This window comes from Archocentrus centrarchus, chromosome 13 (genome assembly GCF_007364275.1).
Source record: "Archocentrus centrarchus isolate MPI-CPG fArcCen1 chromosome 13, fArcCen1, whole genome shotgun sequence".
Classification (NCBI taxonomy): Eukaryota; Metazoa; Chordata; class Actinopteri; order Cichliformes; family Cichlidae; genus Archocentrus; species Archocentrus centrarchus.
In genome coordinates, this window is record NC_044358.1 from 21007628 (window position 1) to 21116004 (window position 108377).

Here is a 108377-nt window from a genome sequence, read left to right on the forward strand (position 1 = left end):
AGACGGACACTCATTCATGTGAAGTGTTAAGGAAAAGGAACCGCATTTATATACCTGACAGAGGCGAATACACAACAAGGGGAATGCGTACAAAGTGAATACAACTACTAGTAGCTGGATATGGCTGAAATATTAATTTAAAAGATATTAGAAATGGAAACAACTGCATTTAAGGTTTAATCATCATATTATTTACTTATCTGACACTGTTTTGGTGCCACTTTAGGGAAAACAGAGCCTTTTTGTATAATTGCAGCTTTGATTAAGGAAAATAGCATTGTGCAGAGCACGGAGCCACAGATCATTGTTCTTGAACAAGAATCCCAACATGCTTTTGCATCCATGTCTGTCCAAACTGGTATAACATCTGTTGTGATGACTATAATTTATGAGGGTAACACCAAAGAATTTGGTATTTGACCAAATGTAAAAAATAGTCACCAGGATATGTCCTTTAACTAAAGTTAGCACTGTCTGGGCTTGAATCCACCTGGTGCTGAGGCTCTCCTCTGTGGAGTTTGTGTGTTCTGCCTCTACCTTGTTCTCCCAGGTTTATTCCCACAGTCCAGAAACATGCATATTAGATTAAATATTGATTCTAAATTGGCTGTAGGTGTAAATGGTTGTCTGTCTCTCTGTAATAGCCCTGGGATATGCTGGCATCTGGTCCAGGTTATACACCTGGATCAAAGTTGATGTAAAACAAACCTCTGGGGTTCACTTCTTTCATCTGAGTAATGCTGTCAAAATTAGAAACATCCTGAAACAGATTTATGAAAAATTAGTCAGTTCTATTTATAGCTATTACCCTAAAAGCTTCTTGAAAAGCCTTCAATTGATCCAAAACACTGTAGTGAGAATACTAATGGGAACTAGAAAGAGAGATCATATTTCTCCCTTATTATCTTCTCTTCATTGGCTCCCTGTTTAGCCCAGAATTGCCCAGAACAACTTTAAAAATCCTTCACCTCACACCTGGCGCTATCATATCTTAGTATCACATGATCCCAATGGAGGGCTTCCTTCTCAGACTGCAGGCTTCTTGTGGATCCTAGAGTTTCTAAAAGTACAACAGAAGGCGCAGCCTTCAGCCATCAGGCTCCTCTCCGGAGGAGCCAGCTCCCAGTTTAGGTTGTGGAGTCAGACACCCTGTCTGCTACTAAAATGATGCCTCAGACTTTCCTTTTTGGTAAAGCTTATTGTATGGACAGAACAGATGACTCATCCTTCAGTTATTCAGCTTCTGGTGAGGACTTCCCATGATGCACATGAAGTATTTTCCACCACTCCCCTCTTCAGTCTTGATTAATTGACAGTTTTGCCACGACTGGAGTTTCTGCTTTGTTCTGTTTGTTGTTTGTCATCTGTCTTCTTCTCTTTCAGATCTTTCCTCTGAACCCTGAACTGTTCCTGCACAGTCTTCAGGCTCTGGTTTGCTGGAGGTCTCTTTCTGTTAAAAAGGAGCTCTTCCTTCCCACTGTTCTCAAGCGCTAACTCAATGGGGATCATCAGACTGTTGGACTCTTTCTGTAATATCAGACTGTCTTTATCTTGCAATATAAAGTGCTACTACAAGACTGCTAAATAAAGTTGAAGTGAATTTAATCTGTCCTGTTGTTACTAAGTTATGGCACTGAGTAAATGGCCAGAAAAATGTCATCGCTTCAGCTTTTCATGAGATATTTGCCTGAAAATTTCTGTAGTTAAATTTGGATTATTAAGCTGTAGCCAAAATGTATTTCAATATAGAATAAAATTTTGACCTGGGGCCACCAAAATTAAAGCACTTAATTAAAATGAAGGTTTATCCTTAAAGTGCAGGTGGACGTTTGTTACAAATGTAAGGAATTTTTTATTTAGGCATTAAAGGAGCTGGCATACTCCCGGATGGACAGAGAAATCAAAACATAATGCAATTCTGGCCTAGCTGTGCTGGCTCCAAGGCATAAAAATTGCCAGAATTTCTATGAAATTTACTCTCTCAGACTTTCAAATCTAAACATTAAAATTCAAAGCCTTAAATGTACCCTACATTGTTATTTTAACTTTAGAATTTACCCTCTAACCATGTGGTTATGGTTTTCAACCTTTTTGTGTAACCCAGAAATTGTATTACTGCCCTACCCTAAAACCTAAGGATAGTTGTATTGCCTTAATATAAGATATAAAACCACCTTTAAGGTCTACACATTTTATGCCATAATTAGTTTTTGGTGTTCTTATAAAACTTAATCCTTTACGCCAAATACAAGCATCATTTCTAATGTAAGCGACTTACATATTGACCCTCATACTACCACAGTTTATAATGAGACCAGCAGCCACGCCCCTTTTGTAAGTTTTATATCGTCCTTCCGTCCTGAGAGGACTCTTTGAGAGCGCAGATGTCGTGCTCTGTCTCTTTAAAACACAGACTCTTGGCGGTTGCCGTGGATTGTTGCGGATCTGGGAGTGCGCAGCTCGGCTCGGCATGTGCAGCGCTTCATATTCGCTCAAACTGACGCTACAACCTGCAAGTGCCCGACTCAGAGCAGAGGAATTGTTTTATTTATGACCGGGCTAAATATAGTTAAACCTTTTTTTTTTTTTTTTCGGCAGCAGCAGAGGGACATCTTAGAAAGAAGTCGTTGTGTGTGTGTGTGTGTGTGTGTGTGTGTGTGTGTGTGTGAGAGAGAGAGAGTGAGAGAGAGAGAGAGAGAGAGAGAGAGAGAGAGAGCGACACCGACCAAGAAGTGCTGCTGAGTTTTGTTATTAGGGTTCTCCGGGGCAGTGCTGATGCTGATGCTGATGCTGATGCTGTCATGGGTTTCTGGGAGTGACATCAAAGTTTTTTTCGGGCTGATTTAAAGCGTTTGAATAGTCCAGCCGAGACTCAGTTTTCAAACGCATCAGTTTTTCGAGTTGCTAGTAAAAATCCGGGCTTTTTTTATGACTGGAGTTTTGCTTTAACTGATCATTTGACGCTGAGTGGTCCGTCAAGAGGCTGCAGACTCCGGCGGATTTTGCACTGGGAGAGTGAGGAGATGAACATTGCAAATTTACTACTTATGATTGTCTCCTTCACCACCGTCTCTTCAGGTAAAACAATAATATAAATTCTGCAAAAGTCTTCTATAACTGGTTCTTTCTCTCTCTCACACACACACACAAACATGCACTAACAACCCATATGGCGTGACTGCCTCGTAGTTGTGTTTGGCTTGTCTTATCGTGTTTTCTGTCCCTCCAGATGGATGTAGATGTTGTGTTTAGCTTCATTTCAAACACCCTGACAGCTGTGGGAACTGAGCGCATCCTCCCAACAACAAATGGATATTAAACGGGAAATGTCAGATGTGCATTATTTATTTATTTATTTTTGGAAATACCACCGATGAATGCCAGCGAGATTCTCATGTTCTCAGTGTCCCCTTGATCCCTGAAGTGGCCACACAGCGAAGCCATTAGAAAGCAGCAGAGGTCAAACGAGGCTCCACTCAAGCAAAAGTGAAACCATTAAACTCTCACTTTTAGTCCAGCTGTGAGCCGAGAAATTCTGAGGGATAGTGCCTGACAAGCCGCCACCCTCCAGGCACGCTTATGTAGACGCGCATTATTACTAAAAAAAAATGCTTTTAAAAGATCATTTTTGATTACCTTTGACAAAAGGATTATATTTTAGCCGTTGCTCTAATAACAGCTTAAATTTCCAAGCCTTAATCCAAAGCATAAATAAAAGCTGGGCTCAGAAAAACAATTCGTGAAAGTGCAGATGTTTTTTTTTGTTTTTTTTTCCAATCTCAATGGGGCTCAATTTTTAAATGTTGAGGAAATTAAATTGTGACTCAGTGGACATAAGAGGAAAGAAATCTTTCCTTTCGTGATTAAAAAATGTATTTACATTTTATGCCAAAGCCTCATTAATAATGGATATTTGAGAGTTTGAAAAAGATTAAACAATACACTGACAGATATGAAATCATTGAAAGTGGCTTTAAAGATACCTTGCAGGGAGCCTCTAGTAGGGCTATAGAGAATTTTGTTGCATGGTTTACTTGATGGCTTGTGACATGAATGTTTTTAAGGAGTTATTAAATTTGATACTGGACTCAAAGATGGTTAATCCTTAAAACGATCATCTTTTGTTATAACAAACTTTTACAGATTTGATTAAAACTCAGTGATGGGAACATTTAAAACCCTTGTTTCCAGCTGAAGGTGTTGTTCAGAGGTCTATCCCCAATATTACGTGCAGAGAAAATGCTTTGTTGCTTCACTGGAAAAAAATGATTATTGAGCTTTAATTAGGAAACACTGAAGATAATTTATTTGTTTCAATGTTACATTTGGTCTTAATTTGGTTTGCAACATCAATTTTAACCATTAAGGTCTCAGTCACACAGATCTAGAGATCGGTCAACAACTTGTTGGAAAAAATGTGTATTCCCTGGCTGGTTGGCAAGTAGTTACTGGATGTTACTGGCTGTTGCTAAGTGAAATCAGAGGGTTCTGCACTGAAAACCTCCTTGCGATTGCTTTGTTCACATGCAGATTGCCACAGTTGTTAGTTTGCATTGGACACATCAACTCGTCTGCAAATAGTGGCCAACTGCTCACCAAGCAGTAGTGAAACTTGCAAACAGTGTAGCGCAGTGTGCCTTACCACTGCAACCAACACATTTCAAAAGGAACAGGTTTTACTTTGAAGGAACATATTCTCCTTTTCTGGTTTGTGTTGCACTTTTTCAGCAGTTGGTGACTCTTTGCAAACAACTCACCATCTTCTATGCAAACTATGGGTGACTGTAGCAAACAAAGCAATCATAAGCAGGTTTTCAGTGCAGTACTGTATATTTCTTTGCAACCAGTGACCTCCAGCAACCACTCACCTTTTTACATATTTTTTCCTGGTGACCTGTTGTGGCCTGGGTGTTACCGACCCATCTCTAGGCCAGCATGACTGGGGCCTAACAGCTCAAAATACCAATACTATTCTGGTTCAACGAAATTTTATTTATAGGAAAGCCACACGTATCACCTTTAAATTTGCTTTCATTTAGTGGCATTCATTGTCTTTGTCTGAGTTTTGACCAGCACTGTGGCTAAAAGATTTGTCTTATGCTGCTTAGCTATGCTTGCATGCTTGTTGCAAACATTATCTGTTCACTTATTTGTGCTGACAAGTTATAGTGCCCTGGGGTTTTACTGACATCGCTGGTAAACATTAAAGTTTTGGGCCATAAAAGCAAAACAGAGCCTGAACTTGTTTCTTCTTGAGGTTGCCACAAATTTTGATTGGAGTAGTCGGGATGAATTCTGAGTCCTGTGTGGTGTTTCTGCTCTTTCTGAATTAGCTTAAACATATTTTTGGCATTTCTGTGCTAGACTTACTTGCCACTGGTTAAAGTACACAATCATGTAGCAGCGAGTTTATAAGCGTAGCTCTATTTTACATTTTCTTCAGTCGTAAACTAGAATTTTCCTTAAAATCCTGAGCTCTTTGGCCCCAGTAACTTCGCTCTCCGCCCGCATTGCTTCATTATTGTAAACTGGAACCACCTCTCAACATTAAAGGTACTTTTAAACACCCCCACCATCTGCCCACATCTATTGATCTGGAGTGGGTATTTCCTCTTGTTCCCACCACTACGATACAGCGCGTTCCCATATGTATTTTCATAAAAGTACTCTTCAAGAGGATTCAAACAGGCTTCGTGACTTCTGCTTGAACTGTGCTGAGACAAATACACTGCTGGTAAATACAGTCTGGCAGCTTTTCACAAGCCTCTGTGTGACTGTGAACAACAATGGCCTCCCTCACAAATTGCATGTAATTCAACACAGCAGCTCAGCTCTCGCACAGACACACAAACCGAACCTCAATTAATAGATTTCAATACATCTCATTGAAATTTCTGTTATCTCGAGCTGTATTCATACTCAGCTGTTGTGGTGCTTGCTGCGGAACTAATCGATGCTAAACAATCCTTAGCTGGCGATTTGTGTCCGCTCTGTCCCTGCGGTCATTACTTAGTGACAAATGTGGCTCAGGGCTGACTAAAGCTTCCTACAGCACTTCTTGATGAAAGGAACACATATGATGAAACCACTGCAGAAGGGAGGTAGTCGCCTAATGTGCCACAGCCTTGAGTCATGTTGCCGGATGCTGATGATGTCCCACTTCTGGTACAGTGGCTGGTGACATCATTTAGAGTTTAGATGATGGAGGAGGAGGACAGTTGCTAAACAAAGGCTTCAGTTCTCTGACTGATGCCAGAAGAAAATCAAACCTGACTCCTCTGCTTTGAAATTTAGTCTGCTGTGACATGTTATCGCCCTCCCGCAGAGATTACTTGGCAATGTCACAAGGACTCCTTGAATGTTTCTGGCCTTTTTAAGTATGTAAATGAACTGAAATTGAAAAAAAGAGAAGAATGTGAGTGAATCTCGGCAGACAGCCACCAGCCCTGCAGACAGACTGCCAGCCTTCTGTCTCACTTTAACTTGCATGTAAAGTTCGTCTCTGAGCTTTCTGCAGGTTGTTGTTGTTTTTTTTATTTTTTTCACCAGATATAAAGCTGTTAGGTGAGACAGCTCCAGGTGCTTGTGCGGGGGTGTGTGGGTGGGTGTGGTTGCTCACTTCGAGCCTGGCTGTTGATAAAAGGCTCTGAGATCTGAAGCAAAACAGGACGTCCCCTCTGTGTCTCTGTTGTTTTCACACATTAGCGTGACTGCAGTACACTTCTGTCCCTGGGGAAGATGCAGGGTTAATATTTGTAAATACTAATTAATGAAAGCAGACCCCAGCCTTATGTAATGCCACAGCTAGGAGCCAAGAAACGCCAGCTATAGCCCCAATAACCAGTTTGTAAAACGCAATCTTGATCTCAGCCCCTTCCCTGCTTACTCTGCCTGTTAGATGAGGCAGAAATGTAGGAGATGCCACGAGCAAACATGTAGGCGTGTGTCAGAAAGAGAGAATTAGGACCAATGCAATAACTTGTCTATCAGAACTGCCTGTGGCATTAATGAGTTTCCATTAAACTACTGTTGCACGCTTTCTCTGGATTTCTCTTTTTCATCTTCTTTGAGTATAAAAGGGAAAATTCCTACACATCAGATGCAGTTATTACAATTACTCCATCTAATCATCGTGAATGATTCATCACGGATAATCAGTTCATAACGAGTTAAGTCTGTATCAGCTCTAAATCTGCTTAGATATTTTTAATACCACTGAAAAGAACACAAAAAACAAACAAACAAAAAATCCTGCATGTATTTATGTTTTATATTGTGAATACAGACATAGACATTAATCATTAATGCACTCACTGACCACTTTATTAGGTACGCCTGTTCAACTTCTCATTAACGCAACTATCTAATCAGCCAATCACCTGGCAGAAACTCGGTGCATTTAGGCATGTAGACAGCAAGACAGCCTGGCGAAATTCAAGCTGACCATCAGAATGGGAAAGAATATGACTCTGAAGGGGGCATGGTTGTTGGTGCCAGGCGGGCTGGTCTTTGTGTTTCAGAAACTGCTGATCTACTGGGATTTTCCCTCACAACCATTTCTAGTGTTTACAGAGAATGGTCTGAAAAAGGGAAAATATCCAGTGAGCTGAGCACAAATGGCTTGTTGATGGCAGAGGTCAGAGGAGAATAGCCCGACTGCTTCGAGCTGATAGGAAGGCAACAGTCACTCAAATAACCCCTTGTTACAACCAAGGCCACACTGGGTGCCACTCCTGTCAGCTAGGAATAAGAAACAGAGGCTACAATTCCTACAGGCTCACCAAAATTGGACAACAGAAGGTTGGAAAAATATTTCCTGGTCCGATGAATCTTGATTTCTGCTGCAACATTCAGGCGGGGTCAGAACAACATGAAAGCATGGATCCTACCTGTCTTGTATCAACAGTTCAGGCTGCCAGTGGTCTATTGGTGTGGAGGATATTTTCTTGGCACATTTTGCGCCCCCTTAATACCGGAGCATCGTTGGGATGTGATGGAACAGAAATGTGATGGAACAGGAAATAAATCTATCTATCTATCTATCTATCTATCTATCTATCTATCTATCTATCTATCTATCTATCTATCTATCTATCTATCTATCTATCTATCTATCTATCTATCTATCTATCTACCTACCTACCTATCTATCTTGATGTATGTAAGTAAAATTAGGCTGCTCTATTGTGTATACTTAAATTAGAAATTAGATTAGAAATCTAAAAAAATTATCATTTGGAAAGCGCAATTTGCCAAAGTGAAAGTGATATAATCAGCTCACCACAGTTTTTATAAAGCTTAAGTGAAGGTTTTGGGACACTGAGTACATGCCTCATAAACATGCTGTCTTTTTCAGGAAAACACAGCTTCAAAATCCACTGTAACAGACCCGCTCAGCAGTGTTACTTTGTAATACGTCAGTAATGACATTACATTGGTGTTTAATGCAGTAATGTTAGGCAACACTGCTCCTAAATTAAGTAATCAAATTACAGTTATTCCATCCATTTTCTGCTGGCTAACTGGGAAAGCAGTCTTAGCATGATGGCCAGACCTCCATCCATAATCTCTCCAGCACGATAAAATCCTCCCAGAAAACAATGTGCTTTTATATGTGAGCTCTTTGACAATAATTGCTGGACCTCAAGTTTGTGAGAGAATGGAACAAAATATGGCAGAGGGGTGGGGACATGCACATAGCCTTTAATTTGCTGTGAAAAAAGGCGAGAATGTGTTGGTGAAATGCAATTATAGTTTTTATAACCAGCTAAGATGAACTGAATTAAAGCACCACACATATGTACTGACACCTGGTGTAGTGGTAGATTTTTGGGCTTATCTTCATTGACTTTGCTGTTTGTTTGTGGTGATATTTAAGAAGGCTCATTTGAATACCCTCTTTACTTGGACTTGTGCGAATATGTGGGCATAAGTAAGATTTAACTGGTAATGCATTCATTATGCAAAAATAATGCAACAATAAGTGAAACAAATGACTTTCTACAGGGACTAAATAAGTAAAGTAATGCATTATTTTTTTTGGAATATTTAATAATTGATACTTGTGCTCATACTCAACAGATATTTCCCTCAGCAGTTGGTTGGGCCCAAAAACAGATCTGTAGAAGAGTGAATACTGGACCCTAATATTCATCAGAATGACAGAAACATGACTCCAAATTACTCTTAACTACTGCAGTGTAAGCAGGCACCTTTTTCAATATTTTAAGAGCTGATCATCTTGAGGTGATGTTCGTATACTAGCAACAGCAAAATATTTATTGTAGAGATGATAGCAATTTATTGAAATGTTTTATTTAAGAGAGAAAATGTCTTATTCATTTTGAAGAGTCAACGTTTATCAAATTAAATTTATGGCATTTCTCTCTGAAAAGCACCTTATGCTCTGGCGCATTCATGTGTATACTGGATAGCCTTGAGAGTCTTCCAGAGTTTGATAACCTTGCAGGAGGGCAGCGCACTCTTGTTAAAAAAAAAACTCCCTTCATATTGGACGTCAGCTCAGGGTTGACTGCCATCGACTCTTATGGCATAACTTGGCTGTGCATTACCTCTCTCTCTTGTAGAAATTAACGTTTCAAAGCTTCTCATTGATTTGTGCTCCCTGACACCACAACACAAAATTGAAATGTGTTTACTCACTACAGTGGGCCTAAAAAGGCTTTGTTTTTGTACTTTAACTTACAGTTCAGGGTTGTTGAATCAATACACACATTAAATTGGACATTTCACCCCTGTGAGGTTGGTAAAAACAGTTTAGCACTGCAATTGCAGAGCTGATATCTGCTGATACCCTGTTGATTTTATTTATGTTTTCTACTGAGAGCCTGTTCTTTAAAACAGCTACTTTCATAAATGCGAATGCACTAAATTGAAAAGATTTTTCTTGAAAATGCCGCACATAAATCAAAGATGTGCATTCTTTTGTGCCTGTTTTGAAACTCTACTATATGCTTAGCCAGTGCACATCCTAACTTGAGCATCAACAGGATGCTCTACATTAAAAATTTTCACACAAATCAAGTGACGCTCTAAATTCCTCTATGCACTCAGAGATCTCTGAGGACCTACTGGGGGCTCTAATGGGCCGTGTTTATGATCCGACGAAAACCCTACCTTCGCCGAGGTCCCCATTATCGCCTGTGACATTTATTTTTCTCTGACACAAACAGGTTGACAGAGTTTCTCTTTGCCGAAAGGTGCTTTCAACCACTGCACCGTAATCTTCTTGTCACGAGGCAAACATTGCTGTGAAAATATTCTTTCTCGCAAAGAAAATGTGCTGCTGTCATGCTCATAGTGGCGTAGACTTTTCACTGATTGCACACTTGTCGCAGGAGCAGGTTGCTGCTTGTCACTTTGGCCACCTGAAGCCGTTTGCTGTTATTTTTTACTTTGACAAGACTATTTTGTCTGTAATACATCAGCATGGTGCCACACTGATTCTGTTAGCAGTAGTAATTTCCCATTGACGCTCACTAATAATACTTTTTTTAATTTAAATATGAGCTCAATAAAAAAATAATGCAGACAAATATTTGTCATGGTGATGTATACGCTATTCAAAGCAACTGAATGCAGCGAGTACAAGGACACTTCCACACTGTAGAACAGAGAGCCTCAACTAGTGTTTTACACTCACAATAAAGACATTAAAATGACTCCTTGTTAACAGTTGATAGCATTGTTAATGGCAGATGGATGGCTTTATTCAGTAAGTGAAATCATGAGGTGCCTGCTGAGATTAGATCGTATTACTGTAAGTATACATGATGTCATTTGTCTGTACTAATCTGACTTTGTTACAATTTTGCATGTAGATCTTCATAGAAATGAATGGCACAAGAGACAGACATTTTTGTTATTAAAGCTTTATTTAATTAACTTATTAATATTTGATAAGACTTCACTGTCCTGAAGGAAATTAGTCTTGAACACAAAATTACAAATAAATGTTGCATTCATATAACATTAAAATACCCTTTGCAAAAGAGGTCCTATGTGCATCTATTCCCATGTAACTTAAAATATTATACACATAAGGATATCCCACAGAGGAAAAAAAGTGTTCCTCTTACACTGACTTTGGTAAGCCTTAAAAAAAAAAATGTCCTGATGATGCCAGAGTGAAGTCATGTAGATTATCCTGGTTGGAACATAGAAACATTGAATAATATGAAACCAATCCTCCAGAAAACACAAACGTGAGGCTGTGGGGGGATTTTGGGACAGCAGATAAATCACGTACTTATTTGATGAACTCATAAAAGTTTTTTCTGTCTTTTTTTTCCCTCATACAGAATCACTTGAAAAGGAGAGGTAAAACTGGGAATACAGTGTTGTATGTGCCACAAACCCTTTGAAATGAGTCTTTATCTAATCTGAGTGTGATCCATTGGTTTCATAACATAGAAAATCTCAAAAAGCTGGATTTTAAATTTATGTAATTTGTATTTTCATGCCATTTATGGGTGTGGAAAAGCCAACAAGAAGTCTCGGGCTCCTCCTGTTGTTTCAGTTTGGCTATGAGAGATGCTGTACTCTATGGGCCCAAAATTACGGAAGCAGGAGGAACATGGAGGAAGCTTGGAATTTTATTTATTTCTTTATTTTTTGATACATGTACCACTGACTGAGGCACTATCTTGCTATCAATGCAACCTGCACCTAAACCTGTGAATTTGGAAAGATGGAATGAATCTATTAAAATATGCTTGCATTATGAGGGGCTGGTTTAAGTGTTTGTTTTTTTTAAGCTTAAAACAAGAGTTACTCATCAACTGTGCCTTGTTGTTAGAGCTTGGCCTTTACTGCTTTGACCTTTATTTTATGATTTATATTTCCACCTCAGTTAAAATGCTGTACTGAGCTCCTGGAATCTCTATTAAGAAGCCCGGTCTCTCTCCAAGTACATGTATACATAGTACTTTTTTTTGTTTGTTTTTAAATCCAGTTATCACTCAAGAGGAAGTAAGCACAGAGTGATGTAACTGTATTACATGATCTGGGATTTGAAATCCTTTCATGCTTGCAAACAAGGTTCAACACCAGGACATCGCTGGGCTGCAGATCCTTTCTTTATCAAAATATTTTTTCTGTTCCAGCATGCACTTGCTGCACATTCATACACGCTATAAGAGATGTGATGAAATATAATCTAAAAGAATGCACATCACACTATCACCATAGCACCTTTACTGAGTGCTATGGCACCCAGTAAAGGTGCCAGAGCATGTTTTAATGGCTCTTTTAATATTCATCCACATCCTGCATTAGTGTTTTGAGCTGCCCTGGTTTGTGACCCTAGCACGTTAGCTGTGGGTGCTCAGATTGCTCTTTAGATGTTTACTTCAGGTTTGTGCCATAACAGTGACTTCTGGGCTGCACATTTGAAATCAGCCCATGAAAAAAAAAAAAACATAAATCTGCTTATAGCTAAAAAGTGAGGTTTTATCCTGAAGCCTCTGATTTTAGTGTAATGTAACAGCAGCAAGTGTGTCATTAGGTTACTCCTGTCTGCTTCTGTCCAATGATAATGGAGGATTTTTATGCAGTCTAGATTATGTGCTAAGAATAATACCTCAGAAAGAGCAGCACAATAATCAGTGGCACAGTGACCATTTCATTTTCTTTTTTTCTTTTTGTTTTTTTTATGTTTGGTTGGGGGAACGTGAGCGGGAGACCATCTGTTCCTCAGAACCAAACTAAAAGCGGCAGCCTTTTGCATTATTCATTTTTTTAACTGAAACACATTGTTAGAGACATTTGGTCGTGGTCTAAAAGCTTACCTTGGGTCCTGAAGCAGTATGACTCTCTCTCACAACTGAGCGAAGATAGCAATGGATCCCCAGAGAGAGGGGATATGGGCGTTATCTACATATGTCACTCTGCCTAGCTTATTCCTTTAACTTTAGTCTTTCTTCCCTCGAATGCAAAGACCTTGTCTTATGCTCAGCGTTCAGCCAGCTATCATCTCTACAACTATCCTGTCTGACACAGAGATTGGCTATTACCATATCATATGGATGATTGAATCCTCGGTGCTGCCGGTGGCTTTGCTGGTGGCTTTCTCTGCAGTATATGTACACTGTGTCCTGCTGTTTTGAGAATATAGAAAGAGCAAATAGATGTCAAATTGATTTATCTATCTAAAACGCACAGGTTGTTGTTGTGGGAAAATGCAGCGTCTTACTTTGAACTTCAGAGAGATTACCGCTGATTTTACCCTTCACCACACAAATTTATCCAGCATCTCCTAAGGAAGATTTTCTCTCCTTTCAAATGGTTTTGCTTTTGTCTGTTCTCTTACAAAGAAACTGTTTTCATGAATGACAGAAGATCATCCAAATAGATTATATCTCACCTTCATCTCTGCTTCACAGGGTCTCGGCCGCGTTTTGAAGACAGCCCACCACGGATTGTGGAAGACCCCTCGGATTTGATTGTCTCCAAGGGGGAGCCTGCCACCCTCAATTGCAAGGCAGAGGGCCGACCCATCCCCACCATAGAGTGGTATAAAGATGGTGAGCGTGTGGAGACTGACAAGGATGACCCTCGTTCTCACCGCATGCTCCTGCCCAGTGGCTCCCTTTTCTTCTTGCGCATCGTGCACGGACGACGGAGCAAACCAGATGAGGGTGTTTACACCTGTGTGGCCCGCAACTACCTGGGAGAGGCCATTAGTCGTAATGCTTCACTGGAAGTTGCCAGTAAGGCCCTGTGTTATTGATCACTGTCTTAACAGTTTGTATGTGTGTGTATGTGTATATACACAGATGCCTCACAGTTGTGTCCCAGATCTTTTTTCTGCCACCTGGCATCTTTAAGGAAGCTCACTGGAGAGGTGGCTGTGCTTAAAAATAATGACATGAAACAAGCAGACAGTGGGAAGCAACTTCTAAAAACATGGAAGTGTAGGTCAAGATAAATTCAGTCATAAGTAATGGCCTGTGGATTTGTTCTTCTTTTTTCTTTTTTTGGCTACTTTGGCAACAGTGATACAATTTGTTTTCAGGCTTGTGTGTGTCTGTGTTAGGTGTTCAATTGTACTTTTAGAAGAAGCAGGTTTGCAGTCATTTTTTTTGCCACAATGAGCAGTTTAGCTAACTATAGATATTAAGATGTGACAATATAAACTATTGTGTTGACCACATTCTCCACAGATGGACTAACAGACATAAACACCCATCAGGTACTGAAAACAGCATGATGCCAGTCACCTGTTGTGGTTATAATATTATTTGTTTATAAGCTCCGGTGTCCCTTACTCAGTGCTCATCTGCAGGACAACACCCATTTTTGACATACAATTCATTTTGAATTAAATTTAAGTTTTGTGGCTTTAGCTTGCACAGTTTCTACACAACTGCATTACTAAACTATACCTACAGATGCTGCTCTTAATGGTAGAATGCAGAAAGTAAGGAAACAGAGTTTGAGTGGCAGAGTTGAAAATGCTAAGATTTTTGTTGGGAGTGATGAGAGTGGACAGAGATTAGAAATGAGTAGATCAGAGGGACAGCTCGGGTTGAGCATTTTGGAGACAGTTAGAGAGTCAAAGCTAAGATGTTTGGACATGTGCAAAGGAGGGATAGTGGACATGTTGTTGAATATGGAGCTCCCAGAATTGAGGAAAAGGGGAAGAGCACAGAAGAGGTTCATTGATGCTGTGAAGGAGGACATGCAGGGGATTGGTGTGACAGAAAAGGATGCTGGGGATAAGGTGAGATGGAGGCAGATGATCTGCTATGGCAACTTAAAAGGGAGCAGCAGAAAGAAGAAAATGACATGAAGCACAAATTTGAGCCAAATTTCACAGAATCTAGCCAATTCAAAAACACTCTTGATGAGGTAGCAGTATCGCTGTCTACAAGTGAGAGATGCCTTCATGAATACATAGAATTTACAACCACTGGTTACACTCAAGAGCAAGAAGCCCAGATTAGACTAAAAAACAAACATCTAAAAGAGCCTGCACAGTTCTGAAAAAAAAATTGGACAGATGAAACCAAGATTAACTGATACCAGAATGATGGTTAGAAAAAAGCACAGAGAAGGAAAGAAGAGCTCATGATCTGAAGCATACCACATCATCTGTCAGAAATGGTGGAGGTGATGCGCCTGCCAGTGAAACCGAGTCACTGGTGTTTATTGATCATGTGACTGCTGATAGAAGTAGCAGGGTGAATTCTGAGGTGAACGGGGCTATGCTCTGTGCTCAGATTCAGCCAAATGCTGCAGAACTGATCAGACAGCACTTCACAGTGCAGATAGATAATGACCCAAAGCATACTGCAGAAGCAACCCAAGAGTTTCTCAAGGCAAAGAAATGGGATATTCTTCAATGGCCAAATCAGTTATCTGATCTCAACCCAAAAGAGCATGCTTTTCAGTTTCTGAAGACAAAAATTAAGGCAGAAAGACCCACAAATAAGCAGAAACTGAAAGCGGCTGCCGTAAAGGCCTGGCAGAGCATCTCAAAGGGGAAAACAGCATTTGCAGTCATTGACTGCAAAGGATTTTCATCCAAGTATTAAAAACAGCTCTCACATTTAAAATGATTTTAGCTCATCTAATTACTTTTGACACTCTGAAAATGGGGGGCTAAGTAAAAAAATGACTATAATTTCTAAACAGTTAACACAAACTTTTTGTTAAACTAATTAAAGCTGAAAGTAGGCACTTCAATCACATCTTGATTGTTTATTTTAAAACAGTGTGATGGTGCACAGAGGGAAAACTACAGAAAGAAAACAAACTATTACTAACAGAATTGAATGGCATTGCCATAGAGTAATTTTTATGGACAGAATTTCTAGGCGTAGCCAAGTGCTGGAAGGCTTCCACCTTGGTGACCTCAGAATCTCATCTCTGCATTTTGTGTATGATGTGGTCCTGTTGGCTTTATCAGGTGGAGGCCTCTAGCTCGCACTGGAGCAGTTCGCAGCTGAGTGTGAGGTGACGGGTTGCGAGAATTAGCATATCCATGTCTGAGACCATGGTCCTCAGCCGGAAAAGGGTGGAATCAGAGGTCAGGGATGAGTTGCTGCCCCACGTAGAGGAGTTTAAGTATCTTGGGGTCTTTTTCACGAGTGAGGGGAGATGGGAGCGGGAGATTGACAGTTGGACTGAGTCTCCGTCTGCAGTGATGCTGATGCTGCACCTGTCCTTCATGGTGAAGAGAGAACTGAGTATAAAAGTGAAGCTTTCAGTTTACTGGTCAAACTACATCCCTACCCTCACCTATGGTCATGTGCTTTGGGTAGCGACCAAAAGAATGACATTGCAGATAAAAGTGGAGGAAGTGAGCTTTCTCCGAAGGGTGGCTCGCTTAGAGATAGGGTGAAGAGTGCAGTCGTTTGAGAGGGGCTTAGAGTAGAGCTGCTACTCCTCCAAGGGGACCAGTTGAGGTCATTCAGGGATCTGACTAGGATGCCTCCTGGGCACTTCCTGGCTGACGTGTTCTGGACGTGTTTTTTTTTTAAACATGTATTTTTACCAGGTAAAATGTTTGAGAACCAGTTGACATTTACAAATATGACCTGGCATGTTCTGGGAGGAGGCCCTGAGATTACATCTCTTGGCTGGCCAGGGAACACCTCATAAGCTGGAGGTGGTGGCTTGGAAAAGAGAGTCTGGATTTCTCTGCTTAGGCTGCTGACCCGATGACCTGGCCCCGGATAAGCCAAAGAAAGTGGATGAATGGACTTATGGACCTAACTATAATTGTTCAGGAGATGCAATGACTTGCTTATGCCAAGTTTCATATACTCCTATACTACTGTGTCTGCTCTCCAAATAACTGTCAACAAGCAGCTAGACTCTTGTTGCAGAACCATCAGTAGAGAGCTCATCAATTTTTTTGTGTGTGCAATCTCATCAAATAGAGGGATTAACCCCCCAAAATACATCACAATATGCATTTTATTGATTATACTTACATGCAGAGCATTGTAATTGCATGAGGTAGATATCAGAGAAATCAGTGCATACTGAGGTCAGCTGCATCTTTCTTGCTTGCACTACTGAGTAAAGGATTTCTTGGTTGGGTAATGCTTATGAGTTACTATTAAAGGCTGATTCTGATTGATTTCAGCTTGGCATATTTTCTGTAATGTGGCTATTGTGGTTCTGTTGGTCATCAGGAAAGTGGAAGGTCCCCACAGCTTCCCAAACAACTGTGACTGAAAGTAACACAGAAGTTATCCGTGCTGATTGGCCATTTTGCTAATTGCAGGCAAGTATACACCCAGCATGACCCATGAAGTCATGTTTTTTGAAGTAATGCCATGCAGAAATAAATTATGCTTTGATAAAATGAGATAATTATTTTGTTATAGCTCAAGTGTGCAAACTACTTAAGGAAAGCTTGAGCCCCCCAAAAATGCAGCTAATCATTATTTGTTGATTTACTCTCTTTATAATTTTCTCTCTTAGTGGATTTAACATTTAGTAAAGAAAATGTCAGAAAATTCCCCCATTATAATTTCCTAAGTCCAAGTTAATGTCTTCAAATGTTATCTCTTCAAAATCCTCATATTTTTGAGGATTTTGGTTGAGCAACCAGAACTCGTAAAATATGAGGATTTTTACAGTTGATACAGAAGGTAAGGCCTTACTCGTTTCTTTGTGTTGGGGCAGCACTGTTGATTGTTTATGTACGGGACTTCTCTGTGGCAGTCAGATAATCATCACCTCGCCTCAGAGTCACCTCTCAGTGTGTACAAACAAGATCAGGAGAGCGTGCCTTTAAAGCTATGTTATTTGTTTGCTTCCTGCTGAGGACTACAGTGTGTGAGCTTCCTCATCTGTTGGTGGAAGTGCACTGAAGTAAAAAAACTCCCTCGTGGAGCCACGTCTGTTATTTTTCCTCCTCCGTCCAGGACACGTGCCATTGTCTTCCTTCTCTCCTCGTCGTGCCAGCGCGGCTCGGCCCTGGGCTGAACCGCAGCTCTCTTTGGCATGAGGAAATGGATTAGTCAGTGGGTTGATTAGGGGAAGGAGCCTAACAGATTAGCAAGGTCGAATTGTCCTCGTTAAAAAACACAAAACAGCAATTTGAGCACAGCCTTATCTTCCACCATACTGAGGCTTCTTTTCTGGCAGTGTGTATGTGTGTGTAAGCGCTTACGGCTGGCTGACCTCATCTGTGGCTCGGGTCCAAAAATAGGGACAGCCTCCTCAGATATCCGTTATATTGGGAACCATAAGTGTCTGCAAGTAATGCAGATATCCAAGCTGGGAGGAAATATAATGCTGTCACATTGCCTCTTTTGAGTTGTTGATAATAAAATTTAGCTTTGTGTTGGTGCAGATTACAGTACAATCATACTGGTGCAGGGATGATTCACCTGCAGGCACCAAGTGACTAACAGTATTAATAAGTGCCTGTTTTGCTCTAATCTCTGTGCCTGCAGCTAACCAGGGCATATGCTAAGACAGCATGATGGTGGTCTTAGACTCCCCCTCCCCTCTGTGTGAGGTTGTGCTGACTGTGGGGTAAATAGTGACCCAATTAGCACTGGCAGGAAGGGCGGGGGGAAATGTTCAGTGTTAATGAGAGGCCAGTTTTAAGCTGGTGGTCTTGCAGAAATGTGTGGTGGTGGTGGCTCTGTGTTATGCAGGAGTCTGAGGACAACAGGTGGGAGGAGGAAGAGCTTAAATCTCCCACTGAGCAGAAATGAATACTGATGCATCTGTTTGAATGTTGCTGCTCAGAACAGGGAGCAGGAGTGCTGACACTAACCTGGTTTTTACCACATTAATTACTCATTTATTGCCGGTGACTGATGCATAATGTATTTGGCAGCATGACTAAGACTTTTATCTGCAGTGCACTAGCCACATGTGATACTTTTGCTTGAAATACTGTGCAAATTGTTCTAATTCCTCTGAACTGTAGGGTGTTATGAATAACAGTAGGTCTCGGAACCCATGTGAATCATATTTGGATTTTTTTTTTTAAGTGTAAGCCACATTTTTCAGAATGCAAATTAAATTCTAGCTGATCACAGGAAACTAAATTAGAGATGCTTAGCATTTTTGGCCGTTGTTTCATCTTTCTGTTCATTCACACTGATTTAATTTAAATTCTCTCACAGAAATATTTGTTTGCTGACTCTAGGGTGAAGCAGATTTCCATTTTCTTATTTTTCCACATTTTTTACACTGTGGTCAGTTATATTCATGTGATACTGCTTCTCAGAGGACATTATGGATGTATTGAAAAAGCTGACTATGGGAGTGACCCAGTGGCAGATTGTTTAGGGTACATATCATATAGCCTAAAAAAGCTCTTAGCAGCAGAGTTGCTGGTTCAGGGCCTGCCAGACTCTAGCTGCATGTCATTTCCCTGCTCACTTACAGGTATCTGTCTTTCTCTACTGTGTACTGTCAAATAAAGACTACATGCTGCCCAGTACATATAAAATAAAAAGACAGCTGATAATTTGCTGTCACTCAATAATTTGCTTTTCTTGTGGGCAACATTTTTTTCCAAAGTGCCACACACTGGATAACTGAACAGAAAGACTGGTACAGGTTGGAATGAAAATCTCATTAGGGCTATAAAAAAAAAAAAAAAAACCTAAATATCAACATTAAAATTAGTCTACAGCTAACCAGTTGTCTGATGCAACCCACTGTCGAGTGCACGGTGATTCAGCTCAAGATTTCTTAGCATAATCTGTCTCTTACTCATTTTTGGGGATTGTTTAGTTTTCCTTTTAAGATGTTAAAGATTGGCTTGAAATGATTCACGGACCAATATTTTGCCTATTTGTTTTATGCTACAGTCACATTAGGGAAAATGGCGGTTGGAGCCTGCGGCTATGACCAGTTAACCAGATCTTCCTGCCTTTAAAACGATTGCTTTGACGATAGGGACCAGGTCTGCAACCACTTGCAGTTTGCCGCCATCTTCAGAGCAACTTTGGTGATCAAGGTGGCAATAAAATGATAATGAGACAGTCAGTCTGCTATTGGACCGCAAATGAATGGGGTCAAGTTGATTTTAAGTGTGATAACTCAGTGAAAATTGCAAATATGTTGCCATTTACATACACGGAAATTCGCATTAAATAGCAATTCACATTCAGTGACATTCAGAGTATATCCAGAACCTCATTAAAACAGAAATTCATTAATTCCTCAACAAATAGTGATGTTCCTGCAAAATGACACAATCACTCAGCAACCCTACTTTTATATTAAGGTTTTGCAAACATCTTAATGTTGACATTAACTTGTGGTGGTGGTGACAATAGGATCAAGTGAATCAGGCCCCAGTCACACAAGCTTAGAGACCAGTCTGCGACAATCTGGCAACCACCAGTCCTGAGGGAAAAAAAAGTATTCCCCAACCATTTGTGAGTGGTTGCTGGAGATTGATGGCATTCGCTGGGAAAATGATTGATAAAGTGCCAGTCACACAGATATACTGACAGATCAGTGACCCCCACAAAATGCTGCCACATCATTTGATGGAAATGAAAATTATCAACCTACAGAGGGCTGAATTCAAAGACACCCTAAAAATCAAAGTGGAAAATGATGGGTAGGCTAGTCTAGCAACTCAAAATTGTACTCAGTAGTTTGTATGGCCCCAGTGTGCTTGTATAATGAGACGATGGTGTCCTGAGGGGGAAATTCCCCCAGATCTAGACCAGGGCATCAGTGAGCACTGGCGGTATCGGATGGACCAAAACTTAATGTCCCAGAGGTGCTCTATTGGATTTAGGTCAGGCGAACATGGGCGGGGGGGCAGTCACTGGTAACACTGCACCAGAGTAGGATCTGACAGTGGGTCCAAGGATTTCATTCCCATACCCAGTGGCAGTAGAACTGTTGATAACCACGATATAGAAACCACGGTTTGGTGAACTGAACCGTGAATGGATATTTTGGGTTTTTTTACTCTGAAGTCTACTCAAATGCTCTGGCTGGCGTTTATCTAGTGAGTGCAGATCGTAAGATCACTGTTTACCTCATGAAGCGTCCACGTCTGTTTACTCTGGAGGGGGGCTCTAAAACTTTGTGAAAAGAGTCTGAAATGAATCGATGAGTGAGAGAAGGTCCCTTCTGTCCGATGACAGTGATATTCAGGTGAGTTGGTGAGGATTTCCCGGACTTCTCTGTTAGTAACCGCTGCTGCTGATTTAGCTGCTGTTAGCCCAGGTTGTTGAAACTTTCTTCAGGTGGATCTAAGGTTGTGGACGGCTTGGAGTATGATGTGAGAATGTAAACGAACTGTTTATCAGAGGGAAAGTGTGATTTTTCGAGCCTAACATTAGCTGGCATGGTATTAGCTTATAACCAGCTGTTGTTGATTAGCCGGTTCCTGAAGGGTCGCAGGTCTGATCTGCTGAAAAGCAATAACGGGAATAAATAATCATGAGGTGATAATAAGATGATATGTAGATACTGATTAATTTTTTTCTCATGAATCTCATCAGAAAGGGATTATTTTGTCTCCTTTATTTTCTGAGGCATGTTGTGTTGCATTGTGTTTTAGAAGTGAAACAATAACAGACCTCTCAGGTGATATGTAGTAGACATTGATCAACTGATCATTAGTTGTTTTTTGTTTTTTTTTTAACTCAATTTTCATTTGTTTTCTAGTCAAATGTGGCTTTTATGTTCATTGAAAGTTATTTTTTGTTATTGTTCCCAAGGAATAAAGAAGTTCTAAGTAATTTGTTTGTTTTGGTCACATAAATCATCATTTGATCCAGAAATACTTATTTCATATAGGCAAATGAAGTGAACTGTGAAATTTTGTACATTTACACCCCTAAATGCCAGTCAGGGTACTGTATCCAGACCCTTTCACGTCTGTCACATGTGTTCAAGGTGAACCGGGTCTCATCTGTGAAAAGCAGAGGGTGCCAGTGGTGGACCTGCCAGCAGATACCGGTCAGCCGATTCGAATGTTCGATTCAAATGGATCTGGATTCATCGTAGTCCCTCCCAGCAGCCAGCTACAGCTCTAATTCAGCCCATTCGAAAGTTATCAGTCTTTAAATGCACTTTATTAACAGTTATCAGTCCCATAAGTGTAGTTCAGACTGGCCCTCCTGCACCTGCTAGCCGTCTGAGTAGGCTGTTATCACTAATTACAGCAGAATCCAGATCCACTCCAGACATCCACTCCAGTCCACATCACACTGTAACATCGATTAGATGTTCATCCTCGACTAGAACGATGATAACCTTTTTGACCAGCTAGGAGGTGGAGATGGCCCCTCCTGGCCCTTAACTATGGGTCTGATAACTGTTAATAATGTGCATTTAATGGACTAATAACATTCGAAGTGGGTGTACCGGTTCTGCTGATGGGTTAAGACCCTTCTGTGTCCTTGTACAGCTCTCCTAGAGTAACCGCATGTCTCCTAGAATCTCCTCCATACTCTTGAGAATGTGCTGGGAGACACAGCAAACCTTGTGACAATGGCACATATTTATGTGCCATCCTGGAGGAGTTAGACTATCTTTGCAACCTCTGTAGGTTCACCTCATGCTACCAGTAGTGACATCCACCCTAGACAAATGAAAAACTAGTGATAAAACAGTCAGAAAAGATGAGGAGACAAAAAAAAAAAAAAAAAAAAAAATGTCACAGGTCTCCACCTGTAAAACCATTCCTATTTTGGGTGTTGTCTCATTGTTGCTCCTCTAGTGCACTTGGTGTTAATTTCATTAAACCCAAAGTAGCTTAAACTCATTAACAATCCCCTCTTCTACTTAACTGACCAGATCAATATCCCAGAAGTTTAATTGAGTTGATGCTATACTCTGATTAAAAAGTGTTTCTTTAATTTTTTTAAGCAGTGTATGCAGGGGCGGGCTGGAGTTGAAATTCCGCCCGGGAGCTTCGTTTGGACAGGCCTTATATCCGATTGTACAACGGAGAAACCATAATTTTAAAACAAGAGAACTTTATTTGCCGGTGCAGACTGCACCTGTGGCCACAGGAGCTGCAGTGCGAGCGCTGCTGTGCTTAATTGGGTAAAAAAAAAAAATTCCTATCACCGACCGGTTTGGCCTGGAAATGACCGGCCGTTTGGGAACCTCCCGAACCTCCCGATGGCCACCACGCCCCTGAGTGTATGTATTCTCTGACTGGCTAGTAGTTAGTCACAGAAATATGCCATGTCATGGCGAGGCATCCATCTGTCCACCGTTCACAAGAATCATTGCTCCTCCTTCAGTATTGGGCAGAATTTAATCAAACTTACACACAATGATCACTTAACAGGTATTCACCCAAATATCTGTTATTAATCAAGGTCACATTTGCTGTTTTACTTGCAATAACCTGTGAATTGTGATAGATTGTGAGCCAGATGAACTACTACATCACCGATATCTGTTCTGGTCATTATTCTTCCCCTCTAAATAATTAAAAAAAAAATGCTATGAATGATGGCCCAAAATCAAGGTACATTCTGGAACATATTTTGGAGAATCAGCAGTAAGTGGCATACTGTTAAAATGTTAATCCCGTAGAGCCACGTGTATAATATTTAATACATGAGTTTTTGTGAGTTTTTAACCTTGAGTTTGTGACTTTTTTGCCCCCGAAAAACCTGAATAAATTACACACTGAATTTTCAAGCAATAAATTGCAGCACTCAAATGTAGAAAACATTATACAAATAAAACTCTTATTCAAATTTCTATTTTATTTGTTTTTAATTTGTAAGAAGGTTCAATAAATACTCTTTAATTATTCAATTATTTCATGGTGCAGACTTGACAGGATTAAAATGCTTTTTTTCCCTCTTTTTTTTAGAAATATAGACCTTGTAGCCTACAACTGACATTTGGATATAAACTTACCTGTAACAAAAGCCTTGCTGCATTTTGTTACAGGTAAGTGTCAGGATCCTGAGTTTTCCTGTTATTCCTGTTGACAGCTCATGTCTCGGCACCTTTTGAAAACTCTGTTCTGGGTTATTACCCTGTTGTTGTTTTTGTTGCAGTGTATTCCAGTAGAAGAAAAAGGCATGATCACAGTGGCCACTAGCAATTTTAAGATACGACAGGTTTTGTTTGCAGATCTTATGTTTCCACCAAAGCTCTAAGAAGGAGTTTTCTCTTGCAGAAAACTGGAAGTCATGTCCTTGATTCACTCAAAATGCTAGGTATGTAAAACGTAGCAGAAACAGCTCCTACCTTCATTTCTGAACCATGAGATGTGTTTTTGTGTAGCTGCTGCTGCTCACTTCTGGAGTACCTTGTAGTAAGGAACTTGCACAGCTCCGAAATGCCAACAGCAGTCACAATTCTGCCTTTCCCCCCTTCCCTTTTCACTGTAGGGCTGCCAGTAACTGGCTGCCTTGCCTGCCTGTTGAAAAACCAGAATAATGAAACAGTAGGAGTAGACTGAAATCCATTCACCTATTCTTCCAAACGGGCTTTTTTGCTTAAAAAAGAAAGAAAGAAAAAACAAGCAGGGGGGGAAGTAGTAGTTGTGCCTATTTAGAAATCATGAATGTGAATGTCTGGCTGTTTCAGCGAGGAGACGGTCACATGGTGTGCCAGGATTAGAATAAAGTAGGACAAATAAAAAATAAAACTTGCTTAAAAGGCTTTAGAGCCAGATGTTCCTCTTACTCCTGATGAGGGATTATAAAGGAATCAAAGTTCTGGTTGCAGCTTGTTTCTTGGCTTCTCCTGCTTTCTGTTTTCCTTTCAGTATAAAGAATGTGCAGGTATTATCCCTGATGAATACAGTTTATAAAATATTTGTTTTTTGGTGCATGAAATCGGTCAGCCTAAATTTTAGTATGCAGTTGTGCAAATGTGCACCACTGGTATGATTTATATGAATTCTGTCAGGGCTTGCTAATATTGCAGAATGTCTTCACATGGTTCCGATTTGTAATTGAAACAGCATTGCATTTTTGGAAAATGGAGGGATTTATGATCAAGTCTTTGTCATAATGGGTGTTTGCCCTGGAGTGCCTTCTCATCGCCCAACAACACAATCAGACAATGGGTGGATTAAAGCAATCTCTCTTCTCTGTAGGCAAAGTCTCCATTAGCTATGACAGGGCAGTATCACAGCAATGGGATTAGACCACCTCCCTAACGGGTTTACTGCTCTCCGAAATAAAAGAACAATCGGAGTCAAGCAGCGGGTCATCTCAGACTCTCCAAAATGTGCGCTTGCTGCTGACCTTTCACCCTTCTGTCCATCCTCCTACCTGTCAGCCATGAAAACACGGAGCCAGTTGTGCATTCACACATCTGTCAAAGCCCATGCTGTCTGCTATGTCTCCTTCCCACACTCGCTGTCACCTCGTGTTTTGCACAAAACCTCTGCAGATTTTTTTTCCCCCACTCTCCTGTCTGTCACACTCGCACATCGTGCTTTTTTCAGCCGCTGTGTATAAACAATCTGTGGACTGCTATTCAACCATATACATGCAGTACAAAGCCATTTTTTTATGTGATTAATCTCTATTGTTCATGTTTCCAAAAAAAAAAAAAAAACATCAACAGATGGCCTTTCTGCAGTGTTTAGCTCTTGTTTGCTGAAGTCTATAATATCACTTTAAAACTAAGTGATGAATATTTTCCGGGAGATTACATATCTTAATCTGTATATCCCTGAAATATTAAAATAGTTGAAATGAATGGGAGCTTGTGGAATACCCACCACATAAAACAATCTACCACCAAAAGTCATTTAGGGCTGCTTTGCCATTGTTTGAGCTCACAGAAAGTGCCTTGGGGAATATGAGGATTTGTCTCAGCAGAGTCAGGGTCAGTTCTTAACTGCCCTGCAGTTATCACACTGCTTGTCTGAGCCTAGTGAGAATGGAAGAAGAAAGAGTGCAGGGTCTGGCACAGGAGATTACTTGGTAGATCCAGTTGTATTATGTCCGAGAAGTTATATTAGGGACAGCAGCCCCTCAGGAGAGGGGGTTCGTCTGTGTTTCTGAAGAGGTTTGTCAATTCCGTGTTGGGATCGTCATTGCATATAAACATCCATGGGAAACTCTGTTTGGCATGGCGAGCTTTAAAGTCAGAGCAGGAAAGGATCACATTAACTTGAACACAGCTTCAAAGAACATTTTGGAGCTTGCGTTGCAGTGTTTGGGGGTAATGATGGCAGAAATTCTGCTCTCTGGCGTTTGTTTCGACCCTCAAATGTCCCACTTTCTGTGAGTCTGTGCCTGGGGACTCTGGGGCTTAAATGCTAAAGGTGTGTGCGTGCATGGGCTTTCTGTGTGCGCACTGATGTCTGCGGATGTGTGTGCATGTGTACAGTTCAGGGATTAGCTCCCTGCCCATAACTTTTTCACTTCAGTCACCGTGGCAGTGAAACAAAGGCCTCAGTGCTCCTATCTAACCAGGCCTTACAGACTGAGGTCTAAAAATAATGCAGTGCTTTCAATTAGCCCTTCAGCTCAGCAAAGCATTTGAAATAGGCAGCCAAGTGAGCAGCTTCAGGGTTATTTGATGAATAGAGTTTCATAAGGAATGTCTTTTTTGGTTGTACTCCATCCATTTTAATGTCTTAAAAAATCCAAACATATTCTGTGAGCAGATTCCAGTTCCTGTCGATTGGTTCTAGTCAGTGGTGGGATTGGTAATTTGTTTACCAAATACAAACGAACTCCCTCATATATCTCATACTTGGTTCAATTTACTGTATTCTTGAGCCAGTGTTCTCAGAGCTAGGGTTGTCACGATGCTAGAATTTTAAAGTTGATAGTAAGACCCAGGAAAATACTTGATACAATTTTCAATACCACAGACTAAAAAAAAGGGATGTTTGGAAGCCGGGTTATTGGTATGCTGGATGCTGATATGCATGTCTGAGCTGTTGCTGTAGCCTTGCATGTCCGTGAGAGAACCATCTTTGATCGGATCGCTCTTGGTGGAAATCTGTCTGGAGTGATGTACCAAGATGAGGTGTTCCAACCTGTGATCGTGCCCTTCCAGCCCGGTCTCACAGGAGCTTGTGAAACAAAAAAATGAATCTATTTTTTCATGGACACAAATTATGTTCGTGAACACAAATTCATAAGTAATTTCAGTAAGAAATCTATTTTGTGTCAGAAGAAGGTAGGGAGGTGTCACAACGGCGACTTGGAAAACAAACTTTTAAACAACATTGTATTTGAACACAAACCACAATATTTTTCTAAACCTAACCAAGTAGTTTTTAATGGCTAACCCGAACCAAACGACATATTTGTATTCAGTGACATATTTTTTAAAAAAAAGTGTGACTTGAACTTTTTCTTAACCTTTTAGTGATTACATACAGTATGAGAGACAATCTATTATGTGTCTTTTTTTTTTTTTGACTAGTATATGTCTTTGCTTTTGGTTCTATAAAAGTTCCTCAGCCGTGTTGTTGGGAAGGTTTTGGAGGGTATTTCTCTTTGTGGCACCCCCATGATTTGACTGTGAATAATAACACTGGTCAACAACAAATTTGTTGTCTGCGTTTTTTCAGCTGATTTAGGACGAATCTGATGCGCTGAATCCAAAAATCACATTGGTTTTGCTCAATCAGGTCAAGTTTTTGAGCTATGGCCACATGTCCTTTTTTACGTTTTTGTTCACATGTACGCATATGTGGAGCATATGAAGAAGTTGGAGGGGTAAAATGCGATGTCGAATAATTGTTTTGATTGAAAATGATTATTTTAATGACAAGAAGTATTCAGGTCCGATAGTTCTGGGTGATTATGTCGAAAAGGGATCAGTTTGAAGTCATAAAACCTCGAAGTCTTCCAAAAATTGGTGCGGCAAAGCATAAAGTTGGTGGATCGAAACTAAAGTTAATGGGGCAGCCGCCCCACGAAGTGTATAGGAAAGTTTGCCTCTGTACCCATCGCTCACTCCACTACACTGAAGGAGAAGTATGAAGCGGTGACGTATGTGCTGGAGAAAATTGGTTATGATCAGCATAAGTGGTTTATTTGTGTTGACCTGAAGATGGTGAACTTTTTGTTGGGACAACAGTCTGGCTTCACCAGGTACTCATGTTTTCTGTGCATGTGGGATAGTAGGGACCATGCTCAGCATTACACGAAGAAGGACTGGCCTGTGTGGGAGGAATTGGTGCCTTGCAAAGAAAGGAACGTCATCAACGACCCTCTGGTGGACAGAAACAGAATACTCTTCCCACCACTGCACATCAAGCTCGGCTTAATGAAGCAGTTCACCAAGGCTCTGGACAAGGATGGTGACTGTTTCACTTACTTGTGCCAGGCTTTTCCAGGATTGACCATGGAGAAGTTGAAAGCTGGCATCTTTGACGGTCCTCAGATCCGTCAGCTCATCAGAGATCCAGAGTTTGAAAACTCAATGAACGAAGTGGAACTGGAAGCGTGGAAGGCATTTGTTCTGGTAGTGAAGAACTTTCTTGGCAACAATAAGGCCAGAAACTACGCGGAACTTGTCAACAACATGCTGACTGCTTTCAGAAACCTGGACTGCAACATGAGCGTCAAGATGCACTACCTATTTTCACATATGGACCGGTTTCCTGAGAACCTGGTTTCAATGAGTGATGAGCAGGGGGAGAGATTCCATCAGGACATGAAAGAGATGGAGACCAGGTATTAGGGTCGCTGGGACGCAGTCATGATGGCTGACTACTGTTGGACTCTGAAGAGAGACCTCCCTGCCGCTGGGCATTCCAGGAGTTCGAAGAAAAGGAGGTTCAAGCCCTGAAGTTTGAACAATGGTGAAGCAACATGCAATTTACGTGTACTTACCTTTATCATTGCCCACCTTTCAGTTTACAGTAATCGATGTTTCTATCAGGTAATCAATATATGTTGTTGGAAAAACATTTTTTTCTCTTAAAAACATATTTAGGATGATATGTGTTGACAAAAATCAGCTGATAATGCCACAAAAATGTAATCGATTTTGTCACAAGATCTGATTTTTTTTCAAATCAACTTAGCACAAAAACCTAACCTGATGGAGAAAAACGGATGCCATTTCCTGATTCAGCAGGGCAAAAATACCCTAAATCAGTTGTAGAAATCTAGACAACATTCAAAAAATAAAAAATTGTTGCCCAGTGTAATTAGTATATAACTAGAGCTAAATGAGAAAAAGTCTTCAGTTTGTTACAACTTCTCACTTCAAATCTCATAGCATGAAACAAAAAAGAAATCTAATAAAAAAAATAAAAAAAACAGCTTTCAATCAGTAAATAGGCTAAAATTCCACTTTGTTTCAGTACAGTTTAGTTATGTCACTGACTGAGTCAAAGAGAGGTGGGCAGAGAAGGTAAATGGATCAACCGTCTGGCACTTCACTATGTTTTGAATATTTATTGCTGATTACCCTGGGACAATCACGCCTGTTGAACAAGAGTAAGAAATGATTTTCCGTCTTTAAATAGCTGTGTTAAAGTGATTTCAAATGAGATTTTATTCAAGTCCAGTGGATCTGAATATTGATGCCGTATTAAAGGCCAGTGCCGCCATGTTGACACAGACCTGTCAGGCATGTCGGTGGATAATTAATGTTGCATAGATTTAGTCATGTACTCAGAATAATTGGCTGAGAATAAACTAAGTGCAAGTCAATTTAAGGTGGCTTACAGAAATGTCACAATTCTTAGTGAGTGAAGACTCCATCAGTTACTATACACCACTGTCTGCAGCGCAACAGTATGCAGTTTACGGTGATAGCTATGGTTACTCAAAATTCATAGCTTTAGCCAATGTTTATTTTTATTTTGCACAGAACTAAAAAAAAAAAAGACTATTATATTTGTGGATGGCTTCTGTAAGCCATTGCAGATTAGAGACATTTTTATTGCATTATAATAAAACATTGATTATAATACTCAGTTAACAAGCTATTGAATGCAAGGCTCACATAATCATGGAAGAGGGTTTTAGGTCCAGTTTGAGCCATCATTTTTTTTCTATAAGTTAATAAACCAGCAGCCATGCATGAAAGCACAATAGAAAGCTACTTTCGACTGCTCTCTTATTCACAAGAGGTCACCACAGCAGGTGGCTCTGCATGTTTGATTTGGCAGATTTGTACACCAGATGCCCTTACTGACACAACCCTAAAGGGATTTGTGTCTCTTCCCGGGACTGAACAGGGAATCTGTTGCTTGTAAGAGGAATGTGTAAACCACCAAACTATGGAGCCTCACACACATGAAAACACAATCAGAGTAGAAAAAGATTAGAAAATACCTGTATGGAAAGAGCGATGCTCTTAAAATATGGTGTATGATCTTTTTGAATTTAAAAAAAAAAAAACAAGTTGAAAAATATTATTTTAAATCATTCAACAGGCAAAGTATATATATTTAAAAAGCTTATTTTTACAAAGTTACCATTTATGACATCAGTGGTTTATAATGAGAAAAATTTAATATTGAGCAGAATTGGGTTTAGCCTGTTAGTGCGCACCTCCGTAACAGTCCATGTTTCTCATGTGGCCCCTTGGGGAAATTAATTGCCCAACCCTTCTGTAAGGCAAGTTTGGGCTTGTATTGCTGGAGTGTTGGTTAAAATTGCCAAAACCAAAAAGAACAGGATGGAGTCACAAACATAGCCCTAATCTCAGAAGTAGGATCTTATTATTGTTTCAGTTTTTCCACCATACATGTAACCTACCCCAAAATGTTGTTAATGTTTGAAATGCTACTGCAAATGAACCTGCAATGCTAATGTTTGGCATTTATATTAGAGCCATAGATCAAAGATGGACTTTATTGACTTTTACTTTATGACTGTTACCGCCTGGGCTTTTTTGGAACCAGAAGTGGAGACCTGAGGGCCTGTGGGGAATGACTCGCTTTTGGAGTCGTCCTCAGTGGTCATTTGGGGAACTACAGTTTTTGGCACTTGGTTGGAGCAAATAAGCTCACATTACTTTCTTTACGCTTCATTAAGACCAAAAAAAAAAAAAAAGCCAAACAAACTTTCAAATAATGTTGCTTGGCCAGCTGAGAAGCATCAAAGGATTTGTGTTTAGTCTGTTCCAAAGGCAGTCATTGAATGAAGTTTGGCAGAAAAGCACAAGATCTTTTGTCTTTGTACCTCAGAAAAATCGTTAAAATATTCATTACAGTGTAAAAGGAGATGGATTGATTATACTGGAATAATACACTTTGGTTCAGAAAAGATCCTGTAGAAGAAAAAAGCCTGTAGCTACAGGATGTGGTCCAACATGACGGGTGAAGACTTTTTTTTCTGTGTCTATTGAAAATCTTAGCCTGTCAATTCAGTTCAATTGTACACCAGGTCTCCTGAGAATGCTCAGTTCACAGCTCACACTGAGGCTTTTCATCTGTCAATCACAGCACAAGATTAGAAGATATCAGAGGTCGCTGTGTCAAACTTCTGTCGTCATCAGCGGGGTGGCGGGAGCTCAAACTTTAGGATTGACACGAGGATAGGCTTTGCTGGGTCAGTGCTGATTTCACTTGATTCAGAGCTGTGCTGCAGATTTGTAAGATAGCACTTGAATCAGAGCCATAATCCTTTTCATTGATTCAGAGGCAGTTTTTTTTTTTTTCTCCCTCGCACACGGGCTAAATTATGAATGTGCTGTTATTTGTTTACTCCATGTTGGAATGAGAGATGTGCATTATTTATCTGTTCTGACAGGAGAGACATCAGAGTAGGAGGCAGGCTTTAAAACCAAGCGCACACTAACAAGGACAATGCTGGGGATCGTGCACATGCAAACACATTAATTGACTTTCTCTGCAAAAAAAAAAAAAACTTGGTTTCAGCAAACTCTCAGCAGAAAGCTGGTTCACTCAGGAGAAAGCAGCCTAAATTACTTCCAAGACAAATTGGTGCTTCATTTGATGATGCTAGTCATATAGCTGTGCTCCTGCTTGCTTGATCTGTGGGTCTGATTTCCAGTCCTTGTTTTAAATACATTAGACATACAGGGCCCTCTGAAGCTAATTAGATTTCTTTGTGTTTTCTTCTTAGTCCTGAGAGATGATTTCCGGCAGGCCCCGAGTGACATGGTGGTAGCTGCTGGTGAGCCTGCTGTGTTGGAGTGTGTGCCTCCACGTGGTCACCCCGAGCCCACTGTGTCCTGGAAACGTAACAATGTCCGAGTCAGCACCAAAGATGAGCGCATCACTGTAAGTTCTACATAAACACTGAAGGATTCGAAAAATAGCTTTGAGATAAAAGCACAGTCATTTTAAACCATGATAAAATCTACTCTATTAATCTTTACATGTTGTTTTGCTGAATTGGGATGGAAAACATTTCAAACAAGAGCAGAGTGACACTGCATTTCATGGCTCATAATGTTTTCTATTTTCTTCAACATCAAGATAATGTCTCACTATTTTTTTAGGTGGTAATACTAAACCTAACCCTATATTTGGGAGAAGGCCAAACTTGACTTTTTATTTAAAAATATATAAATATTTTTTGATGTGTGCCAGTTAGAATGATTATTTTCTTTGTTCCCTGATTGCCAAGACTTTGGAGAATGATTAAAGAAAAACAAAAATTACTCTCTGGGTTAGAATTAGGGTTAGAGTTCTGGTCATCACTAATGATGACTCAGACCTCAGAGGGTTAACCAGCTTTAAGTTGGCTCAAGCCCCACCTCTGGTAAAATTTGCACTCCATAATGTTTTGAGTAATCTTGTAAACAAATAAACAACCAGACAAATCCAACCAACCTCCTTGGCACAGGTACATATAATCCAGTAAAATTGCATAATTCCATTTTGGATGAGCTGCAGGAGGTGGCCAGGGATGAATAAAATTCCATCCATCCATTTTCACCCACCCTCTCTTCAGCCGCCTCCTCTACCTCTCATTAGCCTTTATTTATCCAGGTAAAAGTCTCATTGAGATTAAAATCTCTTTTTTCAAGAGAAACTGCAGAAGTTACAACAAATACAAATACAACAGTATAAGCAAAGAAAGTAATATTCCATACAGACAAGTGAACACAAACATGCAAATCATATGCAATAACAGATAATTACAACAACAACAATAAAAGCAGTCACAATGACAAAAAAAGCTATTCTCTCGCTCCTTTAAAATGGGCTTAAACTCCCCCCTCATAACCAGTTCTGTCATGGTCCCTGGGTTTTGAGTTTTTTGGGATGTTTTCTGGGTTTGACTATCTATGTATTATATTTCTGGATTATGGATTCTTCATATTTAGCTTTCTGTTATTTTTTAGTGTTTGGTTTTTTTCTGGGTTTTGAGATAGGATTTATGTTAGCCTTCAATTTATGTTTTACATTGATGGCACTTATGAAGTTCCTGCCTTCAGTTTCCTGACTGCTTTAGATGATAGGTTGTTAATCCCCCTTTGTGTTGTCAGAAAGTCCCCATTTTGTTTCTCCAAGCTTATCTCTGTGTTTATCTTCTGTCTCTGTATCAAGTTTGTTTAACTTAGTCCTGGTCTCAGTGTTAGTTACTTTCTATCTTCTTTTGATAGTATCTTGTCTTGTGTGCTTTGGGTTTAGGTCTACTTCCCTCATCTCTTTGTCTGTGATTGGTTTCAGTTGCTCTCTCACCTTTTGCCTGTTCCCTCATTATCCTGTGTGTATATGTTGTCTCAGTCTCTGACTCTGTGACTAGTTTGCTAGTGGGTGCGGCCAGTAGCACTAAAGAGCGGTCTTTCGATACTGAGGGGGCTGAGGGGACACCCCCCCCACCCTCCCGCCGATACCACCAGCCTATAAATTTTCTCTGGCTAGAACCCTGGAAAGATACTGAGGCACAAAACAACTACGGTGTTTAGTTTTGTAACATAAAATACTGTTGTCCCTTTGATCAATTTATCATAGGCAAACTGTAGCTTCCAATGATTAATATCCATGATTGGTAATTCTATACATATAAATCCAATGAAAGACCTAAATCAGCAGTGAGCTGAACCTAATAATGGGCATAATCTTTATAGCTGAAGCCTGATATATATTATTGCGCTCTGCTGTGGAGCTCCGTTATTGTCCAAAAGCTATTAAAAATACAATAGAGACCCGCACTTCAAATGAACACGAGCCCTGCAGTTTATTTTGAATAAAACCTACATACTCTCTAGTGCTGTGAATAAATGTGTATGAATCCATGTCTGAACATGTTCACAAAAGGTACAGCTCCTGTCTGAGTCACACTTACTTAAAATCTGTGACCAGGCTTTAAAGAACATTACTTAGCTTTTAAAAATAATATTAATAATAATAAAAATACAGATGGCCTATTCTCATTCTCAAGGTGTCAAAAAGTGCCATTTTTTAAATATGACAGCAGCTTTGATGTCCTAATGCATCTGATTTAGGGAGATATTGAAACAGGTCTTCCAAATTATCATGTGGATGCTTATAAAGAACCCCTTGGTGTCACATTCAAACACACTTGGTAACCATTGTACAGTATTTCAATGATGAGGTTCAGGGTTTGAAGAAACATATTTCAGCCCCAAAACAAAAAAAGTCCTTTTAAGCTTCTAAAATCCAAACCAGTAGTTTTTGGTGCCAAAAATGTGACTAATAATTAATAAAAAAAAAACAAGACCCTGTGATTTATTATTTAGCCACTCCTTCATACTCTAAAGAGCTTAAAAGAGGTGTTAATAATCAAAAAGAAAAAGTCCGTGTCTTATGAATCCTATGCCAGACAAGATTAACATAAACATGTAAAACTATGAGAATAAACCTCAGTAGAAATACTTTGGCTTGTATTTCTTTCCTCAGGACTGATAAATATTCCCACAAACGGTCTAGGAGAAATCTATTACACAATGGGAGAGATATCAATTTAGACTGACAACAGTTTCCGTAGACTATCATTCAATGCACACACCTTCATATGCTATGGAGCGGAAAGTGTCTCTAATTCTGCTGTCACTTTTCTTCTGTTCTGTCATGTGTAAAACTAACAGCTGGACACAATCTCTGGTTGTTGAAAAGTAGATTTTGAAATGTGGGAAGTCACAGCCTGATGAAAGATACTGTTTACATCAGTAGCTGAAGCAGGAGCAGAGGAATCAGTCACTTTAATTGAATTTAATTTCAAATAAATAAATAAAAAAAACCTGTGGTAAGATTTTCAAGTAGAATAATGTAGGTAGAATGTAGGCATTACAGAAATATATACGGTACTAGTAGACCACAGTGACTCATACAGTGTTTTGAAGTGGAATGATTAATGATTTATACATCAGTGCAAACATAACTGAACATGTGTTTTGTTATTTAAGGCTGAGGTGATAACACTGGTTTGTGTCTGGTGTCTTTATTCGGGGGATGCTGAAAGCTAATCTCTTGAGCTGCTGTGCTGTTTTTCAGATGCGTGGTGGCAAACTGATGATCTCTCACACCAGGAAGAGCGATGCTGGCATGTATGTCTGTGTGGGCAGTAATATGGTTGGAGAGAGGGATAGTGATCCTGCAGAGCTGGTGGTGTATGGTGAGGTTCAAATAATTACATAGGCAGTACTTTGAACAGCATAAAGTGGTCGTGTTTAAAGGCATCTGTTGTCCAGCAGAGCGTCCCGTGTTGGTACGGAGGCCTGTGAACCAGGTGGTCATGGAGGAAGAGACTGTTGATTTCCTGTGTGAGGTCCATGGGGATCCCCCCCCTACCGTGCGATGGCGGCGAGAAGAAGGAGAGCTTCCTCGTGGGAGGTGAGCTGATGGGCATGACCACAGACAAACAGAGAGACAGACTGTTGATGCACACACAGGCTGAGCGGAGTCTTGTATTAACACATGTCCTAGAAAACATAAATATGTGCAGTGGCTCTTCATTAACTCATGTCTCGCTATTGATCTGATATCAGTCTAATATACAGTTACATACATAAGTATTTGGACAATGACAATTTTTATAACCTTGTCTCTGTATAACACCACACTGGATTTTAAATTAAACAATCAAGATGTTCAGCTTTAAATCAAGGGCATTAACTGTTTAGTAATTACAACCTTTTTTTAAATAATCCCCAATATTTACAGATAGACTGGTTACTGACAAACAGATTCATGACCACATGAGACCTGTTGTTGTGTTATACCATGAAAAATTCAGCTGTTAAGGGTGCCTGGGTGGCTTAGTGGTGAAGCCGGCGACCACATACATATACCGCGTTGTGGTGTGGGCGGCGTGGGTTCGAGTCCCAGCCTGTTGCTAGTTTGCCTGTGTGCCTTTCCCTGCATCTTTCCCTCATTTCCTGTCTCTCTCCACTGCCCATGAAAGCTGCTGTGGCCAAAGATATTAAATAAAAATAATAATAAGCTGTTAAAAGATCTGGAATTTATTCCGAGTAATGAATTTGTATTTGGTAGCTTTTCACTGGAACTATCAATATGAGATCCAAAGAGATATTTATGCAAGTGAAGGAAGCCAAAACTTTAGGAGTGACCAGATCAACTATCTGGTAGATTCTTAAAAAAAAAAAAAAGCATTGTTAACTAAGCAACACTAAAAGACCTGAAAGACCACAGAAGACAACTTAAATTGATGATTGTAGAATTATATCCATGGTTAGGAAAAATAACTTCAAAAAATCCAACCAAGTCAAGAACACTGTCAAGGAGGTAGACTATCATTGTCAAAGTCTGTAATGAGATGCCTTCATGAATGGAAATACAGAGGATTTACAATAGGGTGCAAACCACTAATCTAAAAGAACCTGCAGAGTTCTGGAACAAAAAATAAATAAAAAATAACATTGGACAGATAAAACCAAGATGTCCCAGAATGATGGGAAAAGTATGGGGAAAGAGAGAAGCGGCTCGTGATCTGAAGCATGCCCACGCCATGCATGCCCATGCCACATGGCGTGGGCATGCATGGCTGCCAGTGAAACTGGGTCACCAGTGTTTACTGATGATACTGCTGATACAAGTAGCAGGATAAATTAGTGTAGAAGTGTACAGGGCTAGAAGTGCACAGCACTTCACAGTGATAAGTGGAAGAAAATGGATGGATGGATAGATGGAGTTGCTCAAAGCAAAGAAATGGGATATTTTTCAATGACCAAGTCAGTTATCTGATCTCAACCCAACAGAGCAGCTTTTTAGTTTATTGAAGTCAACATTGAAGGCAGAAAGACCCACAAACAAGCAGAAACTGTAGGTGGCTGTAGTAAAGGCCTGGCAGAGCATCTCAAGAGAGGAAACACATTTGTTTATACTTTAGTTTGTCCCATTAATTATGAAAATTTGCTTTAATTCCTAAACAGTCAATGCAAAAATTTTTGTCAAACCTTTTGAATTAAAGACAAACGTCCACACTTCAGTCACATGTTAATTGTTTTTTTGATTTTAAATCCACTGTGGTAGTGTGCAGAGGAGAAATGACAATTGTCAGAATCCTCCTTCAGAAGTTTCCCTTTCATCCTGGGCTGGTAGATACGATTTTACGTACTTTTTTATTCAAGGAATTAATGTGGTAATGCAGTGCTGCTTCACAAAGGCTGTTGCTGTTAGGGTGTATTACAGATTATAGCTTAATTTGAAGTTTGAGACAGCAGCCACTAAAAGGATGTGTACAGGAACTAAGCATAAAGACAGAGGGAAATCTAGCTGGCTAGCCTGGCTTTGCCTATTTTCCAACAGTCTCTTGCTGCTTTAATCCACACAAAATTGTGTAAGACATATAGCCCTTCATCTACATGTATTGAATAATGTACTGTAGATTTGGACCATTATGTTAGAATATGATTAGGAACACTACTACATCTGATGCTATTACTGTACTTTGGCTGGTATGACTGTGCAGCAGGCAGCGGTCTTTCTTTATAAAAACCTTGTTTGTACCGAGATATAAAGTGCTAATCATACATTTCTCATTAAATATGTCCAGATATCATCCATTAATGGGTCCATTAATGCATAAATGTATGCACTGAACTATTTTGTCAAAACCTGCACAAAATATAAAGCAGAGTCATGGTGACTGCTGTTTATTTGTCCACTTGAAAACAGGATGATGAAAATTGTTGTTTCATGTTTGCAAAAAGCTTTTCTGTCTTTTATCTTCTGACTTTTACTTATCTTTCATCTTTTTTGTTTCATATCTTTCTTCAGTTGCTCATTGATCTATGAAATAAATTGAATTAAACAAATTTCATTCTTTGTGTTCTCATAATTGTATGCCTGGTGTAGACAAAGACAGCAAAATTATTTGACTGTACATAATATAAATAATGGTGCTCTACAAAGTCCATCGTAACTTCATGTTTAATCCACGGTGTATACAAAAACATGTAAAAAGAATCCTTCGATGTGTTAATGTAATCTCACTTGTTTCAAATTGATTTTCATCAGTTTCAATCATTTTCCTGGAGCCAGTGACAGTATCTGAAGCTGATAAGACACATTCGTCCACCTGATAATGCCACCTGATAGCAAAGAAATCCTTGCAAGGACAAGTAATTCCATTATCTTGAACCACTGGCAGAATTTTTCTCTTTGTGCAGATTAGTATGGTTTTTCATTTATTTATTTATTTTGCTATGCATCCCCCAGATCTATCATCAGCTCTCTTTTTATTCACAGGTTTGAAATCCGCAACGGCAACAACCTCCGTCTGTTCCGCGTGAAAGAGCAGGATGAAGGGACGTATACCTGCACATCAGAGAACAGTGTGGGCAAGACGGAGGCCTCAGCCATGCTGCAAGTGCACGGTAAGAAACACATTGTGCATATTGTACATGAGCTCATGCACACACATTTAGGCATGCATAAAAAATAAAAGCTCTCAATCCAGGGCCATTTTTACGCATAAGGTAGAGTCGCATGGCAGCTGCATTGCGCAAATCCTGATCCCACTTGATGTCCAGCGCTCAGTGTGTTATATCAGTTCCTGTCCAGCGGTGCTGCCAGGAGCTTATGCTAAACCGTATGGATTACGCCATTTGACAGATGTTTGGTAGATGTGTGGGTTAACTCACTGCCAGAGAGCAGTCTCAGTATTAATAAGACATGACTCCCCCTCCTCTCTCTTCCTGTCTCTTTATCTCCCTCCTCCCTGCTCTCAGTGCCCTTTTTTCATTCACTCTGTGTCTTGGTTTAAATAGTCTCAGACGACTTCATCCACTAATGCCTTTTTCAGTGTAAATGAAATCCGAGCCAAGCAGTTTTCTGTTGCCTCTTTCCTACTTTTTTTTTTTTTTTGTGCGTGTGTGCTTTTACATGCTGTACTTTCCGTTTAGTTGCTCAGCATTTCATCCATCTCATTAATTCTCCATCTCTCACCGTGTTTCAAACTCTATCATCATTCCAGTCGGCCTGTTCCATGAGTTCACGTTCTGTCTAATTCTTCTCCACAGAAGGGCATTTATGTTGCTCATTTATCTAGAAAAAAATATATTTTCTGTATGCCGTTCTTAATGGTTTTTAAAAGCAACTATAAATGCCTAATGGTGTAAATGAGTTCCTCCATTAGGTACTGACATGTTGACAACATGCCTGTTGCTGCAGTCAGGCATTAAGTAAGCCCCAGACACAGTGACTTAATGTACACCAGATTAAGGACTCTATCAAACACACATCTGCTGTTTTGAGAAGAGTGTGGCACAATGATTTCTAAATCCTCATTTCATTTGCAGCTAGAGGAGTTCAAAATGTAGCAGAAAGGCTTTTAATTACAACTAAACTGATGTCTTAGGCTGAAATAAGGACATATTTGACCTTATGTATTGTCACTGACCACTTAAAATAATAGTCTATTATTATACTTAGTACTAGCAATATATTTGATGGACATGCATCAGGCTTTTGGTGGACCAAAAGACCAAAAAGACCTTGATATATATTGTGCCCAATGTGGGTCAACCTCCAAAGACAATGGTTCCTACATTTCCCATAATGCATTTATGGAGTTATTTTTGCTTGTTGTTGCACCTGCCACAAACTGCAACTACACCTACTTTGTACTCCTCAAATTTGATCCCCCTGTAAACTTTTAGTTTTACTCAGGATTTGCCTGATGGCATCGCTATGACATCATTAGGGTCTTTTCCCAAGGAAACTGGCTCCAGAGTAATCCCATCTCTGTGTTTCAAACACTACAGGGTGGCTCACAGATAGGAATTTCAGGAAGTGGGCAGAGGATAATTTAATTGAAGAACAGACAGTACTGTGCAAAAGTCTTGAGCTACCCCTCATTTCTTTAAATTTTGCGTCCAAGGAACCAGGCTTTCCTGTAATTTTTTTAATGGTCTTGTGCAGCAGTCTTCTAGGCTTTCTGAAGGTATTTCAAAGGTTTTCTTTGGACATTTTCAGTCCAGTCCTTGTACCTGATTGAGAAAGAAGCCACTGAACACTGATCTATGAATCATTTAAGGAATAGAAACAAAAGCACCAAACTCAAGGGATGAATCAGTGTTGTGTCTGTGCATAACAGACAGTGTAACAATGAATTCATTTTAAATTGTATCTTTAGGCACTTTGTTACTAGCAGCCTACTGCAAAACTGTCATGAAATGCTGTGGCAGGCACAGCAGAGGACCCCAAAGCAGGACACCCAAGACAAAAAGCTTAATTAGAAAAGCAAGCTTTATTTCCAGGCGTGGAGCAAAAGAGGAGCTGGTCGGGAACCAGCAACAAAAACTTCCACTACAAAACAAAAATAAAGAATCCAGGTCATCAGGCACACAGCGGGAACAAAGTCCAGACTGATGGAGACAATGACGGAAACAAGGCTGTGACAACAAGCAGAGGACTTAAATACATGAGGGCTGATGAGTGGAGTGGACACAGCTGGGAAACACAGGTGAACACAATAATACTAATGACCGAGGGGAAGCAAAATAGAGCACAACACATAGGGACACACTGGGGAACTAGAAATCAAAACTTAACCAAACCATACATAATAAAGCTGCAAAAGAACAAAACTGAGAACCTAAGCCATCACAAAAAAACTGAAAATGAAACAAAAGGAGCACTACAAGAGAAAAACAAAACCCAATTTAAAGTCCAACCAAAACCACTGGGTGGACGGACCCAGGATCATGACAAAAACACATAATTTGTTCCCATTTCTTTAGTTTAATCTATGAAAAATGACAAAGATACCACAGTTTGACAGGCATAAAAAAGCATTTCTGACTCCCAAAGAGCTATTAGCCAAAAACTTGGCATATCTTGGAATGGTTTGGCCTTAAAAAATTGAGGAAATGGGACAAGTGGAAAGCAAAAGAAGTGACAGACCCAAAAATCTATCCACTGAAAATCAGTGGCATCCAATTTTAAATCTGGATTCAAGTGATGAATCCCAATTTGAAATTTTTGCCTTAAATTTTCAGGATATATGGAGGAGGTCAGGAGAGAGGTACAACAGTGTGCTTCTACAGTCATCTCTAAACCACAGTGGGGACTCTGTTATGGTTTGAAGCTAAATTTTCAGCCAGTGATGTTGGAGATCTTGTCAAAACTGACTGAATTGTGAATGCAGTATCACCTGGAAAGTGTCTGATTGGCAGCAGCTTCATTTTTCATCACGACAATGATCCCAAACACACTGCCAATACAGTAAAAGCACACCTGGATAGAAAAACACACAATGGAACACTATCAGTCATGGACACGTCTCTGCAGAGCCCAGACCTCAACATTATTGAAGCAGTGTGGGATCATGTTGACAGACAACAGAACAAAAGGCGGCAAACATCCAAAGAAGAGCTTTGAATGTCCTTCAAGAAGCCTGGAGAATTATTATGAGGACTGCTTAAAGAAAGCTGCCGAAGAGTGTTCAGAAGTGTGGAAAAAAAAAGGTGGTCATTCTAAATATTGATTTTTAAGCTTGTTAGAGTATTAAACACTCAGGTTTTGCCTTATTTACTACATTTCCATACATGTTTGCATGTTTCAATAAATCACTGCACTTCTCATTTTCCTGGCAAAATATAAAAAGTGACCAGCAGTTCAAGGCTTTTGCACAGAGCTCTACATGAAAATATAATTCTAGAAAGTTAAATATGGATTTAAATCCGTATTTGAATAGACAACAGTAAGAAGAGGTTACGCATAAACCATCTCATTGTTTAGGAGAATGTACACATCCATGTGGCATCGATATAGAAGTCTGAACTGTCAAAAACAGTGCATAAGAAATGAATCAGGTTCAGAATCTGTGAAGAATAATAATCCTTCCCAGTTTAAGCACCAATTTGCCAGTAATTCTCTAATTAGGGCATAAAACCAAGAGCTCATACTCCAATATCCTTTCTCCCAGATGGACTATTTTACAGCAGCTGCTAGACTTCTACCTACCAACTGGACTTACAGAATTAAACCGATAACTAAAACACATCCATATATATTGCAGATCCTATGCAAAATGTACATAAAATCCATTTAAAAAATTATTTTGAGTTACTTTAAGACTGCATGATAAAAACAGCTACAAGTAGCACCAAAGTGAATATGAAATAAATGAGAGCAATCTTGTGCTATATGTGACTAACACATCAGATCTGTTGAAAGACATTATAACATCTGAAAGAAAAAAAAAAGATCATCACAACACATTAATGTTGATAAAAGATGTCTTCCGCGGCTGGGAAAATGCTCTCTGTGAGAATATTAAGACACGACACAGATGATTCAGTTCTCTTGTGTATTGAGCCAAGTGTGCGTTTGTGTGCTCTAATATGAGTGTGTGTGTGTGTGTGTGTGCGCACTTGCTGTTGCATATGCACTATGCAGAGATTTGTAGAGAGGATGCATTCAGGCTAGAGAAGCTTCCCATTTGGCGGGAAGTGAGAGCCAATTATTCAGGCGAGGGCAGAATGCAGTGGTCAGTGTAAATCTACAGAGGATGTGATGATGTGGATAACATAGTGATCTGACCCAAGCTGGAAATTGGCAGCTCTGCACAGACCTTTCCCAAAATAACTCAGTAAATGTCATCAGAATGATGCTGGCTTTTGCTGCGATGATTTTCTCTCTCTCTCTCTCTCTTTTTTTTTTTAAGAGGACACGCAGGTGATTTTTCTCATTAAAGATGAGAGGGCAATGAGTGTGTAGCAACAGATCAAAAACCTCAGAAGGTCAAAGAGAAGACTCTAAAATCTCACTTGTTAAGAACTAATGAGCGCTTTATTGATCCAGCTCGGGGTTAACAGCGGCGGTGGAAAATAACTAAACCCAAAGACATTTAGTATTTCAATATCATTACGTTTTATAGATCCACTTATTATACTACTTTATTTAGCTTCACTACATTTACTTGACAACTGTTTGCACTTTCCTTCCTTCCTACTTCATTAAACATCTTAGGTCTTCAGAGATTTCCCCTTTGGAATTGGCAGTTTCTCATCCTGGCTTCCAAATCGAATATATATTTAAAACTAGTTCACCAGCTACAACTGCTTAGAAGCAGTTTGTTTGCTGCTGTAAAATAAATATGCCGAATATAGTGAATCAGCAAGTACGTGCCCTTATAGAAAGCAGAAAGAGTAAGAAACTACCATTTTGCTGTGTACGCATTCTTAAGGAAGGCGGGGGGGGGGGGGGGGTAAAGAAATATTGTTGCTGTAGTGTTGGTTTCTTTATTTGCCATATTAGATTCAGAATGGGCCCTTCCCATTCAATTGAAACGAACACTTTTCCACTGGTAAATTAAAGAGGAGGAAATTGGGTTGGTTTCTCGGCAGAAAGGGAGAGTTCAAAAAGCAGGTCATTTCATGCACAAGTATGACTTTTAATGGGTGGTCACACTCCCCTTTCTCTTCCAGTACCACCTCAGATTGCTACAAAGCCCCGAGACCAGATTGCCACCCAGGGGAGGAGCATCACCTTCCAATGCGGCACCACAGGAAATCCTCCACCTGCCATATTCTGGCAGAAAGAGGGCAGCCAGGTAAGAGGCTGGAGCAAAGCACGAGGCACCCTCTAATGCTAAATATTGCAGCAGCAGTGGCAGAGACATCCAGGACAGTAAATGCCTGTGCTTGTTCTTTATGAGCACTTTGTGTGTAAACTTTACTTCAAGTATTCTTTGTCACATCGATAGTCAGTTTCACACCTTCTTTGTTTAAAAGGCGAGAATGACTCACCACAATATGAGCAGGTTTTGTCTGATTTAATCGTACTTTTTTCTGACACCTCTTTTTTAAAGTTGCCCACACTGTTCAAGACACATTTTTTCCAGGCAAAATAAGCGAGAAGCGAGCAAGAAAATGCAGCACATTTGCATTTGGCTCAGAGATATGCGCAAAAGCAAAGAGTTGGAAGATATTGCAGTATTGCGTTGGCGAGAAATGTTTCTCCTGTGAGGGAAAGAAAAGCAGAAGAGACCGAAGGAGGGCTCGCAGGAAGCACACCTGGTGCAGAAACGGCTTGTTTGGGGAAGACCTGCAGACAAATACTGCACTCCTTCCCAACTAGAAATGCCACGTTGGTCAGCGGCAGCTCGGATCACTGACTTGGAGGAGAAACTTCAGATGTTTTCAGAAGATTGCCAGAGAGCAAACAGGAAGTTCAGCTACTGATCTTGTGAATAAGCTTTAGCCTGCAGGATGGTTGATGCATGGCTTGGCTGTTTGTGGAGCTTTTTGCTGTATTTGTGGGATTATCTGTAGCCCTATAACCTTGGTCCCTCCACTGGAGTCTAAGCCTCTTAGAGGAATGAAATGGATGGCTGAATGGATTGATGCATCCCTCCCCCTTGTTCCCATCCATCTCACTTACAGGAAAACATGATGGGATAGCTATAAAATGTCTGTTAGTGGGTATCATCCCAAAAAACAACAACACAACAACCAATATCTTTCATGTTTTTTTTTCCAAATGTAATAAGAGGTTAATAGTTTGATCACCAGATTTGTGTGTAAACATGTAAAATAATGCATCAAAACTAATTTGACAACAATTTTACATCAATGATTTATTAATTCTTTACATAATTTATGAGCTAAAAGTAAGGCTCTGCAGCTCATCTCTGAGAGGATGTAATTAATGGAAGACATACTAATTAGTAGTAAAGACAAGCACAGCCGAGGCTGATGGGAATGTCATTAGTTTTGCAGGTTTTTATTAATTAAGCAATGTGACAAATTTAATTTTGATTTTACAGTAGTGTTAGATGAGAAGTCAGAGAAGCACCAAGTAATAAGAATTCATACTGAGTTGCACATAAACATCTGAAGCACATTCCAGGGACTTCAGCCCAGTACTTATTCATTCAAAGTGTGATCATAAAGGTTCTGGACGCCACCAATTTAAAAACATTTACCTGATTTAAATTTGGTCAGTCCCCTCATTCAAAGTCACCTCCTTGTGCACCTCTCGGCCACTTTCAGATGGTTTGCTGCTTTAAAATTTCTCCAAATTCTAAAACATCAAGTTTTGTATCAAACTGATTCAACTCTCATGCGGAGGATTAGCAGTGCTGATTTTAAGTTTTCAGGCCTGAATGTGGTGAGAAGGCTGACCAGGAGAAAGTGTGTGTGTGTGTGTGTGTGTGTGTGTGTGTGTGTGTGTGTGTGTGTGTGTGTGTGTGTGTGTGTGTGTGTGTGTGTGTGTGTGTGTGTGTGTGTGTGTATTTTCTTTATTGTCAACATTAATGAGGTTGTTCAGGAGTGTATGAGAAGAACATTTGGCAGATAAATGAAGAAAAAAACTGAGCTATGATGCTTTTGTGCGTCACTCAAAGAGAAAGAATGCAGCATCCACGGATCAGTCTAAAAATACTGGATAGGCTTTTCATGAGTGGATTCCTGGGAATTTTTGACTGCACCTCAATTATTTCAATTTGTACTCTTCTTAAAAATACTGAACATATTTTAAATGTGAAGATTTGTTTTTTTTTTCCCTGCATTATTTAGGTCCATATTGAACTTTTGCTTGGACAAAACCAGTCATTTCAAGCTGCCAATTTGGGCTGTATGAAATTGTATTGCCTCTAATTTCTGTTTTTTAAACTTAATTGAATAACTGCTGTAAATGATTTAATGACAAAAACACTTACTTTTATGTTTTGCTACCCGTATTTTTCCATTTAGATGTTGCTGTTCCCCGGCCAGCCGCCTTCCCAGTCTGGTCGATACTCTGTTTCCATGAGTGGAGAGCTGACCATCACGGATGTCCACCCCGAGGACTCTGGCTTTTATATCTGCCAGGCCATCAGTGTAGCAGGAAGTGTGTTGACCAAGGCACTGCTGGAGGTGGAGGGAGGTAAGACTGCAATACATTCAGTCACTTTTAAACCTGAGAGGTTTATTCTTTATTCTGCACCATCAGCTAATGAGGGGGAAATATATTAATTACTTAGTAGGTGCACAACAATAAAGCTCATACAGACAGAGACGGTACACAGTTAGAGACCCCATGCTGGATGAGCAATGAATTGAAGGCTTAATGTTTTCCCACAGGCAGCCTGTATGCACCAGATTTAAGCTTTTTTTCACTCTTTATACAGCCTATTGTTTTCTGCATACTAAGCATCTTAAGTATTTTTTACCCTTTGCTCTCCAGCTGCTGGCAACTTTATAATTGTCCTATCTGCAGGCCTTTTGTATGCCTTCCAAATGCTATACGTCTATCTTGACTTTTCTGCACTTAAAGCTAATTGGAGCAGGAATGACACCCCTAACATAATATTCTGCCTTTTCTTCACTCAAACTGGCAGGTCCTTCAGGTCGTATCCCGCCAATCATTCGCCAAGGCCCAGCCAATCAGACTGTATCTCGGGGTGCAACTGCACAACTGTATTGCCGTGTAAGTGGAGGTACCTCAGTCAAGATTTCATGGGAGAAGGACGGAGAGAGACTTCAAGGAAACACACCTCGACTGACCTTGATGGAAAATGGCACGTTGCAAATCTCAGATGTAAAGGTGTGTATGTGTCCGGGTGTGTGTGGAGGAGGCGTTTGTTGGAAAGGGCATGGAAAGAACGACTTCAGAAAGCCAGCTGCTATTAAATGGAAGGAAAAACAGTCTGTGCGAGTGATGGAAATTATAAAAAAAAACTGGAGAGAATAAAATACCCGTGTGATCTCTGATCATCTGTCACCTTCTCTGCAGCTCCCACAGTAACCTATTTCTTCCTCATCTCCATCAGAAATTCCATTTTTGTTTGCAAAATTAAGGTGAGTCTGAGTTAAAAAGACCAATCTCTCTAAGGCGGTGCATATCTCTCCAGTGTAATTATGTGCTCATGCGGTGTGTAATTGTAATGTTAATGAAGGTGCTTGTTTATAAATGCTAATGTGTTCTGCTTTGATGGAAGAGCAGTCAGAAGCCCCTTTGTGCTATAACCCAACCTGGAGGTCAGCAAGCTCGTGCAGGACAGAGAAAAAGCAGCATCATTTACATTAATTGACTGGCGATAGATGATTCATCATCTAACCGGCTTTTAATTAAATCTCCTGGATGGACTGTGCTTATTCATGTCCTCCTTCATCCTTTTTCCCAGCAGTGGTGCTCAGCAAACTTGGAGAATTAAGGTTTGGTCTGGTGCACCGCTGAGGCAGGGGAAATCTGCCATGCCAATGTGCTCAATGGAACAGAAGAGATGCATTAGTGTGGCATCAAGGGGTTGACAAAGGGGGGAAAAAACGGGGACACAGAGATGATGAGTGAGGGACTAAAAATATTTACCCTGCCGGTGCCCCTACCCACCATCAATATTTTAGCAGTAGTTGGAGTCATCTAAAGAAGTTCACCTGCCCACAAGCTGTGTGGTCTGTCAGCCAGAGGTCAACACTGCGGTGGATGATCTCATATGGTCTGACGATAGTTCCAGCAGACTGGCTCTCAGCCAAGATGGGGCTAGAGCGAACAGCAAGAGTATCAGTGAAACATGCAGGCACATACTGTACAGTTCATAATGTAAAAAGAAGGGCAGGTGGGGCATGGTGTCTCCTGGTGACAGTTTCTTAATAGGGATGAAGTGTGCATGGCTCACATTGCACAAACATGACTCTGCTCTCTATTGGGTTCAGTTTTACCTGAGCTTGAAGGTATACAAGCCCATTCTCTTTTAGGTGTGCGCTTATTTTTTTAATACAGAGCAAACTTTTAACTTGAATATTTTCTGGAAGTGCAGTAGCTTAAAACTGAACAACAGCTGCAAGCAGGTCTAGTTGTCAATGGTTGTCAGTGGCATTATCAGTGTTTTTATATTCACAATAATACAAATGTCTAGCAGCATCTGGAGAAAGGTGCTGGCTCCTGTGACAGAGGTGAAAAATATTAAAATTATCACCTTATTCTGCAGCTGCACTCAGCTCTGAAGAGATTTTTAATCTGTGTTAATTATTCCAGTCGTGTTATACTGCTCTCACCAATGCAGCACCAAATAAAACGCCTTCATATAAATGTTAACTTGCTCCATAAGTGATGGTTGCAGAAATCACAGAGAAGTGTGCTGCATGTGTTTTATAATATAATCTCTAAAATAACAATATGTCTGTGCTTGATTCTGATTTATCCAGGTTTAACTGCTATTGCAAGTTAAGTTTCCTCAAAAATGTCCAAGACAATTGATGGAAAAATAAACATTTATATTTTGGTACTAATTAGACTCAGCTGGTCCACTGGCACAATTGCTGTAATGATTTCCAGCAGCAGGTCAGCTCAACCCTAAAAAAAAACAGCACATTATGTGAGAAATATGGTGTTCACAATGAAAGAATAATTATATGAGTTTAAATGGAACGAGGACATTAATATTCTGTACATAATTAGAAAAAAACACAGTTGTTCGCAGAGCTTAGATTGGACATCATTATGAAATTTCATTTAAGCAGCTATCATTTGGAACAAATTATTACCTCAACTCAGAGAGCATTTAAGTGTGCAGGTGGGCTCAGCTAGGAAGTCCTGGAGACTGCGGTTTGTGCCTGTTAAATTTTCATCCACTTTGGTTTTCATCGGCTGTTTGGTTAGTTTTAGGCACCATCTACACAGTTAGGCTTAGGAAATGTTTGTGAGACCAAAGAACACCGAAACAATGGAGGTTTTGACTACATGGCAGCATTTAACACTATGGGATTACAATGATCGCACTGACCTGTAAAATAATCTTATTAACCTCGAGTAATCCTAAACAAAAACAAAAACAGCCCTTCCTGATGCAACCCCACAAAGATTTGTGTCTCCTCCCAAAATCGAAACAGGGATTTTTGGCTTGTTGGGTGAATGTGTAAAGCACTGCTGCATGGAGCCAACATGCAACAAAATCTATAATTCATTAAATAATTTTTCATTACATAAGCAAATAAACAATATCATTAGATTAGTAATGATCAGCACTCATTATTAATAATAATTTAGTTGTGATGTAAAATTGGTAATTGCTAAAGTTATTAAAGCTACAGTTACTTTCGGCTGCTCCCTCATTCATAAAGGGTCGCCACAGCGGGTAGCTCATATTTGATTTGGCAGATTTTCGCGCCAGATGCTCCTCCTGACGAAACCCCAGAGGGATTTGTCTCTCCTCCCAGGAGGTGACACAGCAACTAAAGTTGCATTAACTATCAACTTATTATTTATTGAAGATTAATATTTTTCACTGTGACATAGGTGAATATGTACTGCTCAAAAAAAAAAAAAATTACGGGCCATACTGTAAGTCAACGATCGGCTCTCGATGAGTTAAATATTCAAGTTGAACATTTTTACTTACATGCGGTGTTTAACTAATTCATTAGATCACCACCCAAAGTAAGGTTTTTATTCCTTAAGCAAAGTGAAAAATCGAATTTTGATCTTATGGCGGTGTTAGCTGAGACGTCAGAGGAGCACCAAATAATTTACTTATGTTTCTGGTTAATCCACCATGCTCAAGTTCTTCAATCAAAACGATATTTTTAATGCTAAAATATAATTATAGTTGTTATCCATGGATTTTCAAATTTACTCTTTTACAAAAAAGCAGAAAAAAAATGTAAAGCACATTATTATTTTCTGTTTAAGATGCCAAATTACAGTTATTTACTTTCATTTCTAAACAGAGTAGGTTAGTTTTGGTGGTTGAATGTTATGTTTTATTAATGCTTGACTGAAATATTTGTGTTGTTGTCTTTATGACAGGTGGTCTAATAAATTTGTTAAACACTGTGTAATATGCAGTGGAAGCTAAAATCATCAAACCCCTTGAGGACTGGATTCAAAATCACACCAACAATCAAAGTTAAAACTGTTCAAGTCTTTCCTTTTAAGCTGGCGTAGTTTAACAAGGAGCGCTCATTTGGAAGAATTGAATTACAGATGATTACAGATCTTCCTTATTGAACTTAAGCATAATCTTCAGTACAGTTAGAGTTTGCTGTCTGGAAGCTCATCACTTCCTTCAGTGGTATTACATATAGAAACAGGGGAGTGATGAGCGTGGATCACCCTTAAAGCCTCCAGGTGGATGCTGGGGTGGTGAAGGGGTTGAAAGAGCATGTAAGGGTGCAGGGCAGCAGCAGTAGTGGCACGGCAAATTTTTACAGCTTAAACAAACCAGTCTGGGAGGGATTTCAGCTCAAGCTGACTGCCTGAACTAGCTCACAGGCTTAGCTGCTTTATTTTGGATTTACTTAATGAATATGGCTACATCCCACCTTATGTGTAAAAGCTTAAACTTCAAAATAACTATTCCTCGACCTGTCAGAAAAGTGTTGTGGAGCAGAAATATGAAGTGAAAATTTGCACAAATCTCTGAAAAAAGTAGAGCTGCTTGCAGCATTCATTGTCGTAGCATCTTTTCTGATGTCTGTCTCAAACGGCGACTGCTGTTTAACAGGACACGGATTCAGGGATGTACACGTGCGTGGTATCCAGCCCCACAGGAGAGTCGAGCTGGAGTGGGATGCTGACTGTCAGAGGTACTCAGACTAAAACTCGCCACACTCTCTCTGTCTATTACACTTCACACTCTGTCACTCTCACACTACACCTCCGTGCCCAAGAAACTACACAGTCTGCCAGTGTTCCTCATAGGAGCACAATCTGTAGCCTCAAAATGATAAAGTACACTCCAGTTTGAGCCAAAATGTTGATCAGACTCAACCCACTGATGTGATGCAATTATGTTTTTTTTTTTTTTGTGTGTTTGTTCTTTCTCATGTTTTTGTAATCAAAGATGGAGGATCTACAGTGTCCAGAGTTTCTGAGTTCATCCAGCTTCCAGGACCTCCGCAGAAGCCGATCATAACAGAGGTGACCAAGAACACAGTCACCCTCACCTGGCAGTCCAATCCACATGAAGGCGGGGCCGCTGTCACCTCCTACATTATAGAAGCCTTCAGGTAAATTTTCAGCTCAGGATAACTATGATTCAGTAATTTGTAAATATGTCACGTTTGTAAAATTGTCAATAATTTTACCATGGAAAGGAAACACTCATCCTAAATTAAATTAGTTTTTCCCCAGAAATTAATTCTAAATTCTTTTTAAGTGTGAGCTAAAGTGTTTCCTTCTCATCCAGTGGTAGACAAACTGAGGCCAGAGGAGCAAATCTGGTCTTCCAAAAACAATTTAAATCCTCATAAGGAGAATCGATTTTTTTTTAAAGAGTTTCTGTTAAATCATTTACATAATGTGTGATAATATTTTCTGTTGTAACAGTATATGTGAGAGGCTTTTGTAAATTGTAAATTTTGTAACATAAAAGAAAGATTTGAACGGGCTCCTGTAGCTGCGTCTGCATTCAAATACAATCCTGAAACAACTGAAAGTGGAACAACAAAATATTTTCTTTGCTGCTTTGTTCTTTTTTTTTTTTGTTTGAGGAGGGCAGGTGGAACATTTTTGAGTTTTGGTTTGCAGCTGTTACACGTGACGAGGTCTGATCTACTGTAAATAAAGGTGTAAAGAGATACAAATAACAACACAGGCTGTGTACGTGTTGAAATGCAAGTTATTCATGTTTATCATTTTAATGGTGGCTTTAATGAATAATAAGCAGTGAATTATTATTTAATCATGCAAAATAAGGGAGACAAATATAGAGTAAAGGCAAAACCAAAGCCCTGTCCAAATAGCAAAAATAGAGATTCTTTCTCCTGCATGTCTCCCTTTTCTGTTTTATTCCTGACATTTTATTTTATGTAGGTTTGAACCCTCATTAGGGAGTCTTCTGCTTAACCCATTGCACCTCCAGGTCTTGCTTCTCTCATAGACATTTTCCCTCTTTGTACCCTTGAAAGCCTGAAATCAGAGGACTGGCAGGAATCCTGTTCACTCCCAGACTTCTTGAAAAAAAATGCTAAAAGGTTATTTTGGATTTTGTTTTGTTTTTTTTTGTCCAGTGATGGCAACAACATGTTGCCTTCCTGAGGTCAGGTCCATATTGGGTCAGAATGTCGTTAATAAAAGATGGAAAAAGATCATGAAATCCTTGAACCATGAATTACATAACAGAAAAATTCAAAAGCCAAAATCATTTCAAAAGAAACCCAAAAAATCCTGAATTAAAAAATAAATCAAAAAGTCTCTCTGTCATGAGATGGTGTGTTGTGGAGATGAGTACCCAACTGCAGATATGCAGAGGCAGATTGAGGTAAATGAAAAGTGAGCTTTTTATTGTGATGGAAGGAGTACATAGAATGAGACACATAAAATACTACAGCGAACTGATAACTATAAACTATAAAGTAAAATGGGAAGTGTGATGACAAAACAGGTAAAAACAGACATGAACTGAACACAGGAGACTTGACACAAGAGGGAGAAATAAACTGTAAAGCAATGGGGAACTAGGAACAAACTAAGTACACTAAAGCAAAAACACATGAAACAATATAAACATTAAACAAACCAAGAACCAATAGAATATTTAAACAACAAGAAATTTCATAAACGCTGGGAAACTGACCTGGAACCACGACAGTACCCCCTCTCCCCCAAAGAGCCAGCTCCAGACAGAGCAGGAGCACAAGAGTCCAAAAACACAACAGTTTCAGGGGGTCTACCCTGTCCCGGGGTGAGACGAGGAGAGTGTCCAAGCATGGAGACTGAGCAGTTCTGGGGGCCCATTTTCAGAGGTGGCCAAATCAACTTCTACTTCATTTTCTTCTTTCGTCTTCACCTTTGGGGATCCTCTGCCTCAATCTCACCCTATCCCCAGCATCCTCCTCTGTCACACCAACCCTCTGTATGTCCTCCTTCGTTACATCCATTAATCTTCTCTATGGTCTTCCTCTATTCCTCCTGCCTGCCAGCTCCATCTTTGACTGCCTTTGTCTAATATATCCACTGTCCCTCCTCTGCACATGTCCAAACTATCTCAACATTGATTCTCTAACTATGTCTCCAAACCACTCAACCTGAACTATCCCTCTGATATACACATTTCTAATCCTGTCCATCCTGGTCACTCCCAACAGAAATTTTCAAGTCTCCCACCTCCAGCTCTGCCTGCTCTCTTTTTGTCATTGCCACCATCTCCAAACCATGCAGGTCTCACCAACATCTTGTAAACCTTCCCATTCACTCTTGCTGCTATCCTTCTGTCACAAATAACTTTTAAAAAATATATTTCATCTGTATTTTTTTTGTATGAGGCTCAAAGGGATGTCAGTGCAAATGGGAGGAGGCCATCATTTGGACAATGACACTATTTTTTCTGTAATTTTGCCTCTGTTTGCCACCACAGTGCAGACTTCCAGCTTCAATTCAATGGGATTCACAAAAGTACTGCATTAACTGTTTAGAAATGAGGCCCCAATTTTTAGAGACTGGATAATTTACTGACAAGCATATTCACGGCCACATGAGACCTGTTCCCTTGTTATTCCATGAAAAATTAAACTGTTAAAAGATCTGGAATTGATTCCAAGTAAAAAATTTACATTTGGTAGTTTTCACTGAAACTATCAGTATGAGATCCAAAGAGATGTTTTTTAATAAAACAAAAACAAAAACAAAACAAAAAAACAACAACGTAAAAGCTTTAGGTGTGGCCAAATCAACCATCTGATACATTCTTAAAAAGAATGAATGAACTGGCCAGCTCAGCAATGCCAGAAGGCCTGAAAGGCAACTAAAGTCCATGATCACAGAATTATTCCCATGGCTAAAACAAAGGTAGGCGCATCTTTATCAAGGTTGACAATCAAAAGATACCTTTATGAAATACAGAGGGCTTTACAACACGGTGCAAACCAGTGGTTACGCTCAAGAACAGAAAACATCTAAAAGAGCCTGCACAGTTCTAGAAACTGTCATGTGTGAGAGGTGTGTCGAGCAGGGTGGACGCAAAAGCAGAACTCGACAACAAAACTGAGTGCAGATGTTGACTTCATTCTGAATAATCCAAAATATAAGCACAAAAGGCGAGGAGCATATAAACAAAACTTAAACCGACAGGAAAACTGGAACAAAACCACACCTCCATGAGGAAGGACACGACAGAGAACAGAACAAACAAAAATAAAATACACACAGGAGGTAATAATGGGGGAAAGGGAACAGCTGGGGAACACAGGGCACAGAAGAACAGAAACTAACTAATTAAACAAGGGAAGCAAAACTAAACACAACACACAGGGAACACCGGACTGTCAAACTAAAACAGGAAGTAACCAAACAAGACACAAACGCAGACTAAACGCAACACGGGGAATATAATAGACAAGAGAACAGGGATAAGCAGACACTGGAACACAGCGACACGGGAAGACGGGAACAACAGGAAACAATGACCAGGCTAAACACAAACTGAGAATCTAAACGATGAGAAAACTAATAAACATAATCAGAGATATAACAAAACTCATGACTCATGACAGAAACCAAGACAAACTTATACAAGAATGATGGGAAGAGGAAAGTATCAAGAATGAGAGAAACCGGTCACGATCCAAAGCATACCACATCATCTGTCCAACATGGTGGAGGCAATGTTACGGCATGAGCATGTATGGCTGCCAGTGGAACCAGCTCACTAGTGTTTATTGAAGACGTGACTGCTGATAGAAGCAGCAGGATGAATCCTGAAGTGTATACTCAGATTCAGCAAAATGCTGCAAAACTGGTTGGATGGAGGAGTGGGATACTCTCTGATTCTTTTAGTTACTGAAGACAAGACTGAATGAGACCCACAAACAAGGAGGAAGTGAAGGTATCTGAATAAAACAAACCTTAATTCTTTTTTTTTTTTTTTTTTTTTTAATTTTATGTATTTAATTTTCACCTTCATTTACTGTCTCTCTGATATAAAGTTCAACAGACAGCTTCCACTTAACTTTCCACCCTTGTTAAAGGTCTCACTGTCTGACTGACTCTTCCCAGATAATGAAGTCTTCTTCATTTAGACTCATTAGACTTTGGAAATGACTCATCTCTGCCTGAGGGAGAGACACTTCTGTTAAGCAACGCTGAGAAGTAAAACAGCAAGACTCACTGCGTCAGTGTTTAGCCATGGTTTTCCAAGGAGGGCCATAGAAGCCCTAACAACCAACCAGAGGTCTTAGCGAGACAGGCAGAGAGAAAGAGAAGACAATTACTGCAGTGGTCAGCTTGGCAGCTCTGTCCTGTCCTGGGGCAATGGCAGGAGGGGATGGGAGCCAAGTTGGAGAGTTCACTCATTATAGAAGCAGGATAGGGGGTACAGAAAGCGTGTCCAGGCACAAACACGCACACACATGTGCATGCATATATTTCTTTCTGTGCAGAAAGAAAGCTCTGCTTTTTTTTTTCACAAAAAAAAAGCCCTAAAAAAAACCAAAACAAACAACCCCCCAGAAATATGACTCTTAAATGGAAAAATTGTTTCTCTGGAGAAAATTTGTTGAGAAAAGAGGCGCTGATGAAAGGAAAAAAGCTACGACCTGCCCGATGTAATTGCCTTGCCATTTCCTCCTCCATGGAGTTGAGGAAAATGTTAAACCGTGCTCATGCTGCTTGATAGTGCCCGTACCTGCACAGCATAAAGCTGTTGTATCCTCTCTGGGCTCATTCGGAAGTCATCATCATAACCTGCTGCAATTAAAGAAGGAATAAAACTTTGTTAGCAAGCTGAGAGAAGAAGCTATGTGTGTGTGTGTTTTTAAAATGAACAGAAACTCGTGGATCCAAGAAGCGACTGGTGATTTCTTTAATTTGTTTGCTCATTCAACAGAGGCTGCTAAAATATTTGTTGTGCACATGCCTGCTGAGCATCATGCAAAAATGATTGATATCTGTTCATTTAATATGAGGCTACAGCCAGAAGAAGATTAGCACTGATTTGCATTAAGACTGTGGTGTCATTTTGTATACTTTAGGTTTTTTGGGGAGCTTAAATAAGTCATTCACTGTTTTCCATTTCAGTGGCACAGAGGGAGGTTGGAGCCTATCCCAGCTGTCACTGGGTGATAGTTGGGATACACCCTGGGCAGATCACCAGTGAATCATAGGATTAACACATAGGCACATACAAGCCTTCACACTCATACTTACAGCCAATTTGGAATCAACAATTAACCTGAAATGCATGTCTTTCGGCTGTGGGAGAAAGCTGGAGTAGGTACAGTAGGTGCTGGGAGGACATGCAAACTACACAGAAAGGCCCCATTTGGCTGGCAGATTCAAACCCAGAACCTTCTTCCTGTGAGGCATCAGTGCTAGCCACTGCAGAGCTGTGCTGTGTTTTGCTGCCTCTAAGGAATACACTTATAGCCATCTTGTTATTCATGCCTTCCTAGCACCAGGATGAACCCCCTTTTGCACTCAGAACTACCTTAAGTCTTCATAGCACAGATTCAACAAGGCACTGGAAACATTCCTCAGAGATTTTGGTCTGTATTGACATGATAGCATCACACAGTTCCCGCAGGTTTGTCAGCCGCACATCCATGGTGTGAATCTCCTATTCCACCACATCCCAGGCTTCTCATGGCTGCTTCCTGCTGGACATGGTCAGCAACACTACTCAGGTACCCTGCAGTGTTTAAGCAATGCTCAGTTGGTACTTCGGGGCCCACAATGTGCAAAGCAAATATCCCCCATATTATTGCAAGGCCACCAGCCTGAACTATTGATACAAGACAGGATGGATCCATGCTTTTATGTTGTTTAGTCAAATTCTGACCCTGCCTTCTGAATATTGCAGCAAAGCTTGAAACTCATCAGACCAGACAATGTCCAATTTTGTTTGTCTAATTCAGTTTCTAATTCAGCTTTTCTGCTGTTGTAGCCCTTCTGCTTCTAGATTCAGTGATGCTCTTCTGCGTACTTGCCAAGAGAGTTGCCTTCCTATCAGCAGCCTGGCCATTCCCCTCTCATCAGTGACATCAACAAGACATTTTCACCCAGAAAACTGCCACTCACTGGACATTTACTCTATTTTTTGGACCATTCTCTGTAAACCTTTGAGATGGTTGTGTGGGAAAATCCCAGTATCAGCAGTTTCTGAAATACTCAGACCAGCACATCTGGCACCAACCAGATTCAGTATTACTATATTCAGTCACTTAAATCATCTTTCTTCCCCACCTTTCTGATGCTCCAATTGAACTTTTGCAGGTCATCTTGACTGTGTCTACATGCCTAAATGCATTGACTTGCTGCTTTGTGATTGGCTGATTAGATATTTTTGAGAACAAGCAGTTGAACAGGTGTACCCAATGAAGTGAGTGTATATCAAAATAAAATTACAGAAAAACTCCTGGCTGCTCATTACCCTGGAAAAGTAGGAAATTCTCATTCTCTAATGGTTTATCCATTATTGTTATTTTGTTATTTAGTGAGCTTTTCAGATGCTGGTAGGTGGATTTTGTTACCGCTCGGCCTGGCAAATTTAGCCTTTACCCTCTTTTTCTAGTCTCTTTGCAAAGCTTCATAGGTGTCAGACAGATTTTTTTTATTATTAATATTCTTATATAACTCACAGCAAGAATGCATGACCCTGAAACTGTTGCTTAAATTGCTAAGTTAATTTAAAAAAAACATTTTAACAGTGAGGAAATTAATGACTGGTAGTTTCAGTCTTCAGCAAAAAAAAAAAAAAAAATTTTGATTTAATTTTTTTTCAAAATGCTCTTTCATATCAAAATTGATTTATGATGTTTTTGTTACCAATGTCTGACCAAAGAAGTTCTCATTTAATTTAGAGAGAAAAGGGTGACTATGGTAACCACAGATGCCATATTACTTAAGTATGTAAAATTCAGATCTCTCCTGACACTGGCTGCTCTACTTTCATCTGTCTGTGCAATTAGGGCATGAGCAGAAGAGTTGTGATCAAACCATTACCTTGTTATCTCATGGTAACACGACAGATGACGAGAGTAAAAAGAAGCATCTCTTGAAACTGTTTATTGTAGTCCCCGTGCCAACTTTATATATGGTTATCGGAGTTCTTTTTAAGGCAGCAAACACACTCCTGATAAAGATTTGATTTACCCTTTAAGTCATGTTCAGATCCACTTGTTTTTATCACATTCACTCACTGTAACAGTCAGATCTTGATCACAAGAAACTCAGTTTTAAGTTAGTGAATGTTTCGTCCTCTTCTCTGTGAAACTGTCCATCCTACAGCCAATCAGTGGGCAGTACCTGGCAGACCGTAGCGGACCACGTGAAGCAGGAAAGGCACACTGTTGTCGGACTCTTCCCCAACACCGTTTATCTCTTCATTGTCAGAGCAGTCAACTCCTATGGCCTCAGTGACCCCAGTCCAATCTCTGAGCCTGTCAGGACACAGGGTGAGTTACATAAGAGAGAAAAAAAAAATCCTTTTTGATAATATTTTTCATTATATGAGATGCACAGTTCAGTCTTAGTTTCAGTTTCCATTTTTGAAGCAGTAAATTTAAGATACTGGATGTAGAGCTGAGGCGGAGATAATGTGCTACATGGCCTGGAAAAAAACTTGCTTTGCATGTGCAGTCTCAAAACTAATTGCTTTCTCAGTGTGCTGCTCTTCTGCCAGGAGCAATGTTGAATTTCATCAAAAAAGTTGTTTCCTTGTTTTGCTGAATTTCTGTTATTCAGCTGTTTTGTTTTCATTTTGTCAGCCTGGACTGAATAGATTTCTCTGCTGTTTTAGACGGGAGTCCGACAGAACAGGGCGTGGACCACAGACAGGTGCAGAGGGAGCTGGGAGAGGTGTCTGTCTACCTGCAGAAGCCAGTGGTTCTGTCTCCTACGAGCGCCAAGATTTCTTGGACTGTGAGATTAATACTGATTGGTTTTACTTTTCAAAGTCAGCTTTTAGTGTGCGGAGGACACGCTAATCTCCAAACATTAACTTCTGAAACTCAGCTCAGCATTCTATGACACAAACGGATCAGCGTGTACAAAACCAGCTGGTGATGCTTCTCTGCTTTTGCTAACTGATTTGAATGTGAATCCATTTTTTTTGTGCTTTTTGTCTTGCCACTTTTTTTAGGTGGCCCGTCAGTCACGGTACATTCAGGGTTACCGCATATTTTATCGAACAATTGGCAGCTCCTGGTTGGTCCAAGATGTGGAGGCCACGTCTGACTATAGTACCATCATAGCAGACCTGCACAGTGGCACAGAGTACGAGGTCAAGATACGGCCTTACTTCAATGAGTTACAAGGACATGACAGCCTCATGGTTCTGCTGCGTACCCCTGAGGAGGGTAAGAAATGCTTTTTAATAACCAAATCATTAGCAAGTAAAGCTGAGTAATTACAGTACTGTGTAAAAGTCTTTTGCTTCCAAGCAGTCAGACTTTGTTGCAATATTTCTAACGTGGTTTTGAGCACTAGTTCCCCAGGCTTTCTGAAGGTCTTTCACAGGTTTTCTTTGGACACTGGCTGCTTTCTTCCCAGTCCAGACCTTGTACCTGATCATTTTCTGTACAATGTTTTCTTTTTCTTTGTTAGGCCACTGAACACTGACCTGTGAATCATTCAAGCATAAAAAGGCACCTAACTTGATTGTATCTAGACCCAACAGAAAAGTCAGCAAAGAGTTTTAAATGGTATCTTTAAGCTTTTTGTTACTAGCAGCCTGTCACAAAAACACATCATTTGGCCCCATTTCTTTATGCCAAAGATAAAATTTTTTTTTACACCAACAAAGTGATTCCAAAAAAGCTGTTAGCTGAAAACTTGGCATACCTCGATATGGTGTGCAGTGTTCTTAAAAAATTGAGGAAACTGGACAAGTGGAAGACAAAAGAATAAGTGTCAGGCCTAAAAACTATCTGCAACAGATGAACAGTATCTAAAAGTCATGTCCTTAAGAAATAGGGAAAAAAAACCCAGCAAAGATATGACACAGGAACCAAGAGATGCATCTGGTCCTTCAGTTGATGCATCTACTGTTCACTCACTTAAAGAAATTACAGGAAAGCTTTCCTGAGAGAGTTCAGGTTGTGCTGAAATATTGATTTTCAAGCTCATTAGAATTGTACAAACTCCATTTTTGCCTTATATACCGTATTTCCCTGTACAGTATGTTTGCACCTATTTCCCATTTTCCTGGCAAAATATAAAGAAATGAGGGGTGACTCGAGACTTTTGCACACTACTGAGATAACAATTGCATTCATTTTTTTTTCTTTACAGTCAATGTGAAGCCCCAGCCAGCAGCTTAGCTTAGTATACAAACAAAGCAACAGTTAGCCTGGAATCTAAAGCTCATAAATAAAATAAAAACTGTTTTCATAAAACTTTATATTATGTTAATTTATAAGCTTTAGATGTTTTTTGTCTTTCGTCTTTAGATAAAGCGCGGCCTCTTTCTGCTTGTTTCCAGCCTTAGTTGAGCAAAGCAAACAGTAACTGCCAAGAAATTAAAATAACACGCTGAATATCCCTTTAAATGTTCAGTGATTTCAAAACTAGTATTAAACCTCCTTAATTTATTAATAACCATGACATTTTGTAAGATAAAGACACTGTTAGTGCGTTTAAATGAGTAATTAAGGGGTTTTTATTTTGGTTTAACTGGAGCTTTTCTTTCAAGTTCTTCAATTTTCTGTAAAATTAGTACCAAATCATATCTATTCTCTGCAGGAAATTATTCAGGAATGATGGACCTGCAAACAGAGCCTTATCATAACTCTGGTATGTATTAATAATTATGGTAATATCTCATTTCTGTTTGCAGTTTTGAGTGCCCCTCCACAGGCTGTGTCAGTGGTGCAGCTCACCAACAACACCAGTATCAGTGTGTCCTGGGAGCCGCCACCCCATAATATTCAAGGTGGCATAATTCGGGAGTACAAGGTGAGGACACATTTGACTGTTTGTCTTCTTCTTCTCTGGTATTCATTTCTGTTGTAAAGATTGTCAGTCAGTGAATAAAGTGGAGCTAAATTGTTCTTTTCATTTGCATTTTTTCAGGCATTACTCAGTGTTGTCCAGGTTTGGTTGTTATGTTTGGATTCTTACACAGATTTTAATGGACAATAAGTAATTAGTCACTGCCTTTTATGTGCAGCCAGCACAGCGATGCTGCTCGGTTTTGTCATCAGATTCTCGGCTGAACACTCAGTGTCCCCGTCATCTGTTTGCTCTGTGAAAAAACACAGAGTTCTCATTATCTGTCTTTTAGAATGAGCACAACACTGATTACTAATCGTCAGGCAGCTTATCCGGGGAAAGGGGGGGGGGGTCAACATAGAACATGGGGTACTATTGTTTTGATTTCTTCTCGCTATCTTGTGTCTACACGTAGGGAGTTATGAGTCTGATCGTGAAAATCCAGATTCTTTTGAATGTGTGACGGCTCATCAGCCAAAGGCAGGGATCACACTTAATCCCCTTAAATATTTCAATTTCTGAGAAATGCACCCAATATTTTTGTTCCAGCCCTCAAAGGCTGATGTGGAAAAAAAAAAATATTGCATGATATTACATGACACATTTTCATTACAACACCCTGTGTCTTCATCACAGATGCTCTACAAGAGATTTAGAATAAATAAAAGGTTTACTCACTGTAGAAGAATGCAGACTGGTGTGGGGATTATAGCAGAGGTGGTGAAGATTTTACATACTGAGCACTCCTTGTGCTTATATTTTTACATCTTATAGACTGCACACTTGTAACATTGTAGAGCAACCACTACTTTTACTTAATTTCACCATTTCTTCTGCTAACATGTATGACCTCACATGTGAGAGTTGCCTAAACTTTGGAAACCTTTAACTCTGGTGTCGATCAGGTCTGGTGTCTGGGCAGCGGCGTGGAGCAGGAGAACCAGATAAACCGAACTGTGGATGGAGCAGTTCTGTCCATCCTGCTGACGGGCCTGCTGCCTGAAGTCCATTATACCGTGGTGGTGGCTGCTGTCACCAGCCTGGGTGTGGGCGCTCAAAGCCCGCCTGTCAGCCTGCTCCTCAGTGAGTCACTCAAACTGTTACAGTTACTACACATGCAGAAATATGCCAAGATGCACTCTGCAAGCTGAGTTTACCACATGTAAAATCTGTATGTGGAGAGTTGACTGTGCTGCGTGAATAGGATTAAAGCTGGTGCATCATCAGCACTTATGTTTGGAGGATGGAGGCTCGTCACGAATTCAAAGTAGAGTCAGTAGTTTTGATTGCATAATAAGTTTGGCATTTATTTACTTTAGTTTGGTATCTCTGTGGCTCTGCTTTTAGAATTTACCTGGCTATGTCAGTCACATAGTCAGAGAAAATGTGTTGCTTCCAGAGAACACGTGTTGCTACCAGTGTTCTCTGAAATCGTTTTCTTTTAATTGGAAAAATTGGAAATTTACACATTTGTTTCCTTACTAAAAGTTAGATGAGATGAGAGATGGTCTTGTTTAATCTGACTGTAAAAACACAATACTAAAGAAATAGTGTGCAATGAACTTGCAATCTTGTTGCCTTTGAAATAGTTTATTTGAAGGCGTTAAGTAGATGATAAGTCAGTTCAGCTATCACTTAGCTATCTGTTTGCAAAGAATGGGACTAAGTTGGTAATTACATGCAATCTGTAGCGATTAGCAATGACGAATTGGTGAAAATTTCAAATCTGTTGCCGTCTGTTGCAAATCTGCTGCTGCCTATTTGCACAAAGATTCACGTTAACTACTTTTCAGAGTCCAGCCTGAACTTCACAGATTTGAAACAGAAATTCAGAAGTTCCGCCACAAATACTGATGTTGCTGTAGGACTGCGATTTAACTGCAAAATGACAGGACTCATGTCGGAGGCTCAGCAACCTTTGCTTTTATATAGAAATATGACCGAGTACAACAAGCTGGCAACCAGTTGAGATGAGTCCCCTGTTGTTTATGAATTGTGCTCATCTGCACAGACTGACTCAGATTGATTGCAATGTGTTGGCAATCTGTCAGTGTTTATAAATTAAATGGCAGTTATTTGCAAACCTTTACCAGTGTGTCTGAAAGTGATTGCAGTCAGTCCAAGTTGGATTGCAATTGTTTGGAGACAGGTTGCCTCCCATCTGGCCACCTGGCAACCTGCCTCGTAAAAGGCAGAGACAGAGGTCGCTAACCAGTTGGTCGTCACAGCTACTTGCAGTTGATTGCTAATTGCTGGGCAACCACTGATACATATATATATATATATATATATATATATATATATATATATATATATATATATATATATATATATATATATATATATATATATATATATATATATATATATATATATATATATATATATATATATATATTTTTTTTTTTTTTTTCTTTTAAATAATTAATTAATTTTTTTAATTTCTAGTCACAAGGAGTTTGCTGTCCTATTTTCAATCTAGTGTAACTGAGCCATTACAAGAGGGTGTTGAGAATAACTGGAACATGCTAAGCTAAACTGCCTGCAGGTAGCAACTTTATACCTGGTGTTACTTTGGTGTCACATCCCTCCCTTAAAATCTCGTGTGTCAGTTCGGGCACTCCTAATGCATGTCAGTGGAGACAGGAAGTCAGTCTACAAATAAAATCAATATAACTTTCTTCTTTTAAAACCAGATGCTTTGTTTTAGTCTGTACTTCGGAGTCACCTCTAACCCTCCGATTGTTTCCTGATCCCTCTGACTGTGCTGCCCCATTTAAAAAAAAAAAAAACTCCCTTGGAAAGTGGAAATGCCAGCACTATTAGACTGTTGTTACTTAATCTGAATGATATATGTTGGCACAAAATAATTTAAAAAGCTTATTTTTTCCCCGTAGTGAAGTGACTGACAGCTCTCTGCTTTTTCTTTGTATCATGTGACTGCATTAACTAGACTGCTTTGCTTTCAGCTCCCCCGCTTGAGAAGACTTCAACGACCGTGAAAAAGGGCGGTGACCTCAGCATAGCAGAGCAGATCACAAGTGTCATCCGCCAGCCGGCCTTCATCGCTGGGCTGGGTGTGGCTGCATGGTTGGTGCTGATGGGCTTCAGTGGATGGCTGTACTATCGCCACCGCAGGAGGAAGCAGCTGGGACACTATACCACATCCTTTGCATATACCCCGGCAGGTAAGTGGGAGGCGGGGAAGGGAAGATTAACTATGACTGCCTGCCTTAGGTGGGTTTAAGCATAGAAAGAAAAATGGTAAAAGGTAAAAGAGGTTGTCGTCACAGGACTCGAGATGATTTGATGCACTTTGTCACAGCCTACTCGCTATGTAAGGGAGACATAAGAGAAAAAAAAGGCTCCAGCTGTCGTAAAGCAAACCATCAGATTTTGTTTTTATGCAGTGACAGTGACAAAGTTCTTAATAGACCTCTGGGGATATCTTGAGCAGTGATGAATGTTTTCAATTTTAGTTTGTACTTTGCAAAGCGACGCCTGCACTTTAATCGCATATTCAGTTAATTAAAATATATTTATCCCCACCGGGTAGTCTTCATGGCAGGAGCAAAAAAAAAAAAAAGAAAAACAACAACCCCCTGCAAAATCTCTAGAGACACACTGAGGCATGTGTAAAAAGCACAGCACACACTTTTATTTGATGCCCTTTGGCTCAGAAGCACATAGCACATCAGTTCATCTCTGACTTTGAGATGTATTTGTTCAATAATGGCTCAAGGCCTTAGGAGCAAACATGCAATTTAATTTTTCCCATTAATATTTCACAGCGTTGTATGTATTGTTTCACTTTATGGTATGGATTCCTTTAATTAATTAATAATGGATTTTTGCCATCCATGACTCCGTATACAGCAACAGAAAAATGACATCTGCATTTTTATGTATTGCAGGCTTACTGTTTATAGATCTGCTGTGTGCCTCTTGGTGTATGTAGGTCAACAATGCACCCTCATAAAATATCAATTCAAATCTGCTTTCTTAAACCCCGTGTGGGATAAACTGTTTATTTGGTTATGGAGCATGATAATTCGGTCCAAAACATCTTTATCTTTCAGTGGCTCTTTGGAGGTTTAAAAAAAAAAAGGGTTTAAGGCAAAAGCTTTATCATCTCTGCTGTTTTTCAGATTCATAACTTTGCTCTTTTTTTCCTCTTGCAGTTGGCTTTGCTCACAGTGAGGGATCAGGAATCATTAATGGAGGGTAAACGCTACGTTATTATTTGATTTATCAGATGATTAGTGTCATCGTGTGTTTCATGGAAACAGTATTGATATATTCGCATTTCTCTTCCAAGGCCTAGCTTGTTGGGATCAAATATGGGCAACTACCCCTGGCTGGCTGACTCTTGGCCCACTCCAAACCTCACTCACAACAGCAAAGACTCAGTCAACTGCTGTTCTGGGAAACTGGACTCTGAGAGATATTATAACAGTAAGAGTACTCTGATGTGCAACGTTTTGTGAAATAACATGTTAGAGTACTGAATAAGTGATTGTCATTCTTAATGTAACATAGTTCTTTGCTGTGCAGCTGTTGGGATCATAAACTACCCGAACCAGTCAGAGAAACGCAGCACGGCGTCCAACGACAGTCCCATCTACAGCACCATCAACACAACTGCTGATGACGACTTGCTGGCATACTATGACACCTACTCCAGCACATCCTACAACCAGGGTCCAGACCCATACAGCAGCAACCCAATACTGTCAAGCAATGGGCTTGCAGGCCTGGAACAGGACCTGGACCACTGGACCATCAAGTCTGGGCACTCTGGCTCTGAATATGCCAAGCTCCAGTACACCAAGAAGAACAATGGTGAGGAACAAGACTGTTATAATGCAATGTTTTCATCACTTTTCTTAAAGGTAGGCTTAATTATTGTAACTATGCTTCCACCCATGTGTGAAAGCTTGGGCAACTTCACCAACACAAATATATTTTCTCTATATTATTGCAGGGTCTTTACCTTACAATATAAAGCGCCTTGAGCTGATGGTTATGATTTGGGGCTATATGAATAAAATTGAATTGAATTGATATACTTAAATTCCTTTTTATATCCAATATCCTGGGCTTTGAATTATCTTATTGAAAGGGGCTTTGTGAATAAGCTTACCATGCTGTAAAACTTGGAAACATACTGTACGAATGGAAGAGAAAGTGGAGGTTAAGTGCTTCATCGCTTTGATATCTGGTAATTCTTAAGGTGCCCTTGAAGATAAAAAAATATGGTCAATAAAAGGAAGATTCCTTGAGGCGCTAACAGGCTACACACACAGAAAAAGAGGTATTTAAAAACCTGTATTTAGTAAGGGGTTTGAGCCTTTGTTCCAGGGTGTGGAAACTAATAACACAGCGATTACACTTCATGAATTGTGTTTTGTTTTTTTTAGACAAACTGGTAAAACAGAGGTCTACTGGGTCCTCATCCCGGTCAGTTCCTCTCACCTGGGTGGATGTTTTGTCAGTGACTCTTCCTGCCAATAAAGATGGAGACCTTACAAAAACAGACAAAGAAGAGGAGCAGCACAGGTGACACTAATCACCACACTGTTAAATACTTTTCAAGTTGCATGTCAGGTTGTTTAAGGCCCTTTCCCTCCTTCAAGAGCAGTGACCTTTTTTTTGTGCAATCTAATATTGGTTCAGTCAGTTTATTTTTAGCATGGAGGCCTCTGCCTTCACCTCTATGACAGAGGCAGTTAAGGCAGATTGATATCAAAACTGCCCTGGAACTCTGCTGTGGCTGTCAAGCAAAACTTGAGTGAAGTTTGGAGTCTGGGGAGTTTTTAAATTAACAGCTGTGTCTGCAGGCAGTGAGTAGATTGTGCTTTGGGGCTGCAGAGGGGAGCGTCCACTCTAACTAGTTCTGACACATTAGATTGCGGACATAACGGGGTGGGATCGGAGGGCTGGTCTGACTGTGCCGTGTCTTTTCTAATGACATTAGCCACCATCTGACAGGCTAGATTAGTACTTTGTCTTTTCAATGACACTTCATTCATTAAATTAGCCCCGACAGCACTGAGGTGACAACAGAAATTATGGAGGTGGTTCTGATCTTCTGGAATGCCATACTGGTTCTCTTTTCCCACAGGAACTTGGAATAAGATTATTTTTTGTTTTATATATATATATATATATATAGTATTATGTCTGTGGACCTCATTGGAAATATCTCACCACCAGATGTGAAAGTTTGTTCCGACAGTTGTTACAAGCTCCTTTGATCTAGAAGCTTGACATTTATGTGTTTACTTGGCAGATTATCACAAAATCCACATAGACAGAAAAATCAACAAGTAAACACATGCCTCTGTGGTGGTTGTACGCTGAAACCAGTAACTGCTTATTTTAAACCTAAAATCTTGGCACATATCAGCTTCTTTTCTCAACAGGCTGGTCTGTGAAGCATCCACTATGAGGGGAAAAAGTAAACAGAAATAAAAAATTATATTTTATGTAATTTGTTAATGCGCTAACCAGCTCTTTGATAGCATAAAATAGAAACCCACTTCCATAAAAGCTGGAAAAATGAGCTGATATTCACCTTAAAATTGTACATTTTCTAAGTTCAAACATTTGATATGTTTTCTGTTCTCTTGTAAGTAAAATATGGGTTCATGAGATTTTTTTAAAAAGCATTGCATTCTGTTTTGTTTTTTTCTCTTTTTTTTTTTTAGGCAGCATCCCACCTGTTTTGGAATTGGGGTTGTAGGATAAGAAACATAAGCACACAATTCATATACAGCAAAGGGAGACTGAGTATTTAGACTAAACCCTGCAATAATTCTCAAACTGATTTGCATTTGTAATTGTTGTTAATACAAAAATAAAACTGATCAAAATACAATCAAAACACAAAAATAGGATGTGTAAAGACTGGATTTAGAAAGACTGTGAAAGCCTGCACCTTAAAGCATCTTCCAAAAACTCTGTTCCATCAAGAAGCCTGAAGAACTATTCCTGAAGGAAATTACAAGAAAGCTGCCTCAGAGAGTTCAGAGTGTATTGACGAATAAAGGTGGTTAGAGTTGTACAGTACTGTAGGATACTTACAATATTCAGTAAAACTAACTGATTAGTGTAAACTGTTGGCAGTGATTGTTGATATCCTGTAATCCTTTTTTCACATTAGGGCCATGATAACTTAGTTCAGCCATCCCCTCATATCTGCACTGTTGTTTATATGCAAGTTTTTAAATGTGATAATTCCCTCAAAGACGCACACTCATGCTCCCTTCCCTCATGGCCTGTCCTTTAGCTCTGAGGAGGAAGATGATGACTGGTGTCCTCCACTGCCAGCCAGAACCTACCTGATGGACACTTCCAGGGAGGAACTCTCCAGCCTGCCCTCTAAATCAGATGAGCTGTCCTACACAGCAACTCTGACATCTTCCCCCCAGCACGATGCACCCAAGGCTAATAACAGTCCACGGCTGCAGCACTTTGACCTCTTGACACGTCACCACTCGGGCTCCCAGATCTCCCAGTCTAACCCCGATTTGTTTACCAACATCAAGGCCCAGGATGCCAGTGAGGTGTACTGCGCTAGCCAGTGGGTAGATGATTTCAAGGGGGAAAGCCTTGGCAAAGGTCAGTTTGAATTCAGCTTAATGCTTCACATCATCCACACACAACCACAGTGTCATGTGTAATTTAGTTTATGATGTAACTTAACAGAAAGTATTTGTACACGAAAATCATGTTGCATTTATTCAGAGTGAAGCTCAGGGTTCCTTAGTTTTCCCTGTTAGTGTCCTGAGGATGACATCAGTGTGCTTTCCTGTCAGGGCAATCTCCTGCTCCAGCTGCAGAGTCAATCCCTGCAGCCCAGGCCCACAGATCCAGGAGTAAGAAGAAAATGTCCAAGGATGGACAAAACAAGAGAGAGCTGCAGAGGGAAGCAGGTATGATGCACTGGACCTCATGCATCTGATTTTTGTTTTCAATTAGAAAAATGAATACAGCACTCTATGGAGTCCTCTGTCAGTGTGTCAGGTCCCCACCTTGGACTGTATATAAAAGATGGCTGTAGCTTCAAGATCTGAAAAGAGAAGCCAATGCGGAAGTGCTTTAAATCTGTAGTCTTTCTAATGGCCAGCAGGGAGAGAGTACAGCAGTTGCATAAAGAAGTCTGATTGTAAAGAAGTCCAAAAAATAGGGCTACGTTATACTTGATTTATAACCTCAGCCAACACTTTTCTGGTGAGTTTATGGTCTCAGTTGCTAGTTTTAAGTTGTATTTAATGCAACGTGACGGCTTTGCCCGCTGAACTTCAGGCTTTCAAATGTGAGTCCACAAGCCAATACGTGATGTTTTGTAGTTACATTCATCATCCATACATGACTAAAATATCTCAACAACTCTTGGCTGCATTTCCAGTTTGCCACTTTTTTTTTACTGACTGTCATTATCCCCAGAGACTGGATTCTAATAGCGTTGGTGTGACCTTAACCTTACATGAAGCACCATAGTCTATTCAATGTTATAGCTACACCTTACAGTTAATTAGCAAATATCAGTATGCTAATGTACTAATTTAAGACTGTTAATACCTTAAACATTATATTGGTGACCCCTCAGAAGGTCAGCGTTATTATTTTGAACATGATAGCATTAGCACTTATCTCAGTAAACCACCCTAGAGTGGCTAGCAAAGCTGTAGACTTTATAATCAAGTGCAAGAATTCACCTTCAATTATTTCTGGTCTTTGTGATATTTAAAGAATAGTTTGACATTTTGGCAGGTTTTTATTTAAATTAATTTTCTTGCTTAACGTTTTAAACAATGTGCTCTCATCTAGGAATTTGGCTCATAGCACACAGTAAAATTGCCAGTTGGTGTTTTTCACTGCTGCTTTTGTCCTGATTTAACAACTATGAGCCTTAGATGCACTGCTGCTGCTGCTGCTTTAGAGCAAGAGCTAAGTTAAATGTTCCCCACTGTTTCCCGTCTTTATGCAAAGCTAAGTGAGTGGACTACTGGATGCACCTTCATATTTAATAAACAGACACAAGAGTGGTATCTTCTCATCTAACTCTTGGCAAAAAAGTAGTTAAGCATCTTTTCCCAAAATGTCAAACTATTTCTTTAAAGCCAAATTTCTCTATTTAATTATTTTTTTTTTTAATCATCAATTACCAATCATCAGAGCTCTCCCCTCTACTGGCCTCTTTCCCCACAGATGACTCCCTGCAGCTCTTGGCTGATGTTTTGAGCCGCAGTCGAGCAGACAAAGAGGGGAGTGACTCACCCACTCTTCAGAAGAGGGGAGAACATTTCTCACCCCAGAGGAGAGGATCTACAAAGTGGTTATCCCACGGTAAGCACATGATGCACACTTCTGTAACATTGTTTAGCAAAAAAAAGATAAAAGAACAACATCTGTCTTTGCCACGCATGCTGCCTCGCTTCAACAGCTGGACCTCAACTTGATGTGTATTAATATTATTGTGGTGCTTCATACAAATCCCCTTGGGCTTAGAAAGAAACAACTGCACCAAATGTTTGAACACTTATCATCCCATAGTCATAGGATTCCTGCTTTTAGTAGCATGGGCTCTATTTTCCATGTGTTCCATCACTCAGGGTTTAACCTATATAAATACAGTACAGCTGTAACTTTGAGTGATCTGTTTGTCATCTGCAGATGAAAATGTAATCCCATATGGACAGCCAAGCTTCATGCCCAGTGTCCAGACGTTTAACTATGGGTCCCTTGGTAGAGGAGTCTTTCTGCAACCCTCCAATGCTGGTCAGAGGAGAGACGAGGTACATCTGGACTGATAGTGGGACTGATACTGCTGAGCAGACATCGCCTTCATAATATGGGTCACAGTCCGTTCAACAGCAACCTGAGGGCAGACTGAGACAGTGAATGGCAGAAGTTTACTGGAGGTTTCGGAGAAGGGCCAAAAAGTAGTTATCTAATACTAAAAAAAGACTGCAGTCTCTCAGTTAAATCTCTTAATCTAAAATGGGAAATTATAAGTTATTTATGTACCCTATTAATGTAGGGTCTTTACTTTACAATATAAAGCACCTGGAGGTGACTGTTGTTGGGATTTGGTACTACAGTATATAAATAAAATTGAATTCAACTGAATTGAATTGAATACAGTGTATATCTGTAAAGCTGGTGATTTTTAAACATAACCATAGCTAGAGATGAAACAATTCCATGGAATATTATTGTATTATCCCTAAAATCTTTTTCCAAATAACTCACATACTTTAGGCTTGAAAGCAGCATGTTTGCAGTTTTCTCAGTGATGGAGAGCAGAAACTCTAATGAGCCTGGGCATCAGTCACACAGGCCTAGAGATTGGTCAGGACCCCCAGGCAAACACAGGTCACATTTTTAACTCTGCCATGTTGCCAGAGTTAAAAATGTGTGTGCGCGCGCATTCACGAGTGGTTGCTAGAGGTTGCTTGCTTGCTGAAATTGGCTGCAAAGATGGTCCTATGCCAAAAACATCCTTGTGAATCCTTTGGTTGCTAGCAGACTGCCGCGGTCAGTGTGACACAACAAAAAAAAACTCAACGACTCAACGACTTGTCCAACACAAGTTTCTTTCAAGTTTCACGACCATTCAGCGAATGGACAAGTTGGTGTCTTCCATGCAAAAACTACAGGCGACTGCAGAAATCTGCTACCTACCAAAGCAATCACAAGAAGGTTTTTGGTTTGCAGCTAATTTCACTTAGTGACTACCAGCAAACACTTGTCCCCCTAGCGACCATTGCTTGCCAGGTGGTTGCAGACTGGTCTCTAGGCCTGTGTGACTGAAGTCTTATTTTCAAGTAGTGTAGTGCTGTTGAAACTTATTTATTTATTTATTTTTCCGAAGTCAAGTTTTATTTTAGTTAGGAACATTTAGGGAATGGACCTATATAGCATAATGTCTACTGCATTATTCTTTTTGCTATTCACCAGAGTATTTTCATTTTGGTGTGTGCTCTACGCCACCTAAGCATGCATGCAAGTTTCTATCTAAATGTATCTTTTTAAAAAAAACCAAAAAAACCCACAATTGCTTAAAAAAAAAAAATGAACAGATTTAATCCACTTACTACTAAACCACTCCAGACAAGGACAAAATATTCATATACGCCTCAGCTTTCAAAAATTCAGTCAGGCTCAATACTGTTACTGAACCTTCATGTTTGTTATAAACTGTAATTAACTGATGCTGTCAGTGCTCTTGTCCCATTACTCTCTGTGTTGCGTGTTTCCTTCCCAGAATCTCATGTAGACAGACGTCGATTACGTGATGTGACATCGTCCATTTTTCCTCCCTGATTTCCTGTCTTTGCGAACCATCAATCTGTTGCCATGGTATCTTATGAAAAACTGAAGACAAAAGGGAAAGTGTCGAGGCTTACCATCTGCCTTTTCACAAACTATTTCTATTCTTCTTTTTTTTTTATCTTCTTTTAATTATTTAATCATTATTTTTGGTGATTTTCTTTACCCCTCCTCTGTCTATACAGACATCTTTGCATTTTTTTTTTTTTTTAAAAGATGTGTCAAATATTTGATCTGGGGAGAAAATATTGTATTTTTAAGCTTGGGAGGTGGGTGGGGGTGGTGAATCTAAGTATTACATTGTTGTACAGCTGATTATTGAATGTATCTTCTGTTTACTCCTGAACCATCAAACCATAATAATGGGAGAAGTCATGAGGCAAATAATGTGCTAATAACCCATCATGCTGGTGTGTGCGTGCGTGCGTGTGTCTGTGCATGTGTGTCGTGTTTGTGTGCGTTGCTGGGTTTTTTTTCTGTAATCCTTGTGTGACTGTGTACTGTGGCACTCCTGTAGATCACTGGTGTGTTAATTTTTAAACTGACCAATAAAGCATTTGTTAGAAAAACGTTTCTGTCCATTTCTGAGTAATACTGAGAGACGGTGACGCATACACATCGTTCACTAAGCCCTCTTTCTGTGCATAAATGAGTAAGCGCGGATTTAATGTCATGTGTTTTCTTTTTGATGATGATATCGACAGTCATCATTAAAGATTTGCCAAAGTGTGTTTAATGACCAAACGCCTAATGCATATTTGGTAGTACAAGATCAAAATAAAACCTTATTAAATCCAAGCAAGTCTGAAGGGTTCATGTGAGACAAGAAATTTGCCGTGAAGTTAAAAAGCTATGCTAAATCAAGCATGTAAATTATTAATTAAACACACAACATTTCTAAATGTTGTGTTTTAAATGAAATGAAATGTGTGCTTTCTCTCGTTCTTTTTCTCCAGGACGCAGGAGCTCTGCTGTGCAATACAATAGTATCTTGAGAAGTCTGTTGCTGTGAATTGGCACTGTATAAATAAATTATCACCACCCACAAAGCTTCCACTCACTCTCACCTGTATGTTGTGTTTTACTTAAATTAATAAATCTCAGCAGTACTAACACACAAAACGGAGATGGTGAGAATATTAAACAATACAATTTGTACTAATCACTAAATATCAATATGCTTAAAGCATTTAGTTTAAAGCTGCTACCATGGGAATGTTTGTGAAAGGTAATCTTTAATATTGCTTTTTTGATAGAACTTAATAGTTAGAACTGGATCGAGGTACCCTAAACCATCCCTGCTATAGTCACAGTAGGGAAAACAGTGGTTGGCGACCATGGTGTGACCAAGATTACTGCAACTGTGTGCAATTAATTTGTGATCTCGCTGTGTTTCAAATGGTTGCTTCAAAGACAGGGACCAGGTCTGTGACAAAAGTCAGTTGCTGTCTTCAAAATGACTTGCAGCTAAAACAAGGGCATCAAGATGGTGATAAAATGGCAACAAGATTGAATGGGGTCAAGTTATATACAATCTGTTGGTCATAAATTGGCAAAAGTTGCAAATCTGTTGTTGTCTACATGCACAAAAATTCACATTAACTGCTTACATTCAGAGTCCAGCTGGAACCTTATAGATGTGAAACAGAAATTCCTCCTCAAATAGAGATGTGGTTGCGGTAGGACAGTGATTTAACTGCAAAATAACAAATATACTTAGCAACCCTGTTTTTATATAAGAATCTACTCCCACAGAGGTTGATTACGATGTCAGTAGTTTTACATCTTAACTATGTATGACTCTAGATACTGTGGCCCCTCTGAAAAAGAAAGCCTGAAATCAGAAGTACTTGACTCGCTGGTATAACTCACAAACACGCAGCTTAAAACAGAGAACACTGACATGGCGTCTCACTAATTTAAAAGATCTTCATTTAGCCTGGAAAAAGAGTTTGTTGCTCTATGATAAAAAAAAATGCCCTCCATAAAGCTAGGAAATCTTATTAATCATCACTGATTGAAGAAAATAAAAACAACCCCAGGTTTCTTTTCAGCATTCTTTCTTTCAGTAGTTACTTCCTCCAAACCATCAATGTGTCTGTTAGGCCCCATTCCTACAAGACTGCTCAAAGAAGCCCTAACATTAATTAATGCTTCAATCTTAAATATAATCAATCTATCTTTATTAATGGGCTATGTGCCACAGGCCTTCAAGGTGGCAGTAATTAAACTATTACTTAAAAATCCATCAGTCGACCCAACTGTCTTAGATAATTATAGGCCAATCTCCAACCTTTCTCTTATCTAAAAATATCTTGAAAGTAGTTGTAAAACATCTAACTGGTCATGTGTAGAGGAATAGTTTATTTGAAGAGTTTCAGGTTTCGGACTTCATCACAGTACAGAAACAGCATTAGTGAAGGTTACAAATAATCTTCTTATGGCCTCTGACAGTGGACTCCTCTCTCCTGGTAGACCCTTGCTCATAGAGGGTCGCTTGATTGTTGGGTTTTCTCTGTATTACTGTACGGTCTTTACAATATAAAGCACCTTGAAGCAACAGTTTGTTGTGACTTGGTGCTACATAAATAAAAATAGAACTGAACTGAATATTAACAGTTAGCAACCAGCTAAAATAAGTCCCCAACTGCAAAGACTTGTTGAGACAAGTTGCGTGCATCACAGCATTGGGACTTAGACTGATTGAAATGTGTTGCCAATCTGTCATTAATTAGTCGGACAGTGTTCTTTTTCTTTTTTTTAGGAGACAGGTTGTCGCCCACCAGACGACCTGTGCATCATTTTGTGGTCTCCCATGAGCATGCAACACCCTCAACCTCTGGGTGAACAGATGGTTGCTGCAACTGTTTGCAATAAGCCAAAAGATTCAATGCAATCACCAGGCAACCACCAATTTTTCCCAGTTGCTAGGAAGTTGCTTTCCTGCTCTAGTGTGCCTGGGCTATTAGTTATATGGCTGTAGACTCAGGCTGCTAGAGGAACTCACATGGTGCACTGAGCATTTCTTCAGTCCCCTTTTCACTCTGTTGACTCCATGTTTATATTGCACATCATTAACTTTTTGCTACTCTCATGCATAGTTTGTGTTTGGTCCTGTTTGTTGTGTGTTGTCTCTGTCTATGCTCCTCTTACCTTTTATCTCTTTCCCCTTATCTCTCCAGTCATTCGCAGCAGAAGTCTGGAGAGCTCTTCCTGTTAAAAGAGAGTTCTTCCTCCCCAATGGTGCCACGTGCTTGCCTTCTGAATTCAATTAGTTTCATTCGATCTTAGTTGTATAATGCTGATTCACAACAAGTCTCAAATTGCTTTAGAAGTCCTTATTTTGTTGGTCTCACCTTAAAATATAAAACCTTGAGAATTAAGAAGAAGAAGAAGAAGAAGAAGAAGAAGAAGAAACAGCCTTTATTGTCCCACAGAGGGGAAATTTGGGTGTAACAGCAGCCGCAGTTATTATAAATATAAATAAAGATATAATAATTCACACTATTAAGAAAAGAATATATATAAAATCAACAAACAATATTAACCTTAATACTACTAATAATAATAATAACACTATATACAATGTACATGATGTGCCTGTGTGTTGAACCTTAACAGGCCGGACTATTTACAGTATATTATATATTGTCCTACATTGTGTAGGCTATTGTGGTTTTTGTTGGGAGCAGTGATGGTTATAAAGTCTTACAGCTGCTGGGAGGAAGGATCTGCGGTAACGCTCCTTTGTGCATTTAGGATGCAGCAGTCTGTCACTGAAGGAGCTCTCCAGCTCAGCAACAGTTTCATGCATGGGATGGGAGACCTTGTCCATCAGTGATGTTATTTTGGTCAGAGTCCTTCTGTCTCCCACCACCTGCGCTGAGTCGAGAGGACATCCTAGGACAGAGCTGGCTTTGTCCTTTATTGTGAGATTATTGTGAATTATTGTGAGACGGAACCATAGGCGAGTTTAGACCCATTTTAATCTGCGTTTCAGTATTATTTTCTGACACCGTTTTCTAATATTATACTGTATTTTGCTAGCTTGTCTATTGGAGATGGTTCAGGTTAGACTGCAAACAGGTTTTAATGTCCAGTATTTTAACAGTGCACTGGCACTTCCGCTGCAGGCTTGTCTTTATTCAGTAAGACCTGTGTTGTTCATGGCAGGAAGAAGGTGAAGAGGTCATTTCATGACACAAATCAGTGGTGCAAATTTAAAACCCACTTTCCCTGAAACTTTAGCAAGCAAAAGTGCAAACTATTTTGATAATACAGGGCCAATACTTAAAAAGTCTCTGCTTGTATATATTTGTTCTCTAAATAGTGTCAAAAACATTAGCTGACTTCAGCTGGTTCACTAGAGATTATTAGCTCATGTTAATTTTTATCCTGCTGGCATATCGGTAGTGGCTGATGTTCTGTATTATTTTAGCTTGTCAAAGCTTTTTATTCTGGTCAAATTGGGCTTCATTTTTTGTTTACAGTATATTTAAGGACAGTGAACTGAAATAGGAAAGCCCCCCAACTTACTGGAAATGGTTTGTGTGTGTGTGTGTGTGTTTGTGTGTGTGTGTGTGTGTGTGTGTGTGTGTGTGTGTGTGTGTGTGTGTGTTTGTTTGTGAGCAGATGGACAGATCGTGGAAAAAAAGCCATTCTTCACTCTTAGAACTGATGTACCTAATGCTCTGTGCTGGGGGGAGCGTTTGGGTTCAGTTTACTTCTTGTCCAGGTGCATTGACCATCAGTCTGATTATCTGGTGTCTGTTCTGAATAATGCTACGTTAATCCTTGATGATTTGGTGGACTGGCTCAGTGTGGTTAAGACACTGCTACAAATTGTTTGGAAACATGTATTTTGGAAAATTCTGATCATAATGACTGAGCCGTTGCCTAAGGGTTCACTCTAAAACAGGTGTAGAGGAATGGAATATACCAAAACTGATTATTCATTCTGAATTATTCTTAGAGACTATGAATTAGGTTGCTTTTGAAAGTAACACTGTAATATGTAACTAAAATGAATTGAGGTTTGCAGTGCTGAAAAGGTTTGAATACAGTATGTTTGTAAGCTGCATATACCATTATTAATTTTCTTAAAAAATAGTTTGTGGGATAAAACTCACAGTACTAAAGTAATTTATTAACTATTGTTATAGTATAAGTATATTAATTGCGGTGTATGTATGATTATATGACTAGGGGCTCAGCCCTCCTAAAGGTCTGATCCTAGAATCGCCCCTGGATGGAACTATAGAAATACATTTGAATTGAATTTAAATAATTAATCTTAAATTTGTATTTGCAAACAATGATTGATAGATTAAAGATACCCTGAATAATTTATGCAAAACCATTTTGTAATGCAAACAAAGTGAACAAGTGAAGGATTTAAAGAGCCGATCGAGGAAAAAGGAAAATGGCAGAAGAGTCGGCTAAAGATTTTTTTTTCCTCTGTGGTGAAATGTCCCTGAGGTCTGAATGAACTTGGATATTGTTATATCATGTTCCCTGTAAAATGTCTGATACTGGATACTGTGTGTGATCTGATGCCTTCTTCGGATTGCAATATTCTGAAAATGCTTTTTCTGAATGTGGTTTAATGAGAGGAAGAAGCCTTCATCTCGCTGCATGTCTCACGGAACGTGACAGCAGTGAGATATAAAAGGCTTTTCCTCGTGTCTGCACCGTCATCTGCTGCGTGTGCCTCTTGCGTGCAGATCTTATTAGTGGAAGTACTACAGTGTTTTGGCAGGGAGACGGCGGATGATGTGGAGAGTGAGGTGGACTCCACTGCCTTCGGCAAATACACGCTGGGTCCCACCAGGCTAGGATGATAATGGTAATCCGATGCAATTTGAATGGGTTATGCAATTTAGTAGGGTTCTACAAATTTATGCTTTTAGCCCTGAAGCGTGGATTAGGGTCGCTGTGGTTTGCTGACCCCTCCCACACGCACACAGGCTCAGTTGGTAGAAGAGGCCACTTCACATGTATCTAAAAATGCACAACACTGAATACTGTCATATTCTGCTGCAGAAAACTATCTTCCATTGTTGGAAATTCAGTTCTCCCCTCTATATAAAAAAGTGCATATGCATTATAACTACAGTATGAACAACTCTAAATTGGACTGCAACAGCTGGAGTGAAAGTAGCCCATCTTGAGTAGAGACTGAGGATGAGCTTAAGATAAAGATAAGATAGTGTTTATTTGTCACATGCACAGTTATACACAGTACAATGCACAGTGAAATGTATTTTGTACCTGCAACCTTATATACACACACATATAAATAAGAAGAATAAAAATAAAAAAAAGTAATTCACACTATACACTATACTCTATATACTATACACTATACACACTTTTTAAATTATAATATTTACACTGTGCAATAATGGTCCAGTTAGGGCTCAGAGTTGAGCAGACGGATGGCTTGTGGGTAAAAACTCTTCTTCAACCTTTCAGTCTTAGCCCTCAGGCAGCGGTAACGCCGGCCTGATGGGAGCAGGGAGAAGAGAGAGTGTCCAGGGTGGCTGGGCTGTTTTAGGATCTTCATGGCCCTCAGCCTGCACTGCTTGGTGTAAATGTCCTGCAGGTTGGGGAGGGTGGTTCTGATGGTCCGTTCAGCGAACGAACCACCCTTTTTAGGGCCATGAAGTCCTGCTTGGTGCAGTTTCCCATCCAGGTGGTGATGTTCCCACGCATGATGCTCTCGATGGTGCAGGTGTAAAAGTTCCTGAGCACCTTGAGTGGGAGCTTGAAGTCTCTCAGCCGCCTGAGGAGGTAGAGACGCTGTCTGGCCTTCTTCACAGTGATGTTTATGTGATGAGTCCAGGACAGGTCCTGTGAGATGGTCACTCCCAGGTATTTGAAGGTGTCCACTCTTTCCACCTCAGCACCACTGATGACAAGTGGATGGTAGTCCCTCTGCTGCTTCCTGCTGAAGTCCACGATCAGTTCCTTTGTTTTGCTGACGTTGAGCAGGAGGTGGTTCTCCTGGCACCAGTTCTCCAGGCGGGAGACCTCTCTCCTATAGGCTGTCTCCTCATTGTGAGAGATTAGTCCCACAACAGCAGTGTCGTCAGCAAACTTGATGATGACGTTGGACTCTGACGTGGCCTCGCAGTCATGGGTGTACAGTGAGTACAGCAGAGGGCTGAGCACACAGCCTTGGGGGGATCCAGTGTTGAGGGTGAGGGAGGATGAGGTGAGGTGACCCACTCGTACCACCTGTGGTCTGCTGGTCAGGAAGCTGTGAACCCACCTGCACAGGGATGGGCCCAGGCCCAGGTCCAGCAGCTTAGAGACCAGCCTGGAGGGAACTATGGTGTTGAATGCTGAGCTGTAATCTACAAACAGCACTCTCACATAGTTCCCCTTACCAGTGTCTATGTGTGAAAGGGTCTTGTGGAGGAGGAAGGATATGGCGTCATCTGTGGATCTGTCTGGCCGGTATGCAAACTGTAGTGGGTCGAGGGTGGTGGGCAGTGAGGAGGTGATGAATGTCTTGATGAGTCTCTCAAAACACTTCATCACCACAGAGGTGAGTGCTATGGGCCTGAAGTCATTGGGGCTGCTGGGGTGTGGTTTCTTTGGGACAGGGACTATGATGGACTTTTTAAAGCAGGTGGGAATCACACACAGTTTCAGTGAGAGGTTGAATATCACTGTAAACACAGGTGCCAGCTGGTCAGCGCAGGTCTTAAGGACACGTCCACTAATACCGTCTGGTCCAGCCGCTTTCCTGGTGTTTACACGTCTAAACGCCCTCCTCACGTCGCGCTCCGTCACAGTGAGTGTCTCCGCCCCTCCGGCCGGGAGCGCAGCGGGCTGTCGGCTTCCCGACTCAAAGCGCGCAAAGAAGATGTTGAGTTCATCAGCCAGAGAAGCGGCGGCACTCACCGGGGGTGTGTGTGGTGCTTTGTAGTCCGTGATGGTGCGTAGTCCCTGCCACAGTCCCCTGGAGTCAGACTGTTGTAGTTGCTGTTCCAGTCTGCGGCCGTGGCGATGTTTAGCCTCTTTCACCGCTCTGCGGACGTTGTATGATGCAACCTTGTAGTCCTCCATGTTCCCAGAGGCGAGGCCAGAGTTGTAGGCAACGGTGCGGGACCTCAGGGCGTCGCGGACAGATTTATCCACCCACGGCTTCTGGTTGGGAAAAGTCCTGATGGTCCTCCTAAGTGAAGTGTCTTCAACAACTTTCCCAATAAATCCCACAACAGTTTCCGTAAACTCCTCGATGTCTCCGCCCGCGCTGCTGCGAAACATGTCCCAGTCGGTTGAATCCAACGCACCCTGCAGAGCGGCCTCTGTTTGATCAGACCACCGTGTCACTTCTCTCACAGCAGGGGGTTCCTGCCTGAGCCGTTGTTTGTATTTCGGCATGAGAAGTACAGAGGTGTGGTCAGACTTCCCAAAAGGCGGAAGAGGCTTTGCTTTGTAGCCATCTTTGAATGGAGAATAGCAGTGGTCTAGGGTCCTCTCTCCTCTGGTGGGGCAGTCGATGTGTTGAATCAACTCCGGTATCAGCTTTTTCAAGTTTGCACTGTTAAAGTCCCCGGCTACGATGAGAGCTGCATCACGCTGGTTAGCCTGATAGGTGGAAATAGCCTCATGTAGCTCGGATAGTGCAGTGTTTGTGTCCGCCTGAGGTGGAATATAGACGGCGCTGAAGATGACCGAAGTAAACTCGCGGGGCAGGTAGTGGGGACGGCATTTCAGGGTTAGGAGCTCCAGGTTAGGTGAACATGATTGTTTCAGAAGGACAACATTCCTACTGTCACACCAGTTGTTATTAATCATTAGGCACACACCTCCTCCTCTTGATTTTCCAGACTCACTCGTTCTGTCCGTGCGATGAACACTGAAGAACTCCGACGGCTGTACGGCGTGGTCCGGTATGAGGGGAGTCAGCCATGTCTCCGTGAGACAGATGATGTTGCAGTCCCTTATGTCCCTCTGAAACTGTATCCTGGCCCTGAGTTCGTCCAGCTTGTTATCCAGTGACTGGACATTAGCCAACAGGATGCTCGGCAGTGGCGAGTGTACTTGAAGAAGCTTTCCCAAATAAAAGTGAAAACAGCTTTTAAATGTTGAACCCTGCTCTTGCATCAGTTTGCACACAGCAAACTAATTAACAATAGTCAACATATTTTGTGTGTGTGTGTGTGTGTGTGTGTGTGTGTGGGGGGGGGGTTTAAACCCCACAATGTGAAAGATGATGGTAAAAATCATGTAGGATGCAGTGTAGTTTTCTATTGTCTGCCAAAATGCTGCAGCAAAAGAAACCTGCCCTGTAAGTGGGATTGAGAGATTAATGCATTTACTTTGTATTTTGCATGTCCAAAATGCAACCTAATAAGGCAATGTAAGTTCAGAAACCGCTTTACATATAAGACACAATTAAAAAAACAGCACATGGCTATATATTTTTAAAGCTTAAAATAAATTAAAAGTAACCTAGAACTGTATTAAATGAATAAGTAGTAAAAAAAAAAAATGCATACACTATGCATCAATTTAAAAGAACCAAAGCCTTCTTAATGAAAACCGAATGATTAATGGGGGTTTGGAATAATTTGGAGTGAGATGAAAGGACACAGAGGACTATCATACTGGATGCAGCTATGTCTGTGGCAACTAACCTATTTCTGCAAGTCAAAATGCAGCTAATGAGGCAAACTTTGGTACAAGTTTAAATAAAATACACCACCTAGTGGTAACAACTGAGCCAAGCAAGTGATGGCCTTGCGATGCTCTGGAACTTGTACGTCTGAATACTTTTGTGAAATTTATTTAATAAATGAATATCTAAATTACCTACAGATCCACTGGTATTTATAATAAGTAAGACTACAGGCATACTGGCTGGTTGCCCTTTAATTCAAAGCTCATTGTCAGACAGTGTGCTACTTCATTGAAGATGTCACAGGACTAAGCAGCAGATATATTAGTAGCAGCACATTTAATATTGCTCTTTTCTGTTCAATTGTAGCAGTAAACTCCAAAATATCTGGGTCCAAATATAAGATTTGAATTTTCATTGTTTACATTAAAAACTAAATTTGCTCTAAATAAGAATAAATATGTAAAAAGGATTCATGTAAACCCCAGTAAAATGACAGAAACCCAAACAAACTGTTCAATAAATGAATTTAATTATTCAGGAAATAAATATGTTTTTGCCTCCAATGCACCTGTGCAGAGTTAGCCCCCTAATGAGCAATGCTGAAACTAGCTGCTGAACCCACTGTCATTGTGTACATCTGTGTGCTCTAAATAACATTTATGGAAATACCCAGTGACTTCGACAAGAACTCTGAACTATACTGAACAATTAACTCCTCGACATAAACTCCACCTCTTTATTTTCTTGTCCACAGATCGAAGGTTACGCAGAGAAAATTATAATTTTGCACTTGTGCCACATTTTCTCTGCCAGGATTGCTCACACTGAGTTATATGATTTTTTTTTAAGGAAGTGAAATTGTTTACACATATTTTTTAATGTATTTTATCTTGTATATTTTTAGACTTGTGCTGAAGTTTTAATAATTTAGGCGTGTCATCATCAGCCTAAAGCTACATGTACACATCACAGTGTGACAGTTTAGCTCTTGCCTTTATATAAAAGCTCTATTTTTACATATTCTGTCTGCGCCGTGTCTTCGCATGTGTCATGAATAATCTCCGTACAGTTATATGTTACATTAATGTCTTCCCAAAAAAAACAAACACACCAGACTTCATTTGGTTCAACTTTGCTTTGCTTTGCTGATTTATTCTAAACTCGTGGAAGACAAACTTTTCATAATTAGCACTCTGATTGTGCCTCTGATTTGAAATGCTTCCATCCTGACTCTTCATATGGAGTGTGCTACACCATCAAACAACCAAATGAAATATTAATTTCTCACATGCAACCCTCTCTTTTACAGCCCCCTCTTTCTGCCAGGTGCTACAGCAAAGATAAACCACTTGTGGTGCAGCTTCTTCATCCAAATTATACAGCTTTATTAACCGCACTCATCACGCTTTTATGTCAGCTGTACGTATATAGTCCAGCATTTTTTTTTTCCATTTGTAATTAAATGAATTCCTCCGGCCTGGCTTGCACTAAATGTAAAAATTAATTTAGATGACCATAATTTGTCTTTCCAACATTATTATGAAAGCTGAAAAGATATTAATAGGAGGATGCAATATGTGCAGCTTCTGTAGTTGCTTCATCTCTTATATTATACAGTAAGCCTTAACAAAAGTTTTGGAAATTGGACAATTTGAATTTTAATGTTTAAATCAAAGACAGAAACATCTCAATATTTAATCAAAATGACAGTTTACAATCTCGGTAGTAAGCAGAAGGATTTCCTCCAAAACACATTACATAATTAAACACTGCAGAGGACTCTACATTTGTACTATGTTAAAAAAAAAAATGTTACTCTTTCAGCAGTACTATGGTTGAGCATTGTAGACCATGAGTTTACTGTGTGTGGCTGTGGAGCATTTTGAATTAAAAGCCCTGTGTCATCACTATTACCGCGATGTGCACAGCGCTTTAATGGTTTTGTATTTTCAGCAGATTCCCTAAAACACAAAACTCATCCTCTGTGATTGGTTGTGGCTCAGCATGCTCCATTGTTCCGTCAGCCCGTTTGTTCGCTTGGTTTCCTAAGCACAAACAAAACTTTCCTGCCATCCTGGGCAATATTGGGCTCCTCAGTGCTTTGACAACCCGAATTATTGGAATCTCTGACTTTTTCTAAGGGGAAAAAAGAGGTATGTAATCAATGTGGAAATATATATGTATGTCAGTGACATGGTCTGTATTTTACATAGATGGAGAAAGAGTTTTTTTGCTGTTGAAATTCAGGTCAGTAGGTGAATCCTTGTTTCTCTTTAATTATATTTAAAACAGGGCAGAAAAGCCCACTTCAGATAAAATATTGAAACACGATGCCATGTTTTATGGATGCACCACAGAATCTAGATGGAATAAAATTCCTGAGCTCGTGTGCATCCTTTACTCACTGTTTACTGTGCCATGTTTGGTAGACTTGGGTATAATTTAACATAAATATCTGTGGCTTTGAAAAGGCACCGTGCTTTTAAAGACTGAGGCACCTCCTGCTGCGACACTGTGAGAGGTTAATGACTTGCCAGACTAAACTGGCTGCTTGTCCATGTCTTAGAAGATTTATATATATATATATATATATATATATATATATATATATATATATATATATATATATATATATATATATATATATATATATATATATATATATATATGTGTGTGTGTGTGTGTGTGTGTGTGTGTGTGTGTGTGTGTAATCAGATCTGTCTATAGCTCCAGTGTAATATTTGTGGCATCCTGCTGAATGTATTTGGATATTGTTTAATTCATACCCAGTGTCGATCCCCTCTGTAACAGGAAGTACTTGCTCTAATTGGTATAGCGGGGGCTCAGATGTGATGAGGCCCTGACCTGTTTTCTCTCTGCATGTCAGTCAGGTTTTTTTTGGCAGGATGTACAGCTTCATGGGAGGTGGGTTGTTCTGTGCCGGAGTTGGGAACATACTTCTCATTGTCTCCACGGCAACTGACTACTGGATGCAGTATCGTCACTCCAGCAATTACATGCACCAGGGCCTGTGGCGGTACTGTGTGCCTGGGAAATGCATGACACACACAGACAGTATTGGTAAGGATGGCTGCCTGTCTTACATTGCATGTGTACAGACAGACACAGTTAGTCCATAACCCTGATCAGCACTGGACTACTTCCTTTTGGGCTTCATGGGTGTGGAGGACCAAAACTTCCAAAATTATATTCCATCCATCCATCCCTCCATTCATTCATTCATTCATTCATTCATTCATTCATTCATTCATTCAGCCAGCCATTTTCTTGACTTAATGAATAAACTGATGTCACATTACATGCTATAAAAAATATTATAGACACATTTAGGAATACACTAATTGTAGTTTTGAATTAGCTTATTTATTTATTTTTGTAATAATCCCTTTATTTATTTATTTCCAGTTTGCCCCATGGCTACTTTTCTTTAGAGTTTATGGGTACTGAGGACAGAAACTTGAAGAAACTAAATAATTAAAATAATGACTGAATAAAAATATCACATTAAATTCCATAAAAATATTAAAAATACATATATGCATTAATTACTTTACTAAAATGAAGAATATTATATATTCATCTTTCAATTTGCTTATGTAATTATTTACCTTTGCAATTAATCATTTATAATTAAGTGTATTAAGAACTGTCTGTGGTTACCCTGCCTTTTTCATCAGCTGGGATAGGCACCTTAAGTTGGAGAAATGTTTAAAAAATGTATTAATGCGTGCATTATTTTTTAAATGTAAATTTATTTTTGTGTAGAACCTGTATGCGAGACTTCATTTTCTCTCTTACTTCATGAAAATTTTTTGGCAAGCACTAGATGGCAAGTTAGTGTCTCCTAGAGTACAAGCATGAATACAGGTGACACATAACTAGATTATAAATGCCACAAACAGAACATGTAACACAAAATAAACACATCTAAATTTTGTATTTAATAAGTTTGGTCTTTCCTGCTCTTAATCACAGCATACTGGGATGCCACCCGGGCCTTCATGATTCTTTCCCTGCTGGCTTGTTTTATTGGCATTGTGATTGGCGTCATGGCCTTCATCCACTACTCCTCCTTTGACGGGTTTGACAAGACATTTGCAGCTGGCATCCTCTTCTTTATCTCCTGTGAGCTCCTCACCTGTAGTCAAACACAAGCTTTCCTGTATATAATAATGATAATGAGATTTAGCTAATATTATGTTTTTGTTTAGGCTTCTTTGTGTTGCTGGCGATGGCTGTCTACACAGGGGTGACAGTGAACTACTATGGCAAACGCTATGGCAGCTGGCGATTCTCCTGGTCCTATATAATGGGCTGGGTGGCAGTGGTGCTCACATTCTTCTCAGGTTTGGATCTTATGACTGTTTTTATGTTGTTCAGGCTGCTTTTTTTTTTGTTTGTTTGTTTTTTTTACTATGCCATTTACATTACTCTCTTCCAGGTATCTTCTACATGTGCGCCTACCGGATGCATGAATGCCCAAGAAACTCTAACTCTCGCTGACCTGCCTAACACTTCAGCATACGTTCTCACACGTGTACCAGCACTGGTCCCTAATAGGTAGCCAAGAGGAACCAATATCCCCCCATGAACTTTCCAACATCTTCCTAAATACTCATGCATAAGTAAATTAAAGGATAAAAAATATCTACTTGCGGCCCCTTTTATTGTCTCTACACATGAAATTAATTTTGTGCACACTACTACATCTATCAGCAAATAAACTTAATGACCTTTAGCAGTTACAAACATATTGCTGTAATTACTAAAGATTTGATGGTTTACTACCCATAAAAACACAAAGGAAGCCATTAAAAAATTACAAGCATTGCTGCTTTGCCATCAGTTTAAGTGCAGTTTCAATTTCAAGGTGTGGGTCAAAGGTCATGGTCAAGAAAACACTCCACAGTGCTGTTTGATTTCACAGGAAAGCTTTTTAGTAATGAATAAATGACTCAAATCATGAGAAACTTTTATTTTGTTGAATTTTGTTAATTATTGTGCAACAGGCAACAGATTTAGCTTCATATACCAACTCAAAAAAAAAAACTGAGAATGCAAATGTGAACTAGCTTAATTCAAAGGAACTTGGTTGTCAAAAAGGACTTTTTTTTTCCCCATAAAGTCACAGTGCAGGTGCTGCCTTAAGCCTGGCATACAAAAAATTTAAAGAAGTTCAGACAGTCGCCAAAGAACAGAAGTTAATGGTTCTGACTTTTTCGATAATTCTGTGATAAAATGAACGGTACTCTCACACAAATGTCACAAGAGCAAAGGGAACAAGCTCATGCACATCGTTCAAGCTTTGGTTTAGTCGACCTCCTCGATGGTGGGGCCAGAGGAACCTCCCCCTCCAGGAGCAGATCCCCCTCCGGGGAAGCCACCGGGCATCCCCCCTGGAACCCCTCCTGCACTTTGGTAAAGATTGGTCATGATGGGGTTGCACAGCTTCTCCAGCTCCTTCTGCTGATGTTCAAACTCCTCTTTTTCTGCAGTCTGCAGAACAGAAACAAAAGAGGAAGTCAAATGTAAATTTAACTGCACCCTGATCATTTTTTTAAGTTGCTAATCACCGATTGGCACAAACTCATACCTGGTTTCTATCCAGCCAGCTGATGACCTCATTACACTTATCCAGAATCTTCTGTTTGTCCTCGTCGCTGATCTTGCCCTTCAGCTTCTCATCCTCCACAGTGGACTTCATGTTGAAGGCATAAGACTCAAGACCATTCTTGGCCGCCACCTTCTCTCTCTGCACATCATCCTCCGCCTTGTACTTCTCTGCTTCCTGGACCATGCGCTCGATGTCCTCCTTGCTCAAGCGACCTGAGTGGCAGAGCAAAGGATGAGTTTAATTTCAAAGGATTCAAATTTCACGATCAGCATACAGCATTACAGTTTACTTTCTGGTTACCTTTGTCATTGGTGATTGTGATCTTGTTCTCCTTGCCAGTGCTCTTGTCGACTGCAGACACATTCATAATGCCGTTGGCATCAATATCGAATGTCACCTCAATCTGTGGAACTCCACGAGGGGCCGGGGGGATTCCAGTCAGCTCAAATTTCCCCAAGAGGTTGTTGTCCTTGGTCATGGCTCTTTCACCCTCAAACACCTGATGATAAAACATCAGAACAGCAAATTAAGTGTTTCTTCTGTTTAAGTAAAAACAGGGAAGGGGTGCGGGAGCGTGTGAGGTTGAGGTTGTGGTCTTGCCTGAATGAGCACACCGGGCTGGTTGTCTGAATAGGTGGTAAAGGTCTGTGTCTGCTTCGTGGGGATTGTGGTGTTTCTCTTGATAAGAACAGTCATGACTCCTCCAGCAGTCTCAATGCCCAGAGACAAGGGGGTCACATCGAGCAGCAGCAAGTCCTGCACATTCTCAGATTTGTCACCTGCCAAGATGGCCGCCTGCACAGCTGCAGAAAAGAAAAAGTGGAATCAAGGTTCAAACATGTTGCTCATTAGTGGCTCAGTGGGGCAGAACAGTTGCTGTTCTATTTCTAAGCACACAGGGGACGTACCTGCACCGTAGGCCACTGCCTCGTCAGGGTTAATGCTCTTGTTCAGTTCCTTCCCATTGAAGAAATCCTGCAGCAGCTTCTGGATCTTGGGAATACGGGTTGAACCTCCCACTAAGACAATGTCGTGGATTTGAGCCTTGTCCATCTTGGCATCACGAAGAGCCTTTTCCACGGGCTCCAGGGTTCCTCGGAACAGATCTGCATTCAGCTCCTCAAACCGGGCTCTGGTGATGGAGGTGTAGAAATCAATGCCTTCGTACAGAGAGTCGATTTCGATGCTGGCCTGAGTGCTGGATGACAGGGTGCGCTTGGCCCTCTCACATGCTGTACGCAGACGACGCACTGCCCGCTTGTTGTCGCTGATGTCTTTCTTGTACTTGCGTTTGAACTCAGAGATGAAGTGATTCACCATCCGGTTGTCAAAGTCTTCACCGCCCAAGTGTGTGTCACCTGCTGTGGACTTCACCTCGAAGATGCCGTCTTCAATTGTCAGTATGGAGACATCAAACGTGCCACCACCCAGGTCAAAGATGAGAACATTTCTCTCTGATCCAACCTAAAATGAAGCATTTAATTATATTTTGTAGTTTCTCTAAAAATGAGTTCATAAATCCATAAACTTTAGGACTTTTCACAAAACCTAAAATCGCTCTATTGTACCTTTTTGTCCAGGCCGTAGGCAATGGCAGCAGCGGTGGGCTCATTGATGATACGAAGGACATTTAGCCCAGAAATGGTCCCTGCATCTTTGGTGGCCTGGCGCTGAGAGTCATTGAAGTACGCAGGCACTGTCACTACGGCATTTGTTACAGTCTGCAAAAAGCAAACAGTTCCAGGTTACAAATTTTAATAAGACTTTTAATTAGGAATGCGATGAGCCAGTTTTTCCAGTTAATTTCAAGCCAAGAGGTCTGTGCCCTGTTGAAGTAAACAGGACATAAGTAGTATAATATACTGTTTACATTTCTTTGTCTTGCTGGGATAAGAAAGACTTAAAACAGTTTAGAAATACAAGTTTCTAAATTGTATTTTGTATAGAGGAGTACCTTGCCAAGGTATGCCTCCGCAATCTCCTTCATTTTAAGGAGTACCATGGAGGAGATCTCCTCTGGGTAAAAGGTCTTGGTCTCACCCTTGTATTCCACCTTTACTTTGGGCCGTGAAGCATCATTGATAACTGTAAAAGGCCAATGTTTCATGTCTGACTGGACAACGCTGTCATCAAACCGGCGTCCAATGAGACGTTTGGCATCTGGGGGGTAGGATGGGGTGGGGTTAAAAATAAACAAATAAAATACTGTTAATAAGCAGAAACATCACAGTCATACCTCACTTTTCTAAGGAAAAAAAAAAAACAAAAAAAAAAACAACATACCAAATATTGTGTTGTTAGGGTTCAAAGCCACCTGGTTCTTGGCTGCATCCCCAATCAGCCTTTCTGTGTCAGTGAATGCAACATAACTGGGTGTGGTCCTGTTTCCCTGGTCATTGGCAATGATCTCCACTTTGCCATGCTGAAACACTCCTACACAGGAGTAGGTAGTGCCCAGGTCAATACCAACTGCTGGTCCCTTGGACATGCTTCCTGAAAATAAGATTAATATTTATAGTTGTTAATCATAAATCTCATTGTACATTCCGTATAATGACAAATAAAAGCATTCTATTCTAGACTGGCACCAAAGTGATAGTCTGGATATGTGTCAGATGAGTAACTTAAGCTCTATCCAAGCACTGTGGGTAGCTACCATCATACACACTTGTATGTAGTATGGGGTAATGAGGCTATAATCAGAGTCTGAGCTGTTCAAACTGTATCAGTGAAAGTCCATTGCACCCATTTCCAGGTATCCTCCTTTATGAGAACTTCCACTATTATATTAACAAGGGACAACATGGAAGCACAGGTCTCTTCCAAGAATAAGGTTTACGGTAACCTCACAATAAGAATGAACTACTGTTTGACTGTTATCTTTATTATGTGTTTTTTTGGTGGGCAGGTTGCTGCTGGTCTAACTACAATATGCCAACCTAAAAGACCTTTCGTGGCCATTATATAACAGTCATATTCTATACTGTTTTATTTAATCAACAAGGACAAGTACAGAAGGGATTATCTGAATGAATTTCTGAGTGAAACTACTGGGAAACATGTGAAAGGACACGTTTACTGTTGCTACAGTAAACAAACTGTAATGTTACCCTAATCTTAACCCACATGGGAGGTCATTATAATGAAGTTCTCATGCCAGTGGGTGGATTCCTCCGGTGGGGCGTGCTGCCAACAGTGGTGCAGAAATGTGGAGACTGATGGTTTGATAACAGCTAGGGCTTTATGGCATGGGCTAGCAAAATACAACTGATTTTATATATATATATATATATATATATATATATATATATATATATATATATATATATATATATATATATATATAAAATCAGTTGTTTTAACTATGATTTATTTCAGTCTACATTATAATCCCCATATTGATAAGGGTATTGTTAACATGAGGGGCAGGTTTTAGCTTCGCATTCTTAATTTGCACAATATGACAAATTATGAGTAGTCATACTTTGAATAATGTTACTTTAAGCAACTCACATTGACTCCTGTTTTTACTCTAGTGCGTCGCTGACACCGTTTATGGTCACTGCAATGAGTTTGTTTTGAGCGCAACAGAGCAATGACAGGAAAGAGTGACTGTGCAGCAGCGACAGCAGGTCCATGCCAAGCTATCAGCAGCAGCAGTGCGAGTGGGCGTGCCCCTTCATATTTCAGGAGACTGAGAACTTTCTGGATCTTTCTTTCCACTTTATGTGACTTTGAAGCGACTTCATCCCCAGTAGATTTGGATAAGAAGCATGCCGCAACAGCAGTTTATACCTGTTGTTAGCCATTTAAACTCCCCAGCTTTCTATCGCTTAAGCTAGGCTTAACATTTATACTTAACGATGTGTGGCAGTAAGATAAGCTTAACCAAACGACAGCAATAAATACGCATCAACTAAACTGTGCTTAAATTTAGCCTTGATAAACGCTGCAGCCATTAACGACGTTATTAATGTAACGCTAACCATTTAAAGTTAGCAAGCCACACGTTTCTCCTTGCTATACTCACCTTCGTTGTACTCCTAATGTGTCGTTTTGACGGCTTACAGCGGCTGTCGCTGATACCGCAGGCTGCCTTTGCCCTGAGTGAGTGGGTGTGACGGGTCCTGATCCCCGCTAACAATCAGTGTGTGTGGGAGCGGCCGCGCCTCCTCAATATTGTTCCCAGTCCGAACTCTCTAGAACACAGGAGGAGCGATGCCGGCCAATCCTCTCCCATCACTTTCGACTGCCTCGACCAACGGTCCAATTAAAAATACCGTCAGCAGATTTCCAAAGCAGTTGCTATCAGGAAAGTAGAGACAACTTGAGTTAAAGTGCGGTTTCTAGCAATTACTGGCAAACAGACTCAGGAGAATGATCCAGCAGTAGCAAACAAATCCTGGATAATTCCACAGGTTCCCGGCATTGCCGGAGTTACCTGATATGGTGCCCCGGACAAAATTGACATTCTGGGCACCTTTTCCCTCTTCGGTGCCAGATCTTGTACACTGATCAGGCATAACATTATGACCACTGACTGGACATTTTGTCCATCTCCATCACCTCTTGTGGGCTGTTCTTGGATTGCAGTGGTCTGTGTTCATCAAAAGTGGACCAAGGAAGGAACAGTGGTGAACCAGCAACAGGGTCATGGGTGGCCAAAACTTACTGATTTATGTGGGGAATGAAGGCTGGCCCTTGTAGTCCGATCCAACAGACAAGCTACTGCAGCTGTTGTAGTTGTGTGTGTGTGTGTGTGTGTGTGTATTGCTCACTTGGGGAACACCTGGCACCAGGATGCACTAGAGGGAGAAGGCAAGCTGGTTACGCTTTGGGAAATGTTCTGCTGGGAAACCTAGTGTCCTGCCATCCACGTGGATGTTACTTTGACCTGTACCACCTACGTACCTAAGCATTGTTGCAGACAGACAGGGACGGTCTATGATTTTTTTCTGGGTAGAACCCTGGTGTTGTGGTGTCAACACAATATTGGGCAGGTGGTCATAATATTATGTGGAAATATGCAAGATGTAAGGACACAAACTTACGGAAACCTCACAATCAGAATGAACTATTGTTTGACTGTAGTCTTAAGCTGCTACTTTAAAGAAAAAAGACAAGTCCTTTTTTTTCTCCCATGTATCTTGCGGGGTTTCATAGGGTTCCATACACTTCTACAATCTCTTGAAAATAAATGCTAAATTGAAAATAAAATCAGAATATATAAATAAAATATATAAACAAACAAACAAAAAAAAAAGATAAATAAATTACAAAATAATACATTGGAACAGAATAGAATTGAATAGAATATAATGTCTTCATTTGTTATTATACAGAATGTACAATGAGATTGGAGGGCCTCTCCATTTGAGGGCCATGCAGTAGAAAGTCACAATTTCAAAAAATTGTGACTTTCTACTATATATATATATATATATATATATATATATATATATATATATATATATATATAGTGAAATAAGTATATACATATAAAAATGAAGATGGGCGAGTATTGCACTTCGTGAATGATTATTGGATATTGCACATCATGGGGTGATAGATATTGTTCAGTATGACTAATGTAATATTGCACAGAGATGTGGGTATTGCACAGTTATAGAGTGGGGGTGTGTGTGTGAGTTCAAGATGGTTATTGCTCTGGCGAAGAAACTGTTCTTGAGTCTGTTTGTTCTGGCTTTGATGCACCTGTAGCGCCTGCCAGAGGGCAGCAGGTCAAACAGTTCAAAACCAGGGTGTGAGCTGTCCTTGATTATGTTTTTGGCTCTTCTCTCACTGATAAATTAAAAAACTGCACTGTAAAAGTAGCCAGAAATACACAGGAGGAACCAATGCTGCTAAAAAGGCCAATCACGATCATTGCAGGCTGCGTTGCCCTGACATGTAGTTACATTTCTCTCATTTTTTTACACCATGTCAGAGGATATAATGTTTTTGTTGTTGTTGTTGTTTTTTGTTTTGTTTTGTTTTGTTTTTTACATATTAAGCAATAATGGATTTTCTTGTAATGGAAGAAGTTGCTTTTCTTTTTTTTTTTTTACATTGTAGTATACTATGGTAAGATTATGAAAATAAATTTATGAGTGTTAAAGTAATAGTATATAACTCTTTGCACTCAATGAAAGTACAGACTCTGGAAGAAAGCATTTTCTTAACCACACCTGTATGTCCCAGTAAGGACACTGCTGGAGGCTACCTCTAAAGTACACAATCTGAACCAACATCCAAAAATTTATGTGAGAACAGACACTGAGATTAGGGTGTAGTTCAGCACAGGTGGGTCACAGCTCATCAAGCTTTATGAAAAAATCCTAAGATTCGATTACCATTTTCAGTACAGCGTGTGACAGAGCTGTGTCCTGATATGACACAGGGCACCTCCTCTGTTACAAAATGTTATGATACTGCTCAGGTGTTGCATATATTCTTGACTTTGCAATAAAGCATGGTCTAAATACAGTCAGTAGGTGTGATACTAAACAATTCAATAGTGTTCACAATTAATAAAAAGGACACGCAACTTTGAAGGGAACCATTGGATTTTTTTCCCCTGTTACTGCCACTACAATTACCAGCTATTGCAATTTACCCTTTTAAACATCTTTTCTTTTGGCAGATTTCTTTATTTTCATATACAGATAAATGTTAAGTAACACACACACACACACAGCAATAATTTTGATATTACCTTGGGATAATGGAAAAAAACGGTCATGTTCTACATCCTATGAGTAAAAGTTTCCTGAATATAAATTTATTTGTATTTTAAAATTGTGTATTCTTAGATCTGACACATAATTGAGTAAAACACATCAAACATTTTCTAATTTATGCATATTAATGTATTGCATAGAAGCCCTATGGTGTATGTCATTTCCTGTTATGGACACTACAGCCTGGAATATACTGCACGAAACCTGCCACACAAGCCTGTAACAAAATTTATTTTCATGCCTGGAGCAATATCATAGGCACGGGATATATAGATGTTATAAATAATTATGATATAGTAATGTTTATATTTGCATAAGTGATGCTTATGTAAAAAAAAGTTTATGTTGGGATCTGCCCACTTCACTTTTCCAGCAGTTTTTTCACCTGTAGCCAGTTGAACTTGACAAATATCATTGACTTTCTAGGGTTTCTCACACTTAAAGTCCAAACTTCACCCAGGCCAGAAACAACTGCTAACAAATCAACTCTTTACAAACATCTGCACAGACAGCATGCTAACAAGCTAGCAATGAAGAACCCTGAGTAATGTTAAAGCTGAGTGTGTGTCAAGCAGCCAGAGCCTAATCTTCAGCAGGTAACGCAAAGGTGCGCAGTCAGGCTTTTGGCATTGTAGCCTCCATTTCTACCTGTACCTGATTCTACTGTAGCACCGCTGTGGTGATCTCTAGTTTGTCCACAATTCACAAAAATTAGTACTCCTAAAGTACTGGTTAGAATTTAATCAAACGTAACATACAGTGATCACCTAATAGGTCCTAATCCAAACTGAGCAGGTCATATTTCTCATTCTAAATGGATTTTAATACTCATTAGTTTGTGCAATACAGCCAGCCAATGATAAGGAAACCTATCAATTCCTTTTTGTACTTCACACATTACAATAACTTGTGAATTGTGATGGATCGTGAGTCGGGTACTCTACTACTTCACTGATGTTGTGGGTTTTTTGACTAACAAACTGATGACTATATATGCTCACTTTTAAGTGAACAAAAAGATGGTTGGGACCTTTATGGTGTTGCATTAAATATTTCCATCACATTATTCTGTGTATCAACTTCATGTCTATTTTGTCTTCTGATATTTGCTTGTGTAATTGTCTGTGCTTCTGAATAATTGGTTTCAGCTTTTTATTGCTGACCAGAAATGAATACAGTTTGAGTACCAATTTATGAGGTAAATACAAAAGCATCGTGTAATAATTCACCACTCCAACATTGAAGTATTTCTTTAAATTTCATAGAGTTGAAATCAAGATTTAAACAAATTGCAACTGAAAAAAATTGTCTTCTCAAAAGGCTTTGTAACTTGTATAATTTTGCTACATTTTTAAAATGACTGGACAGGAATTTGTTTTTACTCATGATTTTACCCACAAACTTGCACTGCTACTGATATGTCTATGATATACCTGATCTAGAATATATACGTCACAGCTGAGCTCACTATATGTGCGCTTTGTTTATCTTGTATCGCGTGTATCCTCAGGTTACCAAATGCCAGGGATCCTTTAACTGTGCTACTTCCCTACTGAAAATATTGATCGCTCATTTTCAGTATCTTGGTCTGTTGTATATTGTTGTTTTTTTAATTTTTTTTTTTGAGAATCAGATACAAATTGAGATTTGTTTCATCCTTAAGTATTACATAATTCATTAATCAACAATGCACTGGATAGCCTGCTTTGAAAATCCAATTTGTGTGTAAAAGACTTACTTACCTATCTGACCCCCTTTCAGAACAAACTGTTTTTGAGGACAGGTCATGTTGCAGATCTGTGACAGGCCTGAACAAGGTTAGTAATAGTATTTCCCTAGGGGTCTAGGTTTTGACCTAGCAATGCCTTGAGTAACATTGACGGCACTGCTAGCAGACAAATGCTTTTTTTTTTTTTACAACAAAGGAGTGATTAAGACTGGCATTTGACATTAGATCCATGTAAAATAATCTTTTTTCAGGTTGTACCTTCATGTTGTATTATGGTGGTGTTCTTTAGGGACTCAGGAGTCCCTTTTGTATTTTGATGCTTCACAAAAGACTTTGTTTTTTTTCTTAGATAGGTGAGATAGGTGTGTCTTTCATTTAGAGACTGTACACAACAGCGCTGAACTTTCTAAATACAGTTTACAGCCTGAGGCCAAAACAAAAAATGATCCGTTATGACGAGCAACAGTGACTTTTAAAATATCGCTTTATAAGATCTCAAAAAAGAGGTGATCAAATCACTGATCCTGATTTTTCAGACCTTTGAAAACAAAGTATTGTTTCTATACATTATAGTTTCCTGTGCAACACATGCTCAGCTCAAACCCAAGGAAGCGATCAGGTTTTTTCCACTTCATAAAAATGATTACTAACTAATAACAGATCATAGATGATACCAGCAAAATATATAATACACAAATTTTTGTTTTAGTTGATTAAATCTATCAGGAAGTCTATCCATTTCTTATGGAAAATGGCACAGTTTATATTTCCTGTTAATGTCTCTTTGCTGACATTCCTACCAAGTCCTGCAGTGCAGTTTCCTTTGTGGCCTATGAAACAAATTAAAATATGGTGTTTCACTATAAGCTCAATCTATTGAATAAAACGATTAAATAAATATAACCAGGAAATGTGCAGATGTTTTGTAACATAGATAAATAATATGCAATATATACACTAGAAATCAGAATATGTACACAAAGAAAGGAAGACAGCAGCAAGAGGATATAATACAAAAATATGTGTGGGATCTTATGTCCTGACAGGTGTGTTAACCTGTCACAGAAAGAAGAGTTATTATACAGTTTTATGGAGAACGGCAGGAATGATTTCCAGAAGCGAGGTTGAATCAGTCTGAGGGAGAAGGAGCTCTGCTGCCTCATGTGTGGAGTGGAGTGGGTGAGATGGATTGTCCATAATGGAGAGCAGTTTATTCAGTGACCTCCTGTCCCTCACTGACTCAAACGTCTCCAAATTCTGCCCTATGATGGTTCCAGCCTTGCGAATCAGTTTTACTGATTCTGCTCGCATCCCCGGCACTGATGCCCCCCCAGCAGACAACAGCAAAGTAGATGGCACTTGCTATCACAGACTGGTAGAAGATACATATAATCATATAATATAATTACATAATTCTTTAACATAAATGTCAGCATTTTAATCCTGAAATTGTATGGATGTATTTCTAATTAGCAGACTAAACTTATTATCAGCAGCTTAAATTAAAGCCAATGGTAAGTAATGAAGTAAAAGTTTGATGTAACTGCACTTGAAAATGCACCATCTGATGCTACAGTATAGCTTTACTCCACTATATTTGAATACTTATTTAGGATTTTAGATTAGAAATAGATTATTTAATTAGGACTTTAAAAGACTTATAGTAAAGTCTGTTTTTGTGTTTTTTTGCTGTTTACTTTTAAATAAAGTCTTAAGCCAAGTTTCAAGGTCAAATTCAGCATAGAAACAACCACGTTCATAAAGGAGTTTTCTAAAAATGCAAGATACTTTGATGAGATTTTTTCAAAATCAAAATGTATTTAAAAAACAAACAAAAAAACCCCAAACAAAGACAAAACCTTATTCAGAAAAAAAGAATGTCCAAGGCCCAGTTCAGGTTACGCTATTGTTTTTCATCACCCGCCCCTGCAGGGAAAGTGGTATAAATTGAGAGAGCTGGAGGCTGAGAGGAAGACTCAAGATGAAGGCTTTCAGGTGAGACTTAAAATAATTATATCTGACCATTTGATAATTCAGGTTATATTTAGTTATAGTGTATATACATATAAAAAATAGAGATTATTAACTAAGAAAATTATTTTAGTACATTAGCAAGTACAAATCTGCACTTTTAATGCAAAAATCAATCTAAACATAAGAAATACTGAGGATTTTCATTAAGTTTTTACATGTTCGTGATTTACAAAATGATGGATGCTTTTATGAGGAAACAAATTTAGGTTTTAATCAGTTGTGTGTGAAAATATTATTACTTTCATGTTAATGAACTCACCTGAAAATAGAGCGTGTTAAAACATGGATTCCCTTTTTCTTTTCAAATGAATATTTACTGTGTGCTGCATAATGGTCTTAAGAAACTAATACTTTTGTAAACTTTGCCCTAGAGGGAGGTTTCTCCATTCTCTTTGACACCAAAAAGAAAAAAAAAAGGTTTTCTTTCAAAGCACTTTCCATTGTAAGAAACGGATGAATGCCTTGGTTACCATTGTTTTGGTGTTTCTCACAGGTCAATGCTGAAGACAATCAAGCTGGCCATTCTTCTGTGCCAGCTTGGCCTAATTTTGAGGGTTGATGGCCAGATACCAACAGCTTGTATTGTAAGCACTACAAACAGACCTCCAGGTTTGTGTCATTTTCCACAGTATGTTCTCCAGTTAAAACACTATCAAAGCTCCACTGATTTGATCTAAATCCTTAATTTTCCTCTCCTAGAAAACTCGGACATAAACGTCACCTGCGGCACTAGGCACATGGAACTGAGCATCTACCTTTGCCCAATGTACAATGCTCTTTACAATGAGTCTCTGATGGTCCTCAATAATCAGGTCAACAATCTCAGGTGTTATGGGACTGCCGACTTCACTGTTGACCCCCCAGTTTTAAGATTCAACTTTCCCATAAATCAAAGTTCTCTCTCTTCCTGCAACAATAACTTTGAGGTTAAAAAACAGTTTTTGCCTCAATTTGTTTTTTGTTTTTTAATGTATTTTTTAACAAATTTATTGGCAGCTATCATGCTAAGAAATCTTTTTTTCTGTCAATAGGTAACCAATCAGGTTGGGACTGGACAGTTTTCTGACTTCTCAAATATCCAGTACGCCAACATCTCTGGTTCTGTTACTTCTGTAGACCCGGCTGCAGGTATGATCACCTACAGGCCCCAGCTCTTGTATAAGTTCTCCTGCAAATACCCCATGCAATATCTGCTCAACAACACTCAACTGAACGTGTGAGTATGCCACATAACATGCAAAAAAAAAAACATGTGCATAAGTTTATGTATTATATTATAAGCATAATATGATTTGTTTTTCTTTTGCATGTAACACAGAGCTGGTGTGAGTCTGGCCATAAAGGACAACAATGGCAGCTTCATCACCACGCTGAGTATGCAGCTCTACAGAGTAAGACCTTTGAAGGCTTTTGGAATCATCCAGAGTATTTAATAAAATGCTTAATACTTCATTTTGTAATTATTTTCCTGTGGAACAGGATCCACTGTACCAACAGCTATTAACAGTCCCAGCCACAGGACTTGACCTGAAGACCAAGATTTATGTTTTAGTGAAAGCCACCAATCTAACAGACAAGTAAGTTTTAACCATTTACATCAAACTAGTCACATTAACAGAAAAGACCCTTAAAAACTGTCTGTCTGCCCTGAAAGGTTCAATGTGCTGCTGGACAGATGCTTTGCAACAACAAGTCCTCATCCCATGCAAAGCACCTCTTATGACCTGTTTGTGGGGTGAGTTATATAAATGTAGTGCTCATTTCAAGCAAGCCCTTTAGACATTCTCAAGTGCACGTTTATTGTTTCACCCTAGGTGTACTCGGGATGCACAGACTGTGATTGACATGAATGGATTGTCACATAGAGCACAATTCCATTTTGAGGCCTTCAGATTTGTGGAGCACAAAAATCGGACAGTTTCCACTTTCTACCTCCACTGTGTCACCAGACTCTGTGAGGTGTCCACGTGTAGCTCATTACTGCCAGTGAGTGAACTTTACTTGTTTTTACCAGAATTCAATTTTTTGTATTACTAACAGGATTGTAATGTAGATATATCATTCTGGATTTGCTTTGTCTTTGTTTGCTTGTAACAGAACTGTGGCACCTCCCAACTAAGGAGAAAGAGAGAGGTCGAGGATGTGTCGAACAACGCTACAATCACCTCTCCCCCCATAATGGTTAGCAGTCAGAAAACTGGTGCGTATTTAGGGCAAATTACAACAGATAAAATATCCATTCTTCATATTCTGATTACCCTTTAATGCAGCTAATAAAGATATAAAAAGCTGAAGTAAACAATATTTCTGTTTCACCTGATCAAATTTGGCTACACAGCTAATTGATGAAAACAGAGAGTTAATCTGTTTTGGTCAATGGTGCAAATTAGAAAAATGCACTAAAACATATATATTTTTTACAACTTAAATAAGTTAAATACACTTTGTTACATTTTTAAAACTTAACTTTGGTGATGGATTTTGGTTACCCTTTGTTCGTGCAACACATTATTTTTACTAAGATACCTGCATACAGTGGCATGTAAAAGTTTGGGTCCCCCTGATAATTTTCATGATTTTCCTTTATAAATCACTGGTTGTTTGGATCAGCAGTTTCAGTTAAATATATCATATAGCAGACAAACACAGTGATATCTGAGGAGTGAAATTAAGTTTATAGGATTTACAGAAAGTGTGCAATCATTTTTTTTAGCAAAATTAGGCGGGTGCATAAGTTTGGGCACCCCAACAGAATAATTACATCAATATTTAGTAGATCCTCCTTTTGCAGAAATAACAGCCTCTAAATGCTTCCTATAGCTTCCAATGAGAGTCTGGATTCTGGCTGAAGGTATTTTGGACCGTTCTTCTTTAGAAAACATCTCCAGTTCAGTCAAGTTTGATGGTTTCTGAGCATGGACAGCCCGCTTTACAATAATATTCAGGTCTGGGGACTGAGATGGCCATTCCAGAACATTGTACTTGTTGCTCTGCATGAATGCCTTTGTAGATTTTGAGCAGTGTTTAGGGTTGTTGTCTTGTTGAAGTATCTAGCCCTGGCACAACTGATTCTTGAACATTGTTCTCAAGAATCTGCTGATATTGACTGGAATCCATGCGACCCTCAACTTTAACAAGATTCCCAGTACCTGCACTGGCCCCACAGCCCCACAGCATGATGGAACCACCACCAAATTTTACTGTGGGAAGCAAGTGTTTGTCTTGGAATGCTGTGTTCTTTTTCCACCATGCATACCGCCCCTTGTTATGTGCAAAGAACTCAATTTTAGTTTCATCAGTCCACAGCACCTTATTCCAAAATGAAGCTGGCTTGTCCAAATGTGCTTTAGCATATCTCAAATGACTCTGTCTGTGGCGTGTGTGCAGAAAAGGCTTCTTCTGCATTACTCTCCCGTACAGCCTCTCCTTGTGCAAAGTGTGCTGAATAGTTGAATGATGCACAGTGACACCATCTACAGCAAGATGATATTGTAGGTCTTTGGAGCCGCTCTGTGGGTTGACTATGACTGTTCCCACCATCCTTCAACTCTGCCTCTCTGAGATTTTTCTTGGCCTGTCACTTCGGGCCTTAACTAGAACTGTGCCTGTGGTCTTCCATTTCCTCACTATGTTCCTCACAGTGGAAACTGACAGCTGAAATCTCTGAGAGCTTTTTGGATCCTTCCCCTAAACCGTGATGTTGAACCATCTTTGTTTTCAGGTCATTTGAAAGTTGCTTTGAGGCTCCCATGTTGCCACACTTCAGAGAAGATGCAAAGAGGAGAAACAGTTGAAATTGGCCACCTTAACCCTTTCTCATAGTTGGATTCACCTGTGTATGTAGGTCAAGGATCAATGAGCTTACAAAACAAATTTTGTGTTCCAATAATTAGTGCTAAAGGTATTCAAATCAATAATACGACAAGGGTGCCCAAACTTATGTACCAGCCTAATTTTGTTTAAATAAATGTTGCACACTTTCTGTAAATCCTATAAACTTCATTTCACTTCTCAAATATCACTGTGTTCGTCTGCAATATGATATATTTAACTGAAACTGCTGATCCAAACAACCAATGATTTATAAAGGAAAATCATGAAAATTTTCATGGGGGCCCAAACTTTTGCATACCATAAATAGCCTGAATGAGTAGAGAATTTGTCCATTCATGACCATAACTTTGGTCCACTTTTTTTTTTTTTTAACAGATCCAAATTCTCAAGGTAAGAATATGTGACATTTTTCTTTCAGTATGTACAAATTTATTGGGAAAGCTGGGGGTACATGCTCTATCTTTAATAAGCAACACTGACTAATGAGATATACAGTGTTTTGATACATTAATGCTTTCCTAATGTCCCTGTTCAAAAAGGTGTGAACAATGCAGGCAGCTACAGTGGGCCTCTGGTGACTGTCATCATGTGCCTCGCCATATTTTCATCACTGCCCTGACCATATACACCAGGATGCACATCAGATGAAGAAAACAAAACTTCTAATATATTCTGACTAAGACTCAAGTCCTTTTACTTATCTCCAAAATTGCTAGTGCAGTATTTCATCATCTACAATGCATGACCATTTTACAGTAGATAATAAAATAAGTTATGGGTAACAATGGTAAGGGACATCGTACAGTCGTCTTCATACTTCTATGTTGCTTTTCCATTTCATAAACATATTACATGGTGGTTGGTGGTTATCTAAGCATGCAATGTCAGCATAAATCACATATTTTTCAATGTGGAGATAAGGGCTCAGAATAATCTAAAATAAAGTGTATAAATAAATGATTTAAATCAAGTTGTCAAGAGTCTTATTGAAGATAAGGAATGAAATGGCACCTTGAGAAATGGTGAACTTTTACGTTGTTTTTAATTTGAGAAAACAAGGAGCTGCTTATGCTGCTTTGTTCTGTTATTTAATTTTGCCTGTCTCTTATGGCTAAACAGCAAAGAGAGTTAATATGTTGATGTAAAATAATAAATACTTGTTGACATTTGTCAAGTTGCATATTTGTGTCCCAACAACACCAGAGCTGGGGGTGGGGCGTGGGGGGGGGTGTATATATACAACGTATCAAAACACGGGTCAGTGTTGCTTATTACAGACAGAGCATGTACCCCCAGCTTGCCCAATAAATTTTGTACATACATAAATTTGTACATATTCTTACCTTGAGAATTTTGATCTGTTAAAAAAAAAAAAAGTGAACCAAAGTTATGGTCATGAATGGACAAATTTTCTACTCATTCAGTCTATTTATGCTATGCAAGTATCTTAGCAAACAGCCTGAAAACTGAGAAAAAATAATGTGTTGCACTAACAAATGGCAACCAAAATCCATCACCAAAGTTAAGCTTTAAAAATGTAACAAAGTGTATTTACTGGCAATGGGCATCAATTAAAATCTTAACAATTAAGCTAAATGACTAATATATCTGGTAACGACCAGTGATAATAGCAATGATTAGTCAACTAGTTGCACACATCACTAATATTCATCCAGCTATAACCAGGTTAATATGTTGGACTTTTCATCAACAGATGACCAAATACATGATCATGACAATAATAATTGCCTGATAACCTAATTAATTAATGAGGTTATTTATAGGTCTGGCAGAATCAGGTAGCATTATTCCATAGGGATCATGTAAAAGTCCAACATTCACTATCTTGTATTTCTTTATTTGCTCTCTGCCAATTCTTGAGGAGAACAATAGTCCTCTGAGTTTAGTTCCATACATCCACCTTTGCTTCTGAGCAGGTTACATTTTGCTGATGTGGCAAAAACATGAGAACACAAAGAGGGAACAAAAGAAGTGAAGACACAGACCCGATAGGCAAACACGAAACTGAAACGTAATATTAAGCTCCAAAAAGTCGAGGCATGTGACCCCTTTTTTACATTATCACATACTTTTGTTTTGTTTTTCATTTTCATGTTAGTTTTTTTATCATAAGCAACAGCAAAATATACACTTTAAATAAGAAAAGCTTTGCATGTTCACGTTCAGTTAAACACTCAACGGATCAGGTGAATGATCAAAAACTGTCCTGGTGGTGGGTCAGACTAGAATCAGCCTCTATAGAGACCTTGCGTATTACTAATACTTATAAAGACAAATCATTGAAAAATAATTATCGGTCTGAAGAACTGTTACTGCACAGTTTTTAATTTTTTCCTGTATAGATTATTGTAACTCACATTTCACTTGGATATCTCAGATCTTCAGCTATTCCAGGACACAGCAGCTAGGCTACAAACAAAAAAAAAAACTAAACATTCAAACCGCACCCCTCTTTGTGTAACATATAAAGCCCTACATGGTCTGATCCTTGCATAAATAGAAGATCCGCTGAGCCGATTTGTCCAACCATCTAATCAGGATTTTTTTTTTTTTGGTGTTCCTCACTCTTATTTCAAATCCAGAGGCAACCACACTTTTGAGTTTGTAGCACCTAAACAGGAACAGCCTCCTTCACCCTAACAGCTTAAATCCATGGTCTGTTTTCAACGTCTGCTGAACTAAATAAAACTCTCTTTTATAGGTTAGTTTTCCTGAGTCTTTTGCCCATTAATTTTGTCTCTATTATATAATAATTGTGCGTATGGAAGTACTTAACAGCAGAATAACATTTTTAAGGCAAAATACATTTTAAAATTAGCCAGTTAATTAATATTACCTGTGGCATTTCCTTTTGATTTTTCTGCAGATCTACCGGATGATGGTAAGATTCTGTAATGAAGGTGTACAACTTGTAAAATGGTTGTGCAGTTTTAATTAAAATGATCTAATAAATTTTACAGTATTCACCAGATTTTAGATGATGTCAAACATAAAACTGAGCACTGGGATTTTAACATTTAATCAGAAATTCAAAATAACATTTTGCACAAATTTAGAAAAGTGTTACTCTCTCTAGACATTTCTGTCAAAATGGTATAGAAATCCAGACATTAATTTACAGTATTATATATCATGTGAGTATTAACATATGAGAAAGGTACGTATGTATGTATGGCTGTATAAAAGTACAAGTGTGTAAGAAAAAACCCAAACCCTTGAGCCCTACAGTCAGGGGATTTGCTTGCTCTGTTTTGCTCTGTGGGAGGCAGTTTACAGGTATGGTTTGGTCCACTTGTCATCTTGAATGGAAGGATTACCACAAAAATGCTTTGAATGAAGGGTGTTAATTTACTCATAAATACTTAGGGTTTGCAAGTTTGCATGTATGTACAGTACATATGCATGTGTATCTGTATCCACATATAAGTACGGTATGTAAAAGTATATTGCATATTTATACAGTGGTGAAAATAAGTATTTGATACAGTGCAGATTTTGCAAGTTTTCCCACCTACAAAGAATGGAGAGGTCGGTAATTTTTTATTGTAGGTACACTTCAACTGTGAGAGACAGAATCTAAAAAAAAAATAAATAAAATGCAAATGAATTATTTAAAAATTATACCATGTGATTTTCTGGATTTTTTTTTTTTTTTAAGATTCTGTCTCTCACAGTTGAAGTGTACCTAAAATAAAAATTACAGACCTCTCCATTCTTTGTAGGTGGGACAACTTGCAAAATCGGCAGTGTATCAAATACAAAGGGTAGAGAGAATAATTCAATGAGGGTTATCTTCAGCCAGTTTGCATCACAGCTAAACTTGTCCTGGTGATACATCATCACTGCCTGAACATGCCAGAAGCTGGCCATCACTAACATGGCTTTTGTCTGCCCTGGGCCATTGCCTATGTTGAACCATGGGGTTGTGAAAAGAAGTGTACAAGTGTACATCAGTAGTACAAAGAATGTATGAATCAGTAGAAATGTATGCAGAGTGCTGGAGATGCATGCAAAAACAAAAATCTGAGATACCCCAACCAACCACAGGGATGTACAACGAAGGAAGTTGGACTTGACCGGGCTTTCATTAACGTGGCAAAACCTAAAAGAGGGATCACCCACAGTGGCTATCTACTTTCTTTGTTACCCAGAACGTTCTGCTTTATAGTCTGTGTGCAATCACATAAAATGGGGGTGTCTGACACATCGTTTGAGTCTTGCACAAAATAGATCAGTTGAACTGGAGCTTCAGTGTTTTTATCAGTGATGCAAATAAGAGCTGTGACACAAACTTAACAGGTCGCGACATATGACTCCCCCCTCCCTGATCCTGGTTCTGCCGGAGGTTTCTTCCTGTTAAAAGGGAGTTTTTCCTTCCTACTGTCACCAAGTTCTTGCCCAAAGGCGGTCATTTTCAATGTTGAGTTTTCTCTGTAATTATTGTAGGGTCTTTACTTTACTATATAATGCACCTTTAGGTGACCGTTTGTTGTGATTCGGTGCTACATAAATAAAACTGAATTGAGGTAGACAATAGAAGATGTCATTATGTTGCAAAGTACTTAACAAATATTCCATTGCATCCATCTGTTTTTTTGTTTTTTTTTAGCTTATTTATTTGATCAGCTGCATGGGAAAACTTTGTGCCTTTGTGCATGTGAAAAAAGATTTGATATTTTTCCTTTGGTATGAATATGATCAAAAGCAGCTCTAAATATAAAAGCTGTCATGAACACTGTTATGACATCTGAGAACATAAAAATACAGCTGGGCTTTAAAAACACTTTATGGTGCATTTATTTATTTGACATGGCTTTAAAATTAAAGACACTTGTCTGCTCGCGTCTCTTCCTCTACTTGCATGTCTGGTGGGAGAGACTAACAGGAATTGAGGATGTACAAACTGAGAAAAGAAGAGAGAGAGAGGACTAGAAAACATGCTCACATACTCTTAGTTACTCCTGACCTCCTCAGGTGCTGCCTTCTCTCTGAAAATTCTCTCTTCCAACTGTTTCCACCTGTAGTATCTGGCTTAGACAAAAGCCAACAAAAACCCTACAGGCCTGTTTTCATTTAATGAAAAGTCATGATGCTTCTCATGTTTTTCCCTCATACAGGTTCTTCATCACTGAGGTGCAGCAGCATTCCTGCAATACTTGGCAATATATATATATGTGCATTGAAAAAATATTCACTGAAACTCCTAGAAATTGTATTTCATAGAATTGAATGTATACATGAGGACTATCTATGTTATTTTGCATTATGAACAGATGTTGGTGAATAAAAATGCTGGGGAAATGTGATGGATCTCCCATTCTTAGAAAGAGTTTCAGTCGTTTCTAAAAGGAATGTTAATCCAAACGGTCTTCCTGCAACTCATTAAAACTAAACAAAAAATAGTTTACAGCCATGATGGAAAACATGCTGATGTGCATGCTATTCCATACACAGCTGTCCATGTGGGTTTAAAGTATTAACTCATTTTAAAATTTGCAGGTAATCGGTCATAAACATTTAATAAAAAAAGTTTCTTGATGGTGGAACCAAACAAGAATTAATGTATGAACATTTTAACAGTATTTTATTCAGCATCCCAGACTGTAACATCATGATGGTGCTGGAGATATCATGAAAATCTATAGGAGTTATCATCTGTGAATTGGACTTAAAGTCCAGTCGCCTTTTTTTTCAAGCTCCATGAAACTACCATGACCTGGATGACTGAAAACCTGAGACAGGAGGAGGTGAAGGAGCACAGGGGCGCCTGGGTCAATATCACCAAAAAGTGCTTTTGGGACTTCGTAAATTATCCGAAAAAAGTTTCAATTTCCCAACTAATTTCATATCCATTGTATCAAGTTGACCTTAGGCTGTTGTAAATGAATGTTGGTCAAGCTCCCACACTTTTTTTATGAATTTACTGCAAGCAGATAAAGAATGAGCACATTGTAAAATATGTCCACCCTGTCATGGACAAAGTCAAATGAAAATACATACATTTTCATAACAATGTGATTATACAATGCACATTTTCAGATAGCTAGTTTGTCCCTTGCTCAATAATAATATTTATTTGGTAAAATAAGGCTTTTGAAAATAGTGAAATAATTGCAAATTGCTTGTGTCTTCAAATGATAGCTGTGTTTTCCTTTTTAAATAAAATCTCTAAAAACTGCAATATGATCAGTTTTTCAATCATTATTATTAAGAAAACGTGAAAAGCTTTTACTAACTTGTGACATGATTATTTAAAAAAAAAA

The 108377-nt window shown here is 39.6% G+C and overlaps 4 protein-coding genes across 6 annotated transcripts; 3 read left to right on the forward strand and 1 right to left on the reverse strand.

Moving 5' to 3' along the window:
- The first annotated feature begins 2704 nt into the window (after positions 1-2704).
- On the forward strand, positions 2705-73053 carry LOC115790665 (roundabout homolog 2). Its single transcript, XM_030744536.1, has 26 exons — positions 2705-3078; positions 13404-13730; positions 31980-32137; positions 35324-35444; positions 35524-35662; positions 38540-38667; positions 43726-43850; positions 45994-46165; positions 46620-46825; positions 50724-50805; positions 51063-51228; positions 58442-58608; positions 58953-59074; positions 59295-59511; positions 60990-61108; positions 62050-62227; positions 64114-64332; positions 65326-65368; positions 65463-65599; positions 65699-65986; positions 66565-66703; positions 68436-68767; positions 68965-69081; positions 70361-70498; positions 70826-70947; positions 72420-73053. Exons 1-26 carry the CDS (start codon positions 3024-3026, stop codon positions 72429-72431), a joined length of 4029 nt encoding a protein of 1342 aa, XP_030600396.1. The 5' UTR covers positions 2705-3023; the 3' UTR covers positions 72432-73053.
- An 11076-nt stretch (positions 73054-84129) lies between these two features.
- On the forward strand, positions 84130-86775 carry lim2.3 (lens intrinsic membrane protein 2.3). 3 transcript variants are annotated; one of them, XM_030744034.1, is made up of 5 exons: positions 84130-84274; positions 85009-85202; positions 86118-86267; positions 86354-86488; positions 86584-86775. In XM_030744034.1, exons 2-5 carry the CDS (start codon positions 85028-85030, stop codon positions 86643-86645), a joined length of 522 nt encoding a protein of 173 aa, XP_030599894.1. In that variant the 5' UTR covers positions 84130-84274; positions 85009-85027; the 3' UTR covers positions 86646-86775. The 3 variants fall into 3 exon arrangements, with proteins under 3 accessions (XP_030599894.1, XP_030599895.1, XP_030599896.1); XM_030744035.1 differs by having other exon boundaries at positions 85013-85202; XM_030744036.1 differs by lacking the exon at positions 84130-84274 and adding an exon at positions 84348-84368 and having other exon boundaries at positions 85013-85202.
- Positions 86776-87102: 327 nt separating this feature from the next.
- On the reverse strand, positions 87103-92014 carry hspa8b (heat shock protein family A (Hsp70) member 8b). The gene is made up of 9 exons (XM_030744033.1): positions 91787-92014; positions 90040-90249; positions 89711-89916; positions 89325-89477; positions 88665-89220; positions 88357-88559; positions 88057-88255; positions 87736-87968; positions 87103-87638 (listed from the first exon to the last, which is right to left on the reverse strand). The coding sequence occupies exons 2-9, from the start codon at positions 90242-90244 to the stop codon at positions 87453-87455; spliced, it is 1941 nt and encodes a 646-aa protein (XP_030599893.1). The 5' UTR covers positions 90245-90249; positions 91787-92014; the 3' UTR covers positions 87103-87452.
- Positions 92015-98205: 6191 nt separating this feature from the next.
- Positions 98206-103119, forward strand: LOC115791060 (zona pellucida-like domain-containing protein 1). The gene is made up of 11 exons (XM_030745148.1): positions 98206-98220; positions 98753-98868; positions 98959-99185; positions 99291-99475; positions 99578-99650; positions 99739-99836; positions 99914-99994; positions 100074-100245; positions 100357-100459; positions 102469-102483; positions 102633-103119. Exons 1-11 carry the CDS (start codon positions 98207-98209, stop codon positions 102710-102712), a joined length of 1164 nt encoding a protein of 387 aa, XP_030601008.1. The 5' UTR covers position 98206; the 3' UTR covers positions 102713-103119.
- Positions 103120-108377: the final 5258 nt, after the last annotated feature.

Bases quoted from the DNA above. Each gene is read 5' to 3' on its own strand.
- hspa8b (XM_030744033.1), bottom strand. From the start codon at position 90,244: ATGTCCAAGGGACCAGCAGTTGGTATTGACCTGGGCACTACCTACTCC. The intron at 89,917-90,039 runs GTATGTTGTTTT...CCTACCCCCCAG, and splicing joins CCCTAACAACACAATATTTG to ATGCCAAACGTCTCATTGGA. The intron at 87,639-87,735 runs GTATGAGTTTGT...TCTGTTCTGCAG, and splicing joins GCTGGCTGGATAGAAACCAG to ACTGCAGAAAAAGAGGAGTT.
- LOC115791060 (XM_030745148.1), top strand. The intron at 98,869-98,958 runs GTTTGTGTCATT...TTCCTCTCCTAG, and splicing joins CACTACAAACAGACCTCCAG to AAAACTCGGACATAAACGTC. The intron at 99,186-99,290 runs GTTAAAAAACAG...TTCTGTCAATAG, and splicing joins CCTGCAACAATAACTTTGAG to GTAACCAATCAGGTTGGGAC.
- lim2.3 (XM_030744034.1), top strand. From the start codon at position 85,028: ATGTACAGCTTCATGGGAGGTGGGTTGTTCTGTGCCGGAGTTGGGAAC. The intron at 85,203-86,117 runs GTAAGGATGGCT...TCTTAATCACAG, and splicing joins GACACACACAGACAGTATTG to CATACTGGGATGCCACCCGG. The intron at 86,489-86,583 runs GTTTGGATCTTA...ACTCTCTTCCAG, and splicing joins GGTGCTCACATTCTTCTCAG to GTATCTTCTACATGTGCGCC.
- LOC115790665 (XM_030744536.1), top strand. From the start codon at position 3,024: ATGAACATTGCAAATTTACTACTTATGATTGTCTCCTTCACCACCGTC. The intron at 46,166-46,619 runs GTAAGACTGCAA...TCAAACTGGCAG, and splicing joins ACTGCTGGAGGTGGAGGGAG to GTCCTTCAGGTCGTATCCCG. The intron at 65,600-65,698 runs GTAAGAGTACTC...TTTGCTGTGCAG, and splicing joins CTCTGAGAGATATTATAACA to CTGTTGGGATCATAAACTAC.